We start from the raw sequence: 118923 nt of genomic DNA on the forward strand, positions 1-118923 counted from the left end.
TTCTCAGCTCTTGGCTGGACACTCTGTGGCTAGATCAGCAGTCCCAGAGCTGTGCCTGCCCTCAAGAGTAAGGCTAGACCTTCCCTTCCCATCAGGAAAACATTATTTCTTTTTTTTTTTTGTCTTTTTCCTTTTTATCGGTACCGGGGATCGAACTCACGACTGCCTGCTTTCAAGGCAGGTGCTTAAGCTGCTGAGCTATACCCCCAGCCCCTCAGGAAAACATTTTTTTTTTTTTTAAGGAAAACATTTCTATAACCTCTCAGGCTCCATTGGGCAGGAGGGGGAGGGAAGAAGAGGTGAACTCATATTTCCCTTAGCTGTACTTTGACTTCTAAAATATTTTTTATGAACATTTTAATGAAGGGTTGAACATAAAATAGAAAAATAGCATTCTGATTTTTTTGATTGTTTTTTTAAATGCAGACTTTTCTTGAAATTTTCATACAAGGCAATGCATAAAGAATGTTAACCTGTTCAAGAAAACACATATCCACCCCAGAAAAAGGCACTCCAAATAAGTATCATAGTTATCCATGACTCTGAAACTCTTAGACATTGGCCTGATTTGTTTTCTTTTGGAAACAATTCAACTCAGATTTAAATCCTGCTGCTCTCAGGGGATAGGAACACACCTGGCATGCCATCAGCTGAACACAGTGGTGCCTGAAGCAAATGTTGCTTAAGGAGGTGGCCAGGAGGGATGCTGTATGAGGGTGTACGTGCTTGCTTCTCCTTCTGAGGGTGTGGGCAGCCAGAGGCTACCACTCCTGCAGCAAGCCTTGCTCACTCTCTGTGGACAGATAAGTCATCCAGTAGGTGGGCTGGAATCAGGCCTCTATGGCCACCCGACTCACCATAATAGAATCCCTTATCATCCACAGGCCCATAGACTGTGACCATATCCCCAGCCCTCAGAGCTAGTTTGCCCTTTGCCCGGCCCCCTACTTTCCTATCCCTGGGATCATAGTCCAGAGCCACCATCATGGTCTTTGGGGTCCACAGTGTGGATTTCCTGGAGTTCTCTTGGGGCTTGAGGAAAGAACCATGGGGGCTGGTGGGCCCCTCAAAGTTCTCAAGGTGGGCTACAGAAGACAGGTGTCCTTGTGCTGGCAAATGCCACCTTCTTTCAGGTTGTTCTGTGCCCACCTCCACCTCAGCCACCAGGTGCCCAGGGATGTTACCCACTTGATTATTGCACTCGCCATGGTAGAAGCCATGGGGGTCCTGAGAGCCCCATACTCTCAGCAATTGCCCTTTCTGGAAGGCTAGCTCCTTCTCTGCAGCCTTGGGGTTGGCAGACATTGCTAGAGGATCATAATCAAAGAGGGCCACAAATGTCCTGGCTAGTGTGTTGGCCTCTGGCCCCAAATGTGAGGGGACACCACAAGACATTTCAATGACTTTACTGGATTGAGCTGGACATTGCGCTGTAGAGGGCTCACAGAGTTTCCACTCTTTCTTGTCCCTCAGAGCCTGCTGTCGCCTATTCTGGGGCCTGCACTTCTCTCTGTGTTCTAGCTTCTCTGTGCACCAATTATCCACATCTCTCCACATCTCCTCCAATATGTTACAGGACTCAGCTGCATACTTCTGGCTGGTGCTCTGCTGGGAAGGTGTCAACACTTGGGTACCTTGCTTTTGTCTAAGGACCTTCTCAAGGGCAGTCTTCTCCTGACACAGATCTTTCCTGGGCCCACACTTAGGGGACACATGGATGAATCCTGGAGATGAGCCTCTGCTGGTACTCATGTGCCCATAGTGGTTTTCTTTCATCACAGACTGGCCACTGGGATGAAGTGGCCTGTGGTTCTGAGGACTCTTCTGAAAGGATAGGTCATTTCTGCAGCCCTTCTGGATTCCTGTGAACCCTTGGGCTTGCTTGCCAACCTCTTCTGAGCTCAGGTTGGACGACAGGGACTGCTTCCTCAGTGGTTCTTCAGGCAGTACTTCTGGAAACTTGGTCTGAGGTTCCCCACAGCTTCCAGGAATGTGAGAGCCTGCCTTGGTACTCAAAGAAGCCAGCGCCATCTTCTGATGGCAGATGGGGAAGGTGACTTGGAAGGTAGATGGGTCACCACAGGTGTCATTAAAGGAAAGAGTCTCTGGTAATAAGTGATAAGTGAAGCAGTCCTCAGGGATCTGAGCTGGCACTGAATCCAGAGACTCACCACACAGTGACATGGTTCTCACTGAGACCTTCTGGCATGTGAGGGGTACCTGCAGCTGGGAAAATTCCAACAGAGTGCTCCCAGCAGTGGCATCAGGAATCTCTGCAATCTTGAGTCCATCTGCATACACAGCATAGCCAGTGACTTGCACTCCATTGGAGGACCCAGCTGAGTCAATAGTCACAGGAATCCAGCTGACCACTAGGAAGCCTGGTGAGGTGTGGTGCTCCACTAGTACATCCAGTGGAGGATCTGGGGGTCCTGCTAAGGGTGTGCTGAAGGTGATGGTAGAAGATTTCATTTCCCAGGGAATCTGCTGCAAGTCCCAAGGTAGCTCCACCTCCACTCGAGCCTTGTATTGTGTGCCAGGACGTAGGTCTTCAAAGGTATAGCAGCTCACACCTGAGGGGATCAGAGCATATTCCTGGTCATCAAGGTACACCACATGGAGGTGTTTGCTACTGCCATACACCCAGGTAATTTCAGCTGACGTGGCTGTGACATTCTGCAGTTGTAGTTGCATAGGCCACACACAGGGCAATCCTTTGGTCCTCGGAGAGGGTATGGAGAAGCTCTGCTCTTGCATACTCTGTGATGAGTCCAGCCAGCAGACTTTTCTCTTGATCTCTAAGATCTCAGTTGCCTTTTCTGTCTTGGAACCCTTCCCTCCCATCTGGCATGTTGCTCTATCCACTGATCCTTGGGTCTCCCTAAGTAATAAACTGGCTTCCTTTGAGGCTTTGGTCTGCCCAACAGGTAGTATTTTGGGGCCTAAGTGATTTGGGGACTCAGATGACTTGGGAGACAGGTTGCTTAGGTTGGGACTATCTGGAATCTGTTCTACCAAGTTGGAGGGCACCAGCCCTTGCCGGCCATCCTCAAGCTCCCCTTCATAGAAACCATCCTCATCCAAGTCCCCAAAGACATACACATATTCCCCAGCTGTGAGAGGTAGCTCATGCTCAGGATGCTCATTGGGTCCCTCAAATGGGTTGTAGTCATATTTAGCCTGGAAGATCTTGAGCTTAGAGGTGGAGGGTGCCTCAGGATCCCTTACTTCCAGTGGGGGAGACACACTGTCTTGCTCCAAATCATCCACCTCACTGGTTGTGTCCATTTCTAGAGTAAGGCACGATGGCACAGTGGCCCACACAGACTCCACTTCAGAGGAGGAGGTAGACTGGGAGCTAGCTTGATGCCTGGAGTCCAGAGGCTGGTTAGCAGGGATGCTCTCTGGCACAAAGTGTGAACTGGCTGGTTCCCCAAGGGAAACTGGAGTCTCCTGCATGGTAGGACAAACAGGAGGCTGTTCTTTGCTAGGTTGTGAGGTTGCATAATCTTTAGTCTGTGGTTTGAACTTGTGCTTTCCTCTACCTGTCGCTTGGGTGGCCTCCTGTGGCTGCTGGGGAGGATGGCCAGGCGGATCTTGCAATGCTTGCACCTCCTTTCGAGCAGCCTGGAGGTCGCTCAGGGCCTTCTCCAGGTCGTGCTGCAGCTGTTGCTGCCTATTCTGCTCGAGCGCCGCCTGTTGCAGCAGCTGCTCTGCCAGAAGGCCGGCGGCGTCGCGCTCCTGGCACGCGCGGCCCAGCTGCCCGCGCACGTCGCTGTTCTCTGCCACCACCCTTCGTACCCAGTGGGCCTGGGTCTGCAGCCGCGCGTTTTCCTCCGCCAGCCAGGCGCCCTTGCGAAGTGCTGCCTGCAGCTGTGCTTCTACCTCCTCGCTGCGCCGCTGTGCCGCTGCAGACTGCGCGCCCAACGCCTCACATTCGCGCCGCAGTGCATCCAGTTCAAACGCCAATGCCCGCACCTGGTGTCGAGACTCCTTGCTGGTTGCGCTCTGGTTGCTCGTTTCGGCCCTTGCGCAGCCCTTGCCTTGCTGCAGCGTTAACTGCCTCTGCAGGCGCAGAACTTCCTGCTGGGACTCACGCTGCAGCCGGTCCAAGTCACTGACGTTGAGCCACTGCGAGCGAGGGACTCCCCCTGCAGGATTCAAAGTGCTATCAAGGCCGGTGGCAACGCGCGCCTGCAGGAGGTGGCATTCCTGCCTCAGCTCTTCGATCTGCTTGTCCTTGGCTAGCAGCGCGCTGGCCTGATCCGACAGGTCTCTGGCACGCTGGCGGGCAAAGGCCTGGTACAACTGCAGGTCAGGACGGTTCTCCCCTAGCACAGGTGCGCTCAGCGCTCGAAGATTGGTCTCCTGAAGCTTGCGGGCACGGTCCTCTAGGCGCCGCGCGAGTCCTGCTAGCTCCGCGTGCTTCATTTTGAGCCGCTTCACCTTTTCGTCCTGACTGGGGCCACCACTGCGCCGCAGCTGCAGGTTCTCCTCGCGCAGTTCGGAGCAGCGATGTGTCAGCCTCTGCAATGCTTCACTCAGCTCCGAGTTACGCTTCACCAGTGCACAGTAGTCGGGGCCCGGCGGAGAGGGCATCAGACTTTCTGGGGGCTGATTTCCAGAACCTTCTTTGCCCAGATCTTTAGGTTTTCTGTGTGCCCTAGGCGGTGAGACGTTTGGGGAGCCTGCGACAAAGACTTTTGTCGAGGAGGTTGGCGCCTTTGACTCAATAAAGGCCCGCGGGCAACTCCGCATACTGTCGAGCGAGCGGGAATGCGCCGCGGTCAAGGAATCAAGGGAGCTGGCCCGCGCTGGGTGCTGGCGGTCGGGGGAGCCGGAGAGCGCCTCGGGCAACCTCTCCAAAGAGCGGGCGCGAACTCGGATCCTGGCTCCCAGCTCATCCCGGGAAGCCAGTCGAAAAGCGGGCTTTGGGGTGTGGCGAGCACTGCTGGCGGTTTCGGGAAGTGCGGCCCTCGAGGAATTCTCTGCCTGGGAGTCTGGGGACCCAGGTAAAGCCGGCTGCCAGCGGAAGTGCTCCAGGATGTACTTGAGGAACAGCTGGCGCTCCATATCAAGCGCCGCCTGCAGGTGGCGGATGCGCGCAGCTTGCTGGCCGTCGGTCTCCCAGCGGAGCTGCCGCAGCACTTCCTGCAAGCGACAGCGGCACTGCTCGGCAGGAATCTCGGGAGCCCCGGGGCGGCTGCAGTAGCCACGGTTCACCAGCTCCTGGGCCAGCTGGCGCTGCAGCTCACGGGCCTGGCGCACCACACCGTCGCGCTCGCGGCCTAGCAGCTGCTGTAGCTGCCGCAACTCTGCCTCTTTCCAGCGCAGCAGCTGCCGGATCTCGGCTTCGCGCTCCCGCTGCACCTCCGCCTGCAGCTGCCGCAGCTCCCGGAAGCGCTGTGCCTCCCATTTGGAGTGCAGGTGGTCCGCCAGCTGCTGCCGCTCTCGCTCGGCTGCCTCCCGCAGCCGGCGCGCCTGGGTCGTGAAGTGCTGCCGCTCTGCCCGCCCGCGCGCGCGCTCCTCCTCCAGCTCGGCCCGAAGCTTCTCCAGCTCCCGCCTCTGCTCCTCCAGCATTGCCGCTGCTTGACCGGGGCTGCCTGGCTTTTTGGGTGACGTGCGGCCGCCACCCAAGGGGGTGGGTGAGTCTTCTGTCATTGTGGCCACTGCTCAGCCAGACATTTGACCTCGCCTAGCAGGCCACAGCTCGCCAACTGCCGCCGATCCGGCCGAGGCCAACGGCCCCGCGCGCCCCTTCCGGCGCCCCTGGCAGTCTCCTCGCGCCCCTTCCGCCTCGGGGTATGTTCCCCCACTCTCTTGCCGCGGTTGCTTAGGCCTAGGCTGAGTTCCCCACATGCCTGCTCAAAACGGCCCCTGACCACTGATTCCCTGGGTGTTTTTATGTCCCCATACCTTTTCTGCTGCGTGGCTTTTTTTTTTTTTTTTTTTTAACCTAGGAACTCGCCTAGACACTGTCCAGTCCCTTCCAGGCCAAGTTGTCTCATGGGAAGCAAGGACGCTGCTTCTGGGCCTGAAAGGTGTGGGTCACTGTCACAAATGAGGTGTAGGTAGACCTGTCTTGGCCATGCCAGGGATTCAGGTAGTATGTCTGATCTAGGTAGCTGGGACCTACAGCAGTATATGCCTAGACTTGAAGTTGAGCACTGAGTCCCTAACTGAAGGCAGATGCCTCTGGTATCTACTCCTCTATCCTACTTTTCCAAGACTTGTTAAGTGCTAAGTACATACTTAGGTTATCTATTGAAACCTGTTAGCCAAGTGTAGTGGCATAGTCTGTGATCCCAGCACTTGGAAGGCTGAGGCAGGAGGATTGCCACAAATTAGAGGCCAGCATGGGCTACACGGTTCAAGGCCAGCCTGCACTACATAGCAAGATCCTGTTTCAAAAAGAAAAAAAAATTCTTATGCTCCTTTTATAGATGAACTGACTCAAGCCATATGCTTGGGCTTGGTGCCAGCTGAGAAGAGAAGGGCACACTGGGCAAGACCTCTACTACTGAGCTGTCTCCTCTGACCTGCATTTTCTTCTCTCCTCTATACTATCATCCAGCAGGGATGCTGGAAAAGATAAAGAACATCCTGAGAGTAGCTAAAGACAGAAATCTGCAAAATTCTACTTCCAGAATCCATAGATATCCCATTTCCAACTTACTCAAACTCAGATCACCTGTGTGGATCTGTCTGCAGCTCACATTTCAAAGCTACAGGCAGAGCCAGAGATTTAGCTCAGCAGCAAAACACCAGTCTGGGAAAGAAAAAAAAAAAAAAAAAAAAGAAAGAAAGAAAGAAGAAAAAAAAAAAACCTGTCTGGCAAGTACAAGGTCCTGAGTTCTATCCCCAGCACCGCCCTCCCCCCAAAAAAATTGTCTCAAAGCTCGAGGCAGAGAGTGGTCAGATAGAGGCACAGGCCCATTAGAGGCACCCAGGATGTGGGAGAATTGACTAGCCATCTTCAGCCACACCATGGGCACAGCCTGCTCTTTGGTCTAGTCCATGAGTGTTCAGGGCTGCTACTGCCCTAAAAGATAAAGCCAGAGGCCTCTGTAGGTGCCTCTATGCTATCTCCCTAGAGACAACAAGGCTAGAGAATGTTCCATAGCCTTCTAGGGCACACAGTAGTTGATGGTTCAAGCTGTTGGGCTATTGGATTCTAATAGACTTTCAGATTTTTTGTGGCGCTGCCATGCTCTCTATACTGTCACCTGTAAAATGGGTTTATAATGCAGCCCTCTTCTGTGCTATGTGAACCCCTAGAGTTCTCTGAGTACCCATGTCCTCTGTGTATGATTGTTCACTAAAGCAAGAGAACACAATGCTCAGAACAGAGCCGAGCAAAGTAACCTGGTGGTCAGCTCACTCATTTTTAATTTTAAAGATAATAAAGTACAATAAAGCAACACAGAACATAACCAATCAAGACAATGCAGGACAATTGGTACAGAACTTCAGAGCAGATATCAGGAAAACAATAATAGATGCCATTGTATATTTTGTTATCTTCACAGTAGTTGTCCATTCCATCAGGTATAGCAAAAATCAAACCAAAACCAAAACACAATAAAACCAATCAAAACAGAATATCCGAGCTGGGGTTTTAGCTCAGCGGCATAAGGGCCTGCTTTGCAAGCAAACAGTCGTGAGTTCGATCCCCAGTAAAAAAAAAAGGGGGCTGGGGATTTAGCTCAGTGGCATAAGGGCCTGCTTTGCAAGCAAACGGTCATGAGTTCGATCCCCAGTTAAAAAAAAAAAATTTAAAATTAAAAAAAGACAAAAAAAAAAACCACCCCAGAATATTGAATAAAGCAAAACAATTAATCAGAACAAAGCTAAACAGTGAAAACAGTGTTGGACTTCACAGATAAGACAAATACGGAGGAAATCTCCCATATTTGTTATATTGCATACTGTCATCTAGGCTTATGCTGTTTACCAGGAAGGCTGGATCGTTTTCTTGATTGGTCCTCCAAGTCGCAGGCATGGCAGATTCTCAGGAGGTTCTGGCTTTTATCTTCCTGGCACATGCACAGCTCAGCTTACTCATTTTAGTCTAAGTCCCTTGCTTGTTTTTATTCTTTGAGACAGGGTGTTATTATGTAGCTCAGGCTGGCCTTGAACTTGTGGAGATCCTCCTGCCTCAGTCTCCTGAGTGCTAGGATTATAGTCACACATCACCAATAAGTTTTTGTTTTGTTTTTTTTTTGTACTGGGGATCAAACTGTGCTTGCCAGGCAGGTGCTTATGCCACTGAGCTAAATCCCCAGCACCAATAAGCTTTTATGGTGAGAGAAACTGAGGTCCTTGAGACAGGGATTTTTGCTGAGGCTGGGTAGAGCTGCCATGGGAAGGTAGGACAGCCACTGTTCAGGCTCCCAGAGACTCACTCTGGATGCCTCATGGCAAGCAGGAAGCAATTACAGACCTGGGTTTCCATCCAGGCCCTGCTGTTTTTGGGCTGAGTGATCACAGCAGGTTGCTTCTACACAATGCATATGACCTAGGGATGGAAGGTCACAGTCCCAGGTGGTGGAAGCTCTGAGATCTGTGCAAAATCTCATCTGCCTACCCATGGTTTGCCTGGACTTTCACAACCCTCTTCTAGACCCCTGGCTCAAAGGTGTCTGGGTCATTGCATGTGTAGTTCTCCATGCTTGAGTTACCAACCTCACCCCACATGGACTCAGAATTTACTATGTGCTATATTCTCTGTGTATTATTGTTGTTGTTATTATTTGGTATTAGAGATTGAACCCAAAGCCTTTGAACAGTATGACATCCCTAGCCCATTTTTTTTTTTTTCACCACTATACCAATGAGGAACCCCTAGCCCATTTTAAAATGTTTTGTTTTGAAATAGGATCTCACTAAATCACCCAGGTTGGGTTTAAACCTGCTTTCTCTAGCCTTGGAATCCCAGAGTACTGGTATTAGAGGTGTGTACATTTGTCTGTTTGTTTTAACACAGGATTCCACTGTGTAGTTCCAGTTGGCGTTGAACTCACTATGTAGCTGAGGTTGGCCTCAGTCTTCCTGCCTCAGCCTCCTGAGTGCTGAGATTAAATGAACCAGTTTAAAAATGAGAAGTCTAGGGGCTGGAGATTTAGCTCAGTGGCATAAGCGCCTGCCTTGTAATCAGGCAGTTGTGAGTTTGATCCCCGGTACCGATAAAAAGGAAAAAGACAATAAATAAATAAATAAATAAATAAATAAATAAATAAAAATAAAAATGAGAAGTCTAAAGCCCCAATGAATCAGCTGTCTGTTCAAGTATATTTGGTTGAGTAGTGGGTTCTATTCAACCTATTTTGTTGTTGTTGTTATACTGCACACACATGTAATCCTAGGACTCAGAAGGCTGAGGCAGGAAGATTGCTATGAGTTCTAGGCTAACCTGGGCTATACAGGGAGTTCAAGGCCAGATTGGACTATGCAGCACGACTCTGTGTCAAACACTTTTTTAAAAAATAGAAGTGCTAATAATGTGGTGTAGTGCAAAGGCCTCGGATCAAATCCCTGGTACTATAAGATAACTAAATAAATAGCTAACTAACTAGGTGACTAACTAAATATTAAATATTAAATTAATAAAATGGAAGGGATGGATCACAAGGGTGATTTTCTTTTCTTTTCTTTTTTTTTTTTTTTTTTGAGACAGGATCTCCCTATGCAGTTCAGGCTGGCCTTGAGCTCACTTTGCAGCCCAGGCTGGTCTCGAACTCCTCGAACTCTCAATGATCCTCCCACCTCAGCCTCCAGAGCGCTGGATTATGGGCAGGCGTGAGCCACCACGCCCGGCTTACATGGGTGATTTTTTTTCCTTTTTTTTTTTTTTTTGAGACAAGGCCTCACTATGCAGTTCAGGCTGATCTTGAACTCACTAGGTAGCCTAGGCTGGCCTCAAGTCATGGCAATCCTCCTGCCTCAGCCTTGTGAGTACTGGGATTGCAGGCAAATACCGCCATGCCCAGCTCTATTTATTGATCGACTGTAATACTTAAGATTAAATTCAGAGCCTGTGTATTGAACATCCCTGGCTATTTATTTATTTATTTATTGGTACCAGGGATTGAACTCATGACTTAGTGCTTGCCAGGCAGGCGCTTATATTGCTGAGCTAAAACCCCAGGCCCCCTTTATTTATTTTTTGAGAGAGCAAGAGCGTCTTACAAAATTGCTCAGTTGGCCAGGCTGCCTTTGAACTAGTGACCCTCCTGCTTCAGCGTCCCAGAATGATGGAATTACAGATTTGCATCATCATGTCCAGTTTTAAAAATTAGTATTGTCATTTATAGTGCTGGGGATTGAACCCAGAACTTTCATTGATAGGCAAGCACTCTACCAGTGAGCTACATTCCCAATCCTTATTGATGGTTCTTAAATTTGATTCCTTTGGGCTCAAGGATTCTTTGGAAATACTATAGGTCTATAGGGAGGGAATATGTTGGCAACTGAAGAGAAGACATTGGCCCTGTTTGCCTCAGTGAGCAGATCCAATTGTTAGTGTCGTGCGTAAGGGTTCAAAGAGGACTTTGATTTAATAAAGGGTTATAGTATGGTGGGGAGAGAAAGATAGAGTGACCTATGCTATCTGAGCCTTTTTTTTTTTTTGGTACCAGGTTTGTATGACGTTAAACTTGTAACCTCATGCTTACCAGGCAGATGCTGTGCCACTGAACCATAGTCCCAGCCCTAGGTATGCTATCTGAAACAAGTCTGAAAACCCCTGACCAGAGGCCTCCTGTTTACTCTATGTGCACACACATACTTCACTCACCACTCCATGATTCTGCCAACCTGAGAAAGCAATGTACTGTCCTCTCATTTCCAGCCCTGCATTCCCTGTTGTCTCTTAAAACCCCAGACTTTTTGGGTCATGGGAACTGGGATCTTTCATGAACTGGCTTACAGCTCATTTCCTGCCAGCCAAAACCCAAAGCTTGACAGAGCTTGCCTGGCTTTGGGGAGGGGAACAGGCTCCATCCTGAGGGACCCAGGAAAGCTTTATACTTGCCAGTGCCCTGAGCTCCAGAGCTCTGGTAGCCCCAGCAGTGCCTCCCACTTCCTTGTCTGTGTGTGGATATGCTTCTGTCTACTCTCTGCTGCCTCCTTCTGGACCAGTACCTCCATCAATCTGTGACAGAAGACAGAGAAAGGCCCATGCAGGTGATGGTCTATTTGGCTTCCCTGCTGAGTAACACAGGGAAAGGTACTTTCTCTCGGCCTCGGCGTCTTGTTCTGGCATCATAATCCTGCTGTGGGGTGCTGAAACATCACGAAGGAACATAGTAAAATTGGAACTTGGGCGGGTGCTGTGGGTGAAGAATGAGTAGTAGGGCCTTATCAGAACAGGCTTCCCGGAGGAGGACACAGGAGAAGGCATGAAAGGAGGCAGCATGAGAGTGCCCAGAGGAGCTGAGGGGGAATTTCAGGCTCGGGGAATAGTACAGCAAAGTCCTCAGCCCTCTTCCCAGGGCACACCCACACCCTTCCTGACACTAATACTTAGCCATTCTGTCGTGGCCCTCATTTGGAGGAAATGGAGGACTAGAGTTCAGAGGGAGGGTCACCTAGCCAGACCCAACTAGTTGAGTTCCTTCCACCCCTAGCATTGACTCTGTTTTGAAAGGGGCTGCATACCTTGGGGAGAGGGAGTTCTTTTTTTCTTTCTTTTTGAGACAGGATCTCATTATGTGTTTCAGGCTGGCCTTGGGCTCACTTTGTAGCCCAGCTGGTCTCAAACTCACAACTGTTCTCCTGCCTCAGTCTCCCTCCTGAGTGCTGGGATTACAGGAGTGTGCCACCACGCCTCGCAATAAAGTACTGTTTTCTATCCTGATGTCTTGAGCCTTATAGCCTGTCCTGGCTGATCCCTGTCCTCTTGGGCAGGGAGGGACAGTATTCCATTTGGTCAGGGCATGTTAGGGAGCCAAGAAATGTGTTAAATGTCTTTCTTTCTTTCTTTCTTTCTTTCTTTCTTTCTTTTTTTAGACAAGATCTTACTATGTAATTCAGGCTAGCCTTGAACTCAATATGGGGCCCAAACTGGCCTTGAATTCGTGGCAATCCTCCTGCCTCAGCTTCCTGAGTACTGGGAATATAGATATGTACCACCACTCCCTTGTTGTGTTTTTTTGAGACAGAGTCTGGCTGTGTACTTCAGGCTGCCCTTGAACTTACTTTATAGCCCAGGCTGGCCTCACAGTGATCCTCCCATTCAGCCTCCTGAGTGCTGGGACTGCAAGCCACCACACCCAGGCCACCATGCCTGGTTTTTCTTTTTTTTTTTTTTTTGTCTTTTTCATTTTTATCGGTGCCAGGAATCGAACTCACGACCGCCTGCTTACAGGTGCTTATGCCGCTGAGCTAAATCCCCAGCCCCCATGCCTGGTTTTTCAATGTGTCAATTTATTTCTTCATTTGCTGAGCACAGAGACTAAAGAAGGAAAGAATGATACAGAAGAATGAAACTCCCAACCTACTAGATGTCTGGTACATGTTCATGTTTTCTAAAATCAAAGAATGAATTTTAGGAACAATGGAGTTTAAGAGCAGAATATATTTATTAAGAGAAAGAAAGCTTCTGTCTGAGAGAGAGAAGGCATCCCAAGTGGGTTGTCAAAGATCTTGCCTGTTCCAGGGATTTTTATAGATCAAAACCATGAGGAGACGTGAGTCCAGAAAAATGGGAATTCACAAGGCAGGGCAGGGATGAGGGACAGAACTATGGTCAACCAAGAAGGCTGGGAGTGTAATTACTCAGGTGAAACTGATGAAATCAGGATCAAACGGGGAGGTGAGTCACATAGCAAGTGGGCATAAATACGGAATACGGTCTTTGCTGGTAAGGGGTTGGGTTAATGGCTCCTCTGGCTTCTTCAAGGTGATTGATACCTATTTAGAATATTAGTCCCTGATGTTTATCTTTAGGGTGCAGTTGCATTTGTTTTGCCTTTTGCCTTGAGATCTGGTCTGGCCTGCAGCAGAGGTTCCTGTCTCTTCCAAGGTTGCAAGATATCTGATCTTCTGCACTGGCTTCTTCCAGAGCCTCTGTTGCCTATAACAGGAGGAGAGAAGGAAAGGAGACAAGAAGGGAGGATAGAAGGAAAGCAGAATGGGTGGGAAAGAGAAAAGGGAAGAGGAGCCCTTTCGGTCAGCCAAATATCCTAGGCCTTGCTTTGGCCCTCATAGTACAAAAGCAAAGTTGGGTTTGAGCCTCTGATCAGCCAAGTGGCTCAGAAATGACTCACAGTGTAAACCTCTGTTTCTTCCTGTCAACAGGGCTGATACCAGTGCTGACCTCAGAGGGCGAGAGCGAGGGCGGTGGGGTGGGGGTGACAGGCTGAGTGTATTTTCATGCCTAGGGGACCAGCATACCGCCTGAGTTACCCAATTAAGAGATTGTGATAGGCTGAGTCTGGAAGCATGAATAGTACTTGCCAGATGGATATGGGGGTTGTGGGGGAAGAGACTAACAAAGATCCGAGACAAAGGAAGCCATGTAGGCAAAGGCAGGGGGTAGCATGGGGCTAGAGCGCTGGTTGTGTGGGAGGGAGGGCTGGGGAGATGAGGCTTCAGGGTAGCAGGGAGAGGTGAAAGCAGAGCCTTACCACCATGCTCTACATGGAGGCCTAACTCCTGGAACCTGGCTTCCTAGCTAGGTGACCAGGGCAAGCCACTTCCCAGGGCCTTAGTGTCCTCTTCTGTCAAATAGAATATCTTAGCAGTGTTCTATGATGCCAACAAACTCAGTGGTGGGTACAGGAGCCTGTGCCAGTTGGTTGTAGCAGGTATGAGGGTCTATTGCCCATTTCTCACCTCCCCAGAGGTAACTTCTTGGAGAACGCCTTGCATCTCTGGCCTCTCCCTTAGCTCTATCAGGCCCTTCATGCTTCACCAATCCCTTGCCAAGCTGTGGCATTTTTCTTGTTGTCTTTTTTTTTTTTTTTTTTTTGTACCAGGGATTGAACTCACAGCCTTACACTTGCCAGGCATGTGCTTAAGCCACTGAGCTAAATCCCCAGTCCTTTGGCATTTTTCTTAATGCCTCCCTGGGATGCTGTAAGCTCCTGGGAGGAAGATGCCACCTGTGCATCTATCTCCTCCAAACCTGGGCCTGAGGCCCAAGAGTTAGCACTTGGGACCCTGTGCTGATTTGAGAAAGGAGCTCCCTTCATGTGACAGGTTAGAGCAAGAGACCTGGAGTCCCAGAGAAGGAAGAAGACAGGTACCTTCAGATAGAAGGTCTGGGAGATGCTACAGAAAGGCCTGAATGAACAGAGTTTGGCTGAGAAGAAGAATGCTGGTGTGATCAGTAGGCAGCCCTGCTCCAGGAAATAGTGAAGGTTTTAGAAGATGGGGGGAAGGGGCTGGGGATTTAGCTCAGTGGCATAAGCACCTGCCTTGCAAGCAGACAATCCAAGCAAACAGTCGTGAGTTCGATCCCTGGTACCTGGTACCGATAAAAACTAAAAAGACAAAAAAAAAAAAAAAAAAGTGACTAGATGATGAGGGGAGGCCCCAAAAGACAATCAGCTTTTCCACTAAGCCTGGCTACATTTTCTGTGGACTTATATAGCAATAGCACCCTGAGGCTTAGAGCCTCAGCTGGCCATCTGTAAAAACTCGATGCAATGGAGTTATCTTGCAGGGTGCTGGTAAGGATACAAGAAGATGCTTAGACTAGTCCTTGGACTAAGACTAGTCCTGGACATTTAGCCTCTTCCAATCCCAGTCTTTATTTTCAGCTTTGCCAAGGTCAAAGGTCTGGATTGTGCTTCTTCAGCTGGCTTAGAATTTCTCAGGGGTGGGGGTCCCTTTCCTTTGTGGAACTCAACAGAAGAACCACAATTGTCAAGAAAGTTTTTGTCAAGAAAGGAGCTGGGCCCACAAAGGGCAGGCCCTATGCTCACAGTGTGACCATGGAGTCAGGCCCCAGGTTTTCAAGTCCCCCATGACTCTAGGGAACTAATGGAGTTTCAGCAGTGTGCTGGCCCCAAGGGGAGGTACATTAGTCCCTGTTTTTGGAAGTGGATATATTCTAATATCTCTAGTGAATGTCTGAAACCACATAATAGTTGATATTATTGACTGAAGCATTGTTGAACGGCACATAATCAGGTTTAATTTACAAATTAGGCATAGTAAAAGATTAACAATAACTCAATGAAATAGAGCAATTATATAATATAGAATAAAAGTTATTTAAATGGCATGGTGGTGTATTCCTATAATCTCAGCACTCTGGGAACCTGAGGCAAGAAGATCACCAGTTCAAGGCCAGCCTGGGAAATTTAGGGACTTAGTGAACTCAATCTCAAGAACAACAACAACAACCAAGCCAAACTACTTCTACATACACACACACACAAAGATAGAAAATGTGAAGGGAATATAGTTTAGTGTGAATGTCCTGAGTTCAATCCTCAGCACCCTCCAAGTGAAAGTTTTTTAAAATTTATGAATACCACTGGGAATAGTGGCACATTCCTATAATCCCATATAAACTAGGAGGCTGAAGCAAAAAGATTGCTGTGAAATCAAGGCCATCCTGAGCTACATAGGGAGTTCAGGGATATACATAGTGAGACCCTGTTTCTTTCTTTTCTTTTCTTTTTTTTTTTTTTTTTGCCTTTTTCCTTTTTAGCAGTACCGGGGATTGAACTCACAACTGCCTGCTTCCAAGGCAGGCACTTATGCCACTGAGCTAAACCTCTAGCCCCCAAGACCCTGTTTCAACAAAACAAAGAACTAAACACTTTGAAAAGCAAAATCTCTTTTTTTTGTTTTCCCCTTTACAGCAGGTTTTCACTATGTGGTTCAGGCAGGCCTTGAACTCACTCTGTAGCCCAAGTTGGCCTCAACTCACAGGATCCTCCTGCCTCAGCCTCCTGAGTCCTGGGATCACAGGCTTGTGTGCCACCATGCCCAATGCAAAAGCAAAAATTTAAATAAGAGAACTTTAAATAAAAGAAAACCTAAGAAAGGGGTGGTGGTGCATGCCTACCTCCCAGCACTTGGGAAACTTTAAAGAGCAACATTGCCTCAAGTTCAAGGCTAGCCTGGGTTACATAGTGAGACCCAGTCTCCAAAACGGAAAAGCAAGGCAAGATCCCAGATTGCATGAGGCTTGCCATTTAGTTCCTCCCTTTTCCCAGGATCAAGCTTGAGCCCCTAGGATGCAGTGTGGGAGACCAGCCCCCTTACACAATATAACCTCTTCTGTTCCCTTTTTCTCTTTTGCGGAAATTGCAATGTGTTTAGAATGTAGAAAAACTTTTATGAGGTCCTAAATGTATCGTGAGGTTCAAATACCATGATCTTGTGACTGGATTATGGCTTTCTTTTTTTTTTTTTTTTGTCTTTTTCCTTTTTATCAGTACCAGGGACTGAACTCACAACTGCCTGCTTGAAAGGCAGGCACTTATGCCTCTGAGCTAAATCTCCAGGCCCTGGATTATGGCTTTCAAGTGGGCCTTGTTGCCCTGTTCCCTTCTTTTTTCTTCTTCTTTTCTTTTCTTCTCCTTCTCCTTCTCCTTCTTCTTCTTCTTGTTTCTCCTCCTCCTCCTCCTTCCTCCTTTCTCTTTTTTTCTGTTCTTATTCCCCTATCTAGCTACATACACCATTTTTCAATCAGAGCACTTTCCTTAAAGGAATGCATCTGACCATGTTATCCATACTCCTGTCCACCAGAGGCCTCTCACAGTACCTGAAATAAAACTATACCCCTCTGCTTTTTTTTTTTTTTTTGGTACGGGACTCAAACTCACAACCAATATGCTTGCTGGACAGGTGCTTGTGCCCCTGAGCTAAATCCCCAGCCCACTCCTCCTGTTTTTGCAGGACTCCCATGTCTATCACTTGTTGTCTTCCCTTCCTTTAATTCTTTTTATTCCATACTGACCATCTGGACATTGTCATGATGTTTGCCAATCAAGATTCCTTTGCTTGAGACATTCTCTTGCAACCTTTCCAGCAATTCCTTCCAATCTTCAGGCTCCAGCATTGGCTCTGGAGCCTGACACATGGAACCCATGCTCCTAGCTGGCTATATGACTTTGTTCAAGTATTTGGTGTATCAGGAGATTAATGGTAACCATAATATGGGATGGTTTTGAGTATTAAAGATAATAAAGTGTTAGAAAGGAATCTGGCGCTCAGTAGGTTTCAGTCTTTGGTTTTTTGCTTTTTCTGAGACAGGGTCTCCCTATGTAGTTTAGGCTGACCTTGAACTCACCATGTAGTACAAGCTGGCCTTGAACTCCCAGGAATTGTTCCACCTCAGTCTGCAGAGTGCTGTTAGAACTATAGTGTGCCCCACTGTGACAGGGTGAGTGTCAGTTTTTACACTGTTTTCTTTAGTGAATCTTCCCAGACCTCCTAATGAAAAATAGGTCCCCATAGTCACTAGTAACTGTTTTTTTGGGTTTTTTGGTACCGGGGATCCAACTCAGGACCTCACACTTTTCAGGCAGGCGCTTATGTCACTGACTTAAATCCCCGGACCCCCCACAGTTACTATTTCATCACTGTTTTCACTTCTTCATAGCATTTATCTGTACCTGAAATAATTTTGGTTTTTCAAATATTTTATACAACGAATAATCATTGGTGCAGTTACTATGTGCCAGGCACTTCACATCTGCTGTCAGCCTGGATAGGTGAGGTCTCTGACTGTTTGGTTCACCAGGGTTCACCGGCTACTCCTCCGCATCGTGACCAGCACATAGTAGGTGCTTCGCTCGGGGAAGAGCCCCGCCCCTCACACCACCCCTCCCCCGCTCCAGGAAGTGCGGGGGCTCCAGCCGCCCGACCGGGCGCAATGCATTCTGGGAAGGTAGCAGCACCAGATCCAAGATGGCGGCCAGCAGGAGGCTGATGAAGGTAAAAGCCATTCTCCGGTGCCGGTAGGGCGGGAGGCGGCGTTGTGAACCGGGGGCCCCTCAGTGGGCCTAGAGCTCTCCTGGGCGCCGTCGCCCGGGTTCCCCCTCTATGTGGCCCCGCTGTCCCGCCGGACCGCATGGAGCTGAGCGAACTAACGGGGCCATCTAGGCCGCAGCCTGGGCGGGAGCTGCAGGCCGCGCCGGGGCTGCCACTGGCCCTCCGCCCAATCCAGGCGTCCGCGTGACCCTCCTCCTGGGGCCCAGCCGTGTCGCCGTTGTCGCGGCGTCCGCGGCCCCGGCGGGGGTCGCCGTGAATGCGGGGTTTGGCGGGCAGAGCCTAGGCTAGCGGCGCGGAGAAGGCCCGAACACAGAGCCCCGGAACCCTAGTGGGGATCCCGCGCTGCGGAGCCGCCCCGCCCTGGGCTAAAGGCCCGGCCTGGGCTGAGGAGGAAAGAAGGAGGCTGGCGGCCAGAACTAGATCCGTTTGTTGGTGGGTCGTTTGAAATTGCTCTGAGACCGAGAAAACTGTCGCCTTGTGACTGCAGAATCACACAGCCGGGAAGTTTCAACTCCAGGAAGGCGTGGGTTCGACCCCATTCGCGGCTCGGTTCTCCTTCCTCATCTTCTTCCCCATCCACCACTTAGTCATTTCGATCTCCTTTCCTTGTCGAAGCAAAGTGCCATTTGAAGGGGGGTGAGAGTTGGCTCCTGTCGTTCGAGTCAAAACCAAAGTTTGTAAAAATAACTTGGTTACACTTGCTTTGGATCTCGAATGTAATGGGGTACCTTCTTAATGCCTCTCCTTTGGTGAGGAACACAGTTGCTAAATTGACTTAGTTCGCTCATCAGTGGATTTGCTGATGTTCTGGGGGAGGTCACTACAAGTCAACATTTGTGAATCGTTGACGGTGTAGTCCAGGCGAGCAGCATCTCGTCTGGGACAGGGACCGGAGCTCTTCCTGGGAAGAGATAAAGAGTTGGGGATTTTGTCTGGGTAGAGTCACAATTGGTAGAACTAGATATTCAAAGTGGAGTCGCAACCGCTGAATCCTCCTTTCCTAAGGACTTTTCCTTTTCACTAAGGACTGGTGAAGACATAAGACTTTATAAAACTGTAGTGGAAGTAAGCGCAAAAGATCATTGTACTCCAAACCCCTCCTCATCTTTTCTGTCAGCGACACCACTATTCACCTAGATGAAAGGACTGTTAATTCATTTATTTCTCTGCTCATCAAGTACTGCCATCTGGTATGCCTTGCAGATTTAACTTTAAAGATTTTCTAAGTGCATGTCTGGCTTCTTAATCTCATTGAAATTACTGAACTCCATCACCCTCTCTCAGGTGCCCACTCCTTTGACTACCCTTCAAGGACACTAGAGTTCTTCTATAGCAAATATTCAATCTTTTTCCTCTTGTTAGAAACATGTATGGCCACCAGGCCTGGTGGCTCACGCCTGTAATCCCAGTACTTGGGAGGCTGAGGCAGGAGGATTATTGCGAGTTCCAGACCATCCTAGGCTACAAAGTGAGCTCAAGGTCAACCTGAACTGCATAGAAAGACCCTGTCTCAAAAAAAAAAAAGAAAGAAAGAAAGAAACCTGTACGGTCCTAGTGGCCTTAAGCAGCCAATTGTAACCTCTTGGCGTGCAAGAACTTTCTTAGGCTGAAAACAATCAGTTCAACATGATTACCTCCCATCCTTTGGTTCCCTTCAATCTTTTATACCTAATTCCAACAGCTAATTTTTCCAGCTTCTACTCTGCAACTCCGTACTTCATATTCATGATCATGTTTAATCTTCCCTTTGAAGTAGACGTTATTGTCCTCACTTTGTAGATGAGAAAATAGAATGCATAGTAACTTGCTCTGGGCTACTCAGCCAGGTAGAGAGTGGGCTATGATCAGTTCTATGTGGCTTCAAAGCGAAGTCATGGGGTTTCCTGTTGCACATTGTGTATGATTTACCTAGGAAAGGCTGCCTTTTAACCACTCTGGTCTTCCAGGCAAGTCCTTGATTGAACTCCAGTGCCATCTATACTGTGTGCCCTCCAGTCCCCTCAGAGTGAGGTGTTTCTTCTTTTGACCACCGCACTTTCTTTGTTTCCCTTTTGAACATTGTCAAGATCTGATTCATATTACAAGCTTGTCTCTCTCTCTCTCTCTCTCCCCCTCTCCCTTTCTCCCTCTCTCTTTGTCTCTCTCCCTTTCTTTCCTCTTTCTCCCTTTCTCTCTGAGACTCCCTAGTGTCTCACTTCCTAATTCAGGCTGGCCTTAAACTCATTATGTATCCCAAACTGGCCTAGAACTCCTGATCCTTATGGCCTCAACCTCCCAACTACTAGAATTACTAGAGTACTAGAATTACTAGGCTGTGGTCTGACCACCCTTCCCCACCAGACTTGTCTTTCCCACACTAGTTTCTGATTTCCTTAAAGTGAAGGCTCTTGAGCTATTTCATATTGGCCTCCCTCAGTCTAGCCCAGTTGACCTAGTTTGGAATCCCCAGGCAGTTGGTCCGAGAATGGATTTATGGTTTTTACATTATTTGTTTCTAAGAATTGGAGCTCAGAAAAAAATACGTAACATTAACTGATTTCTTACTGAATGAACAAGGTTATTTGCATGAGGCCTTTTTTTATGTTTTCAGAATCAAATTTAATGTATTATCATTTTACTGTACTTTTATAAAGAGGTAATTGTAAAGTTTAGGTAACTTGAAAATTACTTTAAGTGAAGTAGTACTGTAGTAGGAAGAGATGAGGCACTAAATGTCAGGCTCCAAGATCCAAATTCCATGTCCCTTGTCACATTTCCTCTATTTCTTTCAAGGCTGTGTGGAAGAGTATGTTCAGTTTTCTTCAGTTATAGATGGAAATTTTTTCAGTTTGGTAGGTGAATTCTAGCTGTATGCTGACCTTGACTTAATAATCAGTTTTCAGATTTATTTTAAAAAGAATGAAGAAAACTTAATGATGCAGGTTGATCAACAGAGTCTTTCAGTACTTGGGATAGAAATAATAAATGGAAGTTTTTCTTCCTTTTTTGTGGGGGGTGGGGTTTGAGATAGTGCCTCAATATGTAGTTCAGGCTTCCTATGATCCACATGCCTTGGTCTTCCAAATGCTAGGACTTTAGGTGTATACCATCATGCCCAGCAGAAAATAGGTTTTCAGTGGTGAAAAATTGGAATGTAGTGCTTATGTCAATGCCTCATGTAGAACAGATGTTAAATAATCAAATTATCTTTTTTGTTTTGCTTTGTTTTTTTGGAGACAGGGCCTCACTGTGGAGATCAAGCTGGCCTTGAGCTCACAAAGTAACCCTAGCTAACTTCCATCCTCCTTCCTCAGCCTCCTTAAGTGCTGGAACTGCAGGAATGCATGCTCCACCACATCCAACTTACTTACATTTTGAAGAACTTTAGATTTCCTCATAAAATCTTTTCCAAAACACTTAGTATAACTGATTTCTTTTATCCAAGTGTGGTGGCACACAGGGCTGTAATCTTAGCACTCAGTAGGCTGAAGCAGGAGGATTGCTGTGAGTTGGAGAGCAGCCTGGGCTATTTAGCAAGAACCTATCTCAAAAAACAAAAAACACAATGGACTATCTGAAGGTAGTGCAAAGTACAGTAGTAAAAGTGAGTTGGGTATATCAGATTGGAAAGTTACTTTCAGCAAAATTTCAAAAAGATTTTTTTCAGATCACTTTTTAAGATCATAATGTTAATAAAACATACATTTTTTAAAATAAAACATACATTTAAAGCAGCTAATTGAGCACTGATGATAACACTCATTGCTTCAGTTAGGATAGGGGAATAGCTACAAAACCAAAAGCAAAACCTCTGTCTGGCTTAGGAAAATTGCTTTCTCATCATCTCTTTGCAGCCTCATACTACACATAGCTCCCCCAAGGGGCTCTCCAATTGAGTAGCTTCCCAGAAGGGCTTTTCTCAAAGGGGAAATTTGTGGATTTAGAGGGAGGGAACATTTTATTAGTTATTATGGCATAACTATTGAGATGAGGAATTGAGGTTTTTTTTTTTTTTTTTTTTTTGAGATGGGCTTGCAATGCAGTTCAGGCTAACCTTGATTGCCTAGAACTCAGCAATCCTGCCTCAGCCTCCTAAGTGCTGTGATCACAGGTGTGCGCCACAACACCCAGCTCAGGAATTGAGATTTGCATAGCTTTTCAATGTTGTTTAATCTTCACCATATTGGTGTACTTTCTCAGTCCATAAGCACATCTGAATGAGTAGGAGTTGCTCAGTAGCAATTTGGTCCTTGGAATTCATTGTATCAAGCAATGAACTGGTTTTGCTTTTGAGTAATACCAGGTTTTTTTTTTTTTTTTTTTTTTTTTTTTTGTGTGTGTGTGTGTGTGTGTGTGTTTTCCCTTTTTATCGGTACCTCCAGAGATCGAACTGCCTGCTTGCAAGGCAGGCGCTTATGCTGCTGAGCTAAATCCCTAGCCCCCAGGTTGTTTTTTTGTTGTAGTTTGTTTTTGGGGTTTTATTTTACTTTTTTTCTTTTTTTCATTTTTTTTGTCTTTTTTGAGATGGGGTCTCGCTGTGCAGTTCAGGCTGGCCTTGAGCTGACTTTGTAGCCCAGGCTGGTCTTGAACTCCCAAGGATCCTCCCACCTCAGCCTCCCTAGTGCTTGGGATTACAGGTGTGAGCCACCACGCCCCGCTTTTTTTTTTTTTTTAAGACAGGGTCTCAGTATGTAGTTTAGACTGGCCTTGAACTCTCAGCAATCCTCCTGCCTCAACCTCCTGAGTCCTAGATCTGTAAGTGTGCACCATCATGCCCACTTTTACATCTTTTTTTTTAAATCGGTACCGGGGATCAAACTTATAACCACATGCTTGCAAGGCAGACGCTTTTGCCGCTGAGCTAAATCCCCATCATCCACTTCTAATGGAAGGTTTATATTCCTCCAGGTTGGGTAATTAATACTACAGAGCAATGACTATGTGTTAGTTGTTTTAGGAAGTAAAGGGAGAGCTGACCACAGTGCCTCTTCTAGTTCTACCTGCAGAAGGTTGAAGAAGGACGATTGCTTTGAGGCCAGCCTGGGCAGCGTAGAGTCTTTTAAAAAAAAGATGAGGGAAATTGAAGAGGTTTTTTTTTTTTTACCAGGGATCCAACTTATGGCCTTGTTCCTGCCAGGCAGGCATTTATGCTGCGAGCTAAATCCCTGGCCCTGAAGAAGGAGTTTTATAGATGATAGTGTTCCAGTAAAATTGACCTGAATACTTAACCAGGGATGATGGTACATGCCTGTCATCCCAGAACTCTGCGATGAGACAGGAGGGTTCAATGTTTAAGCTCAATTTGGGCAATTCAGTTGAAAGCCTGTAGCCAAAAAACAAAGCAAAACAAAACAAGACACTGGAAATTACCTCAGTGGCAAGACCTGGTAACCTTGTCCAATCCCCAGTTCAGGGAAAGGGAGGAGTGGTTTTTTTTTTGTTTGTTTGTTTGTTTTTTAAAGGGAATACAAACAGTTTTCTCAATTTCCCACAACCCAAATCCATTTGCAAAATAAATTCAGATTCAGGCTCTTGTTTGTTTTTTGTTTTCTTTTTGTGTTGTTAGTGAGGGTTAAACCCAGAGCCTTGGCCCTAGCACATTCCCAAGCTTTTCCTATTGATTGTTTTGGTACAGGGTCTGTATAAACCATTAAGGTGCCCAGGCAGAGCTCAAACTTTCAGTCCTCCTGACAGCCTCCCAGAGGACTAGGATTACAGGTGTCCACCACTTTAGCTTACTCATTTGTTGTTGCTGTTGTTGTTTTTCACTGATACTGAGGATTGAACCCTAGGGGTTTTTTGTTTGTTTGTTTGTTTGTTTTTTTGGTACTGGGAATGGAACTCAAGTCATTTGCCAGGCAGGTGCTTATGCTGCTATGTCCCTGGCCCTGAACCCTGGGCCTTTTAAAAAATTTTTATTTTGAGACAGTGTCTCACTAAAATTAGCCAGGCTAAACTGAACTTTTATCTTCCTACCAGGTGCAAATGTTTTCTTTTTTGAGACAGGGTCTCGCACATAGTTCAGGCAGGTCTTGAGCTTACTTTGTAGCCTAGGCTGGTCTTAAACTCGCATGATCCTCCTACCTCAGCCTTCCTTGTGCTGAGATTACAGGTGTGAGCCCCCATGGCTGCTTTGTTTTTTCAGATAGAGTTCCTCTGTGTGGTTCATGCTGGCCTTGAACTCTTTAAGTAGCTCAGGCTTAAACTCAGTGATCCTTCTGCCTCAGCCTTCCAAGTGCTGGGATCCAGGTATGTGCTGCCATGCCTGGATAAATATTTTTCTATCAAAAGAGAATTGAATATGGCTATAATCCCAACACTCAAGAGATTGAGGCAGAATGATTACAGTGGGTTCACGGCCAATCTGGGCTACATAGTGAGTCAAGGCCAGACTGACTGACCTATATAGCAAGATCCTGTCTCACACCTCAGCAAAAACCAAGAAAGAGACAGAGAGATGGAGAATGAATATAAATTTGAGCAGACTCTGAGAAAGAGAATATAATATACTTAATTATTGCAACTTTTATGGCACTTCTTAAGGTATATTCTAGAACAAAAACACTTGTCTCAGAATAGTGGGGTTTTACCTAATCTTTTTCTTTCTTTTAACGGTACCTGGGATCAAACTCACGACTGCACACTTGCAAGGCAGGTGCTAATGCTGCTGAGCTAAATCCCCAGCCTGGTTTTTCCTAATCTTGTTTGAACTCCAAGAAACACCTGTTCACTGGCATGGGTGGTACACACCTGTAACCCCAGCACTTGGGCAGCTGAGGCCAGAGGATAGCTATAAGTTCCAAGCCATCCTGGGCTAGTTAGTTCAGGACCAGCTGTACCCACATAATGAGACCCTCAGAAAGCCTCACACAAACACTTACACCAAAAGACTTAACCAGGCATGGTGTTGTTATGTATCTGTAGTCTCAGCTTCTCAGGAGGCTGAGGCAGGAAGATTGTGAGTTCAAGGCCAGCCTGGGCAACATAGTGAAAACGTATCTCAAAAAAAGAAAGGAGTGAGATGTGTTAATGACACCTGTTTCAAGAGGAGGAGGTTGTTGATTAATTGTTAGATCAAGTCACTTGAAAGTGTTATTACTCTTATGGAGAAGTGTCATTAAGGGGACTAGGGATATATAAGTTCAGTGGTGACATGCTTAGCACGCACCAGGCCTTGGGTTCATTCTACAGCACCAAAATAATAACAGAGGCATACCATTAAATGTTTCATGACACATCTGTTTTCTTTGTTACAAACAGTGAGGACTTAAAGCTTAGAGAACCACAAGAGATATCTGTCCTGGGGCTAGTTTTGTTTGTTTGTTTGCTTGCTTGCTTTTGAGACGGCCTCTGTGTGGTTTAGGCTGGCCTTGAGTTCCCTGTGTGGTCTGGATTGGCCTTGTGGTGGTCCTCCTGCCTTTGCCTCCTGAATGCTGGAGTTATAGACATGTGCTACCCTGCTCAGCTTGAGCCCAGTGTGTGTGTGTGTGGTAGATGGTAGTAGGGACTGGACTCAGCTTTTGCACTGAGCTACATTCCTCAGCCCTTTGTACAAATTTCTTTCCTTTCCTTTTGGTGCCAGGCATGTGCTTTGCCACTGAGCTGTATCCTGGGCCTTTTGTCTTTTTGAGACAAGGTCTTACTATGCAGTTCATGCTGACCTTGAACTTGCAGCAATCCCGCAGCTTGAGCTTCCTGAGTACTAGATTACAATCTTTGCACCACTGCCCCTGGCTAAAAATTTCTATTTTTTTTTTTTTTTTTTTTGGTACCAGGGATCAAACTTACAGCCTCATGCTTGCTAAGCAGGCACTTATGCCGCTGAGTTAAACCCCCAGCCCTAAAAATTTTTCTTTTTAAAATTTTTTATTTTATTTATTTATTTTTTGAGACAGATTCTTGCTGTGTAGTTTAGGTTGACCTTGAACTCTCTATATAATCCAGACGGGCATTGAACTCTTGGTAATCTTACTTCCTCAGCCTCACAAGTGCTAGGATTTTCAGGTATGTGGCATCATTTCTGCCCCATGTGCCCAACTATGAGCCCACACTTTTGTCCAACCATATCAAGACTTTTCTGTAGAATGGTATGGAGACCTGAAGTCTGAGGTCATTTTATAGATCTTCCTCTGGACACTCACTTTTCCTGTCTTGATTAATTAGCATTTTACTTGTCTACTGTACGTTCCAGGGGAAAATGCTTGGGGAACCCCCAGAATCCTTCCTCCCATGTCTAGCCAGCTACCAGATTCTGCTGAACTATGGCATCTTTTTTTTTTTTGTCTTTTTTGAGACGGGGGTCTCGCCATGCAGTTCAGGCTGGCCTTGAGCTCACTTTGTAGCCCAGCCTGGTCTCGAACTCACAATGATCCTCCCACCTCAGCCTCAGGAGTGCAGGGATTACAGGCGTGTGCCACCATGCCCGGCTGTGGCAACTATTTTTGTTCTTTGCCTGTCTTCTTTCCATCTCTTCTGCCACTGATTTAGTTCAGGCCATTCCCATCTGTGATGGGCCCACTTGTGTCAGATTCCTAACCAGTCAGCCTATCCTCTGACATATCCTGCCCAGCAGTGGACTGAAGTAGTTGTGGTGTGTGGAACTTATGCATGCAAATGCCCAGGCCCTGTGCCCAGAAGGGTGTGACTCTGGGTTATAAGCAAGTCCACAGACCTTAGTGTATTGTCTCAAGGTCTGATCTCTCTAGCCTCATCTTTCTGTTTGCCTGTGGAAGTCCCTAGATATTGCATGCTTTGTTTATTTTCAGGTGCTGGAATTGAATATAGGGTTGTATGCATATTAGGTAAGCATTTGACCCCACTGAGTTACACCCCTGGCCCTTTTTAAAAATGTATTTTAAAATTTCAAGGCAGGTTATCACTAAGTTGCCCATGTAGGCCTTTAATTTGCAATCCTTCTGCTTTTGGCTCCAGAAAGGCTGGGATTACAGGTATGCTTTACCATGCAGGTTTAATCCTGTCTTTTTTGTAGCGAGGCGACTTCCTAGCCTTTAAGACTTAGCTCAAGGAACACCTCCTCTGGCCCTGCGCTTGAGGAGGTCAGTGAAAAAGAAAAATAGTATGTATCTGGAGCCAAGTTATCTGACCTGTCCATCTGTATCCCAGATGTATGCCAGTTGAACGGTGGCTCACAGAGAGGTGAAGACTCTTCCCCCATCCCCAACTTTGAGGAAGAGGTAGACTATTGCCTGGCTTTCTAGGAATGAGTAGAATCTCAGTAGTTAAAAAGGAAATGTTCCTGGTGGAACTGTATTTCTTTTAGCCAACTGCAGCTTGTTGCAATGAATATAAATAGGTGAGATTGAGTCCCTTGCATCCCTAGAATGGCTGTGGGAAGTGACTCTAGAAGATACCAGGAAGCATCCCAGAAGCAGTCTCAGCTCTCGAAAACTAGCAGCCTGCTTTTGACTGTACCATCCTCTCCTTGGATTTTAGTTGGTCCAGCCCCTTACGTGCTTTCCAAAAGCACTAGGAAACTGGCCTGGTTTTATCTTAGGTTGTTGCATGCAATATACCTCACTTTTCCAAAACTAGTAGTCCTCTTCTTGTGAGACCAGGTATGGCAAGGTTAAGTTCCTTGGCTAGTCTCTGGAAGGAATATCATGGAGATTATAGTGATGGGTTTAAGAATAGATGGCAGAGCTGCCCTATAGTCTTTAAATTTCATTTGCATCCTTCAGAAGTGGCAAGTTCTTCACTTGTTTTATCTTTGTATATCCAGCTAGCCTCAGCCTGCTTGAACTTTTGCTTTTTTGAGACAGGATCAGAATCTCCCTATCCCTATGTAGTGGTCTTGAACTCAACTGTGTCACCTACACTGACCTCAAACTTGCAGCGATCCTCTTGCCTCAGTCTCTCTTTTTTTTTTTTTTTTTTGGTACCCGTGATCGACTCATGACCATGCACTTGGGAGGCAGGTGCTTATGCCACTGAGTTTCCAGCAAATGATTGGGGCTGGGGAGGAAGGTGTGGTTTGACAGGCCACAGCAGAGAGGCTGGTGGGAGCACAGAGTATCGAACTGGCGACCTCCTGTTTGTAGTGGGGGCACGCAGACCGCTGAGCCAGAGGTCCCATTGCCTCAGTCTCTTAAGTACTGGGAATAGAGGTATGTGTCACCAGGCCTGCTGCCTGAAGTTTGGATAAACTTAATTCCCCTAATTTAAAAGAACTGAACATGGTAGCAGGAGGCCAGCCTAGGCTGTATAGTGAGTTCAAGGCCAACCTGAAATAAATACATAGCAAGAACTTGACTCAAGAAGATACCCCCCAAAAAAAGATAGAATAAGAAATTAGGCATATGGCCTGTAATCTTAGTATTCTGGAAGGCTGAGGCAGAGAATTCTAGCCCAGAGTGGGTAATTTAGCAACTTAGTGAGAGTATATCCCTAAATAAAAAAAATTTTTTTAAAGGGCTGAGGGGAGGAACATAATCCAGAGTGAAAGCTTTGGGTTCATTCCCAGTACCAGAAAAAATAGAGGGAGTTTTCATTTAGGATAAAACTGTTGGGAAGGTAACTATTGAATAGTGGTTAAGAATTCAGGTTCTAAACCAGTCATAGTGGCATATGCCTATAATCCCATTACTTGGTAGGCTGAGGCAAGAGGATCACAAGCTCAAGGCCAGTATGGACAATTTAGTGAGATCTTACCTGGAAAAAGTTTTTTTTCTGTTTAAAAATTTTAAAAATTAAATTTTTGACACACCTGTAATCCCAGCATTTGGGAAGCTGAATCAGGAGAATTGCTCCAAGTTTGAGGCCAGCCGGGTCTCTTAGTGAGTTTAAGTCCACCCTGAACTATATGGAAGGGCCCTGTCTCAGAAAACAGGGTCCAGCTAATGTATAGTGATCCTCATGTCTCAGCATCCTGAGTGCCGGCATTACAAACATGCACTACCACACCCACTATCTTTTAGATACTTAAAAATAGCTAACGATACAGTTCAGTGACAGAGTGCTTGCCTAGCACATGAAAGGCCCTGAGTTCAATTTGAAGTACTGCAGAAGGGAAAAAATAGAACTCAGACTCTGGACTTTATTCTTGAGTCTGCTGTATTTTAACTTGAGCAAGTTACTTACTTAACCTCTTTGTGCTTTTATTACTTCATCTACATATGGAGGTTAAGTTAGTTAGTTTTATCAGGTGCTTAGAAAAGTTCTTGGCATATACAGTGGTACCTTGGAACTCACTTTTTTTTTTTTTTTTTTTATCAGTATCAAGGATCGAACTCATGACCGCCTGCTTGCAAGGCAGGTGCTTATGCTGCTGAGCTAAATCCCCAGCCCCTTGGAACTCATTGTTAATGGGTTCTGGGAGGTATATTGAGTACCAGACAGAACAGTACTAAGCAAATTGCTTTGGCTATGAAGAATTGCAAGTCACAAAGCAGTCAACACTGACACATTCTGGCTTGTATTGAGTACCAAATGACAAGTACTGGACAAAATTTTCACATCAAAATGCATTGTGTACCAAGTTTGGCAAATTTCAAAGGGGTATAGTACCAGTTGTGACTGTACTAAGATACTTGTGGGTATTGGGAGTGAGCAAGAGATGTTCTAAGTTAATGAGAGGAAGTGAGGCTGAAAACATGTGTTGGGGCCATATGTTATTGGGCTTTCCTGAATGTGATCTCACCATTGGAGACAGAGCCCCATGCTCTTAGCTTAGTGCTTTGTTGCCTTTGAAAGTACCTAGTATCTTATAGCATGGGTGAAAGAATTATGGAGATAGCCACGTACAGGTTTCTTTGTTTGAAAATCTTTACTTTTTTGTTATTTGTTTTTTTTTAATACTTTTTTTTTTTGGTCTTTTTCGTTTTTATCGGTACCAGGGATCGAACCCACGACTGCCTGCTTGCAAGGCAGGCGTTTATGCCGCTGAGCTAAATCCCCAGCCCCATTGTTATTTGTTTTTTATACTTAGGATTAAATCCTAATCCTTAGAATTGTGTCCTCAGCCACCCCTCTACCCCGCCTTTCTTGGCAGTCCAAGGATTGAGTTTAGGGCCTTGACACTGAATTACATCCCTCATTCTTGCTTTGTTTTGTTCCCTTTTTTCTCAAGACAGGGTGTCGCTCTGTAGTTCAGCCTGGCCTGAAAATTCACTATGTGTAGTCCAAACTAGCCTCAAACTCAGGGATCCTCTTGCCTCTCTGTGCCTCCCAAGTGCTGGGATTATAGGCATGCATCACCATGCCCCCAGTCTTTTTTGTTACAGTAATACTGCAGTTGTTAAACTCAATTCGTTACAAATTTGCAGTGATCTTCTTGCCTCAGCTTCCCAAGTGCTGGGATTATAGGTGTGCACCACCATTCCTGACTATAATTTCATTTTTATAGAACTTTAATGTATTTCTTTTTTTCTAATTTTTTTTGTGGTACCAGGGATCGAACTCATGACCTCATGCTTGCCAGGCAGGGGCTAATGCTGCTGAGCTAAACCCCTGGCTAGGACTTTAACATATTTCACAGTGATTTTTTTTTTGTTTTTCTTTAACTATCATGGTTCTCAGTTTCCCTCTTTGCTTTACTGCCTGATCCCCCCGTGTATTTTCCTTTTCTGATCTGAGTATATACCCATTGCAGGGACTTGCGTCACTGTCCAAAGAGGTGCACAGGCGGAAGCCTCGCAGGAGGAGGACAAACCCTTCCCACACACATTGGGAACTGAACCCAGGGTTTCTGCACTGAGCCACATACCCAGCTCCCCCTTTTTTCTTTTCTTTTTTTTTTTGTCTTTTTCATTTTTATCGGTACCAGGGATCAAACTTGCGACTGCCTGCTTGCAAGGCAGGCGTTTATGCTGCTGAGCTAAATCCCCAGCCCCCTAAAATTAATTTTTTAAAAGAAGATGTCATCGCTTCTTGTCATTTTGGCTAAGATTAAATATGGTAAAAAAAGTATTTTATTGGTTAACTGGTATATTATTTTAGGTTAAGGTAAAACCATCAGTGTACAAGCTAAAATTTATCAAGCAGTATTATTTTTCATTTTGAAACAAGGTCTTGCTCTGTCACTTATTGCTGAGGCTGAGTTGAAATTTGCAATTCAGCTTCAACCTCTTGCATTGTATGGATGTAAGGATTGTATGGATGTAAAGCCACCCCTGGCTTGAAGACAACTTTCGAATAAATCCTTTGCTGAAAGACTGGGTGGTATGAGAATGGTAGTTCCTTATAGTGTTTGTGCTGCCAGAGTGAGCACAATCAATGTGGTTCTTTTGTGGTTTGGGTTTTTGCTTTGTTGTTGATTTTTTTCCTTTCTCTTTTTCTCCTCTTCCTTTCTGATACAAGGTCTCACTGTGTAGTAGTTCAGGTTGGCCTTGACTTGCAGTCCTCTGGCTTAGTCTCCTGAGTGCTGGGGTTGCAGTTGAGCCTGTAAGGTAGTTCTTAGGCAGGAATGTATATCACAGTCGCCTGGGAGTACTGCATTCCCCAGGTGTAGGTACTGAGCCCACTTTGAAGTTTGATGCAGAAGGTCCCAAGTGACTATCCTTTTTTTCTACCCTGTTTCTCTACATGTTGGTATTGAATCAGCCTAGAGGCTCAGACATGTACCAACATTGAGTGTTCTGGACCTGGTGGTAATAACTCTCCAGTGGTAGTAAACATTCTAGGCAAGCTTATTTCTTGGCTATTTTCCTAACACCCTAGCTACTTTCTTCTTTCCATTTCTCTGCGTACGTTTCCCAAACTTGGACATCTGTTCTAATAGTTGAGTTTTCCCTTTTTTTTTTTTTTTTTTTAAACTGGATCTTGCTACATAGTTCAGGCTACCTTGAATTTACCATGTAGCCCAGGCTGGCCTCAGGCTCTTGATAATCCTTCTGTTTGTCCCTCTTGGTTGTTGGGATTGTAGATATGCACGAGCACACTAAATTTCTCTGTTCTTAAAGGTTTACCAATTAAGCCGGACATAGTGGCTCACGCTGTAATCCCAGTGCTCAGGTGTCTGAGGCAGGAGAATCTTTTTGAGTTTGAGACCAGCCTGGGCTACAAAGTGAGCTCAAGATCAGCCCGAACTGCATAGGGAGATCCTGTCTCAAAAAAGACAAAAAAAAAAAAAAAAAAAAAAAAAAGGTTCACCAGAGCTTGTTCTGCATAACTGTTTCCCTGTGGAGTTGCTGGGCTTCCCCTGATCTGCCCTGAAAGTGCCTAGATTAGCATTTCTCTGCTTTTGACCCACCTCAACAGTCAGGAAGGGGAATTAGTTTTATTTTTCCAAGGTTTATTTAGGAACACACAACGTGCCTTTTTCCATTTAGCAAATACAAAATGATGTAGTGGTACTGGATGTAGTACTTGTCTACACAGTAGGAGCAGTCTTGCATTAAGACTTAGTGTTCCTAACTTTGGTTTAGCCCCACTAGTTATTCTATATAGTCTGTTCACCTAACTCTGTGGTACTGGCTTTGGACAATATTCGTAGGGTTGTCAAGTGCAGTTCTCTTCTGCACAGGTAGTGTCCTTCTGACAGTTCTTTGTTTTTGTCTTTTTCCTTTTTATTGGTACCGGGGATCGAACTCACGACAGCCCGCTTGCAAGGCAGGTACTGATGCCATTGAGCTAAATCCCCAGCCCCCCTTTCTGACCAGTGGCTGTTTAGTGTCCTCTATCATCTGAGTGTCTGGAGTGAAGTGACAACTTGCTGCCCCTTTCAAAGACACGATAGCTGGGAATAGTGGCATACACCTGTGATACCAGCACTGGGGAGGCTGAGGCAAGAGGTCTGCCATGAGTTCAAGGCTAGCCTGAGCTCCGCAGTACATTTAAGGCCAACCTGAACTGGATAGCAAGATCCTGTCTCAAATAACTAAACAGAACACCCACCAAAATTTAAAAAGCTGTAATATTCTATCACTGAGTCAGAGTCCACTTGAGATTAGTTATTGGCCCTGGTTCTTTTTTCTTCATTCATGGAAATTTGACCTGCCTCTCTCCTTCCCCTTTTGGTGGTACTAAGGATTCAACCTAAAGCCTTGCACATTCCAGGCAAGCATTCTATCATTGAGCTACAGTCCTAGCCTTTTTTTTTTTTGTAATGGGAATGGAATTCAGGACCTTATGCTTACCAGGCAGGCACTGTGTCTAGCCCTTACTTTATTTAAAAAATTAATTAGTTACTTTATTTATTTATTTTAAGGGCTAGGGATTTAGCTCAGTGGCATAAGTACCTGCCTGGCAAGCATGAGGTCGTGAGTTCAATCCTTGGTGCCAAAAAAAAAATTAATTTTGTGGTACTAAGATTTGAATGCAGGGTCTCAGACATGCTAGGCAAGTACTCTGCTACTGAGCCTACATCCCCAGGCCCCCTCCCCTTTTGGCTGTTTTGAGACAGGGTTGCACTACACAGTTCAGGCCGGCCTTGAACTCACTTTTTAGCCATGGCTGACCTCAAACAGCGATCCCCTGCCTCAGCCTTTTGAATGCTAGGATTACAGATGGGCGCCACACTCTCAGTTCCAAACCCATTTATTTATTTATTTATTTATTTATTTATTGTTGTTTTTAAATTTTGAGACAATGTTACTAAGTTGTTCCAGCTGGATGATCTGGATGATTCCAGATAGAATCATCTAATGCTTTTAGAGTCCACCTCACTCCCTCTTACTGGGAATTGAACCCAAGGACTTTGCCTTGAGCTATATCCCCATCCCTTAATTTTTTTCTATTTTTGTTGTTGTTTTGTTCGTTTTTGTTTTTTGAGATGGGATCTTGCTATGTAGTTCAGACTGGCCTTGAACTCACTGTGTAGCCTAGGCTGATCTCAAACTCAAAAGTCCTACCTCAGCCTCCCAAGTGCTGGGATTAACAGGCCTTCACCCACCACCATGCCCAGCACCCCTTAATTTTTTATTTTGAAACAGATTTTCAGTAAGTTGCCCGTGCTGCACTTGAACTTGTGATACTTTTGCCTCAGCCTCCCAGAGTGACGGGATTATAAACGCACCTGTCATGCTTAGCTGCAAAAAAAAAAAAAAAAGAGGAAAAAAGAGAACGTTTTGTTGACTACTTGCTAGAACACATGTGCACAATCTCAGTTAGGTGATAAGTACTGGATGTGCATGGCTGCCTTCTGTTCTTATAGCTCCTCTTTGCTCTTATAGCTCCACTGGGCTTCTGCGGGGTGCCAGGACACTGCTCTTAGGTGGGGATCCTTTTCTATTAATTATATCACATTTTGCTTCGGGGGAGCATGTAGACATGAGCTCTCCGGGCTGGAGTTGTGGGGAAGATGCTTTCTACATGTTTTTTCCCGCAGTACTGAGGATTAAGCACAACACTCCACCACTGAGCTATTTGCCATCCATTAAAAATAAAAAAGAAACTGATTTTAAAATTTTGGGGATAGAATCTTGCTGTATTGCCCAGGTTGTCCTCAGACTTATTCGCCTGCCTCAGCCTCCTGAGTAGCTAGAATTGCAGGCATGTGTTATTGCACCTGGCTTTCCCCTCTGAGCAAGGCTGGAGATAGCTCAGAGGTAGATTAGTTGCCTATGAGTGAGACCCTGGCTTTGGTTTCCAGCAGTACCACCAAACAAAGAAAAAAATAAAAACACACATGAAACTGGGCAACACCCAGGAGTCTTTCCAGGTTCCCTTGATACACTGAAATCCACTTCTGGGCTTTGAAAGGGACCTCATTTTGAGAAGTATTGCTGTCTTCTTGCACTATTGGTAGTGACTGGGAAGGCTGCTGTCTCTTACCAGGGGAAGAAATGGGGGAATTGGCTGGTTCTCTCCCTTAAAGCTCATTTCTTTGTTCCTCAGCCTTGTGCCTTCAGCCCTGAGCAGTTGACCCCAGGCTATTTCTGGCTCTGAACAGAATTGAAACAAACTTTTGTGGAAGCATATTTTGTAAGCTGTTGTTACTGGCTTTGTCTTCCTTATTTTTCTCCATAGAGTTGGGCTGCTCTGTTTTGTTTTGTGTTAACTCCTTTCTTCCATCACCAGTAGTAGCCTCTTGAATTCTGTCTCTGAACTTAACATGAGTTACTTTAAAATTTCTTCTCCAGTTCTTTATTATTAGGACTATTTTCATTTATAAGGGCCACAATTTTGCTCAAGGATTTGCTATCCTGAGAGTTTGAGACATCCTGCCTTTTTGAGTCTTAATATGCAAAATATTTTTTCTCCAAATGTGTAGAATTTGTCTTTTTTACCTTAGTGGAGGCATGATTAGCAGGTTGGGCTGAATAGTTTTTCTTGAAGGGCCATCTTGTGCAATACGGAATGTAGCATCCTGGCCACTGATAACTGCTGCCAGCGTGTGTTAGCTGGGGCTCTAGAGGATGTTGAGACACCTGTGTGGGATGGTGTCACAATGTTTAGCATATGTGTCATGGGCAGGGCTCAGGATGTCAAGTGCAGGGTTCTAACCTGGATGCTAGTGATATCCTGTTGAGAAGTCCTCTTATCTGATGTGGGGTGCTCATCATTCCCTGAATGATGCTCATCGGTACCTGAAGAAAATAGGGCATGTTTGTTTGTCTCAGTTTCTCATTTCTGCCTAATAATCAGTTCTTGTTGGCTAGAATTATGCAGAAGAGGTGACCTTTTTGTACCTGGGATGGCTTAACTTGGAAACAATGTAAATTAATAGTTTATCTGATAACACTGCTTTGGATTCCCTGTCTTCCCAGCTAACCTTATTAGAATTGACCTTTCTTCTCTAGCCTGCAGGTGTGTGGATTACTCCTACAGTAGTGTGACTTGTCTTACTTCATTCATCTGCTTGATATCAAAGCGCTGTTTGTAGTCTTCTTTGTGCCTATACCCACAGGTTTCGCCTTTGCCTTACGCAAGATAGTTTTTGTTTTGTTTTCTTTTTTTTGGTCTTTTTCGTTTTTATCGGTACCAGGGATCGAACTCACGACTGCCTGCTTGTAAGGCAGGCGCTTATGCCGCTGAGCTAAATCCCCAGCCCGCAAGATAGTTTTTCACTGCTTTGTTTCAATTAAGTCCATCTTGCTTTATATTTAAAATTCTTGTAAATATACCCTCTTATGTATATCAGCCATACTTCATGTTGTTAGAATATAGAGTTCGGAAGCCATAAAGTATATTTGTAGATAATTTTAAAATTAGTTTTTTTCTCAGTATTGGATATCTTTTCATTTGTTGTATCTTTTTTGGTTGCCTAGTTTTATAGAGCGTTCTGGGATTTTTTTTTTCTCTCTGTATTTGGTTTAAAGCATTTTGATAGTTAGGACTCAGGCCTTAGGAGACTTCATATCTTTTTTTTTTGTCTTTTTTGAGATGGGGTCTGGCTATGCAGTTCAGGCTGGCCTTGAGCTCACTTTGTAGCCCAGGCTGATCTCGAACTCGCAACGATCCTCCCACCTGAGCCTCCCGAGTGCTGGGATTACAGGCGTGAGCCACCATGTCAGGCTCAAGACTTGGTATCTTTTGTCCTTAGCCAAGAATCTTTTTTTTTTTTTTCCTTTGGTCTTTTTCGTTTTTATCGGTACCAGGGATCGAACTCACGACTGCCTGCTTGCAAGGCAGGCGCTTATGCCACTGAGCTAAATCCCCAGCCCCTTTTTTAAAAATTTTTGAGGCAAAAATCTCACTATCTTGTTTAGGCTGATCTTGAACTTACAGCAGTCCTAGTGCCTCATTCTCTCCCAGGTGCTGTGATTATGATGTGTACCACTATATCTGGCTCTCATTAGCTGCAAATCCTATTGTAGTGTCTTGAGCCAAGGGCTAGAAAGCTGAAATATAGCTTTGTACTTTTTTTTTTGTCTTTTTCGTTTTTATCGGTACCAGGGATCGAACTCACGACTGCACACTTGCAAGGCAGGCGCTTATGCCGCTGAGCTAAATCCCCAGCCCCCAGCTTTGCAACTCTTTGCAGGGGAATCTTTATGATCTGAAGCCCACCCCCACCCTCATCTCACCACTCACTTCCTAGCCACTCACTAACCCAGCCATTCAGCAGATGTTTGAGCCTCACCATTGTTGTAGAATTTCCAAAAAACTGGAGAGACCAGGAGGGGTTTTCAAGAGGAATCTTTAACAGTGCACTGGCCCAGCCACTAGAAATGCTCAAATTCAGACTGGCCCCCAACCAAAGAGAGTCCCCTTTTATACAGATTGTGGCATAAGCAAGTGGAAATAGAGAAACAAAACAATGGCAGTTAGTCATCTAGGCAACTAACCCTATCTTAGCCTTGAAAAGAAAACATATCCTGTGCATCTCAGGATGTTAGGATGCTGTGAAATGTGTTTATAATTCCATTTGTTAGCTTTATCTGTGATATGAGGTACACAGTATTGCCCCTCAGAGGAAGGAGATTCTCTTGAGAGAACTGCTTGAAGTGTCTCCCTTATCAGTGAGAAAAGCATAGGACCACAGTGACAAGTCCACATTCCTGAGAGGGATTGCCCAAGCAGTTGCTTGCCTAGAGCTAGCAAGATTTTAGAGAAAGAGGAAGGACAAGTTTTTCTCTCCAGTTTTGCTTTACCCTAAGCTAATGGAGCTGACATTCTGTTTGGGATATGTGGTGAGGTATGAGGCCTTTTCCCTTTCCTGAATTTATTCATATTTTATACTCTGCAGGGCAGCATTTGTATTGAGTCTTGGGTATTAGTAGGAGTACTAGATGGCAGACAGCTGGTTGGAATGTTCTCTTAGGCACCACGATTTTGAGCCAGGTCACCTCATTCTCTGCTGCAGGAGATTGCAAGTCCTGATACTAGTATTAGCTGTTTCTTAGAAATAGACCCAGCCCTCATTTGGCAATGCTTTTCCTTTCTTATGCTGCTTAGTAAGTAACCCCATGTTCACATCCATCCACACCTGCTTGACTTGAATTTCTTGGACTGGACTCAGGTCCAGATGATCGTAGCCAGCACCTGGGATTGACCAGCAGTGATCACCCTGTGGGAAGATACTCCTTGCAGTTGACTGACATGAATTTCCTGTTCTGTGCATTTCTTTAGTTTTACTGTCTCTGGATCAGATTCTTGCATACCCACACATATATACCCCTGCTTAGAACCTGTAACACTGCCTCTAGTTTCCCTTTTCTCAAAAATTGTTTCTTCTGTTCAGTGTTGCCCCATGTACCTTATAAATTACAGTGGTGTGATGGAAATGTGGTGTGCAGAGGAATATTTGGTTTGATGCTGTGGCCAGTAGGACAGCCTTTGTGCCATGGCTTTACACATAGAGGGGCCTTCCTCTTTCTAGAGCAGTGATAGTGAACCTTTTAGAGAGAGTGCCTAAACCAATTCAGAACCCACTTAGTTATTGCAAAGTGTTAACACTGCAGTTAAACCTGAATAGCGGAGGTTTTAGTTTAAAAAAAAAGACTGTTATCTGATGCTCAGCTGCTAGGAGTGACTTGGCCTGTGGGCTGTCAAGAGAGGGCTCTCTATGTACCTGCTGTAGTATCCCTGCATCATCACTGCTCTAGAGGGTGTGTGAGGAGGCCCAGAGGGGAAGCAGCCTGGCTGAGGGGGCAAGGCTCAGTGGGGTTAGTGCTTGAGTTGCAGAAGAGAACACACAGGGGGAGGGGTTTCTGTGCCATGCCATTAGTTGGGAGTGACATTCCAGATATCAGCACATGGAAGAACGTTGGCTATATGATGTGTGTGTACCTTGTATGTGACCCCAGCCAGACATTCACCTGAGGTGCTGGGAAGACAATGGGAAATACCAGGCTGGTGTCTGTGGTAGACAATTCTAAAGATGTCTCGGGCAGGATCTTAGAGTAATTAATCATGGTGATTGTGCTTTCTGGGTGAAATGGCATTTCATTGACTATTTACATATACCATAATGACCTCTTGTTTGTAAGGATTCTTGTTGCTTACAATGTGGTTTCCCCTTCATTGTGTGCATTTCTGCAGACAATGTATTTCTTATCACCCTTGTTTGGCAGCTGAGGAAACTGAGGCTCACTGAAGGTTTTGTATCCCCTCCTACTACTAGACTGGTTGGTTGTTTTCTTTGCTTGTGTTAATACTGGGGTGGAGCCCTGAAGTCACAGCTCACAGCACTGGGTAGGAAAGTTGGTGGGTGTCCAGTTGCCTTTGGTTGACTGCTAGCCAGTTTTATTCGTCTTTATATTTTCAATGTCCAGTGCATAGTCAGCACTTAATAAATCTCTATTGGAAGAAGCCAGATCTGTAGCACCTTAGGCTAATCACTACCACATGTCTGCTATGTGTAGGGAACATGCCTATTTAAACTGGCATGAGGACTAACCATAGAGAGAAATTGATATATCTATGGAAGCATGATCCCTCCCATCATGTGCAGCGGGTTACTGAGGTGGGAATTTGTCTTGGTCTGGGGCAGATAGAGGCAATGACCTCACAGAATTTCCTTGGTTCCATGCTTCTTTAACCAAACCAGGCATGGTCAAGTCTTCACTCATTGATGTCATTGATGGTTGTGACCTGGTTTAATCTGAGGGAGTCAGGAGGGATCTTACTATGTGGTGGTTTCCCCAATTTGACACCCCTTTATGCTTTGTTAATCAACAGGAGCTTGAAGAGATCCGCAAATGTGGAATGAAAAACTTCCGTAACATCCAGGTTGATGAAGCTAATTTATTGACTTGGCAAGGGCTTATTGTTCCTGTGAGTATTGAACACTTCCACCTCTTATCAGATTGTCCTTTCAGGTGATGTGTGCTGTTGGGTTTATCTGTGAGCTCCTAAGTAGACTTGTGGTTGGGGCAGCCCACAGATGTATAGAAGTGGGTTGTGGCTCCAGGGTGACAGGTAGGGTAGGGCATGGCCTTGCAGAATTATGGCTTTGCATTTGGTTTTCTAGAATTCTGGGGATCCCAAATTTTACACAGGGAAAAGTAGTATGTTTCTGGGTGCCTGACCGTATTTATCAGGACAAAATTTCCTTCTCTGGCATCTCTTGGGAGAAGGCTAGCATTCCTGTGTAGATCTCCCCCACCCACCCTTCCAGGTTTTATATCTTGACATTCTTGTGTGATTGTTCTTTTTGCCAGTTTTTCCACATCCACCCATCTTCTTTCTTTTGCTGCTTTGCCCATCTGGTCCTTAGGTCCTTTCTCTGTGCCTGATGCTTTCCTGCCATTAACAAGTGTAATTTATTTATTATTATTTTTTTTTTTTTGTCTTTTTCGTTTTTATCGGTACCAGGGATCGAACTCATGACCGCACACTTGCAAAGCAGGTGCTTATGCCGCTGAGCTAAGTCCCCAGCCCCAAGTGTAATTTATTTCTTTAAAGTCCTTGAAAGCTGAACAACAAATATTGGATTTAGAGCTTATTTTTGCAGTTATTTGGATATCTAAGGAGAACAAACTCAGTTTTTTGTTTGTTTGTTTGTTTAATCTAGGAGTTTCCAATCTGGTTTTCAAGATGAGTCCTTGGATTTCTGTAGGCTTGAAAATAACAGGGCTTGAGGCTCAGGATAAATGAACATGAAGCTACTGGCTAGGAGGAGCTGGCCTGTGACTGCAACCCCAACTGCCACGGTAGCCTGTTAGGTGTTGAAGAGGACATCTCAGATCATATGATTACCTGTCCATTTTTATTTTGTGTTCTTGAGATAGTGTCTCATTATGTGGCTCAGGCTGGCTTTGAGCTTTCAGAGTAACGACACTCACTTCCCAATTCAGACTACCCTCTTCTCTTCTCAGTCCCCTCTTCCTTCCCGTAATCATTGCCCAGGCACATTGTGTTGGTATTATGTTCCAAGAAAGCATTTCTTTCTGCCCTAGAGCGGTTAGCATTCTTGGCAGCTGACCTCTCCTGGGTGTATACTTGTACTGATACCTGGGCTTCAAGTCTTGCTGCATCGTAGGGGCTGGGCCATCATGGGATCCTTCTATCCACCCCCATTCTAGATCTACCCAGTTGAGGTGAAAACAGCCAGCTGTCCTTTGCTTTACAGCAGGCTATTGGTCCTTAGTAAGGAATAGCTGAGTAAATGGTTTGGCTGTAGGAGAGAGACAATGAGAGAGGGAGGAAGAAAGGTAGGCAGATTGAGAGCTGCTTCTTAGAAATACTGTGTTTTTACCGTGGAAGTTCAGGTTTTTAATTCTGTGTGTGGGGTGGGGGGTTGGGGGGCTACTAGGGAGTGGACTCAGGGCCTTCACACCGATCTATATCCCCATCCCTTTTTTTTTGAGACAGGGTCTTGTGAAGTTGCCCAGCTGGGCATGAATTTAAGGTTCTATTGCCTCCTCAGTCTCTTGGTGCTGGGATTACATGCATATACCACCACACATCTTCAACAGGTTTATTCTGTTCTATTTTATTTTTTTGTCTTTGAGACAGAGTCTCATTATGTACTTTAGACTGGCCTTGAGCTTACTTTGTAGGTGGTCTTGACCTTGCAAGGACCGTCCTGCTTCAGCTTCCCGAGTGCTGGTATTGTAGGCGTGTGCCACCATGCCCAGCTGATTTGTTCCCTTTAAATGTTTCTTTTTCTGTAAACTTTTTTTCATCTGAAATTCAAAGGTGAAATCTAAAGAAAAAAGTATTATAATCCATCATCAATAAATTGAGTAAGTTTCGAGGCACTATGCTTTAGAAGTAGGGATAGGAGGGTGAACCTATCTGAAATTTCTGGCCTGGTGAATGTTTTCATTCTTAATCTTTGGCATAGTTCCTCCCAGCCTTGCTTTTTTTGGAGGGTGGGGTACTGTGGATTAAACCTTGGGCCCTTGTATAGAGCTACAGCCTCAGCCCTTTTTATTTTATTTTATTTTATTAACTAATTTATTTATTTATTTACTTTTGTCTTTTTGAGACAGGGTCTGCAGTTTAGGCTGGCCATGTGCTCACTTTGTAGCCCAGGCTGGTCTCAAACTCACAGTGATCCTCTAGCTTCAGCTTCAGCCTCAGCCTCCTGAGGGCTGGGATTACAGGCTTATGCCACCACATCTGGTTTTGTTTTGTTTTTTAAAGTTTGTATTTTGAGACAGGGCCTTGTTAAATTGTCCAGGCTTACCTTAAATTTGGATTCTCCTGTCTTAGTCTCCTAAATTGCTAGCCTGGGGCCATTGTGTTTGGCCTTCCTAATCTTCTTTAATGTATTTATTTATGTATTTATTTTTGTGATACTGGATGTTGTCCCCAAGGCCTTGGTCTTGAAACTAAGCTCAGGGCCCCCTCACCCTGAGTCTTACTAAACTGATATGTTTCTCAGATTAGACTCATATTTGCACTCCTCCTGCTTCAATTTCCTAGAATGCTGGGATTATAAGTGTACACCAGAAAGCCCAGCATATGTAGGTTTGTTTGTTTGTTTTTCTTCCTCCTTGGCTTTTTGAGGTAAGATCTCAATTCAGGCTGGCTTTGAGCTCACTTTGTAGCCCAGTCTGGTCTCAAACTCACAAGATCTTCCTGCTTCAGCCTCATGAGTGCTGGGAATACAGGTGTATGCCAACACACCTGGCTCAGCTCACGCAGTTTTTAGTAAACTATTTCATAATTGTTTTATTCTTTCATAATTTATTGTCTTGAAAAACTTTGGGAGCACGTTCAATGACTGTGTCCCATGACATGATCATTTATTTTTATTTTTTATTTTTTTTTATTTAAGAGGAAAAAGAGAAAAACACAAAACAAAACAAAGCAGTGTAAGGTTACACATAATACAGAACTACAAAAAAAAAAAACATAACAGTAAGAAATCACCTGTTAATAGATTACATATTATCATCTTGGAAATAGTTGCTCAAATCACAGTATCAAAGAATACAAAGTAGACATTCATACAGAGAGACTGCAAACAGCTGTGTTCAATGATCCAAAAACATTAATATAGTCAGCTATTTAACACCCCTAAACACACTTGCTGTTATATCCGTTAGAGCTCTTTTTTTTTTCCTCCCTCTCTTTTTTACAACAAAATTTACTACATGATCATTTATTTAATCATTTATTTAATCATTTATTTTATCATTTATTTTAAACTTCAATTTTTTTTTTTTTTTTTTTGCATTTTTGCTTTTTTCCGATACTGGGGATCGAACTCACAACCTAGTGCTTGCCAGGCAAGTGCTTATGCTGCTGAGCTAAGTCCCCAGCCCCTAAACTTTGATTATTTTTAAGATGAAAATGTTATTTATTTTAGATTTTGATCTTAAAATAATGTTCTGACCATGTAAATTTGTATATAAGGAATAAACCATCTGTTTATATATTAAATCAAGTTATTTTCCAGAAAAATTTTAGCAGTGTTGATATTGTGGACTCTTATACAAGTGCCCATATGTGCTTATTGTCATTGAGGTTGGACATTTTATTTATTTGGCTTCAGTTCTAGGTTTTTCTTTTGGAGATGGTCTCAATATGAGATTCAGGCTGGCTTTGAATTTGCCATGATCCTCCTGCCTCAGTCCAAAGTGCTAAGCTTATAGGCATGTACCACCACGCTTGGCTTTTATTTGTTTTTTTAACACAAGGTCTCACCATATACTTGAGCCTGGCCTCAAATGCCATCCTCTTTTCAGCCTCCCAGTGCTGAGATTAATTCACTTTTTTTTTTTTTTTTTTTGGTATCAGGAATCAAACTTATGACTTGGCCCTTGCCAGGCAGTCCCTGTGCCACTGAGCTATATTCCTGGCCCTTACTGGGACTACAGGTGTGTGCCACCATACTTGGCAATGCCTGGCAAGGCTGGCGATTTTATAAGGGGATTCTGAGTAGCAGGTACTTCAGAGGCCAGGCTGTGGGGTCTGACTCCCAAAGGTATGAATCCCAACTCTGCCCACTTGTGGCCTGGGGATCTTGGAGAAGTTAAGCAATTGCTTCTAGTCTTCTCACCTTTGTAATAGGAATGTGCTTAGCCTGTAATTAGCACTGTGGGAAGGGGAGGCAATCTAAGTTTTAGCTGGTTGATTAACAGTTCAGTAATACCTCCCTCCCAAAAATAAATAAATAAATAAATAACAAACATAGTAAAGTCATTGTTGCCTATATGATTTGCATTTCTAGTTTTATTATTTTGGTTGACTTTTTCACTTATTGTTTTTATTTCTAGAGTCTCATCAGATTTTTAGTATGGTACTTTGTTGAATTGTAAGAATTCTGTATATTAATCCTTTATGTCAAGGGAAAATGTTTTTCAGCCTGCTGTTTTCTTTTTTAAGGTTTTTGAGGGGAGGGTTGGTGTCAGTATTTTGTTTTTTGTTCTTGTTCTTTTTCCTTTTTCCTTTTTTTTCTCTTTCTCCCTCTCTCTTTTTCCTTTTCCTTTTCTTTTGAGACAGGATCTTGCTATATAGTCCATGCTGAATTTGAACTTATTATGTAGCCCAGGCTAGCCTCCAATTTGCAGCAATCTTCCTGCCTCTGCCTCCTGAGTGCTGGGATTACAAATGTATGCCTTTATGCCCAGCTTGATTTCTTTATGTTGGCCATTTCTTATAGAGTATAATGCTGTTTTTTCAAATTAGAAGTATCTTACTAGTTTTTGTTCAGTGCATTTGCTCAGGCTGACCTCAACTTTGATTCTTCTGTCCCAGACTCCCAGATAATTGGGATTATAGGTCTCTGCCACCATACTTGACTCCTACTTTAGTTTTGAAATGCATTTTCTTTTCTTCTGTCTTTTTGAGGCAGGGTCTCACCAGACTGGCCTTGAACTTAAAATGATACTGCTTAATTAACCTCTCTCAAATGCTCGAGATTACAGGTGTGTACCCCACCCCCAATCCCACCCAAAGCATTTTCTTAATGGCTAAAGATGTTGAGTGTTATAATAGTTGTATAAAATGAGTACTAATGTCTTGACTTTCATTTTCAGTTTTAATCACTTTTTCCTGTAGTCAGTCTAGCTAAAATTTTGTTTTAATATTTTTAAAGAACTAACTTTCGATTTTGTGACTGAGATAGATTCTCACTATGTAGTTCAGGTTTCATCAAACTTTGCAGTCCAGGCTGGCCTCGAACTTGCAGCAGTCCTAATCTTACGCCCAACTTTCTTTGACTTTAAAAAACAAAAACATTCATTTATCTACTATTATTTCTTTTTTTTTTTTTTTTTTTTTTTTTGTCAGTACCGGGGATCGAACCCATGACCACTCACTTGCAAGGCAGGCGCTTATGCAGTTGAGCTAAATCTCCAGCCCCTGTTATTTATTTTTTGTAGTTTATGATTAGTTTGTTCTTCCTCTCTCCTTCCCTCTCTGTATCCTCTTAAGTTTTGGTAATGTGTGTTTTGCTGGTTTGTTTTTAATTTCCTTTTTTTCTTTGTGTCTTTTTGAGGCTAAATTTCACTAATTTCACTGTGCAGTTTAGGCTTTGAACTCACTTTGTATCCCAGGATGACCTCGGACTCTCAGCAGTCCTTCCACTTCAGCTTCCTCGGTGCTAGGATTATAGGCATGTGCCACCATGACAGCCTAATGTCATGTTTTCATTTTATTTGTCTCTAGCAGTCCTGTTGCCACATCACCCTCTGAAGTAGCTGGCACTACAGGCACAGGCAGAACACTGTTTGATTCATTGGTTGTTAAAATTTTAATTTCTACACAACTGTGAATTTCCTACTCCTATTATTATTTGCCTTCCTTTGTAATCAAAAAACTACTTAGTATGATTTTTATCTTTTTAAATTTATTAAGACATTTTGTGACCCAACATGCCTCTTTCTAGCTCTGTTACTGATATCTATTTGAATTACTTTGTAGTCAGAAAAGTTACTGAGTGAGATTTTGATCCTTTTCCCAATGTGATTCTATTCTGGACAGTGTTTTATGTGATTTGAGAATTTGTATTCTCTTCTAGGATAGGTATTCTATATTTATGTTAAGCTTAACTGGATTTTTAGAAAAAATTAAATTTATTGCTACATTGTAGGTATGTATACTTAATTAATTTGTACTTGTATATGATGTAACTTGGTTCTTTGTTTCCCATTCCTGTACCCTCACTTCAACCCTCCTTTTCCTCCTTAGTTACAAAAACTTTGTTTCCAGTTTTTCCTTTTCTCAACTACCCCTCTTCCCATTCCCACTTGAGTATTTTCTTTCTAGTTCAGATATCTATTATATATTTTTGGTCCTTGTTTACACTTTCAGTTTCTCACACCAGTGAAACAATGTAATATTTACATGTGTCCACTTGATTTCATTTGAGAGTATGGTTTCTTCACCTTTACAACTGTGAGTTGCAATAAACCTTTCTTCCTTTTTAAAAACAAATGGATACACCTTTTTAGGGTGTATCCATTTAGCTAGAAATGTCTCAAGTTTATGGCTCAGTAGTACTCCTTTGTATAAAAAAACCCCACATCTTTATCCATTCATTAATTGATGGGGCATTTTGGGCTGTTTCCAAGATTCAGTTACTACAAATTGTGCTGCTATAAACATGGGTGTGCGTGTATTGCTGTGCTATGATGCTTTTAATTCTTTCAGGAAGAGACCAAAAAGGGAAACAGCTGGATTGAATGGAACCTCTAATCCTAGTTTTTTGAGGAATTGCCACACATTTACAAAACAGTTGCACTAGCCTCTGCTCCCACCAACGGTGGAGCAGGTTCCTTTTTTTCCCACAACCCCATTAGCATTTGGTATTGGTTGATTTCTTGCTGATAGTTAATCTTTCTAGGGTGAGATGGAATCTCAAGCTGGATGTGGTGACAGCACTGGGGAGGCTGAAGCAGGCAGATTACTGTGAGTTCAAAGCAAGCCTGGGCCACAAAGTTAATTCAAGGGCTGCCTGAAATGCATAGTAAAATCCTGTCTCAGACAGAGACAGAGACACAGGGAGAGACCCAGAAATGGAATCTCAATGTTTTAATTTGCATCACTCAAATGACCAGTGATGTTGAAATTTTTTTCACCTATTTATTTGCTTTTGAACTTTTGCCTCGGAGAAGTGTCTATTTATTTAAAGGTGCATTTTTGGATTGGGTCTTTAAATTTTAGGGAAGGTTCTGATATAGTTCTCTATTTATTCGAGATAGTAGTCCATAGAGGAACAGTTGGCAAACATTTTTCCCCACATCTTTTCCTCTTCACTGTGTTGATGATTTCTCTTGCTGTGTAAAAGCTTTTTTTTTTTTTTTTTTTTTTTTAAATAACATTAGACCTCAGTTGTTCTTTGTGATAGTTTTTGTGTGATTCGGGTTTTGTTTATACAATCTGCATATACCAGTATCTTCAAGAGTTCTACCTATTATATCTTCTAGCAGATTTAGTGTTTCTATTTTAATATTTAGTTTATGTACTGCCTCAGTGAGCATCTGTTTTAATTGTTTTTGGGGTGTACCAGGAATCAAACTTGGGACCTTGTATTTGCCAGGCAAGTGCTTGTGCTGCTGAGCTATACCCCTGGCCTTTTTGTCTTTCTGAGGCAGGGTCTCACTTTGCAGTTCAGGCTGGCCTTGCTTACTTTGTAACCAGCTAACCTGGAATTTACTAGGATCCTCCTGCCTCAGCCTCCTGAGTGCTGGGATTATAGGCATGTGCCACCATGCCTGGGTGTGTTAATATTTAGATCTTTAAACCATTTCAATTTTAGGTTAGTGCATGCTAAAAGATATGAATCTAGCTGGGGATTTAGCTCAGCGGCATAAATGCCTGCTTGGCAAGTTCAAGTCATGAGTTTAATCCCCGGTGCCAAAAAAATAAAATTAAAATAAAAGATATGGCTCTAGTTTTAATCTTCGGTGAGTGAAAAGCCAGTTTTTCTATCACTATTAAAGAGGCTGTTCTTTCCTCTGGCTAAGTTATTTAGCTCCTTTGTCAATGACAAAGTAGTTAAATTTGTCTGGAGTTCTTTCTGCATCATCTGATCTGTTCCATTTATCCTTAAGTGTGTTTTTTGTCAGTACCATGCTGTTTTTGTCACAGTAGCTTTACAGTATAATTTCAACTCAGAAATTGTGAGTCTTCTTGCCTTGTCTTTATTGTCTGGAATTACCTTTGCTATTCTCAATCTCTTCTGGTCCCAAATGAATTTTAGGACTGTTTTCTTTAATTCTGTGAGATATATTGTTGGAATTTTGATCAGGATTGGGTTAAATCTGTGTAAGAATTATGGAGGTATGGCCATTTTCACTATATTGGTTGTTCCTACCAAAACAAGGAATATTTTTCCATTTTCTGATATACTGTTCAGTCTCCTTTTTCAGGATATTGTAGTTTTCAATATAGAAGTCTACTTCCTTCATTAGATTGATTTCCTAAGAATTTTATTTTTTTAAGATGCTATTGGGGCTGGGGATTTAGCTCAGCGGCATAAGCGCCTGCCTTAAAAGCAGGCAGTCATGAGTTCGATCCCTGGTACCGATTTAAAACAAACAAACAAACAAAAAAAAGATGCTATTATGAAAGGTGTTGTTTCTCCAGTTTCTCTCAGTGAGTTTGTTACTCTTGTACAGGATGGCTATTGGTTTTTGAGTGTTGACTTTGTATCTAGCTGTGTTATTAAATTTAGTTATTAAATCTAGAATTGGTTTGGTGGAGTTTTCGGGGTCTTCTATGTAGAGTATCATGTCATCTGCAAATAATGGTAATTTAACTTCTTTCCTGTCCTTGTTCCTTTTTTTTTTTTCTCTTGTCTAATTGCTTTGGCTAATGTTTTAAGAACTATGTTAAAGTGACAGTGGACATCCTTGTCTTGTTTCTGATTTTAGATTTTAGAGTAAAAGCTTTCAGGTTTTGTCTATTTAGTATAATGTTGGCTGTTGCTTTGTCTAGATGGCTTTTATCAGATTGAGATAAAGACCATCTGTTCTTGTTTTTTGTAGGGTTTTTATCATAAATAGGTGCTGGACTTCATCAAAAGCTTTTCTGAATCTTTTGAGATGATCACACAATTTTTGTCTTTGGATCTTCACTAAATTTCATGTAGAATTCAGCAGTAAATGTGTTGGGGCCTGTGCTTTTTCTTTTTGTTGGTACGTTTTTAGTTACATCTTCAGTTTCTTTCATTCATTGATACTGGTTTATTTAGGATTTTTTGTATCTTTTTGATTCAGCTTTGGTAATTCATGTGTATCTAGGAATGTGTCCATTTCTTCTGCATTTCCCATCTTTTTTTTTTTTTTTTTTTTTTTTGATGCCGGGGATCAATCTCACAATCTTGCGCTTGCTTACAATGTGGGCTAAATCCCTGGCCTGCATTTTCCATCTTAGTGGAATCCAGGTTCTCAAAGTAGGTATAGATGATCTTTTGGATTTCTGAAGGATCTGTTGTGATATCACTCTTTTCAATTCCAATTACATGGATTTGAGTCTTTCCTCCTTTTGATAAGGGTGGCTGACTAAGCATTTGTCAATTTTAAGCTTTCAAAAAACTGATTCTGTGATACGATTCTTAGTCTGTTTCATTAATTTCTGCTCTATTCTGGATAATTTTCTCCCATGTACAAGCTTTGGGCTTGACCCATTCTTTTTTAAAAGCTTGAGGTTCAATATGAAGTTGTTTATTTGAGCTCACTGTTTTACTGATACAGGTATTTACTGCTATAAATTCCCTTATAGGACTGTTTTTCAGTTATATAACATAAGTTCCATTACGTTATATTGTTATTGTTTAATTGTAGAAACTGTCTAATTTGTTCTTTCGTCTGTGACCCATTGGTTGCTTAGGACAGTGTTAATTTCCATGTGTTTATGAAGTTGTTATGGTTTCTTTTGTTAATAGTTTCCAGTCATTGCAGTGTAGTCTGATAATATGCATGGGATAATTTTAATTCCTTTGCATTTACTTCAGCATGTTCTGTGAGCTAGTATGTGGTGTACTTTGGAGAACATCCTTTGTGCAACTGAGAAGAATGTTGATTCTGATGTTGTAGGGTGAAACACTGTACATATCTAGTAAGTCCATTTATTCAGAGGTGTCATTAAGTTCTAGTATTGTATTGTTGATTTTTTTGGTGCACTTGATCTGTTTGTGACAATGGGGTATTGAGGTCCCCTGTTACAGGTGTATTGATGGTTATGTAACTTTTTTTTTTTTTGCTTATGTAACTTTTAATGTCTATTAATATTTGTTATATGTAGGTGCACTGATATTTGGTGCATATATATATATATATATATATATATATATATATATATTGGTGATGGTGGGTTTGAGCCAGGATCTTGCTATGCAATTTCAGGCTGGACTTGAGTCACTTTGTAGCCTAGGCAGGTCTGAAACTTACAATAGTCCTCTTCACTTAACCTCCCCACCATGCCCGGCTTGATGCATATATATATTTATGATTGTTATCTCTTCCTCTTGGATTGTTCTCTTTACAAGGATATAGTTACCTTCTTTGTCTCTCTTAATCAGTCTTAGTTTGGAATTCATTTTATTTGCAAATAAAATAGCTATCTTGCTTTTTTCCTGGTTCTTGTTGCATGGAATATTATTTTCCATCCTATGACTTATAGTCTATGAATTTCTTTTTAAATTAAAAGTGTTTCTTGTATGCAGCATGTTGTTTTATCTTGCTTTTGTTTGAGATAGGGTCTCACTATGTAGTGCAGGCTTATATAGCCCAGGCTGGCCTCAAACTTACAATGCTTGGTGCCTTAGCCTCCCCAGTGCTGGGATTACAGGTGTGCATCACCGTGCCTGACTGAATCTTGCCTCTTGATCCATTCTGCTAATCTTTTTTTTTTTTTTCAATTAATGAATTAGGGCATTAACATTGGTTATAAGTGATATGCATTGAGTTACCTTATCATGTTATTTTCCTGTTGTTTGCTCCTAACTGCTTGTCTTGCCTGCTGGATTCATTCTGGTGGAGGGTTCATGAGTTGTAATCCTTGTTATCTCTTTCTAGAATGTCCTTCAGGGGGCTGGGGATTTAGCTCAGCGGCATAAGCGCCTGCCTTGCAAACAGGCAGTCGTGAGTTCGATCCCCGGTACCGATAAAAAAAAAAAAAAAAAAAAAAAAAAATAGAATGTCCTTCAAAACATTTTAAAGTGCGGACTTGGTGTTCATGAAAGTTCCTCAGATGTTCTTCCTTATCGAAGTATCTTTATTTCTCCATCAATTTTGGAAGATAGTTTTGCAGGGTACATCAGTCTGGGTTAGAGGTTTTCTTTTTGGGCTTGAAATACTTCACTCACCAGGGATCGAACTCAGGACATAGCATTTGTAAGGCAGGTACTTATGCCACTGAGCTAAATCCCTGGCGTCTGGCATCTGCTATGATGCTGATGGGCTTTCCTTTGTAGGTGATTTGATTCTTTTCTCTAACAGCTGTTATTTAATATTTTGAATAAAAATTTATTTGGCAAATATTGCTTTCAAGTTTATTTTCTTCTAACAGCTTTTAATCTGTTCTTATGTGGAATCTTGACTATACCTTTGTGTAGATTTTTTTTCATTGTGTCTAATTGGAGTTATATGCCTCAGTTATCTGTGTGTCAAATTATTTTTCCCTACTTGGGAAGTTTTCTGCCTTAATTTCTGTGAACAAGTTTTTGTTTTTGTTTTTTGAGATGGGGCTTGCTATGTTGTTCATGCTGGCCTTGAACTTGCCATGTAGCCCAGGCTGGCATACTGCCTCAGCCTCCCAAGTGTTGGGATTACAGCTGTGCACCACCGCTGGAAATCTAGACAGCATGTTATATTTACAGCACATTTTAGTTTAGAAGTCACAAGTGGCTAGGGCAGTACAAGACATAATAGTTCCTGACTAGATGAGTTACACAGATAAAGCTGGGGCTTTGTCAGCAAGATAATAAGGGAAATGGCTATTGGTTGGGGAGCCCACAGTGTCTCCTTGGTGCATACTTTGGCTCTCATCATTGTGCCCCTTGATTTGTGTGCTCCTCACCTCATGATATTTGCTTTATGACTTGTGCAGAGGCCACTTCACTGTCCTCAGCTCTGTTTCTCATAAACATTTCATTGCCTCTTAAGTTAAATTTATAGTTCTCAGAGTAGCATTACTTAATGAGATTGGCTTATGTAGGTTATTTATGTGTGGTTATCCCTGCCTTTTTTATTCACCAGATGCCAGGAGCCAGTTTTGTCATTGGGACAATTTAAAGACACTCTCAAGATCAAACAACTTCCCTTCCCTTCTCGAGATATCTTATCAGTTTTGCTGAGTCTCACTATGTAGCCTAGACTGGCCTCTCCAGGTCTAGAACAGTTTTTTAAGGGGCCTTTTTTTCCTTTCTATTTTCCTTTTTGGTACAGGGAATCCAACTCAGGGCCATGCACTTGCCAGGTAGGCACTGTGCCACTGAGCTACATCTCTGGCCCTAGAACATTTTTAATTGCACTTAAACTCTTCATTCATTAATCATCCCCTCAAACCTAGGCAGCCACAAATCTACTTTTCTATAACATAGTTATTCTATATCCTTCTTATAAATGAAATCACACATAATCTTTGATGTCTGGCTTCTTTCACTTAGTGTAATATTTTCAAGGCTCATTCATAATGTATGTCAGTACAGCATTCCTTTTTATTACCCTGAAATAGTCCATTGTGTGAATACATTATTTCCTTATCCACTCATTAGATAATGGTCATTTGGATTGTTCTAATTTTGACTACTATGAAGAATGCTGCCATAAATACTCATATACAAGTTATTATGTAGACATAATTTTCATTTCTCTTAAGTATCTACTGAGAAATAGAAATTGCTGGGTCGTATGATAGGTCTGTGTTTATCTGTTTGAGAACTGCTAGACTTTTTCATGGCAGCCATATTACTTACATTCCCACCAGCTATGTATGAAAATTCTGATTGCTCCAAATTTATCTCTGTTTATACTATTTTCTGCTTCTTTGACCATAGACATAAAGTACTAAGAGTTGAAGATCAAATTTCTTTGTGGTTTTGTTGTCTGATTAGTTGGCTTTTTTGGTCTTCCTTCTTTCTCTTTCTCTCTTTCCTTCCTTCCTTCTTTCCTTTTTTCCCTCCAGTTTCAAGAAGTCTCACTGTATAGCTCAGGCTGGTCTTAAACTTGTGCCTCAGCCTCCCACCACCATGCATGCCCAGCTTGGTTTTCTGATTTTCTTAAGGGATGTGGGGTATTGTCACCACACAAAATCCAAGGAAGTCCCCGCAAAAAGGAATTGAGGGTCAATTTGGCTGACAGAATAGGTTCTGGTGCATGCTACAGGGAAGCATTTGAAGATGTATCAGTATGAGGTATATGTAGATTTATTAGGCATATTTAGAATGCAAAAGAAAATAGAAGTTTCAACTTTAAAAGCTCCAGTGAAGAGGATCAGGCTGGAGTTTTTTGTTATTTCCTTTTAGTTTTGTACCAGGGATCCAACTCAGGACCTGGCACTTGCCAGGCAGGCACTTACGTCACTCATCTATACCCCTGAGCGTACTAGTCTACTAACAAGAGAATTGAGACCAGGTTTTATGGATTTGTTAGGGTAGATTAGTGTCTGGTTGACCAATATCCCAGTTCTATTTTTGCAGGGTGACTCTGAGAGAAGTTTCACTGTTTTAGAGGGAGGACAGTTTGGTCTCCATGAGATGATTGTTTCTATCTGGAGCAGTGTCATTGTTATGCAGGGTCTGCTTGAAGTTCAAGGACAAATAACTGGAGATATGGTGTCCTCAGGCTTAAAAATAGATTATGCAAATTCGGGGATAATCAACTTTTAAGCAGACACTCCTGAATAATTCTCCCCTCTTCTTGAGACAAGATCTCCTTACATAGTTGAGGCTGGTCTTGAACTCCCTATGTGGCCCAAACTGGCCCTCTAACGCACACTGAAGAAAAAAAAGCTGTTGCTGCATAGTGGTACATGCCTGTAATTCTAGCACAGAGGGAGGCTGAATTGGGAGGATTGTGGTAAATTTAAGGCTAGCCTGGACCACAAACAAAGATAACCTTAAGGGATTAGTGAACAAATGAATGCAGTCAGACACACAATCTTAAATATCCATGGTTTCTCTTATATGAGAAACACCATATATAATATATATGTATATATATATATATTTTTTCTTGTCTTTTTCGTTTTTATTGGTACCAGGGATTGAACTCATGACTGCCTGCTTGCAAGGCAGGCGCTTATGCCGCTGAGCTAAATCCCCAGCCCCTGTATATATTTGTTTTAAAACTTTTAATATATGTTAATTTGCTTTATTTATACTACTAGTTTATTTTAATTAATTGAAAAGGAAATAATAGGCATGATTGGCGCATGCCTGTAGTCCTAGCACTTAAGTGGCTGAGGCAGGATTGCTAAATTCAAGGCCAGCCTGGGCTACCTAGTGAGTTCAAGGCCACCCTGAACTGCACAGCCAGACCCTGTCAAAAAACAAAACAACAATGAAAAAACTGTATCATATACAGGCACAAAGTCCCTTGATGAACATGATCATTATGTATACCTAAAATATACCAATAAATTTAAGTTAAAAGAAAATTTTGTGTTATTATCTATTTCTTCTTTGTAATAAGCATTGATTCCTTTTTTTTTTTCTAAAGCAGTCACTAGACAGGGTTGCTGGGTAGATTTTTTGCTCTGGTTAGAGAAAAAGAAGCTTCAGGATGCCTTAGTGAGAGGCACAGAAAGGTTTATTAGGCAGAATTAAAGGAGTACACACCCACCTGGGCATGCACAGCTGTAATCCCAGCACTCTTCCAAGTGTACCAGCATGGCCAGTCAGGTTTGAGTGTAACAGGCCAGAAGAGAGAAATAAACAAGTTCAGGCAACAGAAACAAGCCTAGAGAGCAAAGATATGGAGCCCAGATATGGATAATTTTGTGTAGTTGTATTCCTAAAAGTACAGTTGTAAAATTATGATTCTTCTTGTCCCATTTCTACTTATATTTAGCTAGTGTTTTATATCTTAGTAAGTTGTTTTATTTTGTGTAAATAATTTGAAATTGACTTTTTTACCTCATTCATAGATTGGCCTGGAAGTACCCCTACCACATGTGTCAATGGTCTTCACAAACTAACTAGAGACTGAGATATCCAGAGATAGAACTTTAAAAAAAATTTTTTTTAGTTTTTTTTTGGTTTTGTTTTAAATCAAGAATCAAACTCAGGACCTTAGACTTGCTAGGCAGGCTTCTATGACACTGAGCTATATCCCTAGCCAGGACTGTGTTTTCTTTTAATTTTATTTAAGAAGAAAAAGAAAAATAGAAAAAGGGTACAAGTAATACAGAATTTCAAAAAAATAAACAGTAGGAAATCACTAGTTAATAGTTACATATTGTCATCTTAGAAATAGTTGTTCAAGTTAGGACTATGTTTTCTATAGAACAAGTTCTAGGCGGGGGCTGAAGTCTGGAATAATTATGTTCCATTTATGACCAGTTATTTCAGCTGGTGTCAGTGCAGAATGATAACACAAATACTGGTACTGATGATTTTATACAGACAAAAAGAGAATCTGAGCATTCAGCAGTTTAGTTAGCAAACATAAGACAGATAACTAAAATGCAGATATCAGAATGCTATGATTTTCCAACTGAACAGCAGGGAACTGTTTCTTATTGCCCGTGGACTCCAGAGTAGGTGCCTCCTTCCTCCTTACTGCCTCAAGGGTCTGGTCAGTGAGTGTGTCTTGGGAAGACCTACCTGTACTTGTCTCTCCTTCAGCCCCCACCCCATCTCTTCTTCTATCCCTCTTGGGAAGATGTAGCCACCTCTGGCCAAATGCCCTGAGTCTCCACTGAAACAGGTTAATTTTTTCAACAGCATTATATTTTCTTGGTCTTCCATTCGTTAGTTGTTGGGCACAGAACTTTTCTGGGTTCATTTAAAAAAATCTTGAAATCAGAGAAAGGCAATACAACCTTATGAATACATTAAAGAACCCCAAATTGTAGCCTGCCTTTCTTTTTTTGGAGGGGCACCAGATCAAACTCATAACCTTGTGCTTACCAGGCAAGTGTTGAGCTGCTGAGCTCAATGCCTGGCCCTGTATCTTTTCGAATAGTTATGTATTTTGAATAGTTATGTATTAGGTGAATTTTATATCAACTTAAAACTTTTTTCACTGTTTGTTATAAAACCTAAAAACTTACCTAAGTAAGTAGAATATTTGGAGATCTCTGATAGCTGTAGCATTTTAATTTTCTTTTCTCCCCCTTTCTCCTCTTGTCTATTAGTATAATGATGGGTGTGGTATGCTTGACTAAATAGTAGCACTTGGCACAAGACTAGCATAGTATAAAAGCTCCTTCAGTATCTAAGGTTTTAATTTTTCTGTCAAGAAAGAAAGGAACTCTCTTACTCCAGCCCTGCCTCCTAGAGCGCATTAGAGGCTCTGGCTCCTGTCTTTACCCTTTTGTAGCTATCTTTGTGACTTAGACCTTCTGCCTTCTTGTTGCCCTCACCTGAGTGTGCAGCCCACTGCAACTGATCTCTCACTTGCCTCAGCCTCATATTCCTTCCTCTAGCCTTGAGTAGGCGCTATAACCCCTTACCTGGGACAAGCACTACCTGTGTCCTCTGCTTTTCTCTTCTCTTGCTAATTCTTTGGCTGCTCTCTTTTCATCCTTTTTTCTTCCCATAGGTATAATGCTTATGACCAAATGAAGTAAAACCTGGTTGGTTGGTTGGTTGGTTAGTTTTAAACAAAGAACTGTGTGTTTAAAATAATTGTACAGTCACCCTTAGAGTACATGGGGTCATTTTTAGGAGAAAAAACATGCCCTCTTCAGGGGACTGTTGAGCTTCTATCCTAAGTCAGGCAGCAGACTTTTTGAACAAAGGTCTCAGGGATTGCTGTCATGAGCAGATGGCCCGCATTAGAGTTCTACACCTATCACCCTAGGGGATAAAATGTCATAGGACCCATGGTCTCCTGCACATTGAGTATGGCTGGCTGTGTGGTACATGTGTACAATCCCAGGATTTAGGACAGTGAGGCAAGAGGATTACCTTAAGTTTGAGGTCATCCTGAACTACATGATGAAACCTTGTCTCAGAAAACAAAACAAACAGAAACTTGAGTGGGCTGCACCTGCAAGATACTCAGGTGCTCAATAGAAGAGGGTAACAGGAAATGCAACTTCAGGATTGCAGAGTGGAAGACAGTATAGACAAAAGTATTGAAAAAGGAACTGGAGGTATAGCTTAGTGGTCAAGCATTTGCCTGGCCTGCGTGAGGCCCTGGGTTTGGGTCCACAGCACCAGGAGGGGAAAAACACAGCTGTATAGAGAATAGCACTCTAGATTGTCCTGTTTTATTTTAGGGGGTCTGGGAGTGGAACCCATGATCTTGTGTATAGAACCAAGTACACTACCTCTGAGCTACATTCCCAACTGTTTTTATTTTGAGACAAGGTCCCACTAAGTTGCCTGGGATGGCCTTGAGTTTGTAATCTTCCAACCTCAGCCTCCTGAGTGGCTGTGGTTACAATTGTCGGCCACCATGCTTGTCCAGGACTCAAGTTTTGTATAGATACACAGAAATGTAGAGTGCTATGTCTGCATAGAAAATATACCACAGTCTGCAGCAGAGATTACAGCGTCATCATGAAACATGAAATGTCTGTTGGCTAGTGGTGGTGGTGGTGTTGGGGTGTGTGTGTGTGTGTGTGTGTGTGTGTGTGTGTGTGTGTGTGTGTGTGTATGTGTGAGAGAGACAGAGAGCGAAAGAGATATATCTTGAGAAGTACCGAGTCATGCTGTGAGAGATGTGTGTGTCTTCATGAATTCACAAGAGGGAAAGTTCCTTGTTGAATTTAATTATTAGAGATCATCGTTTTAAATTTAGATACCACCTAGAAGATGGTTTAGTCATGAAAGATTGGAAAACTAATTATAAAATACTTATTCCTACTCATACTTGTTTGAAGGGAATATGATTGAACTCTATATTGGTATATTTAGAGGCAGAAAATTTGTTTAAAAAAGTCCCACAAACCAAAATGTTGAAAACAGGACGTAGAAGTAATCTTCAGAAATGAAAATTAGCATAAGATGAGTTTTCTAGTTTAGCAGATGTTGTGGTCAAGTAAGCAGAAAGCTGGTTTTTCAGAATAGAATAAAACAAGGCAGCTTACAAAAGCTAAGAACATACCATATGTTGGGAGGTCCACAAACTTCAGTGTGTGACTGCTTTATAGAGAGACTCAAATGTCTTAAGGGTGTAGAAACATCCTGGGAATTCAGAGCAAGATAGTCCACCTTGCTTCAGGTTCCTTTAAAATAAAGATAACGTTAAGGGCAAACAGCATGAAGGCCAGTCCATCCTAGAGAGCCTTATATTAGGAATGTTTGGTCTATGTTTACTTACTGAGTGAAGAAGAGCCATAGGCAAACAAAAAAGTGCTATTGAGGATTTATAACCAAGGTAAGCAAAAGTCATAGCAATGCATAAGAGCCATTTGTCCATCTGATGTTTGGGATAAAGACAACAATGTGTTCATTAGATCCAAACCAGGATCTTACTGAGACATCAGCTATGAGTTCTGCACACAGTTGTCAGATGCTCATGGTCAGGCACCATGGGGACATGTTATGTCAAAGCACTTTATGCTGGATAGCAGAAGATTGTGTTGACATCTCAGGCTGCCAGGGCAATGTGCAGTAGTCTTCACTGCTTCATGGAGATGACCAAACAGTCACTTTTGTGAAATTACCAAAGGATTCAGGGAAGGGATCACTTGAGGTAGAATGAAGTTTTCTAGTTCTTAAAGGGTTGCTCTGTGAAAAGATTAGATTAACTACACAGTTAGAAGTAGGACATGAGACTGAAGGACCCAGCATGGTTTGGTGCCATATATCAAAGAGCTTTCTTACAGTTTTAGTTATTACAAAATGGTTTTGTCTGATGAATGCTGAGAACAGTAAAGAATCAGATTTTTATGCTTTTACAAGAAACTTAACAAGGTAGCCTGTCAGTTTATTGAATGTTAGCAGGACACTAGGTCTCTTAAACAGAGACAGTGGTAAGGTTCACTGTATAGCAGGCAGCATGAACATTGGCTTGTTTCATCAGTTCCCTTGGCCCTAAGTTCCACAAAAGTGATATAGGGATGGAAGTGGATCGCTATATGGACGCTTGGGTTGCTTTAGAGAAAAAGAAGCTTGAGTTTAGGTCTCAGGCCAACCAGTCAGCCTCCATCTGCCTCCTTTGCCATACTTCTGGATATGGGCGATTACAGCATCTGCCTCTGAGGGTTGCTGTTAGGATAGATGAGACAGAAAAGCACCTAACATACAATAAGCACTTTATCAACTTTGGACAGGTCTTATTTACACACATTCATATTTGTGTTAGTTAGCTTTCTGATACTATAACAGAAACCTGAGATAATTAGCATAAAGAGAAAAGGGCTGGGTATAGTGGCACACACCAGTAATCCCAGCACTCTGGGAGACTGAGGCAGGAGGATTGCAAGTTCAAGCCGAGCCTTGGCAACTTTGTAAGACTGTGTCTCAAAATGAAGTATTAAAAAAGGACTAGGGATATAACTTCATGCAAAGGCCTTGAGTCAGTCTCCAGTATCATTCAGAAGGATTGTGGAAAGAAGGGAGCTGAGAGTGTAACTCAGTGGTAGAGTACTTGTCCAACATACTTCAGCCTTGGGTTTGGTCCCTAGCACTGTGGGGGGGCGGTTCATTTGGCTTAGGGTTTTAGAGGTTGGCCCAGTTACTTTTGGGCCTGGAGCAAGGCAGCACATCATGGGCAAGTAGCCTATGTTGAAACAGAGCTGCTCATTCATGACTGAAAAGCAAAAGAGGAGGAAGGGCATTGTCCCTGTCTACCCTCAGAGGTCCACCCCCCAGTGACCTGAAGACTTCCCAACTAGTCCCCATTTAAAGGTTCCACAGCCTCTCAGTAATGCCCAGTTAGCAAATAAATCAACACATAGGCCTTTGAAGAATTTTGAGAACTAAACTATAGTGTGTATGATTAAAAACAAATGCAGAGGGGCTGGGGATTTAGATCAGCAGCATAAGCCCTGCCTTGCAAGTGTTTGGTCCTGTGTTTGATTCCCGGTATCAATTTAAAAAAAAGAAAAAAACAAATGCAGAAATGTTAGTACTTAGAAAGCTGGGTGTGATGGTGCATGCCTGTAATCCTAGCCTTTGGGAAACTGAGGCAGTGTTCCCAGGAGTTCAAGGCCAGGCTGGGCTATATGTAGTGAGGTGCTTTCTCAAAACCCCCCAAAATTGTAAGTAAATAAGTGAATAAAATGTAAAAAGTGAATATTTAGCAAAAGTGGTATAGAAATTTTTCTTTTTTTATTATTACATTATTTAAAATCAGTCACTTTTTCATATAAAGGATAAGTAGATTCTCCTGGAATTTAGACATGAATTTAATGAAGCTTTGGAAGATATATGTTTGGCTAATCACCTCTAGTTCCAGTATTTTCAAGAAAGAGAAAAGTGAAATGTAAAGTTTACAGGCTAGTTTATTTTTTTTATTTTTTTTTTTTATCTTTGAAGAAATGCCATTTAGTTTCTTTTTTTTTTTTTTTTAATTTTTTATTTAAGGAGAAAAGAAAAAAAAACAGTGAAGGGGTACAAGTTATACAGATTTACAGAAGAAAAAAATGCGCAGTAGGAAATCACTAGTTAATGGATTACATATTGCCATCTTAGAAATAATTGTTCAAGTCACAAAATTAAAGCTTGTAGAGTGGACATTCCAACAATGATACTGCAAACAGTTCTGTTCAATGATCCAATAAAACTCTGTGATATCATTTTCTATCTTATACACTTAAATATACATGCAGTTATATAGTTTAGAGCACTTTCTTTTCCTCTCTTTTGTACAATGACTATTACACATTTTGGGTTTCATTGCTCCCACGGTTCTTATTGCTTTTTTGGAAGAGAGTAAAACCAAATGTGACATAACAGAACAGAATCGGTCAAGTCAAAAGGGTGGACATAATAGATAATATAAAAACATAATACAAGGTGATCAACAATGGTTACCATAATGCCTCCCGCTATCTCTATCAGGCTAGTTTAGAGTTTGTGAAACTGTTACCTTTCAAAAAAGATTCTTTGGAACACCAAAATTAGCTTGAGTCCAGGGCTCTTTATATAAAGGAAGATTTAACAGAAAATACTGGTGAGCTTCTTGGGAAAATTAAAATGCTGATGTCTTTGGTGACTTTGATGTTAAAATCTTATAGCCTCAATTGGAGGCTGAGTAGTAAAAACAAACTCAAGTGCAGTTGCTCCTATTACACGCATACCACAGATCAGTTCTATGATCCCAGAAAGAGTGGGAACTGTGCCACCCAGCAAGCAGGTAATTAGTTCTATAGTGGACACTACCTGAACATCTTAGTTCATTTCTATTCTTACACTGTTTTGCTAGAGTCTGTTTCTGGTACTCCTGATTAGGGCTCAATCACCAGTAGTTATCCCTTCCTCCTTTAGATGCCAATCATAAACCCTAGGTTGTTTTATTTGTGCTTCTAACTTACTGGGTATAAATCAGGATTCCCACAACTTCCTATTCCTTTTGAGCTAATTTGTTCTCAGGATTCACAAAACTCAGGGAAATATGCTTACTGTTTTATTATAAAAGAGATCAGAAAGGTTATAAATGATGAGGCATATAGGGCACAGCTCCAGGGAAAGAATGTGTATTTTCATGTCTTCTTGTGTTCAATAAAGCTGTCCATACCCCGTCGTATTGGATATCAGTGGAAACCTCATTCCTAGGTATTGATATATGGACAGTCGTGTAGAAAGGCGAATGACCAAAAAACCTGTCAACTCATGCTAGTAGAGTGTGGGAAACTCAGTGAAGTTCATCTGCAGAGTCTTTCCAGTCTTTCTTCAGAGTATGGGTAGGACCCCTCTGGAATAAGGAGACTCCTAAAACCCACTATCAGACAAGGTAGGAGGGATCGTTAATTGTACTGTGTCAGTTTGTCTTGACCAAGAATATGGTTAGAAAATTGGTGACAGTGGGCCAGGGAGTTAGTTCAGAGGTCTAAGTGCCTGCCAGGAAAGTGCAAGGCTGTGACCTCAATTCTATTTGAGGGAAGAAGTATGTGGATTAGATCTATCCATATGGGCAAAAGGTGGGAAGATACTTGTGTATTGTGTGAATGCTCAGCAAAAGGTGACCTAAGCAGTAGATGACTATTTAATTGATTGTTATTTACTTACTTACTGTTGTAGTCAGAGATGACAAGGAGAATAATTACATACAGGACATAGAATTTATAATGCTGTTTTATGGTGATCTCCCATAGTTAAATACAAGAAAATGCAGGCAATCTATCCACAACACCAAAGACCTAGAATATTCAGCTGAAGACCTAGAGCCCATGACAGTGCCCCCTACAAGTCCAACTGGAGGTCTAGAGTCGTGGGCTCTAGATCCCACGACAAGGACTCATGCAAGTCTATTTTATGGAACTATGCTGGGAAGGCCCAGAAGTCAAGAAGTGACACTCAAAATAAGGACCAGAGCTGCCCTAAAGAGTACCACAGCTATCCTCAGTGACGATGAGGTCCCAAGCTCCTCTGATGATAACAGTCAAGTACATGTCAGAAAGCCAGCATGACAAGCTTCTCCTGGAAATTAAACAGCATACTATCTTCCCTTCCAGAGCCAGGAAGCGATGCTCAACGTAAAGAGCAGGGCTCCCCCAGAGTGAACCACAGCCACTCTTAATGGCAAGGTCCCGAGCTTCTCCAATGATAATGCCAAATTCGTATCAGAAAAGCTAGCCATGACAAGCTCCTCCAGGAGAACCAGTGGCTACAAACAAGAACACTTAGGAGAACCCACAATGCCCAACCAACTCTTCCTCTCCAAGTCTCTTTTTATGCTGGCAACTTTCCTCAGGTGGGACACCTACACATAATACCATGCTGATTTATTTCAGCTGGTGTTAAGCTGACCACCAATTTTTAATCCATAACACTTAGGTTTTGTTTTTTGGGATTGGGTTTGGTATGTATTCAGGCTGGCCTTGAACTCACTCTGTAGCCAGACTGGCCTCTAACTCAGGTGATCCTCTTGCTTCAGCATCCCAAGTACTGGAACTATACCAGAATGTTACTGGGCATGGCAGCACAAGCCTATAATCCCACCCCTTGGGAGGCTGAGGCAGGAGGACCACTGTGACTTGGGGGCTGTGACAGTGAGTTCAAGGCCAGCCTGAACTACATAGCAAAACCTTGTGCCAAACAAAGGGAGGTAGGGAGGAAATGAGAATTACAGAATGTTAGAAGAGTAAGCATCACCCTAAAAAAAACTACTTTTGGGAGGAGCTGAATGTGTTCAGTCTGAACACAGGATAGTTGTATTAGCCATCATTTTGAACTTGCTGTTATATTCGGAGATTAAGTACAGTTTAAGTAGCTATGTGTGGTTGTCAGATTGACAAAGAATGGATTGTGATTGTGAACTTGATTTGAGTGAACATTTTCTATCTGATCAGTAAAGCTCTGTATGTGTCTGTGGATGATGTGTAGACTGAGGAGGGAAGACACACCAGAATGTGGGTAGTACCAACCCAAAGGCTTATAGCCTGGATAAAGTAAAAAGGAAAAGAAGGAAATCTTCAGAGGAGCTCTGTCTTTGCCATTGCCTTTGGGTGTTCATCTCCAATTCCTTCAGCTTCCAGCACAAACTCTTCAGCCTTCCAACACAGGTTTTTGGCTTTCCACATAGACTCACAGGGCACTCTGCAGTATGTGCCGTGCCTTTGACTTTCAACTGGATCCTCCAACTCCAGCGTACAAATGGCCGTTTTACATTCTTCCACCCCTGATCTCTCAGGCAACTATTGTAAACCTACCTAGTAAATCCTCTATATAATCATACATATATAAAATATTAAATCTAGCTGGGGATTTAGCTCAGCGGGCTTAAGCATTTGCCTTGTAAGTGCAAGGTTTTGAGTTTTATCCCTGGTACTAAAAAAAAAAAAGTTAAAAAATTAAATCTGCTCCTTTTGTGAACCCTAACTGACACAGCACATCAGAGGATTTTTTTTTTTTTCCAGACAAGTCCAAGACAGAATGGAAGTGAGTGACTAGAGTTTGTATAACTCAGCTTGGAAAAAAAAAATTATGGTTTTTTTTTTCTTTTCAAATCTATTTTATTTTAAAGAGGAAAAAAATTTCAAAACTCAGTAACTGGGGGTAACAATGGCATTGCATATCGTTATCTTTAAGTCAGTTACTCAAAGTGCAAAGTGCAAGATATCTGCATTTAATCATCTGAACAATACTAGCACAAATCTTTCTCTTTAATAAACTCAGAGAATCAGTAGTGTAACTATTTTCACTACTATATATATTTACATGTAATTGTTTCTTTCAACTTGTCATACTAGTGAGACAATACAATGTTTACACATGCATATCTGATTTATTTCACTTATGAGTATGCCAGCCTGAGCTACATAACAAAATCCTGTCCCCTGCCTTGGGGAGGGAGTTACAAACCAAGAACCATAAACAAAAATATATGAATGATTGAGATAGATAATATAGTTAATATAAATATTCCTGAGGTGAATTTCTACAATCTTGTATCATGTTGTCTCACAAGACCATTTGTTATTAACGCCCTGTGCTGCCTTCCCAAAAGATGAATTTAAGTTCTACAATGTATACCTTTATTGCCTTTACGCATAGGATACATCCTCTTTAAGTTTTTGTCTTTTTGAGACAAGGTCTTGCCATACAGTTCAAGCTGGCCTTGAACTCCTTTTGTAGCCTAGGTTGGCCTGGAACTCAGAGCAGTCCCCCTGCCTCAGCCTCCCAAGTGCTGGGATTACAGGCATGTGCCACCATGCCTGGCTTCTCTTAGTTTTGCATATCTTTACCATATCATCACCATTCAATTGATGAATAATTTGCATCCATCACATCCCTGAGTCTCTCCTTTCATCATCTAGAACGGGAAGGAGAGTCAAAGAAGTTAAGGGGGAGCTTAGCTATATTCCCTGGGTGATAAGAGGTCTGGCTGCCTCAAGTAACAACACACTTGCTTTTCTTGACCTTTGCCCACATACTAATCAGTAGGACTTGATGTGTCTCTCTCATCATCTGTAATTCTGTGTGTAGACTGCTATTACCCACATTTTACAGATGTTTGCAAGTGTTCTAAGACCTGCCCTTGACTAAAAAGAGGCAAAGCTGAGCCTCGGTCTACTAACGCACGATTTTCTGAACTCATACAACCTTCCCTCTGACTTAGCAAATGGTAGGAAATGGGAAGTTGGTCAGTCCTAGGTGCTGAGTGAAGATTTTTGTGAAATTTCACCAGCCAGCATTTTTATACAGGAAAGCCGTTTTTACATGGCTGGAGTGTATAAATAACAGTAAGCTTTGCATAGTCAAAAAAGAAAAAAAAATTGTTTATAATTTCTTCTGAAAAAAAAAAAAAAAAAGCAGGCATGTTGGCACATGCCTGTAGTCCCAGCACTTGGAAGACAGGCAGAAGATTGCTGCAGGTTTCAGGCCAGTGTGAGCTACATGGTAAGACCCTTGCCTTTAACAGAATCTGGGGGGAGTGTTCTCATTTAGCTTATTTGTAACACAGAATTGGCTCTTAAGTAGAGTAATTCAAGGCATATAGATAGGTTGAACTTCTAGGCTGTCCTGGAAAATTCTGTTTCCTAGGGAGGTTTGTTGGGGTGAAAATTTTGTCTTCCCCGTCTTTCCTATGTGGTATGGGTTTTCCCTTCACATACATGGCCTGTACTTCTCCCAGGCATTTCCACTTTTGCTGGCCTGAGTCTCCTTCCAAACTCCCAACTAGCCTGCCCGCAGATTCATTCATCTTGGGCAGGGTTCCCCTGCTCCCGAAGGTGGTTCAGGGCTTAGCAGGTGGTCTAAGCAGCTGCTCAGCCACACTGCCTGCTGACAGCCTCACAACTTCCAGTGTGTTCTCCCTTCTAATCTGCCATCCTGATATTTAGTCTTCTCTTCCCAGAAGGCTTTTCACTCCCCTCAGTCTTCCCTAATCTTCTGGGTTTGTTTTTTTTTTTTGTTTGTTTGTTTGTTTGTTTTTTTGACCAGGGATCAAACTAATCTTCTGTTTTTTAAAACTCTTATTATATGCAGATCTAGAAATGTAGGAGAATATGGAGGCCTGGTGGGTGCCAGCCTTGCTTCCCATCAGAGAAGCTGTGTTTAAATAGAGAGTACACACTTAGGTTGGGGTGCTAGAAAGTGGGCTGTTGTGTAGGGGCTGAAAACAGTCTCCTGGGCATCCTTCAAAACTGGTTTGCCTTGGATTGGGTGTAACCCAGGAGATCTGGAATACAAGAAAGGCAATGTAGCTGGGTATGATATTGCACACCTGTAATCCCAACACTTGGGAGGATGAGGCAGGAAGAGCACTGTGAATTTGAGGCCAGCCTGGACTATATAGCAAGAGCCTGGTCTGAACAAAACAAAACAAAACAAAGAAAGGCAGTACAGCACAACAGGCTTTTTCAACTCTGAAAATGGGCAGGGACAAGGGTTCTTCCTGGGACCATCACAATGTACAGGCCTCGAGGGTTTTGGGTATCACAGGGATGAATATTTAGGGCATGGTACAGAGTCTGTTTGACAACTGCCTAGTGACCAGGTTGGTGCCCTAGGGTTCAGCTGTTGAGCTGAGTACCAATCCACCCTAGAGAGCTGCCCAGACCTCTTCTTTGACCTGAGCACTCAGTGTATTCTGGGTTAGGTTCTTTAGATATATATGATTCTTTTCATAGTTTTAGAAAAGATAAATGTTGCCTCCCTCCCAATCTGATAAAGGACTGTTACTCAGTATATGAAGAATTTAGAACTCTAGTAAGAAAACAGGGTCACTGAAGAATAGAATATGCTAGAAATCAATGAGGCAGAGCTGAGATTTTTGCGGATCAAGAACCTAGCACCAAAGTGGATCTGGAAGAGATGCAGCAGAAGATAGAGAGATATGATCTCTATATAAAATGTCATCTTGGAGACCTACCTTTAGTCTTAAAGAAAGTGGGTACTTGTGGCACTTGGGAGGCTGAGGCCAGGAAATTGTGAGTTCAAGGTCAGCCTGAGCTACATAAATGAAGGAAAAAAAAATTGAACAGCACGTGAAGATTGGGCATCACATATGAGTGCACCATATCAAGAACCCATGTTACACTTTCTTCTGTCTGCAAATCAGTGGGCCCAGAAAGGTTTAAGAGATTCTCTGAGTATAAAAATTCTGCTTACTCAGAAGAACAACAGTTAACTGGTGTTCATAGCTAAAATGTAAAACTTTTTGGGCAGTATGAAAAAGACATCTTGTGATTATAGTATGCTCTTATGCCTATGATGTTTGGCCTCCATGAATGTTGATGTATTTGTAAATAGTATTAAATGCTCCCTCTGCCCTCCCTCGCCCGCCTCTCTTTCTTTTTTCCTTTTCCCTCCAAATACTAGAGATTAAACCCAGGATCCTGGACTGGGTACTGGACTAAAACTCAGTACTTTTTATTATTTTGAGATAGGGTCTTGCCATGTTGCCCAAGCTGAACTTGAATTTGTAGTCTCCCTTCCTCAATCTCCCAGAGTGCTTAGAATTTCAGGTGTGTGCCATCACACCTAGCTTCAGTTTGTTTGTTTGTTTTAGAGACAGTGTCTCCCTATGTAGCACAGATTTGAGAGCTGCATTTACTTGAATTTACCACATGGCTCAGACTGGCCTCATTGGTGTCAATCCTCCTCCTTCACCCTGGGATTACAAGTATGTGCCCACCATGCCCTGCTTAATTATAAGGAAATAATTTGGAGTAATTATAAGGAAATAGTTTGCAGTGATGAAAACCAGGAGCTAATCTAGAAACAAAATCCAGAACCTAAACAGCAACTTCTCACAAATGAAGATTTACATAATGCCTGTAGACCCAGTTACTCTGTAAACTGAGTCAGCAGGATCATTTGAGCCCAGGTTTTCAAGGTCAACCTGGCCTGGACAACATAGTGAGATCCCATCTCTGAAAAAAACCAAAATACCACCCTTTGTTCAATCTGCAGGCGGTACCACAGATGTCAAAGAAGCACAGTAAGTTGTCGCTAGATTGCTTAGAGCCATCAAAAATTTAAACCACTGACAACTTCAGATGCTCATAACATGTAGAAGAACAGGAACTTAAATCCACATACACACCTGTACTCATAATTACCAAAACACAGAAAAACCCAGTTTGTCCTTGTGTAGGTGAATGATGAAATAAATTGTGGTACAAGCTGGCTGTGAAGGTACTGAACTGTATTATTACAGCTACTTCAGAGGCTGAGGCAGGACAGACACTTAAGTTCAAGACTTGCCTAGCTAATTTATCAATGCTGCCTCAGAATTTAAAAAGTAGGACTGGGGGGAAAAATCGGGCAGTAGATTAGCTCAGCGTGCAGCCCTGGATTCATTTAGCAATACAGTGAATGAATGAACAAACAAATGAACGAAGAAACACTGAATTGTTAAGCAAAAGAAGCCACTCGAAGAAAGCTGCTGTCTTAGTTTATCCAGACTACTATTAAAAAAAATACTACTTAGTAAAAATTTTATTTCTTACAGTTGTAGAGGCCAGAAAGTTTAAGATCAAGACACTGAACATACAGTGTCTAGGGAGCTTCTGTTTTCTGCTCATAATGCTGCCTTCTTGCTATGTCCCTCATGGGAGGGACGTGGAAGTCCTCTAGGGGCCCCTTTCATAAGGTCTGTATCTCATGATGACCACCTCATCTTCCAGTGGCCCCATGCCCTAATACTACTTTAGCGAGACTAGGTGAATGGGACTTTTATGCTGGGGTTTGAACTGAGGCCCTTGCACATGCTAGCAGGAGCTCTGCCACTGAGCTACTCAGTTTTCCTGATTATCTTTTAATGGATGAATTTGGAGAAGACACAAACATTCAGATTATAGCAACTGCAGTGTATGATCCCAGTTATCTTGTATAACTACACAAAACTCATATAATGTGCATTACCAAAAGTGAGCCCTAGCTTAAGCCATTGACTTCAAGTGGTGATGGGTTGGTGTGGGACCATGATTTACAGCAAATCTACTCATTTGATGAGGGTTGTTGATAGCGGGAGAAACTGTGCATGTGGGGGACTCTGTGCATATGGGTTATTTCTACATTTCCCTGGCAGTTTTACCGTGAACCTAAAGTCCTAAAAAATTTTCTTTTTATAGTGTAAGAATTTTGAGGACTTCAACCTCAGGCTTTCCACGTATCTTGTTCTAGAAACACTGGCTGATTGTTGGGTTGCTCTGTACATTACAGGTCTTCAGGCAATGTACCACTTGAATAAATTAATCTTTCCTGTGAATAATTAGAGTCCTCCAGTCTTGGCTGCAGATGTGTAAATGACGTCGTGTTCATTTTCTTTCTTTCCAGGACAACCCTCCATATGACAAGGGGGCCTTTAGAATTGAAATCAACTTTCCAGCAGAGTACCCATTCAAACCACCGAAGATCACGTTTAAAACAAAGATCTATCACCCAAACATTGATGAAAAAGGGCAAGTTTGCCTGCCAGTAATTAGTGCTGAGAACTGGAAGCCAGCGACCAAGACCGACCAAGGTAAGGCACTCCTCTGTCACAGTCTAGAGAAGAAAAAAATCTTACCTTACCACCTAAATTCACACAGAAGTGCTGCTGAGTTCCTACCATTCTGTGGGGATAGCCAATCTCATTTGAAATATTGACCTATACAGGTACTGAGGAGGCTTTCCTTGTTGCTTACAACCCAGTGGGACAGATAAGCCCAGAAGTTTGCTGCATGTGGGGACACTGGTCCCTAGAAGCGGTGAAGGATTGTTGGGCTGCCTGAAAGTGGAACTGGTGCTTGATGCGGGCTCCCATAGCACTTAGCACCAGAACTTAGACTTGAAGGGAAGAAGGAAATTAGTGAGGGCCTTCCAGGCTAATAATGGCTAACAATGGCTGGTTTGCAGGGAGGGAACAAGGTCAGGCTTGAGAGCTGCATTCCCAGATCAAACACATAGTTATAGTGGGTCTAGAATGCCTTGGAATTGTTTGATGTGTATGTCCAAGTGTCTGGATGAACACACAAATGTTATGTTTTTCTGGGGAAAGTATTTGATTCAGTATTGCGATTGCCCTTCCTTCTTGTCCCATGAAGATGCAAGACTGTCTTGTAGGTTGTGCCTAGTTCTTATTAATTCCAGACGTTACTTTGAAATCTTAACCTCATGTTTTTGGAGACGTTTTAATAAGAAGTAACTGAATCAGTGTAAGGTCTGTTAGAGAATGGATGACACTGGTATTGGCAAGGCCATGGGTAGTTTTTCAGTTACTAAGGTAGTCATTTTTTGGCAGAAACCCTTGAAGGTGGGAGTTGAAAGCCTTTCACAAAAAAACAAATCAGCCAGATATGGTGGCACATACCTGTAATCCTTGTACTTGGAAGGCTAAGGCAAGAGGATCAGCCTGGGCTACATAAGTGAGTTAAAGCCCAGCCTGCACACTACATAATGAGATCCTGTCTTAAAAAAGAAAAGAAATCAAGTCTTACTCCTTGGAAATAATCAACCAGGAAAGGCATTACTGGGCTCCCACAGCAGTGAAAGAACAACTCCAGTGCCTTGGCACTCGGTTGTGTAGAAACTGAGGTTTACAACAGCTTGACTGCATTCTCATTGCTCATGGCCTGGTTTTTTGTTTTTGTTTTTGTTTTTTTCTTACTTATTTATTTGGCCTGGTTTTTTTCAACATGGGAATTCAGTTCTGTGTCAGAAAGCTATGGGTATATTTGTTCAGCGGTGTCTTGTTGGTCCTTATTCCAGAGACCTTGTTGAGTGTATCTCTGTTCAACCACCATGCATGGCTAGAGAAGTCCTTCCAGACGAGGCTGCCTAGGAAAGCCACAGAACTTTCATTCGGGCTTTCAGGGTCCAAGATCTTCGCTGAAGGTGTGGGGGCCAGGGATAGGAACCTGATAGGAGAGGGATACAAGCACTTTGCCATCTCTTGTGGGAGCTGGCTGCTTAAAAGGCCATGAATTATTATTCCTATATTAGCTTCATATCTAAGTGTGTAGCACACATCCTCCACTTTTTCAAGTTAAGGCTGCCCTCCACCTACACACACAAAAAGACCCAGATAACCTAGGGGTGGCCTTCTTTCTTTTTGTAAAAGTTTAGGCTTTTTAAAAAAGGTAAAAATTTTGGTATAGGTTCTAGGCACATGGATGGCCAGGATTACTGTTTTGTAATTTGGCAGTTGAGGATTTCTTCCTAGAAGATTATTCTGTAGATATTTTATAGCATGCTCTTGATCCTATCCTGATTTTTATCAGGAAGATAGCCAGGTGTAGCGGTGCACACCTCTAAACCCAGTACTTAGGAAGCTGAAGCCGGAGTAGCTAAAGCCGGAGTACTGTTGCAAGTTCAAGACCAGCCCAAAATATACCCAAGGCCAACCTGTACTTCATAGTGAGACCCTGTCTCAAAAAAGACACACAGAAGTGGGGGAGAGGGGTGTCATTGTCCCTGGCACTTCATGCCACACTCTGATGTTTCTGTTAGCCTTTAGGGCATTATAAATCCTCTTAAAACTTAGTAGATGTCTTGGGGGTAGAACACTTGCCTAGTTGTGCAGAGCTCTGGGTTTAATTCTCAGCACTGCAAATAAATAAATTTAATAATTAGCTGGCTCTGTTGGTATAGGACCGAGGCTGAGGCAGGAAGGTTGCAGGTTTGAGCCAACAAGGGCAAGTTAGCCATTTAAGCAAAACCATCTCTCAAAAAACAAAAACTGCTATGAATGTAGCTCAGGGTCTTGGGCTTAGTCTCCCATGCCACAGACTAAAAAAAAAAAAAAAAAAAAACCAGCTTAAGTAACAACAGTTTATTAATGTTCATTCTGTAGATTGACTGGGTTTGACTTGGTAGTTGCTCCTGGGGTCACTCGTATAGCTGCATTAACCTAGGAGCGTCTCATGGGTTGAAATGTGCCAGTTCATATTGTTTACAGGTACAGCATCTAGTATTAGCCAGGCACCTCAGTTCTTGTTGTGACCTGTTTTTGTCCATGAGGCTGAACTGTGCCTCTTCACAGCATGAAGGTGAAAGAAGAAACTGCCAGGCCACTTATGGCTCAGATGCAGAACTGGTACTGTGACTCTCCTGGATTCTGTGGGTCAGGCAAGTCTAAACTCAAGAGGGAGCAGACTTTGTGTCTTGACAGGAGGTATGGCAACTCTGAAGAGGGACGTGGCGGACAAGGAAGGTGTTTACAGAGGCAGAACAGGTATCCTAAGTGATGGTGAGCACCTTCAGTGAAGTGCTTTCTAGGCATATCTGGTCCCATTCATCTGAAATCATGACTCTCCTGGATGTACTATTGCTGCCCTCACTTGTCATGTCCTTGTATGTTCAGTGTTTCTGTTTTTCTGGTCCTACTTTCTAACTGCTATTCAACCATGCTTCTACATCTTTTTAAATGCCTTGCCATTTCTCCATTCATTTCCTAAAGTCATGAAGTAATGTGCTACTTGTGCCACCCTCTTGCTTTAATCTCCTGGCCCTCTTCCAATCTTTATAGCATCTGTTCATGATTTTCTCCTGCTCTGTTCTTGGAAGCTTTAGCGTTCCATTGGTGACTCCTCTCAGGTCCAGCCTTGAAGTTTTTTGTCCTCAGTTCACAAACCATCACTCACTCCAGCCAGCTACCAGTACAGCCTTCAGTGGTCTTCAGACCAACTACTTTTCCAGTTCAGGGTTACCCTATCTATAGAATCCCAAAATAGTATTTTTGTTAGGTAGATTCAGAGAATTAAAAATGTTAAGATTGTCAACAATACAACTAAAATATACTTAGAAAATCTAAAATTAAATTAGTGGAAGAGATAGTAAGCTAAAAAACAAAATGCTCCTGTGTTACACATATATACTTAAGAGACATTAAAGCCTATGTCTGTACAAATTCTTATACACAGATGTTTGTGGCAGCTTTCTTTATAAATGTCTGTGAGTTGGTAAATGGATGCACTGAATGTGGTTTGCCCATACAATGCTGTGAAAAGATGCAGTCCAACCTTGTGGGAAAAAAAGCAGCTCCAATGAGGACTGAGGTGCTGGCTAACCACTGGGTGTATATACGTGAACGGTACTAACTGGCACATCCCAACCCTCACAAGAGTCAGTCAAGGTACAGGAATGACCCAAGGGAATTATAGTACAGCTATGAAAAGGGATGAAGTATTGATTCATGCTCAACATATACAACCTTGAAGGTTTGTTTTGTTTTGCTTGTTTTGAAACTAGAGTCTCACTCTGGCTTTAAACTCACTGTGTAACCCAGGCTGGCTTCAAACTCACGGTGACCTTTTTGCCTGCCTTGTCCTCCTGAGGGCTGGAATTGCAGGCATGTGCTACAATGCCCAGTCCAAATCTTTAAAATACTATACTAAACGAAACAGTCACAAATGACCACATATTCTGTGATTCAATTTGTAGTTGAGCCTTGTTCACATTTTGTGAATTCATCTACCTACTAAAAATTTTTGTAACCCTCAAATCAATGTGATACTTTGCAGCCAACCACAGACATGTATAAAGCAGTAAAAAAACTTTTTTTTTTTTTTTTGTACCAGGGATCAAACTCATGACCTTGCACTTGCCAGGCAGACATTTATGCCACATAGCTAAATCCCCAGCCCAGCAGTGAAAAATTTGATTGACATAATTTGAAAAATTCGGCAGCTTTCTATTTTCTTGTTTTGGCTCCCATACATAAGCATGTGATCTCTGCAGTGCTGCATTTTGCGTTTTGTGATTTAACTTTTAAAATAGCCAGCCGGGTCTAGAGATACATATATGTAATCCAGCTCTTTGGAAGGCTGAGGGAGGTGTAGTGCAAGTTCATATTCTCAACCAGACAGCTTATTGAGAATGCTGTCTCTAAATAATAAGTGAGACTGAAGATAATAGCTCAGTAGTAGAACACCCCTGGGTATGCTCCCAAGTATAGTTAAAAGGGGGAAAAAAAAAAAAAAAGCTCCTCAGATGTAGTACTAAAATGCTGTCTAATGTTCCTGAGCACAAGAAGACTATGATATATTTTATGCAGAAATCACATGTGTTAGCTAAAGTTTATTCTGGTATAAATTGCAGTACTGTGGCCATGGTTGGTGATAATGAATCAGTGTTGTATATTAAGTAAGGCTTCCTTTATTTTGTCTGTCCTTCCATTCATCTGTTTTTTTTTTTTTTTCGTTTGTTTGTTTTTATGGTAACAAAGATTTTTAAAGGTAGGAAAGCAACAGACTGCAGGGCAAGTTGAGCCAAATTAAAGTAAGAAAAGAAGGGCCGGGGATTTAGCTTGGCAGTATAAGTGCCTGCTTGGCAAACGCGAGGGTTGTGAGTTAAATTCCCGCTATCAAAAAAAAAAAAAAAAAAAAAAACAAAAACAAATAAAAGAAATACACCATACTTCTTTTGGTGGGCCACCATGCAAGAGAGAACACAGTGGCCTGTTTTTTATTTTGAGACAGTGTCTTGCCAAGTTGCCCAGGCTGATGTCAACCTTGTGATCCTTCTGTCTTGAGCCAGCTGAATAGCTGGGACTATAGGCCATCGCACCCAAGTTTAGGTGAAGTTTCTTTAAACATATATAAAACAGTTGTATATTAGTCAGCTGATGAAAATGTGGGGAGAAGAGCTGTGATCCACTGTTGTTAATTCAGTTCATGGCAAGTCTCTAGGGCAGAACTACGGCAGATAATAAGGTTCAGTTGTATATAGGATCGTTAGAATCGGCAAATCCATGCAAACAGATTAGTGATTGTCAGGATATGGGGAGGAGGGCGACAATAAGAAAGCATGCAGAAAGTTTTCTTGAGCAGTATTTGGTGTGGTTCTTTGAGGCAGGGTCTCACTAAAAGCATTGTTAGCTCAGCCTCCCAGAGTACTGGGATTAAAAGAATGTACCATGCACAGCTGTGTGCCTGCTTTATAATAGATACCTTAGTAACAAAACAAAGCTTAGTTTGGTGGTATAATGAGATTTGCTATGCAAAATACAATTGGTGACAAAGCCAGGCATGGAGGTGCATGCCTGTAGTCCAGCACTCTGGGAAGATGAGACAGGAGGATCGTAGGTTCGTGCTGAGCTTGGACAATTTAGTGACTTAATGAGACCCTATCTCAAAATGAAGGGGCTGGGGACATAGCTCAGTGCATAGATCCTAGCTTCAGCCTTCAGTACTAATTTTTAAAAGGGAAGATGAGGCCGAGGATATAGCTAAGCTGCATAAGCACCTGCCTGGCAAGCACAAGGTCCTAAATTCAGTTCCTAGTACCAAAAAATTAAACTAAATGTAGTGCTGAGTAAGGGCAGACACCTCCCAAATCCTAAAAAATTAAAGTTTAAAAAAGTAGTAATGTTCAGTATTTCAGTGACATGCACTGAAATATACCCACAGCCAACAAGCAAAAGGGAAGCCATGGAAGTGTCCTCAGAAAGCGATTGTTCTGTGGTGTGGTCATTTCCCTACTTGGATAGGAAAGAAAGGAAGCCTAAGTACTTTTCTTTAGTTCAGTTCAATTCAGTTCGGTTCAGATTTGTCTTGTCTTGTCTCCATACATAGTCTAGGCTGGCCTTGAACACGCATTTTTCCTGCCTCAGTCTCTAAATGCTTTGTACCACCACACCCTGCCAATACTTACTTTTGCCACAGCCTCATTAGGGCCTACCATTTTCATTTTCCTCTTTCTTGCCCTCCTTCACTGGGTAACATTAATAGTACGTGCTGAAGGCAGGTGCTGTTCGTGGTAGACCCTTACTTGGCATGTGTTGGTGACTAGCCATGCTTATATTATGCCCAGCTCAACCAGAGTCAGTATTTTACACCCTTCCTTGTAATGCTGGGTGAAGAGCATATGCCCCTAGTAGAGGAATTTGTGGCATTAGCAATCCAAAGAGGAATAGGTACTTTTGAGCTGGAACATAATGGTGGGAAAGATCACAGCAGTTTGAGGGTGTTGACAAGGATTAGGGGTTAGTGTGGGGAGATGCAAATGGCACTCTGCTGCTGATTCCTATCCCTGTCCTGCACTCCTGTGCCATCCTTCCCCCTAAGGATTGCCTTCCAGCTTGTCTGGGACTTCCCGCACCATGTGAAGCATCACAGCATCCCCTGAGCCTATGTGACTTCCGCCATGACAATGATAGTCCGATGCTGCCGTGGTTGTCATCCTCCCAATGGCTAGTCAAGGTGCGTCAGTGAATCTTACTCATACCTTTAGGAGCTCCTTGGGGCCCTTTAGGTTAGATTCATTGCACGTGGACAGGTACAGCTCCATCATACAACTCTTTTTTTCTCATCTTGATTAGAACTGTCCTAAACTGAATATAGTGCTGAGTGCTGGGTAAGGACACAGTAATTGTGTGTGTGTGTGCACGCATGCACCTGAGTGTGAGCAGCTGTTAGTGCAGCGCCTACTGTCACCAGAGCACCCTGGTGTTTAGGTCAGGAACACTTTCCAGAGGCCAGGGCATCACCCTGACCAGTTACCTACTTTAAAGTTGGCTGTTTGTCATCCATCCCTTTCTCCTGATTACAATATAGAAAAAAAGATAGTTGGAGTTCTGGTGGTAACAAATTTGAATTAAAAGAAAGTTGCTTTGTGTTAAAAAGCGCATTTGGCTATAAGTCACTGTTGAAGTCAGAGTTTTGCCTCTGAGATTAGCTGCCTCTTGTCCTTCCTGAATCTGTTCTAACCCTGATGCCTTGTCTTTCTCTTGGCAGTAATCCAGTCCCTCATAGCACTGGTGAATGACCCCCAGCCCGAGCACCCGCTCCGGGCTGACCTAGCTGAAGAATACTCTAAGGACCGTAAAAAATTCTGTAAGAATGCTGAAGAGTTTACAAAGAAATATGGGGAAAAGCGACCTGTGGACTAAAATCTGCCACAAATGATTCCAGCAAGTGTGAGCAGAGACCCCGAGCAGTGCATTCAGACACCCCGCAAAGCAGGACTCTGTGGAAAATTGACACGTGCCACCGCCTGGCGTTCACTTGTGGCAGTTACTAACTTTCTACAGTTTTCTTAATCAAAAGTGATCTAGTAACCTGTAAAGAAAGGATTAAAAATTTCAGATATTCTAGTTCTGCTTTCTTTGTTTTAAAAATCACCGCTTCAATCCACTTCAAAAGCATGGTGTTTCTTTTCTTGTCCAAATTTACCCAAAAATCTTAAAGTTACATAGCCCATAAGGTTAAACAAGGAAAAATAACGGTTGTGGTTCCCCTTCCTTCTGTGCCCTTGCAATTCCCACTCTCTTTGTATTCAGTATATCTTTCAGGGAACACTTCCCAGGCCCCATCTTTTCTGCAGAGGAGAAGAAATGGCTCTGATGGCTTTTCTTCTCCCATGTCACACTGCCCTGCATGGGAGTTGGATCAAATTCTATTGATGCCAGTCTGTAACTTCCTTTTTAAAAATTACAAAACAACCACTCCCCCATCCATCCACCCCCCCCAAAGAAAAAAAGAAAAGCCCTGCAAAGGGAGGCCCACCCAGCTCTTCTCTAAAAATGTGGCTTATGGGTCCACAATAATGTGGATTAAATGGGCAGGCCCTGCTGTGTTGCCTGATTGAACTGCAGCCTTACTTGGCCTATGTAGGGAAACCTTCAATGCGAGGTCTGGTGATTCCAGAGAGAGGGCTTACCAGCTGAGGACACTGCTTGTGAGACGATGATGAATTTCTCACTGGAAAGGCTCCAGAGGCCAAGATACAGCACCCTTCCTTGCAACCATGTTAGAAGATCCACTGGTCAGCACAGGCAGAACAGAAGCCAGAATATCCATTTCAAATTCCAAGCTCCTCCATCGGAATGTGCCACAGAGCTCTGCGACTCTTCTCTGCAGCAGCCCCACCATAGCCCTCCCTTGGCACGGTTCAACCTTTTGTGGGATTAGAATTGGCTGGACTCGGCTTCCTGTCTGGTGTCAGTCTTGGGTTGCTGGGGCCCCTTCTGACCTTTACTTCAGCACAGCCGGTGGCCCGGCCCAGGAGCAAGATGGCCTTCCTTTTCCCTTTGGACTCAGTCTTCGCAGAGTCAAGCTCCACTTGAAGCTCACTCAGTAATACCTTTCAATGTGTTTTATATTGTTTTGATTGCCTTTTTTGTAGAAATAAAAATTGACCTTAGAATTTATCATCATATGAACTTTGTAAGGATTTGAATGTTGATGTCTTTCAAGGCAAATGGGATTATCCCTAAAATGGTAAGAAAATGCATGACACTCTGAGGAAGCTGATCAAACACCATGTGTCACCAACCTCTGCCACTGTCAGCTTCCATTCTTGGCTACTAGGGGGACTAGATCTCATGAAGATGACTTCAACAAACTTTGCTGTTTTTTCACTTTAGCTCCGTAATTTCATCTCTCCAGGGTTTTACAGACATACAAGGTAACCCTGGGTTTTGCCTGTGTGGAAGTGTGAAGTGATGGGTAGTGTAGGTGCATAACACTTTGGTTGTGCAGGCGCGTGGCTCCTACAGTGTATAAATGAACTCAGCTGCTTTAATTCTAGGTTTGTAAGGGGCAAGTTTCTGGAGACTCTGTGCCTAGGATGCCAAGAGCACAGGGCAAGTATTTCCTCATCTGTCTCTTCATCAGCAGAAAGGTAATAATGGATTTTATTTCACTCACACTCAGATTTGTAAGAAAATGCCAAATTCTGTCAAGCTATCCAAACAAGCCACCGTTTGTTCTTGTTAAGTCCAGGAAGAATTGTCTTTCTTGAAAACTGTCCCGTTGCTTCGTATTTCTGCCAGCATAGCTTTGCCTGCCTGTCATTCCCTCACTGCTCTCTGCTCACCATGGGAGGGTACCCTAATGCCAGCAGCACCTCTCAGGGACTCTTAGTCCTGTCACTGGCACCCCATGGTCTGCCCTGGCAGCAAAGACCTGGCTCTCAAGTCAGTGGGTGTCCCTCCCTCGGCCTGGGTGACTCGCTCCTTTCAGCTATGCCCCTGGGGCAGTCTTTGAGCAAGCTGACAGCCAGCTCTGGCTGCTGTGAAACCAAAAAGCTGAATCCTCTGGAGAAGGGCAGAGCTGTGAAGCAGCTACCCACTGCTGACCTGCACTGGCTCAGGAATTCACAGCCACCTGGTTCCTTGAAGTGCCCAGGGTCCTCTTCCTGCCCTTCCACAATGGCGGAGAATAGGCTTTCTAAGATGCTGCGATCCCGTTCTGCTGCCCTTAATAAAAATGCTCTCCAACACTGGTTTGGTTGTGTGAATTTCTTTTTTAGGGGTGAGTAGTGCCAGGGGCTTGTGTTCTTTGAGACTAGGAGATGTGGCTGGGGCATCCGCTTTCTCCCCATTGTAGCCTCTCCAGAAGAGGCACACAAAAGTGCTCTACTTCCTGAAAGGAGTTAGGGTATAATCAGTGCTGGGAACACCAAAGTGCAGGCTATCAGGGTTTGTGGGACCAGTGAATGTCTGGTAAGGGAACAATAATTTCCACACATGGAGTGATGTTATGATCCATGTTTAGTAGAGGTGAAAACAGGCCCTTAATAAAAATGCTCTCCAACACTGGAGAAGGGAGTCTTGAACAAGGTCCTGGGACTAATGAGGGTGTGGTTGGGCCATTTCCCTGAGTGGTTCTAGCTAGAGGCCAGACCTAAGCACACTTCAAACAACTTCCAAGGCACTGTAGCAGTAGTGCTGATCCAGCCCTATATTTGTGGTGGGGTCTGCAGCTCTCAGAGGGAAGCTCCTTGGGGTATCATTTTGCCATCTGCACAGTGCTATACCTTCCAGGTCCCAAGGATCTCAAGGCAGCCTGTGAGAATCTTATCTCTGCTTTCAAGGAGGAGACAGGCTCTGGGTGATAGGCACCTGGATGTTTTTACGCTTAGTCTGAGCCTGCCTGTTGCATCCTGCCAGTCAGCACACTTCTGACTCTTAGAAGGTTCCCAAGAGCCAGGTACAATAATGCACACCTGTAAGCCCCACCACTCCTGGAAGATTTTAAAACAGACTTAAAAACAGGGTTGGACATAGTAAATATACCTATAATTCCAGCACTCAGGAGTTTGAGGCAGGAGGATCACAATGAGTTTAAGGCCAACTTGAATTACACAGCAAGATGCCCTCCCCACACACAAAAACAATGTCTGCATCCCTCTCACCCGTGTGCCACCAGTGGCCAAACCAACATCACCTCTTCCCCTCCCCTCTTGTGCTCCTCTTCCAAAGTAACCTTCAGTCACCTATTTGTATCAGTCTGGCCAAACTGCCTCTCTCCCTCCTCCTTCCCCTTCCTCTTTTTTTTTTTGTGTGTGTGTGTCTTTTTTTAGACAGGGTCTTGCTATCTAGTTTGGGCTGACCTTGAGTATACTTTGTAGCCCAAGCTGATCTCAGACTTTATAAAAGGTCCTCCTGCCTCAGCCTCTCTGCGAGAATTACAGGCACGTGTTGCCACTTCTGGTCACTTCACTAATATTTTCAACTTCCATCTCTTCGTATCCCCCCCCCCCCTTCCTGAGCAGCATTAGCCCTCATAGTACCCATTCCTTTGTCCCAAACAAAAGAGCTGCGTAATCAGCTGGCTGTTCCTGCTTCTGAACACTCCATAGCAGAAAGGACCCTTCTGACAGCTGCCAGAGTCAACAGGCTGCCTGTGGGCCATTCTGCTTGCCAGCCCCACATAGCCCCCATCCTGCAGGACTGGCCAGACTACAGGGGCCCAAGGCTAGGAGCTAAAGGCTGGCAGCAGGCAGGTCTAAACTCATGGTGACTTCTGTTCACAACCGTGAAAGAAAGGAAGTAGAAAAGGTACTATGGCTGTCAAAGTCAAGGTTAGGATGCAAGATAACAACAGAAAAGAGGAAGCTGAAACTATAGCCAAAGGGATAGGTGTGGACCAGTGAAGTCAGAAAAGAAAAACAAGATCCCACATTGAAAGCTATGTGTCCCTGTAGACTGCCTGAGCTGGGTGAGAGCTCTCTATGCACTTGCTTGTGTGACTGACATAGGCCAGAGCCCAGTGCACATTAAGTGAATGAACGAAAGCTCCAAGGCCTTGCTCAGCCAGTGCCATCTCTAGGCCTGTAAATCAAGGGCACATGGCATTAAATGAGACAAGAACCAGGTGATAGTCATCTTTCCTTTCCTCTGGAGCAGGCACATGAACTCTGCTCAGATGCCCTATGTACTTCTCCCTCTGCTCCCTGCACCTAAGGGCTATTCATCCAAGTGACATGGAATCCTGTCTAGAGGCATCCAGATACCAGCAGGCTCCAGAATTTCACAGAATTCCCTTGCTGGGAAAATTTAAACACTCCCTCAAGGTGACGACCTACTCAGACTTGTCACCTAGAATAGCTTACTTAGAACAAGTATTTTTAAATAAAAATAGAGCTTTGCTAGGTACCATGCTGGTACCAGTAGTCCTAGTTACTGGGGAGCCTGAGGTGAGAGAATCACTTGAGCCAAGGAGTTTTGAGACCAACCTGGGTAACACAGTAAAATTCTCTCCAAAACCAAAAAACAAAGATGTGGTGGTGCATGCCTATAAAACCAGCACTCAGGAGGCTAAGGCAAGAGAATTGCCAAAAGTTGGGGCCAGTTTGGGCTATTCAGTGTGTTTTCCAGGTTGGCCTGGAATACCTAAATAAGACTTTGTTTAATCCCACCCAACACAAAAATATAAGCATGAACAAAGTCAAAACCCAAGAGCATGTTTTGCATATCTTTTCTAGGGTATTGATGAGCTGAGTCACCAATAAGTGGCTGTCTCCAATTAAGATTTGCTGGGAACTGTTTATAAACCACTCAAGTCTGCAAGGCTTATACTCTTTTATTTACACAACAATCTCTGCCCACTGTCATGGAACAATTAGGTGTTCACATTGCAACAAGAATTGATACCCAACACTTTGCAGGCCCTAGACCTTGATGTCACAAGGCTGGGTCTGCCTACATGCAAACTATGGTTGCCACACTGAGCCATGAAAACTTGGCCACAGAGCTGGCAGTATATCACACTGGGAAGTCATGGACCTTACTCCAAGGCCTGGTTCTAGACTGCACCTGACCATCATCTTTCCCTTTCCTCCACATTAAGAAGCATTAGTGCTTAGGGTAGAGAAAGGTCCAGGAAAGATTCCAGAGTGGGCTCTCAAGAGACTCCTTCTTCTGGCCTCTTGGACTCCAGGTCCTCAAGGGCACAGAGTTGCACCCCGTCCTGGGCCAGCCTTGCCCGCAGGGTAGGTGCTGTGAGGACACAAAGTTCATGCAATCTCTCCCAAGAGCAAGAGAAAGCATCAGGACCCTCACCACAGCCGCCGGCTGGGGGCACACTGGGGTAACCTGGGTGTGTCATCAGCTCAACTGACAAGGTATGGCCTGTGGGGTTATCTTCCAGGGCCCGTGCTACGGCCCCCAACACACGGTGAGCAGTCATGTACCGCCCACAGGTGCTCAAACCCACGAAGGCATCTGTCCACCTGGAAATCGGAGGCAATAATGGCAGAGCTGCAGGATCAGCAAGATTGGGCAGGGGTGAAACAGGACGAAAAGAGGCCAGTGGGTTCTTTCCCAGGTTAGGAGAAAGTTGCCCAGGTACATGCACTAGGACCTGCAGGATCAAGGGATGGTTGGGGCAGCAGGGCTGGAGTCTGCTCACCGCAAGCCATGACGAGAGAAGTGGTCCATGGCGGCCCGAGCATCACACTCCACAGTACAGGCGAAAGCACGCGCGGGGGCTTCCAGCCACGCGCAACGGCCTATCCCGCCTTCCAGCGGCAGTCGAGTGAAGCGCACCCCACATGCCTGCAGCACCTCAGCGAACACTTGGCACACACCTGCGGGTGGAGAGGGCTCGAGGAGGGCCTGATGCCATTGCTCGGTGTATTGGCCTCCTCCTACCTCCTAGAAGCAGGTTCCCAGCCTGGAAGAGCCAGCCCACGCACCTGGGAGCACGTGCACGTGCTGATGCCCGTCCACGTGCGTGGGGGGTCTGCCAAGCAACTCCCTGAAGCGACTTAGTTGAGCCTCCAGCTCCTCCCGCACCTGGAGCCAGAGGTAGAGGGGCAAGGAACTTGAACTTCCGGGGCGATCATAGCGGAGAACGCCTTACTTGTGCCACCATGTGGCTGCTCCAGTGTCTCGCTCCTGCCTGCCCCTGATGACATCCCTTGCCGGGGTCCTCAGGGTTGAGCTCTGAGGTTAGTGCAACCACCCCTTTTAACCCATGCCCTCGCACCTGAGACAGCGCCACTTGTCCTGCCGCCACCGCCTCCCGGAACCCCATCTTGCCGAGAAAGAAGCCTTCAGGACTGAGCAACGACGAGGTGCCATGACCGGCAGGGCCCACGGGACGACCCTCGGAAAGGTTGGCGTGGAGACCGGTGGGGATGCTGTGCCTGCAGGCGGAGAGAGGGCGGGAGCACAGGTGGCGCGGGGAAGAGGTGTCCCCATACCCGCCCGGACTAATGAGTGCCGTCCTCACCTGCGAGCTAGTTCTGCCGCACTCTCCGCGGTCGCGCCATTCACCAGGAGGGACACGCTGGTCACGGTCCCTGCCAGGAAGGCCTCCACGATGCCTTCATCACGCCGCGGGCAGTAACCAAAGTCATCTGCGGTGACCACCAACCGTACACGGGGCCAGGCCATGGCGCCCTGGAACCCTAGCGCACCATCACAGGGGAGTGGGCCAGACAGTCGGGCCCAGCTCCGGCGCACAAACTCAGACGCGGCCTCACGTCGCCTTTGTTCTCGCCACCTAGTGGTTCCTGAGGGACCCTGCGACAGCTGCTCCGCTCTACCATCCCCACAGCTTCATTTACAGCAACCTGGAAATGTCCTTGACTTCAAAAGTGGCATTTGAAAAGTGATATATATAAAAAAAAAACCTAGGAGGAGGAAAAAGAAAGAAAAAGAAAAAGGATAAGGAAAAAGGGAAAAAATCCCTTTATTATTTCTGAGGTCACCCTGTTATCTTTCTGGGTCATGGCATTCAGGTTTTTGGGGGTTTTTTGAGAGTCTCCCTATAGGCTCCAGGAAGGCCTGGAATTTATGCTCAGCCTTCTGAGTTCTGTGATCAAGGGTACACCATCACTTCTGGATTTCTTTTGATAATAGTGTCTGTGAATTTGTTGGGTTGGTATTTTTTTTGTTTTGTTTTGTTTGCTTGTTTTGTTTTGTTTTGGTTTTTTTGAACTCATGACTATGTGCTTACCAGGCAGATGCTTACACCACTGAGCTAAATCCCTGGCTTCAGGGCTGGGTTTTTTTTAAAAAATGCTATTAGCTGATTTTACTTCTTTTTCAAGCTGTCAATTTTCTGATTTTTCTAAGAGAAGCCTTTTTCTTACTAAAAGCTCTAGACAAAAAACCAATAGCTTTGAGGGAGCATTAGTCCCTATTTCCATCTCAAACTCTGTGTGAGGGTACAACTTTTACATTTATAGTCTCACTTTTATTCTTTTCAGAAAAGGTGGTAAACATAGTGACAGCCAGTTTTTACTATAATGTGACCATCTTGATTTTCTCTGTGGAAAGTGTGGTATTTGTGTCCAACCTATGAGGCTGGTAATGTCATTTCTGTTTTACAGGTAAGGAAACAATGTTAGAAAGTGGAGTGTAGTCTGCCAAGAATAGTGTACTGATCCCTGAAACTCTGGGCCTATGCCCAGCTCTTCTCCGGTCCTCTGGGCCCTGTTTACCCACTTAGGTCAGGGGCATAGTAGAGCTTGAAAATAAATACCTCATATGGGGCCTTGTAAGGATTGGAAACCTCAAAGAGCTGTTCAGCTTAGCTCTTGGTGTAGAGACACAGGCACAGAGGCACTCGGCATAGAGGTACTGGCAACGTTAAAGATTAGAGGTAACTGCCTTAGTTCCTGTCCCCAAAGGAGCATCATCTGGTAGAAAAATGAGTAACAACATTGTGTGGCGGGGCTAGGGATTTAGCTCAGCGGCATAAGAGTCTGCCTTACAAGCAGGCAGTCGTGAGTTCGATCCCTGGTACCGATAAAAAGGAAAAAGACAAAAAAAAACAAACAAACAAACAAAAAAAACATTGTGTGGCAGTCTGGAATGGGGTTTGCGTATAAATACACATGGAACTTTGGGATTGATTGTATTGTATGATCTTATATAATCCCTGTACTCTTACACAGAAAGACAATACCGCATCCGCCTCCTTTCTCCCAATTTAGACAGGAGTCCGTGATCAGAGAGGTATATTCACATCCACAGGAAACTGTGGAGCCAGGAATAGGAGCTAGGTCTGTGACAGACCTGGCACTCTCCACTGTTCTCAGGGAGACTGCAAGAAGCCCAGAACAGATGCCAGGATTGTCCACACTGAGCAAGGGAAGAGGTCCCTGGAAGGTAGAGCAGGCCAGGACTGTGTAATAACCGGTGAGAAAAGCGTTTGTATCACCGGTAGCAGTCATGGCTTTTGCTCTTAGCCCCGCCCCCCCCCCCCGAGCAGATGAGAATCATGGATCCAAACCCCAACTTCAGAGCTCTTTATGGTTGGAAAGAAACTGAATAGCAACAATTCCAGACCTTAGGCTCCCAACAAAAGTGAGAAGAGATTCAGCCTCGCGATGTGGGGGCGGAGCCAACTCAGGCCCCTCCCCAACCATTGTCTCGCGGAAGCCAATGAGCGAAACGCTCGCTACTAACCAATCGGGACGCGATATGTAAATGAACAAGCGGTAAACCGCGGGGAGACTACAGCGCTCTGTGAAGCGTCTCTGGAGTGGGCGCTGGTGGATCTGGGAGGGGACTCTTGTGAACTGTTCGGTCCTGAGCCGAGGGCGGACCACAAGGTGCTCTGGGTCTGGGAGGAAGGATCGTATACACTTACAAACTAGAGAGGGTCAGATACAGTGCGGACGTCCTAGGGGAGCCCCCATCCGGACGACACTGGAATGGGACAGTGTGCTAACGCCTGGGAGACTCCTAGCAGAGGAAGGGCTAGATGCCTGAAAGACACAAGGTGCGTGAAGCGAGGGGCCCGCGGACCCTAGAGTCACTGACACAGTGGGGGACTTAGACCCTCCTGTCCCTCACTCTCTCCGCCCGCCCGGAGCAGAGAGCAGTCCGCTGCGGTGCCATAGAACTGAAGAGAGAGGAGGCAAGCAGCTGCCCTGGTTACTGGAACCATGGCCGGCTGCCGCCACCACTCGGGATATCTTGCAGATGACGAGGCTGGCCACAGCACATACAAGGCGCGGGTAAGTGTGCCCAGCAGGGCTCAGACCCTGATACCCCAGAACCACCGTGTTCCTCGCCTCTTTTTCTATTAACCTCCTGACCAAGAGATCCTTATAATCACCTTGACCTCTCCTATGACCTCCTTCTGGGCCTTGATCATCCTCTTTCCGTGTATCCCCCTGACTCCAGCAACTCGGAAAGAACTTGGGTGGACAAGGAACCCAGCCATGGGTAACTCAGAGTTCAGAACCTCAGGTGTTCTCTGCAGCACAGCAGTGCAGACAGGGCAGGCCAGAGGAGCAAAAGAGAAACTCAAGGTTTCACTCATGTCACAGTGACTTTCACACTCCCTGGCTAGGTCTTATGCTTGTGAAATGTATGTGCTGTAGATACTGCAAGGCAAGCGTAAATACATTTCCACTTTCCAGATGAGGAAATTGGACCTAAAGAGGGGCCATTGTTGGGGTCTGGGGATTTAGCTCAGCGGCATAGCACCTGCCTTGCAAGCAGGCGGTCGTGAGTTCGATCCCTGGTACCGATAAAAATGAAAAAGACAAAAAAAAAAAAAAAGAGGGGCCATTGTGGGCAGTCACATAACCTGAAGGTGGCAGAGTCAAGGTCCACACACAAAATTACATTTTTTAGGACAGTCTTGCTAGTAGATCAGGCTGGCCTTCAGTTCACTGCACAGCCCAGATTGGCCTGGAATTTGCAGCAGTCCTCCTACTTCAGTCTCCCTAATGTGCCACCATGCCCCACTGAAAATTTGGCTCCAAAAATAAGATTGTTTTTTGAGATAAGATCTCACTATGTAGTTCAGGGTGACCTTGAACTCACAATGTAACCCAGGATGTATGTGAATTTGCAGTGATCCTCTTGCCTCAGCCTCCTGAGTGCTGGAATTACAGGAATGCATCACCACACCTCAGCAAAATTACCTGATTCTTTTTTTTTTTTAATTACCTGATTCTAAATGCAATTCCCAGGCTGAGATCTGAGATGTAGCTCAGTAGTAGAACTTGCCTAGCATGCTCAAAACTCTGGGTTCCACCAATATATATATATATATATATATATATATATAGAGAGAGAGAGAGAGAGAGAGAGAGGAGAGAGAGAGATTTTCCTTCCACTGCTCAGTCGCCACCCAGCTCCTAATGGCATACCTAGGAGAATCCCAGTGACCCCATTCCTGCAAGGTATTCTACCCACTGTGACAAGCCTGTTTGTTCAGGTACCACCACGCAAGAAGCCACTGCTGCCAGAAATGAGACCAGCCTTCAAGCTGGGTCATGTGCCACACCCTCCAGCGATGGATGGCAGTTCAGCATACCAGGGACACTGCCAAACCCCTAAGAGACCTCAGCCTTTTGGCAGCTTCCTAGATTTTCTGACAGAAGGACAGGTAATGGAAAGCCTGCAGACAGTGGTGGAAGAGGCAGCCGAACGCATAGCCTCCATGAAGACAGAGGCTGGGGTGCCACTAGTGGAGGTACAGGACTTCATAGAAGTGCCAAGTGGGAAGCGACAGGTGCGCGCCCGACCCAGCTTCAGCACTGTAAAGCGGCACCGTATTCGACCCAGCCTCTGCACTGGACGTCCCAATAATTACCCATCCTGCTCCAGCTCTCTATCTGACTCCCATAGCAGCCTCACAGCTGGCCAGGATGGTGATCTAGGTCCCCAAGGCTTAGGTTCACTACCACCCATGAGAGACAAACTTTTGCTGGAGAAAAACCTCAAGCGGCTGCTACAGCTGGAGAACAAAGGGGTGAGATCTGGGACGATGGTATAGGGGAGTGTGGAGAGGGTGGACCTGAGCCCCTCATCCTGATCAACCTCTCTGAGCCTCCCTCTCTCTCTACAGAAAGGCTGGAGTCAGTCCTGTTCCAAGAGGAACTCCCTATTGTTGAACTCACTGGGCAGCCAGACTGGCAGCCACTGGACCCAGGAGCAGCCCCTGTCCTGGTTTTCAGGGCTGCTGGGCTCCACTTCAGGAATGCCTGATGCATCAGAACTGGGACCTAGAGAACAGGAGCTGATTTTCCTCAAAGGAAAGTGCAATAAGGAAAAGAAGTCCTTGCTGAGCCAGCCAACATCCTTTGATCTGCCTGGCTACTGCATTCTCCGTGAGCCCCATCAAACGCTGGACTTCCTGGCCAAACATCATCTCTTCCCTGCTCTGCAGAGTGTGATCAGCCAGGGTGCAAACAAGCTGAGGGCCGCCCGCTGCCGTGATGGCTGCCCTCTCTTCCCCACCAAGCCTGCCTCACCATTCCCAGTTAACTACAGTCAGGGGCTGCCAGACTCCAAGCCAGCCGAGGGGAAGGAGCCCTGTGATTCTTTCCACACCACAGATGCCAGCCTTCATGGAAAAATCAGTAGACTGAACTCGCCTTCTGTGTCTAATCAAGTGGGCAACAGAGTCAAGCTCAAGGTGACAACCACAGAAAAATACAATATCCATAGTCCCTTATTGCACTCCAAACACAAGGCATCTGGCTCAAATTTCAGAAAACACCTATGGCCCTAGCTCCAGCCAGAGGACCCAGCCTAAGCATGGCCTACTCCTTACCCAGCCTGCCTCTGGGGCCATGGTGGAGGTAGCCTCCAGACAGGAATGCCTCAAGCGTCCAGCCTGGTACCCACTCACCTGTCCCTACCCTCCTTTTCTTTCTCCCTATATACTCCTTATTCACCCCATTTATAAGGAGCTTCTCACTGTGTCCAGAAGTGCCTTGTCAAGAGAGGGGCTAGCGGGCTTTGGGACAAGTTTGCAGGAGAATGTCTCCTTCACCCACCACTCCTAGCAGCCAGTATCATTGGCAATCACTATGGACATCTCCTGGGCAAGGTAAACTACTGGAAGACCAGAAATCCTTGTCTAGCTACTTCAAGGTATTGTCAAAAATGAATAAAGGCTATTTTTTTTTTAAATCACAGGCATTTTCTTCAACATTTTATGTGTATCTTGGAGCCCTTCTCACACAAGGAAGCTTCTGTTCCTTGTGGACAGCAGCCTTTGTCCAGGGGGGGTCCTATCTCCTAGGGGTGAGTCCCTTTAATTCAGCTGAAGGACACTCAGATCTCTCCACCCTGCTGAAGGGGATTTGCCCAGGAAGGGTATAGAGATTTAGGTGGCCTATTCTGATAGGTCCCCAACAACCTCCCAACCTTCCCTCTGTCGTGTAGGCCCAACATGCTTCCCTCTGAACACAGGCCTGGGTATTGTTGAGGCTCAAGTTTGCTGACACAAAGGTCCATGACTTTGCCCCCAGGCCTGACTGAGCAGGCAGGTGAAGTGAGCATGAGGGTTAGCTGTTGAGTGTGACAGCATGTCAAATATGACAGGGCTGTACCTTTTGTGTGACAAGCATGGTTTCTGTTGGACAGGGCTAGCAAGACTGCCAAGGAGTGTGGGCAGATGTAAGTGTCATAGAGCAGCAGGAGGGGCAAACTGGCAGGGATGACATGTCTGCTTTTTCTCCCCTGGCTGCCACACAGAACTCCAACACAAAGAAGCCATCGTCTTCCACCTCGCCCAAATCCAGTATGTCCCACCTCTCCAACCCCTGTGTTGAGGAGATCATCAACTACTTAGTGGACCAGGCAGTGTCCTTGCTCACTCTCAAGTACAAGTATGAGAACAGCCTCAATAAACAGCTTGGCTTCGTCTCCTTCCCCATCACTGAGGCTCTCGTGGACCTCTTCCTGGGCTTCAAGAAGGTGAAGGGCTCCCACATACAGTTGTCCTCGGAGATGAACTGGAATTGCCTGCTGCACAAATTGCAGCAGGCTGAGCAGGCGCTTCAGGCCTCAAGGCAGGCCTCCCAGGCACGCGGCCAGGCACACAGCTCCCAGAGCAGCAGCAACATCTCGAAGCCTGGATCCCGCCAGCTGGTTGTCTCCCAGCACAGCACAATGTCTCCATCCAGTCAGCCTGTGCCACCAACCAGAAGTAACCAGAACCAGGCCGTAGAGCCTGACGCGTCAATCCACCAGCTGCTCAGCTCTTGGGAGCCTATTACAGCTGAGACGCCGTCCCCCAAAAGCCTGTCACAACCCAGACCCTTTGGGTCCCCTGACCTGGGCACGGGCTCCATTCTCTCCAAGTCTGATGCGATGATGAACATTGAGGCCAATGAAGCTGGGAACAAAGGTAACAGGGAGAACAAAGAGGAGGGCATGGATTCCTACAAGGATGAGAGCAACTACGAGGACCACCTGGAGCCTGAACTAGAGGCCATGAGCAGGCACTCTGTGGACACAGGCCACGATGACCCCCCATGAAATTCCCATAAGCCAAACTGAGTACTGCATTCCCCCTTCTCCACCTGGTCCTTAGTGGCTGCCCACCTAGCCAGCCACTACTCTGAGCAGGGTCAGGATGGGCTGAATGTCCATGAGGACCTCTGCTAACACTTGCAGGGGCACCAATGAGAGGAACAGAAATAAAACATCTGTAAATGGAACACAGTCGTCTTGTCCTGAGACTGCAGCTTGCCTCTGTTGAGTGTGACAGCATGTCAAATGTGACAGGGCTGTACCTTTTGTGTGACAAGCATGGTTTCTGCCAAAGAGTGTGGGCAGATGTAAGTGTCATAGGGCAGCGGGAGGGACAAACTGACAGGGATGACATGTCTGCTTTTACCCTTGCACTTACCAGTGTGGGCCACCCTGATGGCAGCCAGCCTTCTTGACAGCTGGCAGTGCTCTGACCCCAGGACCCTCCTGCCAGGCAGGAGTGGCAGATTTCTCTTGCATTATCAGCTGCTTTGCTACTTTCTGCCTGATCTTTTCTCTAATCTGTAAGTTTTCTTTCTTTTTAAGACACTTAGGGCTCCTTGTCTCCTTTCTCTTGTGGCTCTTGCTTTTGGAGGGAACTTCCTCCACTAGGGGTGGCTCCTCTTTTTTTTTTTCTTGAGACAGTCTTGCTAGGTTACTCAGACTTGGCTCAAACTTGCCATCTTCCTGCCTCAGCTTCCCAGAGTGCTAGCATTACAGGTATATGCTACCACACTTTTCTTTCCTTCTTGTTTTGTCATGTTACTGTCTCACATTACAACCGAGGAAGCATGTAGCCACCTTCCTGATACTTTCAGTTAATTTTCTTCCTAATTTGTTTTTCTCAGGTCCAACTCAAGAACCTGGAGTTGCCATTCCAGGGCACACAGCCACTGCCAGTTGGTCAGGCTGTGGAATGGCTGCATAGGGCTGACAATGGAACTAACTTTCCAGCAAGGGTTCTAGCTAGGATGAGCCTCTCTAGAAAGGTCTGTGACTGTGGCATCCTGTTTTCTCTTTTTGTAAATTTCTCCCAGGACACAGCTCACCCTCTCCCCTAGCTGCTCTTGTGGCCAGGCCTCAGAAGCAGACAAGAGAACTTGAGAAAACTTTGCCATTGGGGGGTAGAGAGGGAACTTGGTGGCTCTGTCTCACTTCTTCCTGGAGTCCACCCCAGTGCACAGAGGCCAGGCCTACTTGGCTAAGATTGACCATGCTACAGCCCACTGACCCTGTATAAGACACAACCACTCTAAGGCCCCCCTGGAGCCAAGTAGAGGTTGGACACCTGTCACACCCACACTCACTCAGATTTCTTTTTCTTTTTTTTTTTTTTTTTTTGTCTTTTTCTTTTTTATTGGTACCAGGGATCGAACTCACCACCGCCTGCTTGCAAGGCAGGTGCTTATGCCGCTGAGCTAAATCCCCAGCCCCACTCACTCAGATTTCAATTCAGTGGGACCAAGGTTTTAAGGTGGGTTAGTCAGTGTCATATTTTTTTTTCCACAGAGCTCTTATGGCAGAGATCTTTATTTACTTAATTTTTTTGAGACAGGGTCTCACAACATACAGGCTGGCCTTGAATTCACTGTGTAGTCCAGGATGGCCTCAAACTCACAGTGATCCACCTGCTTTCGCCTCCTGAGTGCTAGGATTACAGGCATGAGCCACCATACTCACATGGCAGGGATCTTTTAGAGCATGCACTTGACACAAAATGGCCATTCTCTGAGTCTACCTACCACCCCCTCCACAGCCCTTGTGATATCTGCATGCCTTAATACCTGCCCACAGGTTCTAGAACCTATTCCAAGCTAGGCTGATTGGTGCTTTCCGAGAAGCCTGCAATTGGGATGAATTGAGAGATTCTGGTTATTAGCACCAATTGCTGAAGACAAACATGGGCGGTGCAGAGTAGCTGTCTACCCATCTCAAGGCAAGAAATCTTGTCAGTAGAAAATAAAAGAGAAGCCCTCGTAGCTGGGAATTTAATTTAGCAGCAAAGTGCCTGCCTCACAAGTACAAGAGTCCTAGGTTCAATCCCACAAAAAAATTGCAAAGAGACAACCAATACCACAAAAAAAAATTGCAAAGAGACAACCCTCAAGGGCTAAGAGACAGACCTTTTCTGTGATTTACACTAGCTTTCCAGGTGCCACTGTCATATCAAGGAAGAGGAGAACACGGGCTCAATCCTGTCTCATGAGTGACTGGAACAGCCCCTGTGAAAACAGGGACATCTTGTACTAAAGGCATACATCTGAAATCTTATTTCAGCTATCTCTTGCTGTGTGTAAAACACCCCAAGGCTTAAAAAAAATCACTTATGATACCAGGGTTGATAGGCTTAGCTGAGTAGTAGTATAGGCCAAAGTTGTCAATGTGACTGCTTTCAGCTGGGAATGGGCTAAATCAGGAATGATCCTAATGTGCCCTCACCCTCCAGTTTCTCTCCACACAATCTTTCACCATGCAGTAATCTTACCTGCACTTCCATATGGCAGGACAATGTCATGATTGGCTTCCTAGGAATTCTCATGGCTAGTGCTTAGAATCCCCAAACAGTACATTTTTAGCATCCTATTGTTCAAAGCAAGTCACAATGGAGGGGAAAAATGAACATAGTCTTCTTTGATTGCAAGGGCAAAAGGAATTATTTTCCCTTTCATGATGCCAGGCATCACTCCCAGGACCTCACACATGCTAGGCAAGTGCTCTACCACTGAGCTCTTCCCTACTCCTGAGCTGGGAGGAATTGTTTGTGGTCATATTTGATTAGCTACTCCCCTTGCTCCCCCACAGCTGGTTGTACCTTGAGCAGTCCTCTGACCTAAAATAACTGATCAGACTCTCTTGAGAACCTGATTCTCACAATTGGTCCAGAAATATGACTATAGGGTGAGCCAGGAAATATGTGTGCAGGGGAAGGGAGGAAAAAAGCTGTGAGAAACCACAAGGCCTCACATGAGTCAGAGGAGAGCCATACTGGCTTCCTCCACTCTGATTCTTGGATCTTGACTGTCAACTACAATGCCAATTGGAGAGATATTCCAAAGCATTATATTGTTGGGGCACTGCAAGGGAAATATGTGTGCCACAGTATGCTATGAGCATATTTGAGGAGGCTGAGCCAAGCTTTTATATTTTACTTTATTTTTGAGACAGGGTTTTACGATATAGTTCACACTTGCCTTGAACATACTATGCAGCCAAGGCTGCCCTCAAAAACATAGCAATCCTCCCAGCTCAGCCTCCTGAGTGCTGGGATTACAGGCATGCACCACCATTCCTGGTAGGAAGCTTTTAAAGGTGAAATGAGCTGGGAAGGGTGGTGTGCAAATATAGCCCTCACTACTCAGGAGGTTGAGGCAGGAGGATGGGTTGAGCCTAAAAGTTCAAGACTAATATGAGCAAAATAGCAAGAACTCTTGCCTCAGAAAACAAAAAGCAAGGCACACATGGTAGTACACCCCTGTCATCCTAGAATTCTGGGAAGCTGAAGAAGGAGGATCAGAACTTGGAGTACAGCCTAGATAAATTAGCTAATTTATCAAAGTAAAAAAGGGTTGGGATACGGGCTCAGCGTGAGGGCCCTGGGTTCAATCCCAAATACTGCAAACAAACAAAAAAAAAAACCAACATTAAACATGAAAACTGGGCAACCCACTTGGGACCTCCTCTTCTCTCTGACAGAAGCTTTCTTTCTCTCAATAAATATATTCTACTCTTTAAAAAAAAAAACATGAAAATCTCAAATTGTACAGAGGATTATGGGTCAATGGTAGAGTGTTTGTTTAGCATTCCTGAGGCCCTGGTTTTGATTCCCAGCACTGTGAAAAACAAAACCTCAACAGTGTGGAGGCATACTGACTGGTGTGTCACCTAAATTAACATGTTGTAATTATAAGGCCTTTCTTCTGGATTTTCTGGATGCAAAATCCTGAATGACTTAATTAAATCCAAACTTTAACCATTACTAGTGTCCCAAGTGAAGTTTCAGCTCCAAACACCATACATCATTCTCCATGATGCCCAGCATAGGCTCTAGAGTTAAGATAAGGATGTTCCCTGAATAAGTAAACGGTGGTATACGTTTTCCTTCCTTGAAGCCTGGGCTGACAACTTTCTGGGGAGGCAGCAAAACGGGAACCCACTTCATGCCAGCCACCCAGCGTGGTTCCTGCAGTCCCTCGATCTCCCTCGGATGAGATTTCCTAAAACAACTTTGGCCTTCTGATGGTGAGAACTTGCTATGTATCCTCAAACTTCATAGTTCCGTGTTGCCCTCTGCTGTCCAATAACCCAACGACCATGAGATTCTGCCACGAAAGGACTCAAGAGTTAAGTGACCAGTAGACTTCAGAAACCCTGGCATCCAAGGACTGATGTGACCCAATGTCAGACAGGGAACTACAATCAAATCACAGGGGAATTAATCCCTGGGTGCAGGAGCTAAAGGCCCAGGAGATTCGGTAACTGGGATCCGTCCACTAAGTGACTCTAAAACCTAGTGATCCCGTTGGGAGTCTTAGGGAAGAAACACTTCACTTAGGTCCCAGACTTTCAGAGTCAAGGGACTTTCGTAGAGAAACCTGCAGGATCTTACGACCTGAGCAGAGGAAAAGGAGGCTCAGCAGCCACAGAGCTCCGGCGCGCTCACCACAGGTGCTGCCCATAGCTCTATTGTCACTCAGCTGCGCCGCCACCGGCCCCTTAACTTTCATTGGTGCGTCCTCGGAAGCGTGGACCAATCAAAACCCTCTTCGTGTCTCCAGCCCCACCCTCCTACCCACCGAGACAGCAGGCTGGAGGCTGGTCCCCTCTCGTCACCCCAATGACAGTGCAGGTCGAGCGCCGCGCGGGCTCGGGATTGGCTGCTGCGTGCGGGCGCTGTCAGAGCCGGATTGGTCTTCTGGGGGAAGGAAGAGGACCGCGTCCGGCGCTGCAGGAGCCTGGCGGGGGCGATGCGGAGCGCGGGCTGCAGCGCGGCTGCTGGGCCGGTGCTGCTGGCGCTCCTGCTAGTGCTCTTGGTACCAGGCGGTGGTGCCACCAAGACCGGCGTGGGGCCTGTGACCTGCGGGTCGGTGCTGAAGCTGCTCAACACGCAACACAGGGTGCGGCTGCACTCACACGACATCAAATACGGGTCCGGTGCGTGGAGCCTGCGAGAGGCGATCGCCAGGGGGCGAAGGCGAGAAGGCTGTAGAAGGGGCGGGGATCTGGTGTTGCTGGGGTCTGGGGTTAGGAGGGAGTCCTCAAGACGCAATGCGGGACAGGCGGGTTAAGTCGGGAGGCCCGGCGGGGCAGGGGCTGAGCCGCGGGAGCCTCAGTCTCCTGTCACTGGGGAAACTTGGGAGTCAGGAGTTACGCGGTTGACAGAGACCTTGGGGTCGGGCGTGGTGTCACTCCTCAGGTAGCGGCCAACAGTCGGTGACCGGCGTGGAGGCGTCAGACGACGCCAATAGCTACTGGCGGATCCGCGGAGGCCCGGAGGGCGGGTGCCCTCGCGGGTCCCCTGTACGCTGTGGGCAGGCGGTGCGCCTCACCCATGTACTCACTGGCAAGAACCTGCACACACACCACTTCCTGTCGCCGCTGTCTAGCAACCAGGTACGTCTCCGCCCTGGCCCTCAGGAAAGGGTGCTGACCTCCGCGTGGGAGATCAGGGACAAAACTTTGGTTTCCAGTTCGAGACTTCTTCGCGTTACTGTCTCTGAACCCCAGCTTCTGTGAAGAGAATTTCGATTTAAAAATTATTACTGAGCGCCCCCTTTGGGGACACAGGGTCCTACACCCAGGGGCACCTAGCCCAGCAGTTAGACAGATGAAAGAGCGATCCCTGTGATTAATTCCTCTTTTAGGGGCAAGTGAGGCCCAGGAGAGAAGTCCATGAAGCCCTGGGATTGGGATTAGGAAAATCTGAAGCAGAGGAGGAGCTCAGGCTGGAAGCCTGGAGGGATGAGTAAGAGTCCTCCAGGTCCCAGAGAGGAGAAGAGGAGCTTTTTTCAGGCTGTGGGAGAGCTTGTACCAAGGCATTGAGGTCATTGCAGTTCATGGATGAAGCTTAGGTTGCTTCCGGGGAGTTTGTGGAGGAAAAAGTTGGAAATAGAGATCTTGAACTGTCAGCCTGCGGCACTGGGTTTAGAAGTGATAGGCCTGGGAGAACATGGAGGAATAAAACCTTAGCTCTCTGGGAACCAGTGCTCACCATACAGACAGATACAACATTTTATGAACCCAAAGTCCCCACCTTGGGCAGGGTGTTCTGGAGAGGGGGATCCTTGTGTCACATTTTACAATTGTGGAACCTGAAGCTCAGGGCAGTACAAGGAAAGGACTAGGAGAAGTTTAGTGCATTGGGTACATGTGCCATTGTTAGGCCAAGAGACTCAGTGTGTTTTTTGTGCTGACTACTGTCCCCCTCATGCCCACATCCCCAGGAGGTGAGTGCTTTTGGGGAAGACGGTGAGGGTGACGACCTGGACCTGTGGACAGTGCGATGCTCTGGGCAACACTGGGAACGAGAGGCTGCTGTGCGCTTCCAGCACGTGGGCACTTCTGTGTTCCTGTCAGTCACCGGTGAGCAGTACGGGAGCCCTATCCGTGGACAACACGAGGTGCACGGCATGCCGAGTGCCAACACGCATAATACATGGAAGGCCATGGAAGGCATCTTCATCAAGCCTGGTGCGGAGCTCTCTGCAGGTCACGATGAACTCTGAGTGTTCGAATGGATGAATGTAAAATGGCAGGGTAGGACATCTGCAGGGCCACTCTTGGTGGAGACTTTGGGTTTGTAGGGGTCCTCAAGTGCCTTTGTGATTAAAGAATGTTGGTCTGTGATTGTATTTACTATGAGTTGGGGGCTGGGGGGTGATCAGGAGGTGCCAAATCATCCCTGGTATAGTCACTATCTCTTCCTCTGTGCAAAACCTGTCTCCAGCTGAACTTGGCCAAGCCTTTTTTGATGCTCTTCCATGTGTTCCAATACTGCCCCCCTGACCAATTGGCTCTCTTGTCTACTCTTAGCTGATCCGATGGCAAATGACCTCAGTATGCCTGTTCCTACACTTAATGAACTTTCCTGTTGGGCTGGGCCCCCAGGTTAGGATGAATGGAAGCCCTATTCTCTCCTGCCATCTGGAATGGGGCTTAAGCTCTTCAACCCCCTCATCCCTAATAGTAAGGACTCATGCTCCTGACAGTTGTGGCAGTCTTGACACTTATCTTTGACCAAGGGCTGAGTGAGGATTCTACCCATCTATTGGAAATCAGTATCACAGGATTGTTCGCCCTTGGTATAAATGCTCCTTTACCTACCCTCCTTGCCTGCTCAGGCATCTCAGGCCCCCGCCTTGACCTTCCAAGGTCCCAAGAGAACAGAACCTCAAAGGTATCTCAAGAGAAAATAACTACGAAGAATGGCTACCTAGAGAGATGCTTCCTGGAAGAGAGGAGGCACAATTTAGGCAGAGTGTTGCAACTGAAAGATAGGAGGGCCAAAGTCAAGCAAGATAAGAGTTCCACTGGTGTGGTGATAACCTATAGAGGTGATATCAGAGATGACAGGCTTCCTGGTCTTGCTAACTCAGCTAACATGGAGCTGCATAGGACAGTAGGGTGCCTAAGGGAGCTGCTGGGGCAGGGGGTGCTGCTTCTCTGAACAGAAGAGACTCGAAAGGTGAGGCTGGGGGTGGCCAGTGGCTGAAGGGGCTTAGAGTAGTGTGAGTAGAACACCTTATGTTTGAGAAAAGCTCTACTCACTGAGTATGGTAGAAAATGGGATTATGTATAGGCTCTGAGTCCACTGCTGTCCTCTCCCTTATGAAACCCTTGCTGATCCCTACACTGCTAAATTTCTTGAACATCATTTACAAACCAACACCTCTCTTCCATCACTCTCTGGACCTTAAAAGATTTGAGTAAGGGGCTGGGGATTTAGCTCAGCGGCATAAGCGCCTGCCTTGCAAGTGTGCAGTCGTGAGTTCGATCTCTGGTACCGATAAAAATGAAAAAGACAAAAAAAAAAGATTTGAGTAAGAGCAGATTGTTGGGAAGTGATTCCAGAAAACTCAGGGACAGAGCAGTGGGGTGGTGAAGGGGAAAAGGAAAGTAAAGGGTCCATTATGGGACAGGGCAGCCAGAGCTCAGTTCTATTGGGGAATCTCATCAAAGTTATCTCATTGGCCAGACATGGTGGTGCATGCCTCTTTTCCAGTACTCTGAAAGTAGAGACACTAAGAGGATCTCCATGAATTCGAGCCCAGCCTGGACTAAGTTGTGGGAATCTGCCTCAAAAAACAGTTATCCCACCTGAAAGGCAAGGAAACCAGCGTATTTACCCACTAAAGTATCTTTCCTCATTAGTGGAGGGCTGCTGGGTAGTTAGGCACAATTATTAGCACTTTCCACGTACCCTGTGCATGTATTGTTGGGTCAGGGGCTCCAGCAGCCAGAATCAGATATCCAGGCAGAGTCCTGTGTGCTGACAATGAGCTTTCTTTTTGTAGAGGTGAGTGCCAACGGGGTGTGGGGAGCACTAAAGTGGACTGACTGTATCCTATAAATCGTATGGTCTGGACGTACACTGGCATGTGCACATGTGGAAATTAGGTGAGGGGTGCTGAAGAGCAGATCACAAGCGCACAGCAAGGAAGAACCTATGGGCAGCCAGAGCAAACGTGTGACAAGATTAAAATTAAAAACCGGAACAGCAGCAAATTTCTCATTTATTGAATATGAAGTACCAGGCACTGGATGAACTGCTTACACAGCATCGCATTTGCTCCTGGCAACAACTCTGAAGTATCTTCCATTATCTTCTCAGTTTTTCAGAGAAGACAATTGAGGTTTATAAAGATTCACAGCAAACTGCCTTAAAAACATTTTTTGTCAGCGCTTTGAGAATAAAATAGAAGAAGGCACAGATGTTCAGTGACCTAAATGTTTCCCAATACACACATCTCATTGGAGCTGTGCGAGGGTGGGACCACAAACACATTACCTGTTCCGCTGCCCAAGACAGGCACTTAATGAAAGCTCATCCACAAAATGGATTGCAATCACGCAAGGACTCAAGCATCCCCTTTCTGGTACCTGCCACAGGGGCCACAGGGGCCTCAGTAACCAGTCTCCATAGCAAACCTCCCTGGGAGGTTTACAGGCGAGACCCATTCCGTGCGCTGAGGTTGGACTGAAAGGGATGCAACCCTTCTCCTTGCCCGAATGAATATTCCATGGGGGTGGGAGGTCGGCGCCAAGAGCAACTCCAGCACACAATACAAAGAAAGGAACCCGAGACCCCATTCAATGGACAGGCTTGGCCAGAGGCTTCGATATTTCCCAGGGGTCCCGGCACCCTCTCGGGTAGGGTTCGGCGGACATCTACTGAGCTTCCAAGTTCTCTTGCCGGCACAGCTAGAAAACCTGCAGAGACGAGCTAAAATAAAAGGCGGGCAAAGTTCCTTTTGATAAGTTATGAATGGGGAGAAAGTGTTTGTAGAACTCATTGTTAAAATCGTGGAACCCGAGACTCGGGCGGCGCCGGGCCAATCGGAGCCTGGAGGCTATTTTGAAATCGCTTTGGGAGCAGCCAATAGACTTGCGGAAGGCGAAGACCCGGCCCTTGCCGGCCAATGAGCGTGGTGCTATGCTGAGGATCAGGGGCTCTGCCCTCCGACTGTCAGCGGGTTAAGATGGAGCCGGCGGCCGGGAGGGCGCCACGAGGTGCTGGGTGCCCGGGTGGGGACCTCCGGCTCACCTGGGTCTTCCCTTGCCCTGGCCGGGAGGTGTGTCTTCGTGAGTAGCTGGGCCTGGGGTGGGGGACAAATAGTCCCACGGACTGTATGCGTGGAGGGGCTTGGGAGAACCCAAGGTCCTCTTTGGGCAAGGAACTCTAGAAGGGCGGGAACCCCCCCTTCTGCTCGGTTCTGGGCCGATAGCAGAAGAATCTGCTAGGACGAGGGCGGTGGGGGGAGTATGCTAAAGATCGGAGATCAGGGATGGGATATTGAGCCAGAGCATAGTCCTGGGATGATCAGGCCACTCTTCTCCCTGAGGAGCAGGCCGAGTCAAGATGCAGGGGTCGTCGGGCTGTGCTCCTCCCGCTACTTGCATGAGCGGGCTTTGGATCGCGCTAAGCGCGGGCCCTCTCCTTTGTGTGCACGCCCCCTCCCCCGTCTGACCAGTCAGACTTCGCTCCTGGACTGGAGTCTCTTCCTGCACAACCTGAAGCTTACTGCGGAAGGCTTGGGCACCCTGAGGTTCTGAAGCGCCTGAGGACTGCAGCCTCGCTGGGATTCCCTTCTCTTCCCCCCTGTGAACTGAGGCTCTGCCCTCATCCACCCTTTGGGCTTCCCACCCTCCTTGTATTAAGGGCCACCCTTCATCCCTACTCCTGTTGGCTGCAGAAGCTCTGACGAGGTTGCACTACTGTGCTCTGAGAAGCAGTGCAATGATATTGTCAAAGCATCTGGGGCCAGCCTTGGGAATGTTCCTCACCCACAATGCCTTCTTTCCTCTCTTTCCAGGATGATCCCTTTGGGCTTGCATTTTCTCCCCCTCCCCAGTTCACTCCCTTCTCCATGGAAACTTGAGATTCTAACCAGGACTGGGCCTCAGAGGTCAGAGGGCACCCTTCCCCCATACTGAGGCCCTGCCCCAGTGGGGCTGCATTCCAGGTCTCCAATCCCACCCACCACAACCAACATTATCACCACACTGAGAGGCACTAGCAAGGCCTGCCCGACACTCTTTCCCTGTTGCACTACTGTGGGCTACTGGGAAGCAGTGCAATGATGAAAGGGCATCGGTCAGGCCCTTCTCGCTGTCCACAGTGCTTGGAGGAAGAGGGTTTGCTGCCTTACTCCACTTCCTTGCAATGAAAGCTGAGATGCCCAGAGGGTAAGTGCTTGGAGGCATAGGTAGGAAGCTGGATTGGGGCCTCCATCAGAAGATAAGATGGGTCCTTGGGATCATTCCCTGAGTGGCCCATTCAATCATGACTGCAGAAGCCCAGGATTCAGAAAGGCGGTGATTTGAAGATCTTTCCCCATGGGCACCCCAGCTAAAACTAGGGACTCTAAGACTTTCTGGAGAAATAGAGGTGCACTGCTTTGCATGGAGGGGCTTCCCATACTTGGACTCAGTTTTTCCTGAAGGCTTGAAGAGGACCAAACTCGGAGGACATTGTTGACCCAAGTGGAGTGCTACACCCAAGTATCAGTCACTGTGGGGCTCAGTGGGAGCAGAATTGCAGGTGAGGTCTGCAACCAGGTCAGCTTGTTCTTACAGAGACACAAGGTATGAGTCCTGAACCTGTGGGGACTACTGGGAGGTGCCTGGCATACCTTTCAGCTGGAATTGAGGGGCTGGGGCTGAACTTGTAAGGAGCCCAATTCTAGGTATGCTTGCAGAACCATCTTTACCATCAGGACCTGACACAGTGTGCCCAGTGAGTCATTCAAGACTGTCTTCTTGAGAGAAAGCTCAGGTGTGCAGATGGGCTTTTGGATGTACTGTCCACCCCTGACTGAGAAAATGGAACACTGGCTTCAATCTTATCCTGTGGTACAAGCCCTGGCACCCATGGAGGGTTGGGGTGATGGTGAATAGCAAGTACATGATCTTCTGTATCCTAGTCCTAGCCCCCTGGGGCTCCTCAATCCCTGAGTCTCCTAAGCTTCACCCTCCATTCCCCTGGGCTCCAGTGGCCATGGCTGGAGCTGGCCACCTTTCAATCCTTTGCAGACTCTCTCTAATGTCCTTGCTGGGGAGAGGCCAACATGCCCACCTACAGGGTGCTTTTCTGGACTCTTTAACATCCAAAGTTCTTCTCCCAGGCCCTGTTACATCACAATTTTCTCCTAGTGACTGAAGTTCCCATTATGAAGGCAGGAATCTTTGTTGTCTGTCTTGTTTTTAAATTTCTCTTGGTCGAGCATGGCTCAGAGAAGGGAACAGTATATTTTTTTTAAAACACGAATAAATGTATAAAGTGTGAACCATGTTGGGGTTAATCTGGGGTCTAATTGCCCTCTCGGATGGCACTTGACTTGTTTAAAAAAGGGCACATCATATGTATTTAAAGGTTTATTTTATAAGTCAATAGAGGAAGTGCTTACCACCTTCTTTGTTGGGGAAAGGTAGCGCCTAGAAGCCTGGTAGTTTGGCTGCAGGAAGCAAAAAATCTGGTTAGAGTTCTTATATGTACTCCTTGGTTTCCAGGGCTGATGGAGAGCGTGTAGGGGACATAGAAGACACCCACTCTCTTTAGTGACCAGTATAGGTAGTAGGGTCAGCTGCTAAGCAAGTAGCGGGGAAAAGCCCATTTCCGAGAAAAGCCGTGCACAAATCTGGATATGTTCAATAGGAGATAACCAAGAGTCATTCCTAATGTGCATTTAAACGTGGGTCTGGAGTTCAAGCTAAGTCTAAGCCTGAGAAGACAATAGATGTGGTGCAAGTCCATAAGCTATTTGGGTGGCTGCAGCTAGTTTACTCTGAACAATTTGGCGACTCTGTTTCAAAATAACAAAGGGGTGAGGATGTAGCTCAGTAGTGCATGCTTGCCTAGGTACAACCCATAGTACCAAAAGAGCAATAAAACAAGAAAAAGACAGACGTCTTAAATCATTCTGCTTCTAACCCAGATCTAGAAGTGGTAAGGTCAGGACCTTCAGAAACGCATCCAAGGGGCCAGAGGAAAAGGCCACCAAGAAGCAACTGGGGGAACCAGTGAAAAAAGGCAACATCAAGTACAGAGCAAAGTGGCTGCGAAGAGGAGGGGGAACTGGATCCCCAAGACCTGGGAGGGGTGCATGATGCTGGAGAGTTAAGGCTGGAAAGCCTGAGGAGTCAAGGGTCCAGTGAACTCTTTGTGGGTATTGTGACTGAGGGAAGCGCTGGTCCTGGGACGCTGCAGACTGCAGAGGTAGAGGGCCAGTCTTTGAAGTAGGGAAACCTTGGGGATGGGGAGAGGATTGGAAGTTTAGCCAGGGGCAGGGCTTTAAAAAAGTTGGAAGATGGGTCTGGCGATGACCAAGGGTTCGGTGAAAATGAAATGACCCCTATCCTTATCCCTCCCATGAGATCACACACAGAACAGCGGCGTGCGTCCCTTCGAAGACTTCAGCGCATGCCCAGAGCGGCGGGTATTGTCACGTGTGTTTGCCGCAGGGGTTGGTCCCGCCCCTCTGCCGGGTCGCATTGGCTGGCGGCCCGGAAGGGGGCGGTGGTGGCTTTACATCCAGGGGATTTTCGTTGGCTCCGAGGCCACGGCGGAGAGGGTCTCTGTAGCCGCCCCCCCGGACGGGACCCGCCACCTCCCGTCACTGCATCCCTGGCCCTCAGGATGGACCCTCATCCGTTGCCTACGGATGGGTGGGGGTCGCCAAGCCCCGGCCCTCGGGATGCTTGCCCCGACGGCGGCTCCGCTACTTGCAGCGCCACTCGGATGGAGGTCCTAGAGGAGTTCGACAGCGAGTTCCCCCAGAACGTGACCTTCTGCCAGCTCATCTCCGTGGAGGACTTCGAGAGGCAGGCGGCGACCTACACTGAGCGCGCGCTGCGCCGCCTCTTCCGCACTCTGGACCGCTCTCCGTGGCTGGCAGAGAGGGTGCTGCGGCAGAGAAAGCAGGCTGAGTGCGAGCAGCGCGGGCTCTTCTCCTTCCTCTGGGTGCGAGCCGGGTGGGGACGCCATCCTCGGGCTTTTCTTGGGCCGCAGATGGGGTCTTGCAGAAGCCTGAGACCGTTGCATCTGGGGAGTGAAGCGCGCAAGTGACACTACCCCAGCCTCCTCACCCCTCCACCGCGTGACTCTTCTCTGCGAGTTTTCTGCTACCCCGCCTCTCCCGTTGTTGTTGCAGGCGAAGATTCTTTGCACTTTCCAGGGGCACCTGAACCTGTGCAACAGCATGGGCCTGCAGGAGATGCGCCAGCGCCTAGAACGGCTGAAGAGGAGTATCCACCGCGTGCACCTGTATGCCCGGGGTGAGGCTCAATCTCAGCCCACGAGGGGCCTCGCACTGTTTTGTTTCTTTCTGTTTTTGTGCTGGGAATTGAATCCAGGGCCTTACTTGTGCTAAGCACATGCTCTAGTACTAAGCTACAATCCATGGCCACGTGCATTTTAATTTTAAAGAAAGACATTTTTAAAAAAATTTAAAAGGAAAAAGAAAGGGGCTGGAGGTTTAGCTCAGCGGCATAAGCACCTGCCTTGGAAGCAGGCAGTCGTGAGATCAATCCCCGGTACCGATAAAAAGGAAAAAGACAAAAAAAAAAAAAAAAAAAAAGGAAAAAGAAAAAAAACAAAACAGTGTAAGAGTACAAGTAATACAGAACTACAAAAAAAAAAAAAGTAAGAAATCACCAGTTAATAGATTACACAATATCATCTTAGAGATAGTTGCTCAAGTCACAGGATCAAAGCATACAAAGTGGACATTCAAACAGTGAGACTGCAAACAGTTGTGTTCAGTGATCTAATCAAAAACATTAATATGGTCAGCTATTTAACACACCTAAACACACTTCCAGTTGTATCCTTTGGAGCACTTTTTTTTCCCTCTCTTTTTTACAACAAAATTTACACATTTTGGGTTTTATTACTCCCATAGTTCTTATTACTTTTTTTTTTTGGAAGAGAATAAAATCAAATATGATAAAACAAAGCTGTCAGTCAAAACCAAGGATAGACATAGCACATGATGTAAAAACAGAGTACAAGGTTATCAACAATGGTTACCATAATGCCTTTTGCTTCCTTAAAAAGAATTGTCTATCTCATTAGGTATTATAAAGTTGAACAAAACAATAGAGAACAAGACCAATAAAACCTAAACATTGTAAACATTACAGGACTTCAAAAGAAGATAATAGTCAAACCAGAATGGGCATCATAGTGAATCTTATTGCCTTCAAAGTAGTTGCCTATACCCTCAAACTTCATACTATCATACAGAACGGGAACAGAGTCTAATCAGTCGAAACAAGATAGGGGGAGTATTACAGGACTTCAAATCAAGTTAATAGGAAATCAAAAAAGTTACTATAATATAGCCTGCTAATTTTTTTTATTTTTTCCCCTTAATTAAAAAAATAACTAAATAATTTTTTTAATGAATAAAGGAGAGATTGAGATAAAAGAGGACATAACAGCATAACAATACAGGTCAAAGCATGAGTTTCAGCAACCTAGTGCTTCACCACCAAATAACCCGACTTAATAGTAGTTACCATAGTGTCTTTTTCCTTGAAATATTTGAATATAACTTCGTATACTATAGCATCAAACATATCAAGACAGTGTAAAACCATTCAAGTGGATGAAAGCATTGTAGGGTATTTAGAACCAGCTAACAGAAAACGAACAATGGTTTCTATATTATCTCTTTGCCTATAACAATTTTTGTTTATACTATCACATATAATAAAAGTCAGCAAGATAAAACATGATAAAACCAATGGAGACAGAAGAGCCATAGTTTGGTGGGGTTTCAAAACAAGATGGTATTAAATCAGCACTAGCTTTTATGATGTCTTGTTTTCTTCAAAATAGCTGTTCATTTCATCATGGACGATAATACCAAGCCGCCCAGAATAAAGCCATTCCAATTAATGAGTGAAAACTTTATAAGGCTCCAAGACCACATAATGGGGAATCATGATTACCACCTACTTTTATATATTTGAATCATTTCTTACACTAGGGAAACTATTCGGTATTCACACGTGTGAGTTTGACTTATTTCACTTATGTGAGTATGGTCTCAAACTGCACCCATTTATTGATACATATCTCAATGTGATCCTTCTTTATAGCTGAGTAGTACTCAACTGTATAGAAATACCATAACTTTTTTAACCATTCCTCAGTTGATGGACACTTGGGTTGTTTCCAAGATCTGGAGATTACAAATTGTGCTGCTATAAACATAGGTGTGCATATATCACTATGGTATGATGCTTTCAGTTCTTCTGGGAATATGCCTAGAAGTAGAATAGCTAGAACAAATGGGACTTCCAATCCCAGCTTTTTGAGAAATCTCCAGACTGACCTACACAAAGGTTGTACCAGTCTACACTCCCACCAACAGTGCAGAAGAGTTCCTTTTTCCCCACAGCCTCTCCAGCATTTGTTGTTGAAGAAAGACATTTTCAAGCCGGTGTAGTGATGTATGCCTGTAATCCCAGCACTCAGGAGGCTGAAGCAGGAACTGATCTTGAGTTCAAGACCAGTCTGAACTACATAGGGAGACCCTGTCTCAAAAAACAAAAGCAAAGAAACAAACACCTGTAATCTCAGAGGTTTAGGAGGCTAAGGTAGGTAGATGACAAATTTGAGGCCAGCCTGATATTAGTAAGACGCTGTCTCTAAGTCAAAAGGTCTCGGTGCTGAGTGCTTGGGTAGCTTGGATGAGACTGGCTTCAGTACCCCGAATCACCAAAGAAAGATATTTTCTGATGTAACCACCATGTTACACTGAACATAACACACCATGTCCTCGTGCTAGTGACATGTTTAGCCTATATTACATTTTGATGGTCTACTAAAATCTTTCTGTATTTTGTTATTTCAGGATCCAGTGAGGCCCACATGTTGTTTTTGAGCAGTAGGCCTCTTAAGTGTTTTTTGTTTGTTTGGTTGCTTTTTGGCACTGGTGGGTTGAACTCAGAGCTCTTTCCCTGAGCTACATCCCCAGCTCAACTTTTTTTTTCTTCTTTTAATTTGACACACAGGGTCTTGCTAAGTCACAAAGTTGCCCAGGCAGAGGTCAAATTTGTGATCTTTTTGCCTCCGCCTCCTAGAGGACTGCCATTACAGGCATGTCCCACTGTGTCTGGCTTCTCTTAAGTTCCTTTTTTCACTAAGGTGAACATATATATAATTTGTGTCCAAATTGGGACATTTGTGATCACTCTAGGATGGCAGGCATAGGCCTGTGGCCACTTCTGTTAAAGCCTCCTTTGAGGTAGGATGATCTCATGTCATTTTTTCTCCCGTGCCATTGGCTTGAACCATGTCATGCTCTGGGTGTCCCACCCGTGCATTTACACCTGTTGCTGAGTCTTCCTGTACTTCTTGGCTAGTTGTTCTGAGGCCCTGGCTGGATTCAGGCAGGCTCAGTTCCTTTGGTGTGTTTGTGTTCAGTGATACACTACCTTGGGGCGGGGGGCATTTAGGAGGCCCAGGTTCCTGGGGGTGGGGTGGGGGTCCACACTTTCCATGTTACTACGAGTCCCCCGTGTCACCTGTTCATCTGATGGGTGGGTCAGGAACACATTCCTCATGATAGCTTCACTTTTTTTAAAACCTCTTTTACAGAAGAGGAGTTGCTTGCTGACATGTGCAGGGTCACGTTGTAACTATCCTGGATGTAGGCTTGGTTCTAGGTTGATCTGTAGCACAGGCTCTTAGGCTCTAGGCCAGTACTGAGTAGTTGTTGTTATCATTCTAGGTGAGCCATTCTGATTGGCTGTATAAAGTTACACTAATTCTAGCTGTCTCTAACTTTGGACAGATTCATCAAATGAAGTAGAAAACCTAAAAGAGAAGATGCTAGGGGGCTAGGGATTTAGCTCAGCGGCATAAGCGCCTGCCTTGCAAGCAGGCAGTTGTGAGTTCGATCCCTGGTACCGATAAAAAGGAAAAAGACAAAAAAAAAAAAATTTTTTTTTAAAAAGAGAAGATGCTCTCCCTCAGCCCATTTCTGCAAGCCTTTCTCACTTTGGGTTTCCTCATAGAGGAAGTGCCTTTTCCATGTCCCCAGAATGGCCATGGGGCTGGGTACAGGCAGCCCTAGGTGTTCCCTGGGGCCTTCATTGCTCTTGGCAGATTCAGCTCCCTACAATGCTGGAGGTGGGCAGCAGCCCAACACCGTCACATCCTGTGGATTTCTGCCTTTGAGGTCAGACTGCCCAGGCTAGATCTTGTCTGCCTATACAGATAGAAGCTCTGGTTCCACCTGTAAAATAGACACAAAAGTCCTCTTCAGGCGAGGCATGGTGATGCACACCTGTAATTCCCAGCACTCTGGAGCTGAGGCAGGAGGATCAGTGTGAATTCAAGACCAGCCTGGGCTACAAAGGGAGCTCAAGGCCAGCCTCAACTGCAATGTGAGACCCTGTCTCAAAAAGACCCCCAAACAAAAAGAAAAAAAATGTCCTCTTTGTCTAGGGGGCTGGAAGTTGGTAAGATGATGCACACTGCTGCCTATCTGTGGTGGTCTAAGGTTTTGTCTCTTATGATATGTGTCCCTCCATTCCTTACTGAAGGGATGTTTTGAAGATCCCACAGCATTGTGTCCACCCCTATTCTGCCCTGCTGTGGCACAAGGAAACACTTGTTGCACTTTTTTTTTTTTTTTTATCACAGATACCAAGAACAGAAGAAAAAAGAAGTCCAACCCGAAGAAATCAGAACTCATCCTCCTACAGGACCGGTCAACCTCTCCATGCCTCCCGGCAACCCTGCCACCTCCATCACTGCTACCACCTGTCACCACCATGACCTCTGTGGTGGCCCCATCACCCCCAGTCTACACTATGCCCAGGGTCTTTGGCCCCTTCCCTTCACTCCCTAGCAAGCCGGTCAGTGGGAATGTCGTCTAACCCAGGCAGTCCTGGGAGGGTAGCTTGGTCCCCCTGCTCAGATGCCTGCTGGGCCTGTGGCCCTGGCTCTCCGACCTCCATAGATGCCTCTTTGCAGACAAGATGTTAGGTGGAACAGCAGTGGATAAGGCAGATAAAAGGGGGCTGCCCTGGTTTAAGGGTCATGGTAGGGGTCGAGGGTACCAAGCTCGATCTTCTTGGCCTTGGGTATGCAAGGAAGCACTAGGTACACTGGACAGGATCCTGGCACTTTGAAGGACAGAAAAGACTGTGGGCCTCCCCCATGTCTTGAGCCACACTTCTACCTCTCCCTGTGGGTGTCATCCCACCTGTCCCAGTGCCTGCTGTGCCTGCCCTTCCAGGTGCCTGTTTATCCTGTGCATCTCCATCTCATCTTCCAGGCACCTCTCCATCCCCTAAGCTGGACTGAACCTCCTTAGTCAGCTTCTAGCCCCTAACCTACCCCCTGTACCCCTGAAATACCACAATCAAAAGAGTATTGATATATCTGCTGAATGAAAGGGAGTAACATTGTCTCATATAAGGATTGTTCTGCAAGGAGAGTCCCCACACTTGTCCTGAACTTTCTTTTGTTTCCTGCAGATGGAGAAATTGGACATCTCAGGGTCTGAAGTGCAATTAAACTGGAGTGGTCTGTCATCAAACCCAAAGAGGTGGAAGTCCCTCTGGACTCTAGGGAAATGGAAAAGGAACATTTGGGGGGCAACCTGGAACGAGACTTGGTTGCTTTTTGTCCTCATCTCTTAGTTCTTGCTACGCTTTTTAGTGGTTGCTGTCTCATTTACCCAGGGGAGGAGGTGGGCTCTGTATGTAGGAGTTGCTGGGCCTCTGTCACAGATCTGCATTCTCTGACTGGAGGGACCCAGGACTGACATCCCAACTCTGCCCTGTCTTGCAGCCACATGGTTGATCTGACTCCCTTGGTCCTCAATCCCGGAGGCTTCCATTTCTCATACTTGGCTAGAAACAGTCCACACAAGCTCCATTGTCCCGGCTTCCCCTGGTAAGCAGTCCTCTACATCTCCAGGCCCAGCACCATTGTGACTGTCCAACTCGAGGGTGCCCCTGTAGTGTACCTGTGCCTAATGGGAGTATGCACAAGACCAAAAAGGTTTTTCAGTATGATGTCCATTTCACCTCCAAGAATGACCGTAAGTATAATGAGGGGTGAAAAAAATAATGTCCTTTCTTAGTGTAATGATGAGAAATTGGTCACTAACTATGCAGAGGGCCAACTGAAAGGAAATGATGCCACCAACCGAGGGGCAGCTCCTAGTCTACATGAGGGTCTACTCTTGGCATTACCCATTCTGTGGGTGTAGACAACAATGACATCCATCCCCTAAAGAATTAAAGATGTATATGCTGAGATTGCTAAGATAAGCAATAAATAGCTATCAAGAACCCCAAAATATGAGGGCAAAGTAATAATCTCAGCTACTCTTAGCTATGTAGAAAGCTGTGCTGGGAGGGTCACATTTGCCAGACTGATGTTTTTGGCTACAGAAATACAGTACTACCAGATTGGCTTAGTCCTTGCCATCAGCCCAAGCTGGAGATTAAAACAATGGCCTGTAGCACGCTGGGCAAGTGTTCTACTACTAGCTATGTCTCAGTCTTGGTGTTTTAGAGCATTTTGACCACCTCAAAAGGAAGAGCACACTGGGGCTAAAGTACCTGCATAGCACAAATGAGGCCCTGAGTTTCACTTCCAGTACCAAGCACTGGCACCTGTAGCTACTTGGGAGGCTGAGATGGGAGAATCATTTGAATCCAGGAATTTAGAGCCATGCTGTACAATATAGCAAAATGCTATCTCAAAAACAGCTGGGAGTGGTGGCGCACTCCTATAATCCCAGCACTCAGGAAGCTGAGGCAGGAGGAGGATCATTACAAGGTTGAGACCAGCCTGGGGTACAAAGTGAGCCCAAGGCCAGGCTAAACTGCATAGCAAGACCTTGACTCAAAAAGACAAAGACAAACAAACAAACAAACAAACAAAAAACCATAAAAAAGACAATGGAGGAAATATTTGCATATTACATCAAAAATGAAAAGCAACCTGATTAAAAAGTGAGCACATACTTCGTGTGGTGCATACCTATTATCCCAGCATCAGGGAGGTTGAGGCAGAAAGACTGCTGAAAGTTTGAGGCCAGCTTGGGCTACATAGTAAGTTCAAAGCTGGTCTGAATTACACACTTAAGATCCTCTCTCAAAGAGGGGAAATGCAGGGCCGGGGATTTAGCTCAGTGACATAAGCACCTGCCTGGCAAGTGCAAGATCATAAGTTTGATCCCCAGTAACCACCAAAAAAAAAAAGTGGGAGGATGCAGAGGATTTGATTAGGTGTTTCTCCAAAGAAGATGTACAAATAAATGGCCAGTAAACAGGAAAAGGTGCTCAATTTTATTAGTCATTGGGAAAATTGCAAATCAAAACAATAATGATGTAATAGCACATAAATTAGGATGGCTCTTATAAAAAGTCATCTTCAAAAAAAAACCAGTCATCTTCCAGGTGTGATACATACCTATAATCCCAGCACGCTGCGGGGCTGAGGCAAGAGGAGTGCAAGTTGACCTAGTGTAGGGATGCTGGGTTCAATCTCCAGGATCCCAAAAAAAGAGAGATGACAGCCGTTGATGAGGATGTAGAGAAACTGAAGCCTGTGTATGACTTATGGTAAGGTATAATGGAGTGGCCACTGAGAAAATCAGTTTGGCAGTTCATCAAAATGGTGATCACAGAGTTCCCTTAGGATCCAGCAATTCCACTCCTATGTAAGTACCCCAAAGAATAGAAAATAGGAATTCAAACAGATACTTGTACATGAATGTTCATGTGCCACCATTCACAATATCCAAAAGGCAAAACAGCACACGTGTGAAAGGTGAATAAAAGAAATGTATCTATCTGGATAATGGTACATTGCCAAAAAAAAAAAAAAATTTTTTTTTTTTTTTTGTCTTTTTGAGACAGGGTCTCGCTATGCAGTTCAGGCTGGCCTTGAGCTCACTTTGTAGCCCAGGCTGGTCTCAAACTCACAATGATCCTCCCACCTCAGGCTCCCGAGTGCTGGGATTACAGGCGTGAGCCACCCCACCCAGCTCCACATTGCCAAATGTAAAAAGGAATTAGGTATTAACACATACTACAATACGTGGACAAGCTGAAAACAAATCTCTAAATTGTATACTGAAATTGGAGGCTAGGGGTATAGTCCATAGTACCATGTGCGCTTAGTATGCCCAGGAGCTACAGATACTCATTCTTAAATTCTTTGATCCAATGTTTACAATCTGGCTGGGCATGTCAAAAAATTCTTTTAAAGATCCTGAAAACTGAGGACCGTGGATTTAGCTCAGGGGCATAAGCGCCTGCCTGGCAAGTGCATGATTGTGAGTTCAATCCCTGGCACCAAAAACAAAACAAAAACAAAAACAAACACTGAAAACTTCCCCTAGGAAATTATAAAGAAAAGAAAAAAAGCTATTTGTATAGAAATACTCATGGCCACATCAGTTAAAAAGGGGAAATCTAAAAACAAATGTGCACTCACATAATTATAGAAAATCATATATTGGGAAGACTGAGACAAGGTCTTACTATGTAGTTCAGGCTGACCTTGAACTCACTGTGTAGCCCAAGCTGGCCTCAAACGCACAACAATTCATCCTGCCTCAGTCTCCCCAGTGCTGGGGTTACATATCTGCATCACCACATCTGGTACATGTCATTTAAAATTATAAATATGAAGCCACATGTGGTGACACATGCTTGTAGTCTCAGCACTCTGGGAGGCTAAGGCAGGAGGATCACAAGTTGAAGTCCAGCCTAGGTAACTTAGTGACTTAGCAAGATAAAAATAAGGGGCTGGGGACTTAGTGGCACAAATGCCTGCCTGGCAAATGCAAGGTCATGAGTTCAATCCCCAGTACCAGAAAAAAAAAAAAGCACTGGGGACGCTGCTCGATGGAAGGCCCTGGATTTACTTATTTATTTTTGTCTTTTTTTCATTTTTATCGGTACCGGGGATCAAACTCATGACTGCCTGCTTGCGAGGCAGGTACTTATGCTGCTGAGCTAAATCCCCAGCCCCTAAGGCCCTGGATTTAATCCCACTACCTCACACAAAAAGTATAATTAAACATGATCATGTAATTTATGAATTACATCCAAGTGGAAACAGACTGTGAGGTCAGAAGAAGGAGACATGGAAGGGTAGAAGGTGACTGATCTTTGGGTGACAGAGAAGCACTTTTTGCCTTTTTCTTTTTCTTTTTTATCGGTACTGGGGATCAAACTCACGACTGCCTGCTTGCAAGGCAGGCGCTTATGCCGCTGAGCTAAATCCCCAGCCCCAAGAGAAGCACTTTTTGCAGTGTGGTCACAAAGCAAAGTTTCAGAGTAAAGCATAACATCATTTAGTCCACACAGAACAAAGTAGGCAGCTACAGAGCAAGACTGAGGTGATAATTATTTTTTCTAGCTCTGTCTAAGTGGAGCCTTTTCTTTTTGCAGTGCTGGGTACTGAACCAGTAAGTTTACTGTAGCCAAAGTGAAATCTACGCAGAAAAACTCACCAGATCTTGCCTATTTTTATCTCCAGAAATAGCTACTGTTTGAATATTTCTGTCTCCATGTAGGCTTCTCTCTGTGGATAACTGTGTCTGTGCACATGTTATAGTCTGTTATATAACTGAGTTTGAGAGTGTCCTGTTAGTTTTTTAAGCAATTCTAGCTTGTGAGTTTCCACCCTTGTCACTAAAAATATCTTCATGATCACCAATAAGAATAAATGCAAAATACATAGATGGAACATCATTTTCCCAGCTGTTCTTGTCTATTGAAATACTGCAATGCCCAGGGTAATTCTTAGACTCTTGGTACATTGTGTAAAGCAAGAGTAAATGAGTTGTCCTCTCGCTGATGCTGTCACCAAAAACATGTTGCTTTTCATTGGTTCCAGGGCTAACGGGGTACCTCAAAGGTACAGTGCTCACCCAGCACACTCAGCCCTGAGTTCAATCCCAAGCACTGAAGAAAAAAACATTTTCCATGGGGAAAAGTTCCCAGTATATAATAGATGGAATAAAAGAGAGCCCTGCTGCTAAGAGATTTTTATGTACTCTTCCAAATATTTTGTGTTACACCCCCCCACACACAAAGATTACATTAGATAATATATCTTTTGAGATAGGATTTTGCCAACATAAAAATACACTAATTTTTTAAAAATTGGTTTTGCTATGTAATACAGTCTAATCTCAAACTTGTGATCCTCCTGCCTCAGTCTCTTGAGTCCTGGGATTACAGATAACCCAATAACTAGTTAACTCTGAATCCAAGCAGGTGCACATGACATGTACTTAGCAGGTTGGGTTTTTTCCCCCCATTAAAAGCCATTGTGATGTCCTTACTTGTTGGGGGTATTTCCCTTATTCATTTAAATAGCAGCAGAATAGTCCAAAGTGTGGCTGCAGCATGGTCCCTTGACTGTCTTCTCATGGCCATTTAGACTGGGTCATGAACAGTGCTGCAATGGACAGCCTTGACCACACTCATGGAGAAATGTATTCAGAGTCCTCCTCCATCCGAGGATTTTGCCCCATGTAGCTTTGGTGACCCTAATGCTCATGTCCTGCCTCATGGGTGTGTGTTGGATGTTTCCTGTGCAGGACCTCTGCCTGTAGTGGCTCTCCTGGCTCCGACAAGACCCCAGCATGTGCTGTGAAAGCATCCATTTTCACCCCGCCTGTCCTCCTCAAATTTCAGCCGATTTCCAGACCCAAAGACGACTCAGAGAACAGTCCTGGTGGTGCAGAGTCTATAACCCAGGAGAGGAGCCATGACTGCGCCCCTCCAGACCAGGGCTTGGGAGATGAATAAAGTTCCCAGGGAGGTGTCTTCTTGCCTTGTGCTGGCCAGTGTGAGCCTGAGCACCCTAACCCTGAGCCTGCATGTGCTGGGTGGGTGGCTCAGGGCCCGTATCTGTACACTAACATAGCCCTTCACTCATGTGCACCTTGAGAAGGGAGCGAGGGTGGGGAGAGAATGCTGTCCTTCCCTTCAGTGACTGTGGCCCCTCTGGGCCTCTCTTGACTACACTGAGTTTTGAGTTTCCTATATTTTCCTTATGCTTTATCTGATGTGTAGCTTTACAAACAGTGATCAGTGTTCCTTCTTGTAGGAAAGTGAGCTAGACTGTCAGTTTCCAACTTGGCCCTCCCTACCAAGTTTCAATGACATGTCATTCTCACTGTCACTTCACATGCTGAACTGAGGACCCAACCTGCGTGTGAAGTGTGAGTCCTTATGAAGTGCTTGATGGTCACTGGACATTAGCAGACAGCCACTGAGCCCAGGTGTTTGCCTCACACCTTGCTCAGGACCAGAGAAGTAAACCAAACTGTTGAGAGGCTTATGTCCATCCTTGTGTGTGTGTGTATGAAGTCAGTATAGAGGCCAAATTATTACAGGATTACAAACTGTGACCCCTAAGGGAAATACATGTCAGGTGGTCAGAGAAGTTCTGAAGAGGTGATATTTGCTGAAACCTAGAGATCACACTCCTGTAAACCCAGGTGCTAAGGCAGTGAGCTCATGAGTTCAAAACCAATCTGCGAGATCTTGTCTAAAACATCAAAATCCAGGCTGGGGATTTAGCTCAGCAGCACAAGTGCCTTCCTGGCAAGCATGAGGTCATGAGTTTGATCCCTGGTACCAAAACAACAAAAATCAAAAACCAACCAAAAATAAAGAAAAAAAAACTGAAGAAGTCAGCCTTGAGAAAAGGCAGACATTAGTTTTGAATGCCTAGGTACTAGGTGGACACTAGTTCCATTTAGCAGGAAGTACAGTAGAAGCAGAGGGCGTGTGCATGTGTGTGTGTGTGTGCACGCACGCGTGTGTGCGTATATGTGTGTGTGTGCGCACGCACATGCGTGTGTGTGTGCATGGACATGCACGTGCACGCGCATGGTGGAAGTGGAGGAATTCTGCCCTGAGCAGACATGTTAAACATATCCCTTGGTTGAATGGAGGTTAACTATCTACAATGCTGCCTTTTTCTTTTTTTTTCTTTTTTTCTTTCTTACTGTTATTTTATTTATTTATTTTTTTTTGAGACAACTTCTCCCTGTATAGTTCAGTCTGGCTTTGGACTCACTATGTAGCCTAGGCTGACACTGAACTCCTAGTGAACCTCCTGCCTCAGCCTCCCAAGTGCATGCCCAGCTAGAATGCTGCCTATTTTAACACTGAGAGCCACAGACGACTATAAGTTGTTTAAAGCCACGGTTTTAGGGGCTGGGAAATTAGTTAAGCGATTTAAATGCCTGCTTGGCAAGCATGAGGTCGTAAATTCAATCCCTGGTCAAAAAAAAGTAAAAAAGCCCAAACCCACAGGTATTCTAGATATGACAGCACAGGCTTTTGATCCCCACACATGGGAGGCCAAGGCAAGTCTGGGCTATGTAATGGGACTCTTAAAACACAGAACAACTAAGGGCCTAAGGTGGGTGAGGTGGTGAATGAATAGAATTCCAGAATTCCGAAGAATTGAGGCAGGAGGATCCAGCCTGAGCAATTTACTTCATGAGACCATCTCAAAAAAAGGGTACGGTGGGTTCCAGGGATCTAGTTCAGTGTGAAGGCCCTGGGTTCAATCCATAATCCCCCCCAAAAAATAACAAAAATAAAAAAAAAATGAGCCTGGAACCCAAGCACCTGGGGTGGGAAGTGGGAAGACATCAGAGAAGCTCAGAAGGCCCCCACATGCCATGACCCCGTCTTAGTCACTTTCTTTGTCACTGAAACACAGTGACACCCACAACTTAAAGGAGGAGAGATTTATTTTGGCTCACCTTGGGTTCTCTAGTCAGCAGCTCCAAGGCTGGGAGGTCTGGTGGAGGAGGCTGCTCTGGGCGCAGCAGAGAGGAGGAGTGGGGAGGGAGATAAACTCCTCCCCTGGACCAGCTGCTTCTGACCAGACCCCACCTTCTGCTGTGAGCAGCAAGCTTCATAAGAATCACCTTCCCACAGCTCTGCCAAAGCACAGGGCGCTCAGCGGGCATCGACTATAAACTAACAGGCCCACCGCACCCGCATGTAGCCACTGTGCTGCCAAAGATGCCCAAGAGGGAGGTCTGCTCAGGGCCAGAGGCAAATGGCAGGTTGTTGGCTAAGCCTGATCTGGCAAAGTGAAAACTTGGCAAAAAATGTAGCAGGAAAGGATAAATATTAGGGCAGAAAAGTACAAACAAAAGAGGAAAAGGTAATAGGTGTGGTGTTACATGCCTATAATCCCAGGATTTGAGAGGCTGATGCAGGAGAACTGCTGTTAGCTCAAGGCCAGCCAGGCTACATAATGAGGCCGTCTGAAAACAAAAACAAAAAACACCTGAAGAGGCTGGGGTTATAGTTCAGTGGCACAGCGCCTGCCTGGCAAGGACAAGGTCTTCAGTTTGATCTCTGGTACCTAACCCCCCCCCCCCCCCCGCCAAACCAACCAAAAAACAAGAAAGGAAGGGGGCACAAAGGGAAAATGCTGACATGGCTTACCAAGAAACTGTAGATTTACCTGTAGAAATAGAAAAAACAAAACCCAGGAGAGTACAATCTCTGATGATGCGGGAGAGGAAAAAGCCAAGTCTAATTCGTGTCTCATAATAAAATCCAGAGGACCATTTTTATTTATTATGTAAAACTTTTTAAAAGCAGCTCTAGAAATATTTTTAAAAGGAAAGAATACCACTTAACCCCACTGTTTTCTAAATCCATTTTATTTCAAGAACAAAAAAGAAATAGAGGCAGAAGAAGAGGAGGAGGAGGAGGAGGAAGAAGAAAAAGACCTAATAATAAAACTTCAAAATACATCAATCGGGGCAACAATGGTACATTCATTGTACATTGACATCCCCAAATCTTTCACTCACACCATAAGACATCTGCATTCAATTGTAAAAACAATGCCAACACAAATCTTGCTCTTCAGTGAACTCAGAGAAATCAGTAGTAGAACTATCTTAACTATTTTTAATATACATGTTTCTTTCAGCTTCTTATACTAATGAGACTGTATGAAGTTTGTATATATGTCTTATTTATTTCAGTGAGTGTGGTCTCAGATTTCAGCCATTTACCAGTTTATTCTCCTTGGTGGCTCCATTGTATAAAAATACCACATCTTTTTTTATTCATTCTTCAATTGATGAACATTTAGGTTGTTTCCAAGATTTGGCTATTACAAACTGTGCTGCTATAAACATGGGTACACATATATCGCTGTGGTATGATGTTTTTAATTCTTTTGGGAAGACACCCAGAAGGGGATTATCTGGGTTGAATGGGATCTCTAGTGCTAGTTTTTTGAGGAATCTCCACACTGATTTCTACAGCAGTTGTAACAGTCTGCATTCCCACCAAAGGTGAAGAAGAGTTCCTTTACCCCTCCAGCCCCTCCAGCATTTGTTATTGCTTGATTGTTTGAGAGTAGCCATTCTTTCAAAGTGAGGTAGAATCTCAGTGTTGCAATTTGCATCTTTCAGATGACAAATATGTTGAACATTTTTCACATATTGATTTGCTGCTTGTATTTCTTCATCTAAGAATTCTGTATTCATCTCAGATGCCCATTTTTGGATTGAATCTTTAAATCTGGAAGGACTGATCTTTTTGAGTTTTTTAATATGCTCTTTTTTAAATGTTCTTGATAAGTATCCTTTGACATACAGCTGGCAGATATTTTTCTCCCATGTTGTGGGTTATTTCTTCACTCTGTTGGTGGTTTCTCTTGCTGTACAAAAGTGGGTTTTGTTGTTTTGTTTTTTGGTACAGCGATCAACCTCGTGACCTGAGTTAAGTCCCCAGCCCTGTGCAAAAGTTTTTAACTAGAATGAGATACCATTAGAGTCTTTGTGATAGTTCCTGTGCAGAGTTTTGTTCATAAAGTTTTTGCCTACATCAGCGTCTTCAAGAGTTTTACCTACTTCAG

The 118923-nt window shown here is 44.7% G+C and overlaps 6 protein-coding genes across 8 annotated transcripts; 4 read left to right on the forward strand and 2 right to left on the reverse strand.

The window, feature by feature from the left end:
- Nucleotides 1-191: 191 nt before the first annotated feature.
- Rimbp3c (RIMS binding protein 3C) lies at nt 192-5811 on the reverse strand. The gene has a single exon (XM_003478056.5). The coding sequence runs from the start codon at nt 5659-5661 to the stop codon at nt 787-789; it is 4875 nt and encodes a 1624-aa protein (XP_003478104.1). The 5' UTR covers nt 5662-5811; the 3' UTR covers nt 192-786.
- Nucleotides 5812-17754: 11943 nt separating this feature from the next.
- Ube2l3 (ubiquitin conjugating enzyme E2 L3) lies at nt 17755-79054 on the forward strand. The gene is made up of 4 exons (XM_003478057.5): nt 17755-17901; nt 39457-39552; nt 69188-69374; nt 76567-79054. Exons 1-4 carry the CDS (start codon nt 17875-17877, stop codon nt 76719-76721), a joined length of 465 nt encoding a protein of 154 aa, XP_003478105.2. The 5' UTR covers nt 17755-17874; the 3' UTR covers nt 76722-79054.
- A 2567-nt stretch (nt 79055-81621) lies between these two features.
- Nucleotides 81622-83578, reverse strand: Ydjc (YdjC chitooligosaccharide deacetylase homolog). The gene is made up of 5 exons (XM_003478058.5): nt 83293-83578; nt 83047-83206; nt 82754-82853; nt 82468-82645; nt 81622-82288 (listed from the first exon to the last, which is right to left on the reverse strand). The coding sequence occupies exons 1-5, from the start codon at nt 83454-83456 to the stop codon at nt 81961-81963; spliced, it is 930 nt and encodes a 309-aa protein (XP_003478106.2). The 5' UTR covers nt 83457-83578; the 3' UTR covers nt 81622-81960.
- An 89-nt stretch (nt 83579-83667) lies between these two features.
- Ccdc116 (coiled-coil domain containing 116) lies at nt 83668-90484 on the forward strand. Of its 2 annotated transcripts, XM_063226135.1 has the most exons (5): nt 83668-85794; nt 85891-86032; nt 87247-87783; nt 87880-88449; nt 89517-90484. In XM_063226135.1, the coding sequence occupies exons 2-5, from the start codon at nt 85961-85963 to the stop codon at nt 90300-90302; spliced, it is 1965 nt and encodes a 654-aa protein (XP_063082205.1). In that variant the 5' UTR covers nt 83668-85794; nt 85891-85960; the 3' UTR covers nt 90303-90484. The 2 variants fall into 2 exon arrangements, with proteins under 2 accessions (XP_063082205.1, XP_063082204.1); XM_063226134.1 differs by having other exon boundaries at nt 83668-86032.
- Nucleotides 90485-95200: 4716 nt separating this feature from the next.
- On the forward strand, nt 95201-97139 carry Sdf2l1 (stromal cell derived factor 2 like 1). The gene is made up of 3 exons (XM_003478397.4): nt 95201-95447; nt 95710-95906; nt 96737-97139. The coding sequence occupies exons 1-3, from the start codon at nt 95261-95263 to the stop codon at nt 97016-97018; spliced, it is 666 nt and encodes a 221-aa protein (XP_003478445.1). The 5' UTR covers nt 95201-95260; the 3' UTR covers nt 97019-97139.
- Nucleotides 97140-103242: 6103 nt separating this feature from the next.
- Nucleotides 103243-114836, forward strand: LOC100714893 (uncharacterized). Of its 2 annotated transcripts, none has more exons than XM_063226136.1 (6): nt 103243-103971; nt 104162-104285; nt 108670-108884; nt 109509-109579; nt 109825-109929; nt 113451-113748. In XM_063226136.1, the coding sequence occupies exons 1-6, from the start codon at nt 103357-103359 to the stop codon at nt 113461-113463; spliced, it is 1143 nt and encodes a 380-aa protein (XP_063082206.1). In that variant the 5' UTR covers nt 103243-103356; the 3' UTR covers nt 113464-113748. The 2 variants fall into 2 exon arrangements, with proteins under 2 accessions (XP_063082206.1, XP_003478108.3); XM_003478060.5 differs by lacking the exon at nt 113451-113748 and adding an exon at nt 114608-114836 and having other exon boundaries at nt 103247-103971.
- Nucleotides 114837-118923: the final 4087 nt, after the last annotated feature.

The sequence above is a fragment of the Cavia porcellus genome, unplaced genomic scaffold, assembly GCF_034190915.1.
Source record: "Cavia porcellus strain 051 isolate PalLab524CR breed Dunkin Hartley unplaced genomic scaffold, mCavPor4.1 scaffold_16, whole genome shotgun sequence".
NCBI classification, from domain to species: Eukaryota; Metazoa; Chordata; class Mammalia; order Rodentia; family Caviidae; genus Cavia; species Cavia porcellus.

Bases quoted from the DNA above. Each gene is read 5' to 3' on its own strand.
- LOC100714893 (XM_003478060.5), top strand. From the start codon at position 103,357: ATGACCCCTATCCTTATCCCTCCCATGAGATCACACACAGAACAGCGG. The intron at 104,286-108,669 runs GTGAGGCTCAAT...TTTTTATCACAG, and splicing joins CGTGCACCTGTATGCCCGGG to ATACCAAGAACAGAAGAAAA. The intron at 108,885-109,508 runs GTCAGTGGGAAT...TGTTTCCTGCAG, and splicing joins CTTCACTCCCTAGCAAGCCG to ATGGAGAAATTGGACATCTC.
- Sdf2l1 (XM_003478397.4), top strand. From the start codon at position 95,261: ATGCGGAGCGCGGGCTGCAGCGCGGCTGCTGGGCCGGTGCTGCTGGCG. The intron at 95,448-95,709 runs GTGCGTGGAGCC...GTCACTCCTCAG, and splicing joins CGACATCAAATACGGGTCCG to GTAGCGGCCAACAGTCGGTG. The intron at 95,907-96,736 runs GTACGTCTCCGC...CCACATCCCCAG, and splicing joins CGCCGCTGTCTAGCAACCAG to GAGGTGAGTGCTTTTGGGGA.
- Ccdc116 (XM_063226134.1), top strand. From the start codon at position 85,961: ATGGCCGGCTGCCGCCACCACTCGGGATATCTTGCAGATGACGAGGCT. The intron at 86,033-87,246 runs GTAAGTGTGCCC...CTGTTTGTTCAG, and splicing joins ACAGCACATACAAGGCGCGG to GTACCACCACGCAAGAAGCC. The intron at 87,784-87,879 runs GTGAGATCTGGG...CTCTCTCTACAG, and splicing joins TACAGCTGGAGAACAAAGGG to AAAGGCTGGAGTCAGTCCTG.
- Ube2l3 (XM_003478057.5), top strand. From the start codon at position 17,875: ATGGCGGCCAGCAGGAGGCTGATGAAG. The intron at 17,902-39,456 runs GTAAAAGCCATT...GTTAATCAACAG, and splicing joins CCAGCAGGAGGCTGATGAAG to GAGCTTGAAGAGATCCGCAA. The intron at 39,553-69,187 runs GTGAGTATTGAA...CTTTCTTTCCAG, and splicing joins GGCAAGGGCTTATTGTTCCT to GACAACCCTCCATATGACAA.
- Ydjc (XM_003478058.5), bottom strand. From the start codon at position 83,456: ATGGCCTGGCCCCGTGTACGGTTGGTGGTCACCGCAGATGACTTTGGT. The intron at 83,207-83,292 runs GTGAGGACGGCA...CTCCGCCTGCAG, and splicing joins GCGGCAGAACTAGCTCGCAG to GCACAGCATCCCCACCGGTC. The intron at 82,854-83,046 runs GTGCGAGGGCAT...CTCTGGCTCCAG, and splicing joins GACAAGTGGCGCTGTCTCAG to GTGCGGGAGGAGCTGGAGGC.
- Rimbp3c (XM_003478056.5), bottom strand. From the start codon at position 5,661: ATGACAGAAGACTCACCCACCCCCTTGGGTGGCGGCCGCACGTCACCC.